This window comes from Ursus maritimus, unplaced genomic scaffold (genome assembly GCF_017311325.1).
Source record: "Ursus maritimus isolate PB19 unplaced genomic scaffold, ASM1731132v1 scaffold_33, whole genome shotgun sequence".
NCBI classification, from domain to species: Eukaryota; Metazoa; Chordata; class Mammalia; order Carnivora; family Ursidae; genus Ursus; species Ursus maritimus.
This window is the reverse complement of record NW_024425897.1, coordinates 5,587,225-5,728,996: the sequence shown is the minus strand read 5'-3', so window position 1 is coordinate 5,728,996 and position 141,772 is coordinate 5,587,225. Positions and strand designations below refer to the sequence as shown.

The window sequence follows — 141,772 nt, the reverse complement described above, 5'->3', positions numbered from 1 at the left end:
TGGGGGGGGGGGGCCTTATTTAGCTAACATAAAGAACTTTCCAGGACTTTACCCTCCCTCCCCCACCCAGCCATCATACAGATGTCAGAAAGTCTGATTTAAAACTCCTTGGTTAGGGCGCCTGGGTGGCCCAATCTGTTAAGCGTCTGCCTTGGGCTCACGTCATGATCTCAGAGTCCTGGCAAGTGGGGCTCCTTGCTCAGCCCAGAGCCTGCTTCTCCCTCTCCCTATGCTGCTCCTCCCCACTCATGCGCACGTGCTCACTCCCTCTCTCTCAAATAAATAAATAAAATATTTTTTAAAAAAGAAACTCGTTAGTTAAAAAACAGACTAGAGGACAAACTGATGATTGCCAGAGGGGAGGTGGTTGGGGGGATGGGTGAAATCGGTAGAGGGGATTAAGAGCACACTTATGATGAGCACTGAGTAATGCACAGAATTGTTGAATCGCTATATTGTACACCTGCAACTACCATAATACTGTATGTTAACTATACATTAAATTACATACCCTGTATCTTTGACAGCAAGCAAGTTGTGTCAGGCTGGGTTTTATGTTCCCTCTCTCACAGCTCAGACTCTGCTGTGTACAATTAAAATGTTTTAAAGATAAATGAAACACATTGGTTAAACTACTAACAATGTTTTTTCTCTAGGAAGGAAAACTGGGTGACTGGAAAATGGGGTAGGAGGGAGACTCATTTCATGCCTACCCTTTTTGACCTTTGGATTTCATTCATAAGCAACATTGTTCATACTATTAAAATAAACCCTTGCTTTTTAACTGTGGCTAGTTGCATAGGTATGTTCAGTTGGTGAAAATTCAGTGAGTTCTATGTTTAAGAACAAGAAAAACTGGGGAGCCTGGGTGGCTCAGTCATTAAGCGGCTGCCTTCGTTCAGGTCATTTTTCCAAGGTCCTGGGATGGAGCCAGCATTGGGCTCCCTGCTCAGCAGAAGCCTGCTTCTCCCTCTCCCACTCCCCCTGCTTGTGTTCCCTCTCTTGCTCTGCCTCTCTGTCAAATAAATAAAAATCTTAAAAAAAAAAAAATGAGAAAAACTTTTTGAGAAAACATTCAGTTAAGTTCTATGTACTTTTCTGAATATATATGTAACTCAATAAAAAGTTTTTAAAAATTAAAACCTGTAGGCAAAGAGCGGAGCACAGCCACCATCGTCCTGCAGGGCTGTGTGTGCTTGGGAAGCCATCTAGATGGGCTCGGACACAGACAAGCTGCAGGCATCCTCAGCCCCTCCTCTCTGTTGCCTTCCTTCTCTCAATCTTGGAGTCTTCCTGGGTGCACATTCTCAGTACATTCCTACTTCCTAATCTCTCTAGGAAGCCAGCAAAGGCTGGAATGTTAACATTTATTTTTCAGTGGAAAATCATTCATAGCAATTCAGTGACTCAAAATGTAACTGTGTCCCAGATTCCTGCCTTTTAGTTGGAAGGCATTGTTCTCTGTTAAAAGTGTTCCAGGCTATAGCACTTCAGTTAGAGAGATGTATGTCAGAAGTAAGGAGGCCTTTTTCTGCTCCTCCAGTCTCCTTGAGAATTATAGCATGCTTCAACCAGGTTTTGAAAGCAAACATGCTTTGCTCAATAGAGAGTATTTACTGGCATTCGAATGTAATCTCCACAAGGGCAAGGATCCCAGGGCCTGGAACAGGGCATGACACATAGTAGGAACTCACATGCTTATGGAATTAATATTTGTAAGTGAACTGAGCCAAAAGTGACTGAAAGGGCTGTCCCCTCTCTTTTCTCTGTTTCTGCCATCCCCAGGCACAGACAGTAAGGTAACAAAAATGCAGTCAAAAATCGAAGAGTGGTTTGGTATGTAAATATTTGCAGTTCATTTCTAAACTGTTTAACATGAATGCCTGATAGTCCCAAACATCTTATTGATTTTGATATTATGAGAGATAGGAAAGCATATTTACATTTCAGCTTTCTATCTCTAACCCCCTAGGCTCTGGCTCCTGATGGAGTAAGGTAGTTGTCAAATGAATCCAGAACAATGGCCAATGAGATGCACAAGGATTTTAAAAGAGCAGGCAGTCCAAGCGAGGGTTCCAAGATCTAAATAGGGACACACTTGTGCAACAGAAAGGTTAGATGGTGTGATTTAATCAAATGGTTGGGGAAAATAGCATATAGTATGATGCGTTAAAGTTGGCAAGAGGAGGGGTGCCTGAGTGGCTTAGTCGGTTAAGTATCAGACTCTTGATCCTTGATCTCAGCTCGAGTCTTGATCTCAGGGTCTTGATCTCAGGGTCATGAGTTCAAGCCCTGTTTTGGGCTCCACACTGAGCATGGAGCTTGCTTAAAAAAAAAAAAAAAAAAAAAGTTGACAAGAGGATACGGATATGTCAGATGAGAGAAGTGGGTGGCTGATGGAAGAAAACGTTGAAAATCTTATTTTACATCAGGTTGCTTTAAATAAAAAGTGAACTCAGTAAAGATGGAGGTAAAATTAGATACAAAATGTGAACTCATGACATTTACTAAAGTGGCCTAAATCAATGTCATTTCCCCAGGGCCCCTGAGCTGCTTTCACTCAGAGCAGCAGAGTCTGAGCTGTGAGAGAGGGGACATAAAACCCAGCCTGACACAACTTGCTCGCTGTCAAAGATACACGGTATGTCAAGACTACCAAGGTGCCAGTTTACATAAGGGGTTCCCATGGGCTACATTGTGACAATTTGAGCATTATAAAGAAAATCATCATTCTGTAAAAAACCATGAGTCCATTATGACCTCAAAAGAGGCAAACGTATGAGGTGTACTTCAGGAAAACTATACGTAAATTTCTAATAAGTTTCGGAAAACGATATGTATTGCTAAACCCCAATTATATACCAGGGTTGTATTTTGTTTGACAACTAACGTCAGGCAGTGTGAATCAGGCATGGAGAGTTGATCTGCAGGTGCAGGACTGACTCTGGGCTCCTCTGAGGTGGATGGGGGACCAGAGAGAAGGAGGTGGGGACCACGTAGGGGTTAGCTGTAATCAGGGGAAAAAACATCAGAGTAAAATACCCATAAAGGCAAAGCAGTGAGCTACCAGGTGGCGAGGAGGTCCTTGGGAGTGAGGGTACCACTCGCTGACTCGCTGGGGCTCTGCCGAGGTCCTGGGACCCCACACCTGCTCTCTTGCCTGGGATGTGGGATCTGATCCCTTGGCTAATGAATGCATTTTTAACTCTGGGATGAAGAAGGAAATCAAGCCCGTATTATATGGGACTTGTGTACGTTGTGTTTATATAGCTGGGGTAGTAAGTTTTGGAATCATGACACTATCTTATGTCTGCTTTGGCTGCTGTTAGGATGTTCGATAGGGTTGGGGAGCCTGATTTGTTGGGTTCTGATTATTAGATGGACAAGCACACTTAAGTGTGCAGGGCGATTTTGCCCCTGAGAATTCTAAAAACTCCCAGTTGAAACATCTGAAAGAATTAGATATGATATTCATAATTATAGCTTGAGCTATCTAAGATAATTTAGTCAAGTTTGGAAATACTGTTGTTTAGGGGAATTTCTCTGTCAAATTTATACACAAATTGAGCTTTGATTAAAGGACAAGGAAAAGTTGTCTTTTGACTTTCTAACATTATTAGGTGGTTGAATAGTTGAGCAAGATTTATCAACGAGGGTAAAGGGTGAGGAACATTTTTAATTTTATAATTGTAGTTCATTAAGTATTGATTTAAAAAGCCCACAATCTTCTTTTCTTTTTGGAGAATAATGTTACCTCATCAAACAACTTAATTGACAGCTCTCTACCACAGTTTAGAAAGTAAAAGAGAGGGGTTCCTGGGTAGCGCAGTCGTTAAGCATCTGCCTTTGGTTCAGGTCGTGAACCCAGAGTTCTGGGATCGAGCCCCACATCAGGCTCCTCTGCTGGGAGCCTGCTTCTTCCTCTCCCACTCCCCCTGCTTGTGTTCCCTCTCTCGCTGGCTGACTCTCTCTGTCAAATAAATAAAATCTTTCAAAAAAAAAAAAAAGAAAGTAAAAGAGAGGCAGTTACCCGTGCCACAGAAAAGGCCAAGGCTCTTTTTCTCCTAAAAACCAGATGATTTTTTTTTCAGATTAATACAATTTTTGGAATATTTATATAACAACTGTGTTTTCTAGTGGGCTTCTTCTTCTTCTTCTTTTTTTTTTTCCTCCTGGAAGGGCATTTTTCGAAAGACAGAGAAAGACAGAGACAGAGAAGAAGGAAGAGAGGGAGAGGGGGAGAGAAAGAGAGAGAGAGAGAGATCCCTGTTTAGTACTTGGAGAAGCTCATTGAGCCTGAAAAGTTCTAGGGATTCTCACCAATGACTTGTTTTTCTGTTCTTTATTAGCAAGGATGAAGAGCCACTCTCTGTTGACACCCCCTCTCCCCAGTTCTTCCCCTCTTGGTTAAGGAAGGACTCATGCGGGAGGGGGGTTGTCCCACGGGACATGCCTTTTATCATGGTTCCCAGACTTCTAGATTCCACACACCAGCAATGTCTCCAAAAAAATTTTTTTTCTTTTGGTGACCTACATAGATTTGTCAATCATTTATGTGGCCAAATGAGAAGGAAAAGCAAAAACAAAACCCTGCCATTTCACATCACAATCATTTTATTACAGATATGACATTTTAACACCAAAATGCAGAAAGGACAGAACTTCGGCCAAGGACAATTTTGTCACATGAAATACACTTAGCTGAATGGAAATCTCACGGGGTTGTCCCTATCACTCTTGGGTGGTTGTAAATGTCACTGGGGGCAGGCCAGGGCCCACCTGGAAATTACAGCCCCAAAGAATAGGCTGAGTGCGCCGGGCACCGCCCCCACCCAGGCTTCCTCACGCATGCGCAAGGCCCCACTCTGCGCCCTGAGCTCCATCAGAGCCCTGAGCTGCCAGGCCCTCCTTTCCTCTTACTGGGCACAAATACCAGCCTCATACTCTTTAAAGTGTCTGTACCCCTTGATTAATGCGCCTTTCGAGTTATTATTGTCCGCATTATTTTAGCCACCAAAGTTGTCACTGGGCCCATCATGAGCCCAAAGACATCATTTGACCCGATCCCTTCTCCAGGGCACAGCTGCCAGAGGGAACGCCCTCTTCAGAACTGGGAAGCGGCCTCTGCGGGGCCTGTGTGCTTTCCTGGGAGGAAATTCCGTATTGTTTAGCTGTTTCTGTAACCATCTTTCGCAAAGAAAATGGGAAAAGAAAAAAAACTCTTCCATATATGAAAACATCTCTGCTCTCCGACCACAAGTATTTTCCATGTGTTATCCATCTCACACAGAGATGGGGGATTTTAAACTTCCTAAAAAGCTCCTAACACATTTGATTACTAAAGGGAAGTTATATTAGAGTTTTAGAGACTCTTGAAAAGCTACCTAATACATTTAATTACTTATATTAATTAAAACGGAAGTTATGTTAGAGTTTTCTACAAACTAGGAAAAACTAAAAAATAATTTTTAAAATCCAGTATGCTTCACTTTCCTTTAAAGACTTTCAATATGTGGGGCGCCTGAGTGGCTCAGTCAGTGTCTGCCTTTGGCTCAAGTTAAGATCCGAGAGTCCTGGGATAGAGCGCAGCGTTGGGCTCCCTGCTCAGTGGGGAGTCTGCTTCTCCCGCTGCCCCACTCCCCCCACCCCCAGCTCATGCTCTATCTCTCTCTCATGCTCTCTCATGTGCTCTCTCTCTGTCTGGAATAAATAAATGATACCTTTTAAAATAATAATAATAAAATAAATACTTTCAATTTGTATATCAATGTTTTATATGACCTCTTCCATTGGAATATCAGTGCCACGATTGGGCAAACATCTAATACATATTCATCCACTCAACAAATGTTTTTAAATTACCTACCATGTGCCTTGGCTTTGGACACAATAATGAAAACTCATCCTTTTCCACCAAGGGGCTTAAGAATTTTAATAGGGAGAAACGGACATATTGACCAATACATGGGAAGTGTTCCCAGTGCTTTCTTAATGACCTGGGCAGGTACAGTGGGGCATAAGGGAGGTGGGCATCATCAGTTCTCCCTAAGAAATGGCGAGGTGGGAAGGAGACACAGAGAAGGCAAGTCTGGTCAGCAGGCCAGATCATGAGGGGTCTGGGTGTCTCCTGCAGGAAGGGGAGACTGCGCTGGTTATTAAGCCATTGCCTTCCGGCTCCGCACCACCCTTCTCTGCTCTGCGGTTAGATGCCAAGCCTGAGGCTCTGCAAATACGTCTCCCTTTGCCAGCTGGCTTCCCGTTAGGATCTACCAGTGGGAGTGCTGAGAGGAGGCTGGGAGGCTTGAGCTGGGAATGGGCACCTGCTTGCCTGCTGCTCTTGTCACCATCACACTGGCAAACCCCCAGCTCTTTTCCAGACTCCCACACCAGCCTGTCCGTGTCTGGTAGAGGTGACAGCACCACCAAACAGCAGCCTTGCCTCAAGGCGCCACTTCCAAACCTCTGTCCTGCCTGCATAGCAACCTTCTGAGGAGGCTCAGCTCCCAGCCCCAGGGCACCCCTCCCAGCTGGCAGGCTCTGGCGATCCCAGCCTCTGCCTTGTTTCCCCAGCCAGCCCTAAGGTTGGGAGCTCCTTCCTGCCCCGACTATCTCTGCTGACTAAACAGTTTTCTGTTTTTGCCTTCTTACCTGCTTAGCCAATTTCTTACATTCAGTTCTCTCTATTGAAATGCCTACAGTTGTTTCTGTTGTCCTGAGAACCACGATCAGTATCATACTGGGTGTGAGTGGTCCAAGAAAACAGACTTTTAAAGGTCGGAACATGGGATCGATCCAGATGTGTTTGGCCTTGAATGCAGTGCCGAGCTTCCTCCTGATGAAAACGGGACGCACTAGTAACCCAAAGCATACAATGGTGTCACTATTAGTGAAATTATGACCAGAGGTTCATTGTGAGGAAGTGTCTACTGGTGTGTCTTGAAGGACCAGTGGCCACTGCACTGGAATGGCCAGCAGCAAAAAACATTACTGGGATGGTGGGGTGCTTGCTAATTCTTTCTGAAAGCTCTCCGGCACCCGAGAGCTTTCAGAAAGAATACGACCATGCGTACTCAGCATCTGAGAGCATGGCTAGAGGAGAACGAGACTAGGAGCAATAGATTAGGAGTCTACTGCAAACTAAATTCAGTAACTTCCTGCTGGTTTAAATATGTTTGAGAGGGGCGCCTGGGTAGCTCAGTCGTTAAGCGTCTGCCTTCGGCTCAGGGCATGATCCCGGCATTCTGGGATCGAGCCCCATGTTGGGCTCCTCCGCTGGGAGCCTGCTTCTTCCTCTCCCACTCCCTTGCTGTGTTCCCTCTCTCCCTGGCTGTCTCTCTGTCACATAAATAAATTAAAAATCTAAATAAATAAATAAATAAATAAATAAATAAATAAATAAATAAATAAATATGTTTGAGAAAGTCTATCCTAAAATACTGAATGCTTTTGAATATTTTTATTACTTTATTATAATACAGTGACTTGAAGCTAGCAAACTAATACGTGTCTGGACTTGGGGTAACTGCTATTAATACATAGCCAAACAAATGCTTTCCCAGTGCTCTGTAGCTTATCTCAGAGACTTTGATTCCTAGAATTGGAAAAGATCGTCAGCCCCGCTTACAACACCCCTGCCTCACGCGCCTCTACCCAAAGCACCCAATGACGCACTCTCTGGTTTTCTGCAGCCCATCCCAATTTTTAATAGCTCTCACTGGGAGAATTTCCAGATCTTGAGCAATGTTTACTTCGCTGTAACTTTCTACTATTAATCCTAGTTTTGTCCCAAGGAATTATGGAGACAAATTCTAGCTCAGGGCTGGAGCCAGAATTAGTGGAGCTAATCTTATTCAATTTGGGGTTTGGAGGGAGCTCTCTTTCAGAAAAAAAGAATAACAATTATGAACACGGTATTACGTTGAAGGCTTCAAAGAAGCCAGTGCAAGTGGGGGGCCCAGAATCTTCTGTTCCATGAGAGTCATAGTAAATCCACTTCTGTTCCAATCTCTTTTCGTGAGTATTCTTCATGTCACCTTATCCTCCATCATGTTGAGAAGTTTTTCCTCCTCCAGGATAAGCATCCTTAATTCACCCAGTTGTTTCCTTGGACATATTCGGGTTTGTCATTGACCCTCCTAAAAGAACAGTGTGTAAACAGTAATGGCCTCTGGAGAAGGAAAATGGGAGACAGGTGCCTGTGAGGAAAGGAGAGCTGTCAGTACGTGCCCTCGTGACGTTTCTGTGTCCTGTGCACGCATGGCTGCACATTGAAATGCCCTGAATCACCAATGTAAGCAAATAACTTTTAGAACATGCCCAAAACGGAACAAGATTCTCTGGGATGACCTACCCAGCCAGAGTACAATCGGATTCTAACCTCCATGGCTCTAAATATCAGGAAATCCTAACATTTCCATGTGCCGATCCTTACAACGGCTAGTAACCCTAGGCACTCACTCCACACTTGCACAGTTACTCTTTGAGACCTAAGTAAAGGAGTTTCTATGGACCCCAGTTAAGTTTTCCTTTGCCAAGCTGTCCACAGAATTCCTTGAGGCCTTTTTCTATCATCTGCTGTGAATTATCTCTCTTGGGTTTGCCATCTGGAAAACTGACACATGCTTTCGTTCATTCGGTTCTAAAATCATGAAGTGCCTACTAGATTCAAAGACAAAGCAAGTCAAATAATTGCATAACGTGACTAGGTCTATAGCTGTGCTCCGGAGAGAGTTAAGCTGCCAGGACCTGGGGGCCTGGGGAGGTAAAGGGGGGAGGGCTAAGAGTGGAAAAGTACTGAACGCTGAGTCAGAGTGGAGAGAAGTGTCTTCAAGGCCCCCCAGACCAGGTGGTCTTGGCAGAGGTCCTGAGAAAGCCCTCATCTGAGGCACCTCCCCCACAAAAAGAGGCTTGGGAATGGAGGTGCTTGGGCCAGGCTTGCAGATATGCCTCAGAGCACAGCTGGGGGTGGGAGGGCACAGTGGGGCCGACCTCTGAATCTTTCCATGCTCTCCAGAAAACTGCAGTGCCCTGGCTGAGCACCAAGTCTAGCATGGGTAGGGCAGAGCCCACCCCTCGTGAGACCAGCCAGGTAAAACTTTGTAATTGCCTATGGTCTGGTCTGAAAAATCACTCTTAGAACTTTGGCCAGGAGCCAGACTTTTTGACTATATTTAAAATAAAACATGATGTTTCAACCTCAGCATTATTAACATTTTGGGCTGGAAAATTCTTCGTTGGGGAGGTGGGCTATCCTGTGCATTGTGGGCAGTACCCTTGGCCTCTAGCCACTAGATGCTGGTAGCACTCCCCACATCGTGACAGCTAAGCTTGTTTCTAGACATCGCCAGTGTGCCCTGAAGGGCAAAATCACACTGGTTGAGAACACTGAAAAAGAGGAACATAATACCTCTGAGACTTGAGTTGCTCAGAATTTTACTTGTGTAAATCTACTTCTGCCTACCTTTTGGCATTGCCCTGGGAATGTTTCCTCCACCCGAAATAACCTTCCTTTCCTTCCTATTTCTGGACACCTAGGCTTCCTCTCACCTCTGTGAAGCCTCCTGTGACCACGCTCTGGCCCTCCTGATGGTGGGTCTGGTCTTTGCACCTCTTCTGAATTAAACAAACACTTCTTTTATTATTGTCTTAGTCTCTCTGCAACATATCCATCCACCACGTCCGGCACTTGGTAGGCACCCAGTAAATGTGGAGACAGTGGACTTAGACAAGAGGAACCAAGAGTTTCCAAAGGAGACTGTAAAAGGAGTAGCCAGAGTCGTGCAAAAGACGTATCAGCAGATATCGAAGTCCTAGAAGCAAAGAGAAGAGCATTCCAAGGAGAAGTAGCCCCCCAGAGTGAAATGCTGTTGAGAATTGAAGTAGAAGAAAAGCTGAAAAAGTGTTTTACATGCAGGATGCAGAAGGGCACAGGTGACATCTGAGAGCGAATGAGGCGGGGTGTCGCTGGAACCACGCTGCGGCAGGCTGAGGACCTGCCGGCTGGGCACTGAGAGGGAAGACTCTTCCAAGAAGATCCAGACACAATGGGAAAGTGGCAACTAGAAGGGGTGCGGGGCTCAACAGAAGACATTTAAGGAGAGGCAGACAGATGTCTATGGGCTGGGCAAGAAGGAAGAAACAGTCAGTGGAAATGAATGTAGGGAGTAAACATATCAGAGAGAGGAGGTAATTGGTGAAGTGAGGTCCGGAGGGAGAGTGGAGGGAGCCAGTCCAGAGCACAATGGGGAGGAAATACAGAAGAAGCGCCTCTTCCTTTGAGTCGGGAGAAAATAGGTACAGGGGAAGTGTGCTGTGGGTTACCAGGGTGAATTACCTCCTAGTGAAATAGGCAATAGGGCATTTGCACGGTAAGCAGAGAAGGTTTGGAAATGTCAGCGAAGGGGAGAGGAAAAGCATTGCTGAGCAGCACGGAAGTTGAGGAAATGGAAAGAAGAAACCCACATTTAAGGAGCACCTACTATGTGCCAGATCTTTTAGACGTTACTTCATTTACTTCTCAAGACTGCCCTGTGAAGTTGGTATGACACCCACTTTATAGATGATCAAGCGAAGACTGGCCATCAGGTAAAGCCTGGATGTCCTAGCCGGTCGCATACCTGGAATTTGAACCCAGGTTGGTCCAAAGTCACATCCTTTCCAGTGCTCCACTCCTGGAGATATTGGGACAGTTAAGGTAGTGGGAATAGGTGCAGGAAAGAAAGAAGTATGGACAGTTCAGACAGGGGGTGGAATATGAGAATGGACTGCAGAGGTGACTAAGAGCCAGGCAAAGATGGCATGGGCAGGAGACTGGGGAGCTGGAGAAGGCGGTGGGGAATGCTTACCTCCTTCCCACTCCCCCCCTTCCATCCTCACATGCCCCAGGCCCTAGGGATGCGGAAGAGCTTCAGATGGGGTGTTTTATTGCTGGAGACAGCCAGGTTTCATTTAGGACCAGAAGAAAGAAGAGCTTTCTGCGAAGATGTTGAGTATGGGTGTGTGTTGGGGGCAGGGGTCTAACAGGGAAAGGGGAATCGGGGGGCTCAGTGATCAAGCGTGGCACAGTATCAGCAATGGGAGGAGAGTGCATGAGAAATGAGGATGGGCCCAAAGCCCAGAAAGAGAATAGCCTTCTACCATGCTTGCTGTCCGGGTTGACCTAAGCTTTGGACAGGACCGACTGCAAAGAGCTCAGACACAGACTGCCCTGGTCCACACCTCTTCTCTTCCTTTCACATGGACATGCGTCATTTAGACCACTAATTGCTCTACCTCAGAACAGACGTACTAAAGAGAAGTTACCCAAGCCCCATCCAAATACTTTGAAGTTTCAGGATAATTTCTCACATTCCTGTGCAATTCTCCTTCAACGTCCTGAATCACTCTGAGAGGACAATGCTGTTTGCCGGATAAATCACATCTCTAGAAAGAGTCCTTACGCTCTCTTCCCCCTCCCCGGCGTCACAGGGTATTTCTTTTCTTTTCTTATCTTTTTAAAAGATTTTATCTATTTATATAGCACAGAGAGAGAGAGAGAGAGAGAGCACACATGCAGGGGGTATGGCAGGCAGAGGGAGAAGCAGGCTCCCCGCTGAGCAGAGAGCCCGATATGGGGCTTGGTGGCAGGACCCTGGGATCATGACCTGAGCCCAAGGCAGATGCTCAACGGACTGGACCACCCAGGCGCCCCACAGCACATTTCTTCTAAAGACATTTCATTCTTAGTGATCTTAGAAGGCGGGGAAGCTATGAACCATTTTTGCTGCTGCTGTGTTCTGAGTACTGAGCAAATGTTTCTCTCCCCGCCTCAGCCTTTTCCATAGAGACCCTGGAACAACTGACAAGGAGGACACGCTCCCTGTACTGGGAGGAGTTAGGAATCACTCAAAGGGTCTCTGGTGCCATAAAGAGCCCGCAGATCATGATTTGAGGACCTGGAAGGATAAGCAAGTCTGAGTTGACACTGCTGTCCCCCCATTCACCTCCCTTTCTTCCCCTCCTCTCCTGGAAGCTAGCAAACCCACTAGATGTCCTGTTAGCCTTAGGACAAGGTTGAGATTATACTTTTGGAAAAGTCTAATCCTGTACTCTATTTTTGCCTTATATACGTCCTTCATCTGCATTTCCTGTGGCAGACCATTTGATCCAAAGTGATTTGGTTAAGTTAATCCAGGGGCGCCTGGGTGGCTCAGTTGTTAAGCGTCTGCCGTTGGCTCAGGTTGTGATCCCGGCGTTCTGGGATCGAGCCCCACATCAGGCTCCTCCACTGGAAGCCTGCTTCTTCCTCTCCCACTCCCCCTGCTTGTGTTCCCTCTCTCGCTGGCTGTCTCTCTCTCTGTCAAATAAATAAATAAAATCTTAAAAAAAAAAAACTAGTTAATCCAAAGCAATAATTTATTTTACACATGCAAAAAAATCACTGCTGGACAATGTATCATCCACTATTTTTTTTTTCAGCTGTACTGAGGTACAATTGACAAAATCATAGGATATTTATAGTGTATATAATGTGATGATTTGATACACTGAGTTATTTTGTGTGAAACAGTTCCCCCCGTTGAGTTAATTAACACATACATCACCTCTTACATATCCCTTTTTTTGTGTGTGAGAACATTTAAGTTCTATTCTCTTAACGAACTTCATTTCAGTTTGTGTTTGCTTTCTTAAGTAGGCTCCGTGCCCAGCACGGAGCCCCATGCAGGGCTTGAACTCATGACCCTGCAATCAAGACCTGAGCTGAGATCAAGAGTCAGATGCTTAACTGACTGAACCACCCAGGTGCCCCCTTAGCAAACTTGATTTCTACAACACGGTCTCATCAGCTATATTCACCAAGTTATATATTAGATCCTCTGATCTTATTCACCTTATGGCTGAAAGTTTGTAACCTTTTCCCAACCCCTCCCTATTTTCCCCAACCCCCAGTCCCTGGCACCAGTTTTTCATTCTCTGTTTCTATGAGTTCAACTTCTTTTTTAGATTCCATATGGAAGTGATACCATGCTTTCTCTGTCTGGCTTATTTCACTTAGCAGAATACCCTCCAGGTTCATCCATGTTATCAGAAATGACGGGATTTCCTTCATTTTAAAACCCGAACAATATTCCATTGTGTGTGCATATGCGTATATATACATATATATATGTACGTATATATACACGACATGTTCTTTATCCATTCATCTGTCAAGAGCACTGAGGTTGTTCACGTACTACTGTGAATAATGCTGCATTATTTTTAAAATTTCTTATTTGAAATCTTTTTTATTCATTTGAAGCAAATTAGAATCTATGTTTTTGGTACTATCTTTACAAATCTTTTAATTTTGTAAATCAGTTGAAAACGAATGTTTCCAATCATCTGTTCATGTTTGCTTTTTTTTTTTTTTTTTGCACTGTGGGGAGAGTGGGTATTATATTTAGAAATGTTCAAGCCAGGGGCGCCTGGGAGGCTCAGTCGTAGTCGTTGAGCCTGTGCCTTTGGCTCAGGGCGTGATCCCGGAGTCCTGGGATCAAGCCCCGCATCGGGCTCCTCTGCTGGGAGCCTGCTTCTCCCTCTTACACTTCCCCTGCTTATGTTCCCTCTCTCGCTGGCTGTCTCTCTCTCTCTGTTGAATAAATAAATAAAATCTTCAAAAAAAAAAAAAAAAGAAAGAAAAGAAATGTTCAAGCCATTGTGACACAGACAAGTGGTGCCGGCTTGAGTTGCCGGTCCAGTAAAGCCAAGCATAAAGAGATAGAAACTCCTTGACCCAGCTGGACTTTATGCCTAAGATTTCTGTTCATCCTGTGCTGGGCAAATTTCAAAGTCCTTTCAGGTTACTTATTTTCGGTGTGCTCACATTGCAAAATAAGGAATGTGCTCTCTTTGGCCCGGCTTGAATCTGGAGCCTACCACAAACAAGTACATTCTTCCTGAGGGTAGCTTGTGAAAGGCCATGTTGGGGGCCTGAGAAATTCCCCGGCGTCTGTGCTCTGCGCTAGGCCTGAGACAGGAGGCCCCAGGTTTGCTCTAATGATGCCCTTACTGTGGGTGGGATCATGCAATACCTAGGTAGTCAGACTCTGGCTTAACTTTAACAATATGGCCTCAGAATGTGTCTCCTTGTTTTTGATTCTGAGACTTAGGGAGAAGTGGATGGGACACCTCCCCGCCCTTTCTCTTTCTGCACTGTTTCCAGAACACTTCACCTTTAATCACAAAACTATTTGGAATCCTGGGGAAATATGCTTTCATCTTAAGTAAAACTGTTTTATAGGACACCAAGTCAATACAACAGTCCCCTGATGTGAAATAAGAGACCTAGGACCCTAGCAACTTGAGCGTTGGTCACGTTGAAGCGTGACCTTTGTTACAAATGTTAGAAAGCGTTGCAAATAGCAAACAAAAGGCAAATTAAGTTCTGGAATGCAGCTGACATGAGAACAATTCTCATGATATAAATACGAACATTTTTTTCTCCCTAAGTCATGAAAAGTAGGATTGACTTTGTAGAAGTTAATTTAACAACTTCTAGAGATCTCTCTTATATGGGAATAAAAGGAATATCTTTGTTTTACTTCGTTTTCTGTCTCCGGTCTCAGTGATGGTCCCCCCACAACCACCATTACCTCCAAGAGAAATATTCTTGGAAGGGAGAGTCATATGAGTCAGCCAGTTGTTTAGTGGCCTCAAAGATGGTATTTGCGGCTTTGGTCCTAAAATTAATATTTATTACTAAGTTTCAAGTTCAACTTAATTCATTTTCTGATTAGCAAATTTAGTGATTTTTATTATAACATGATTGTTTTATTAAGTGCATTTAGTCATATTAGATTACATTATACATTTAATACCTATGTATTCACAGACGATCCCTTACTATGGAGATACTGGTATTATGAGTTTGCTTCTCTTTAGTATTTCTTCACTTAATTCCATGTCCTGCTACAGCTAACAGATGCTTATCCACGGAAAGAACAATCCTCAACCCAATTACAGGAAGACGATGTCTGCTTTTGAACTTGACAGAATTCTGTATCATTTTCACATTCTTCCTATTGCTGGGACCACAGCTCTCACTGATATGACAATGCCAGCTGATTGATTTCTGCATCGGCCCCCTGGATTTTGTCTGACTCTGCAAACCAGTTTCCAAAGATGATCTGAGGAGGCTCTGCTGCTACACTCATCTACCCGTTCTGCCGTCCCGTGTCTCTTGAAACCTACATGGTATCTTCCCCTGTGCAGAGACATTTCCAACTCAATTCAGGACCCTCGGGGGTGGCTGCCTTCCATGCACAAGGCCACCAACTGGAATAACTGATAATATAGAGCCCTACGTCCCCCTCTCTTCTTGTTTCCCTCACCATCAAGGGCCAAATGCAATGAAGAAATGACTGCTGAATGAATGAATGAATTACGAATGAATAAACAGGTAATATATATTTGAGGATAAATCCACACAAAAATATGAAATTTACCTTTGGTTTGTTTCCCCCTTAAATTGGTTGCCTCTTTGGCAGAAGAGATTCAAGTGTTAATGCTGATCAAAATATTTCCTTGCAGTGACAGACGAGTAGAATGCATGTGTCTTATCTAGATCCCATAGTCCTCCTTCAAGGTGAAAAATACGCTAGCTTAATAGCAGTGGCTGCCTTAGAAATGGAAATTCTCTCTCTCTCTCTTTTTTTTTAAAAGATTTTATTTTATTTATTTGACAGAGAGAGACAGCCAGCGAGAGAGGGAACACAAGCAGGGGGAGTGGGAGAGGAAGAAGCAGGCTCATAGCGGAGGAGCCTGATGTGGGGCTCGATCCCGGAATGCCGGGATCACGCCCTGAGCTGAAAGCAGACGCTTAAGGACTGCGCCACCCAGGCGCCCCAGAAATGGAAGTTCTTAGTGAGATCCTATATTTGCTAGCTTTGTTCTGTCACCTATATATTTCCCAAAGGTATATATGGTGGTGAGCTCTCTCTCCCTCTCTCTCTGTCTTCATGTGTGTACCCACAAACACATAAGCACACACACATATTTACCTATACTAGACAGTACTGGCTATCTTTAAGTTCAGAACAGATTTTTTAAAGTTAAATTAAAAAAAAGTTAAATAAAAACAGATTTTAAAAGTTAAATAAATAATTTCATTGACTTAATGAAAACATGACTGATTTTGATAATTGCCAGAAGCTCCATTTTAATAAATTAAATTAATCTGCCTTCCAAAGGCATGTGAACTTTGAAAAGGGCTTTCTGCAACAAAGCTAGGTCAGGAAGCCTGTTTGTTTGTTTAACTCTAAGAATGGGAGCTGATGCAGACTATTATTACTAAAAAGGGAGGATTTTAAGCGCAGAAGGATCTGTGGAAAGTGAAGAACTGTCAGGTGAAGAAAGGTCTGGCAGGACTGAGCACCGGCACGTACTTCCCCCTTTCTGCAGTTATCAAAACAACCTGAAAAAGAAAGTGCAAGTATCAACACTTTCAAAAGCCAGCGTCTGTGTCATGAAGACATAAAGCTTTGAGATGAATTTCCTTGACTCAGGGCTGGTCATTGTTCCATCCACTTCAAAATGTCAAGTGCTTCGATAATTGGATTAAATGCAGCGGAATCTCACTGTGTCTTCCTCTCAAATGTTATGAATAACTGTACCATTTTGTATGTACCAACAAACAAACTTTCTCCACGATAATGTGACAATGCCTTTTTAGGTTAAAAAAAAAAAACGCTTTGCAAATGGAACATAAGCTTTCAATAAAAAGGCAGAGAAACATTTCCCTGAAAACAATCCAGTTTTAAAATACAGGCAGATGGAGGAGTTTGTTAGTAAGGTCTCAGCTCCATTCATTTGCAACCCCAAGAACCTCCCCCCTTCAAGCAGTGCGATCTGAGGGTGAATTACCCTAAGGGGGCGGGAGGGGTACTATCATGAGAACTCAGAACAAAGCTTGCCCATTTGGTCAGTGCTGACAAAACAAATAAAAATTTTTAAAAAGATATGATGAGGCAGAGGCTGTGCCCCCCCCCCAGTAGATCGGGATGGGGGAGGGGCGGAGAAGAAGCGCGGGGGAGGGAAGAATGAAAGCTTAAGGCCAGCCCCTCTGCCCCCTCTTGCAGAAGGGCGGAGCTGGGCGTAGCGGGAGAGGAGGTCTTTTCCTGGAAAACTTTAGGAAGCCTGGGCCCCTTCCTGGCAGGACCTGGGAAGCACGCACGACCTGATTTCCTTCCCCAGGACACCAGCTTGGGGGAGGGTGAGCCAGCAAGGGAGAAAATGTCCAAGCGGGAAAGCCCAGGTTGGGAACGTCCCCTGGGGAGGATTCCATATTCGCAGTGCCCCAGAGAGGGGGTGCCCGAGACCCGCAAGGGCCTGGGGGTTGAGGGAAAAACTAGTACCATCTGTCAGTACCACAGATCAGGATGGAAAAGGCTGTCAAAGGAAGGAGTGACCATAATGGCCTGGATGGGGCAGGTCGCATCTCAGCATTCCACAAGCCTAAGACAGAGCAAGGTTCAAGGGGCAAGTGTCTTCTCCCAAGGCTGAGACCCCCTTTGCATGGACCCACCTAGGGAAAAGGTGGACAGCCCAAACCTGAAGTAATGGAATTTTGAACTTGAAAAGTCTGAAAACTCACCGACACATCTGAGTTTTCCTAGAAATAAGTTTTCTGCCGTTGCGGGTGGCGGGGGGAGAGCTAGAAAGAATTCAGAGTTACGGGGAAATAGAGTTGCATATAGTATTTCCAAGTCTATGGATTGTGAAATACCACCATCTGCTCTGCTAGTATCATTAATTTCACGAACCTCGTCACGAAGAATTTCAGATGCATGGAATTGGAAATATTGAAAATTTATTTTACAGGACTGGGGTCTTGCAGGTTAGGTTAACAGAATGAAAGTGGCATCAGTTATTGAAGTATAATTCCACTGTCTCCAGGATCTACGATGGTGGGTTCCATAGACATAGAATCCAAGCCAGCAGTGAGTTGAGAAAATAGCAAAGGAGAAATAGGAGTCCCGGAAAAGCTTGGCAAAATTCTGAAAGCCGGCACACCTGGTGAATTCTCAGGGATTATCTGGTGCAAGGTCACACTCGGTGGGAGGGGAGGAGTAGTGACCACCACATTAACCCCTTCCTCAATGGGAATAATGACTTGGGAGGTTTATCCAGAGTAGGAAAAAGCATCTCCAGTTTTACCATGGAAGTAAATGAGGACAAATAACCTTTGGAGAATGTTCCTTATAGACAGTTCCTCTGGAACAGAGCTTTGCAAGGACTCCTAGAATTGTTCTTTGTTGCGAATCCATGCGCAGAATGTTGGGCGATATTTAAATACAGAGCATTTGCTGGTAATCACCTGTCTGATTTAATTTAGTGAGAAATTGGGGTGTTGGCTGACTCCGATTATTGCATAAGTGACCCCCCCACACACACACACACAGCTTGGCAGGGAGCTGGGTCGTGGGCAGAAGAGTTGGCTCTGTTGTTCCATCCTGGAGAGCCAGGTTCCCTACGGCCCTCTACAAGGCCTCTGGGCTGAGAAAAGCTGCTTATAACCCTAAGCGTGGTGAGGCACAGGCGGCCTCTTTGACTCCCAGCGGTATCAGTTTGCTAAAGCTGCTATGACAAAGTGCCTCAGACTTGGTGGCTTAAAAACACAAATGTATTTTTTCACAGTTCTGGAGGCAAGAAATCAAAGGTCAAGGTGTCCACAGGTTTGGTTTCCCATGAGGCTTCTCTTCTCGGCTTATAGCTGACCTTCTCCTCTTTATGTGTCTGTGCCCAAATTCCTTTTTCTTTCTTTCTTTCTTTCTTTCTTTCTTTCTTTCTTTCTTTCTTTCTTTCTCTCTCTCTCTCTCTCTCTTTCTTTCTTTCTTTCAAGATTATTTATTTTAGAGAGAGAGCACAAGAGTGGTGGGGGCTAAGTAGAGAATCTCAAGTAGACTCCCCGCTGAGCACTGAGCCCAACGCAGGCCCCCGTCTCATGACCCTAAGATCATGATTTGAGCCAAAACCAGGAGCCAGATGCTCAACCAACTGAGCCACCCAGGCACCCCCCAAATTCCCTTTTCTTATAAAGATACCAGTCATATTGGATTAGGGCTCACCCCAACAACCTCATTTTAACATAATTACCTATTTAAACACCCTGTCTCCAAGTACAGTCACATTCTGAGGTGCTGGGGGTTAGGCCTTCAACATATGAATTTTGGGGGCAACAAAGTTCAGCCCATAACACAACTTTCCACACCCGAGGCTAAGAATGGTCAAATGTTATCCTGGGCCTACTTCTAGGGATTCGGAGGAGATGAAACAAAAAAGCTCATCCAATGTCCCAATCGTGAGTCTTGGCCCTGGAGAATAAGATCAGATTTCAAAGTACTCTGGGAATCTAGAGAAGTGGGTAGAATAGAACTTTGTTGACATTTTATGTAGACTTTGTTTTGTTCCAGAAAGGACCCAAGAGGAGGGAACTCCCAGATTAATAAGGATATTAAAGGCAAGGCAAAAAGGAGGCAGACTGTCCTATCTGCTCTTCTCCCCTCTCACTGTCTCCCTCCCTCCCCTCTCTTCTTTGGTCCCTGCACAGTCACCTTACATTCCACCTGTGACTAGAGTGTCCACTGACGCTGCCCCCTCAGGGTGGGGGTAGAAGGGACAATTAAGAAGTAGTTTTTCAAGGCAGAACGCTGTACTCTAGGGGCTTAACAAAGTAAATGTGATTTCCCAAGGCTTCTGAAAGAGGTAACGAGCAGACGAGCATACAGGTCATGATGGTGAAGAACTACGTTGTTTCCACAGAGAATGGTCAGTAAAGCATGAGAAACTTGGATAGTCTATTCGACAAAACTGATTCCAGTATTCAATGATTAACAGATAATTACTAAACTCCTATTATGTGCCAAGCAGTATGCTGATCACCGGTGAGACAGTCTTTAATAATAGCGGCAAACACACAAGTGCCTAACACATGGATGCTAGCCCATGTAATACCAAACAAATCATTTTTCGAGGAACAATTAAAACTGAAGCAAGGAAGGCTGTTTGTAATTTGCTCAAATCCACACAGCAAGGAGGAAATGAAGCCAATATTTTAACTTAGGAAAATCTGGCTGGCTCCAAACTTCATACTCCAAACCACACGATTCTACCTTAAGATATCTGGGGGTTAAGCACTGAAGTTATGAAGTCTTGTTCTCTAGATGTTTAGGTAGGCTAACCATAAGAGCTTATCTAAAGATAAAATTGAGCTCCCAGATTGGTCCAGGACAGGGAGTAGTGGGGAGATGTATTCAGAAAGGGGAACTAAAAGGCACCAAAGAGAAATTCTGTTAACTTCAAATTTTGCTTGGTGTTGGAAGGGACCTCTAATGAAAACCTGCCATGAAGATCAACAACTGAATGCATTTAGTTTTAAAGTGAAGCATTCAGAACACAGTCTTAAGTATTTTTCAGAACTCTAGTTCCATATCTTGAAAACCAAGAAAAATGGGAACAAAGAAGATGGAGCAGAGCATGACTTTAGCTGCCCCCAGATGGCCTTTGTGGGAGCTGGGGCCGTTCTTGGCCTAGTTTTCTGAGCTCTTGGGCAAGGCTAGAGTGCAAACTAAAGCCCTGCTCAGCTCTGGCTTCCTAATTCCTCCTCATTGTTTGTAATTTTCATCCCTAATACCGTAAACCTAAATTTTCTCTACAAGATGTTTCAAACATAAAGTGCTCACAAAATCTAAAAACATTTAATCCCATCGTTAGGGTGTGTAAAAAATGTCCCATCAAGGTTCTTGTACAAATTCCCTTTGTTCTCCCAGACTGAGAAGTGAGACTCCAGAATAACTTATATGGGTCAGCATATTTTATAAAAGGGTAGGCAGCACAGCTTAAGAAATTAAACTTTTGGAAGCTAGAGACACCTTCTCGGGGAAATGCCTTGCGTTTATGTTTAGGTGGTGCCGGTGTTCAGCAGCGTTTAAGAATCCAAGGTCGAAAAGGTCACTCCTCATTACAAATAAAGGCTGGTCACAGTTTGGGCTCCACATCGGAGTTCTGAGTTCAGCCAGTTTGTAAAACTCACTGTCATCGTAGTGTGTGGTTTTTAGCTGGGGTGAAGGCTTCTCGTTTGCATCCAAACATTCGGGAACACAGGCGCTTTGTGAGGGCGGGCGCCCGCGGGTGACCGAGCAGGCTGACAACCCCGGCGTCCTGTGGCTTTCGGCTGAGGAAGAGCAACCCGTTAGCAGCTAAAGGAAGCTCCTTCGGCCTGACCGCCCCTCGGGCCACGTGCGCGCGGACCGCCTGGACGCGGCAAGAGGGTCAGAGGCGCCCCCAACTGGCGCAGACCCGTGGGAGCCCACTGCATAGCCGGTGGCTGGCTAGAGTCGTGGCCACAGGCGCGCGCGGCCCCCTCCCCGAGACCTTGCTCCGGTCCTGTTCCGGGCTTCTGGGCCAGGCCCCCAGTCCCCAGCACCCACCCCTTCTCGCGGTACGGAGAGCGCGGCGGGCGGGGGAGCGGGGGTGGGTGGCCGGGGTGGTTCCGCGAGGAGCTGGCGGGGCGGGGTTCGGGGCGGGGCCGAGGGCTGGGGGGGAGGGGTTTGGCGGGGAGGGGACAGTCTCAGGGCGGGGCTTGGAGGAGCGAGGGGGACCCGAGGCGAGGAGGAGCTAAGCTCCCCGTGGGGCCCGAAAGCTCGCTGGGAGGGGTGGGGCTCAGAGCTGGAAGGGCTGGGGTAGGCACGGGGAGTGGCGGGGAACAGATGGGCGGTGGAAGGGGGCGGGGCTCGACGCTGGGAGGGGCGGCCGGGAGGGGAAGAGGGGCGGGGTTCGGGGCAGGGCCGGGGCGGGACGCGGGACGCGCGGCGCGGCTCCCCCGGCCGCGGCCCGCTCCCTGCCCTTCCCGCGGGCACAGCTGTGGGGCGGGCGGAGGCCGAGGCGTGGAGTGGCGGGGACGCGAAGGGAGCAGTGCGGAGCCTGGCTTCGGGGCGGCGGGAGCCGGTGGGGGCCCGGCGAGGAGGGCTAGAGGTGGCGGGGCCCGGCGAGGCCACGATGAAGCCGAGCGGCGAGGACGAGGCGGCGCCCGCCGGGGGCCCCTGGGAAGAGTGCTTCGAGGCGGCCGTGCAGTTGGCGCTGCGGGCGGGACAGGTGAGCAGCGCGGCCCTCTTCCCCCGCCCGGCAGGGTCCTGGCGAGCACAGCGCCAGCGGGCCGGGCCGGGCGGCGTTCTGGCCGCAGGGTGCCCACTCGAAACTTCGTAAAGTCCGAGCAGAAGTCCTGTGGGACGGAAGGGGACCCTCCGGGGCTCGGGGCAGCCGGGCCGGCACAGCTTGCGGCCGCGGGCCTGGCTGACCCGGGGGAGCGGCCCCCGGGTGCGGAGTGGGTCCCGCGAGGCCAGACCGCGTGCGGTGGGCGTCTGGTATCCGCGGACCGAGGGTGCTAGGGCGTGATATGGTGAAAGGAGTCTTTGTGTTGGTTTATTGCACGGACCGTCCCTTTACCTTCTCCATCCCAGGAGCCGGGAGAGGTAAGCACCTCTTTCTCCGGTGGCAGCCACCCATGAAGCATGCCCGACCGGGCCGCTCTCCTTTGGCAGTTGAATGCCTAACTGTAGGTGACTTGACCTTTGCGTCGCAGAGAGTAGGTTAGAATATATTGGCTATGCAAATCCTTCCTGGGATTTAAAAAGCCCTCCCAGGCTTGAATGCCAGCTGTTTGGTTTTAAGGATCTTTGAATGGATCCTGTGCCAGGACGTGGGTGTGGTTGCCCCCAGGTTTAAACCCCTGCCGCAGGAGATCTGGCGGGCATGCCATTTGATGGTCTTTCCTCAAGCATCCTGAATCTGTACGTACTCTGGCCCACAGCTGGAAAGTGGTTCCGCTCAGTGTTTGGAGGAACTTGTTACACTGACCAGAAGAAGGATGAAAATCAAGCAGCATAGGTAAAGAGAACCTGCAACGAGTTTGAACAGGGAGTGCAGCTCCTCTTTTCTCACTTTGATTTTTTCGTTTTGTTCCCCACCTTTTCCTCTGTACCCCCAAGCAATGCCTGACACATTGTAGGTTTGAAGTCCTTGTGCAGTGAATGAGTGGCAGTGGTTATCCCAAGGCGGTCAGGGTCAAGTTAGAGAGGGGAGATGGCTTACTCCTGCCTTGTTAAGGTACATGATTGCATTCTGGTGATTTGGGGGTGAAGACGGACAGAAGTAGCAGTGTGAGCAGATTGACTTTTTATATCCAAACAGCATTTTCTTTTTCAGGTCCAGCAATGTGAAAATGCTCTGCTGGTTTTTCCTAGGTGTTAAAGTCAGGCTGTTACCAACCCTGAATTTGTCCTGGTCTCGGTGGACAGTGCTTTATCTTGGTGTGAATCTTCTAATTCTTTAAAAGTTAATTTCAACACTTGAGTAGACAATGTGTCGGAGGGCCCTTCCTCTGTGGTTTGAAGGATGCAAGATTCAGCCTATAAGGAAGGCAGGGTTTGAAAGGTGGGGTGTGAAACTTCATCCTGTGGCTCTGTCGCCTTTCCTTCCTATAGGAAAAGGAGGACCCCAAAACTTAAGTGCTAGAATGCTGAAGTTTGTAGCTGCAGGACAAACATTCTTCCTGGAAAGCAGATCCAGTGTGTGCAGGGAGCACTTGCTCTCCCCCTCCTTCCCTCTCAGGCCCCTCACTTCCTTCCCAGAGTGAGCATCGTGAGGATATGTAGTAACTTTTAGGTTCCACCATAAAACTCTTCTTCCTTGAGGCTTTAAAGAGAAGACAGCCTAGGATTCTGACACTACACTGTAAACCCTGGTGAGTTGTTATGGGTTTCTATGGTTTTTCAAATTTAAATCCTTAAAGATACAGAAGTGTCTTTAAAAACATTTATCTTGGGGCGCCTGGGTGGCACAGCCGTCGGCTCAGGGCGTGATCCCGGCGTTCTGGGATCAAGCCCCACATCAGGCTCCTCCGCTAGGAGCCTGCTTCTTCCTCTCCCACTCCCCCTGCTTGTGTTCCCTCTCTCCCTGGCTGTCTGTCTCTCTGTTGAATAAATAAATAAAATCTTTATAAAAAAATAAATAAAAACATTTACCTTGAGCAGATACTTATATAGAACTGCAGTGTGGCAGGCACAATCCTAAGGGTCTTATTAAGAAATATCTTAAGTTTTCACAACTTGCCAACAACAAAAAAAACCCTTTTTTTTGAGAGTGGTGGAGGGGTAAAATAAAGATTCTGCTATTAGGAGTCCGGTCAGGGAGCCCAGAGTCCTGGGCATTATGCGATGCTTCCTGCCTGCCGGGCAGTGGAGGGGAGAGTGGCTGGAATGGTCTATGGCTGGAACAAACAGAAGCCACCCAAGGTCATTGCAACCTGTGTAAAGTGGGACAGATTGTCTTAATAATGTTCTCGCAGGAATGAGGTGCTGATTGGAGAAAATCTGACTTTTAGCCCAGAGGATAGCCCAAAGAGGGATGAAAAGGTAGTTAGTGGTGATCCTTTTCTGAATCCTCTTTAGCTAAAGGAGTATTTGGCATACGGTGGCCTTGTGGCCCAACATGCCCACCCCCTCACCAGTACCCAAAGTTCTGCTATTTTATTAAGTTTGTTCCTCTCAGCTGCTCCTGAGACAGTTCTGTGTGCTGAATTCCTGAGTCCTGAGGGTCCTATATGCTGAAGGTAGAGTTGGGGGGACGGGGGCGGGGAGGACTATCGATGCCCTTCATCTTTCAGACACAGGTTTGGGTCAGGGCAGCCCTATACACTTTGCTGCCACCGCCCCGTCACCCCATCCTGAGAGGTCTCCTCTCAGACAGAAGCAACCCGCCCCAAAGTGCTGCCCTCTCCACAGTGGCCTCCCTGGCTCCTCCTCCCTTCTTCCTTGCCTCTCCACCACCACCCCTGCTGGGGCCGCTGCACCAGCCCCTCCCCAGCTGTGGGGCTTTGGGGGAAGGAGTGACTTTAACCCCACCGCTATCACCACCACAAATACAAATAGTAATGTTCATTGAAATGGGTGTTTATCATCTTTGATGTGTGAACAGAAGTATCTTAGAAAACTGCTTTTTTTCATTGTCCGGTAGGAGTAAGATCCTGGTTTTGTTGAACACGAGAAGCTTAGACAATTTTGGAGCCCTCTTCAAGAAAAAGAAATACAAGATTACAAATTCAAAATTAGGTATAAACATTATTTAGGATAAGAAAAATCGCAGCAGTATACATTTTAAGATGCTAACAAATAAAATGCGTAAAAGTGATCCTTTAGCTGCTTCTCAATCTTCTGTACTCCTTTTTTTCACATTTTTGGCTTCATGCTCTTTGTGCCTTCGAATGACAAGGATTTTTGTGGTGTTTTCTATGGAGCCCATAGAACCATAAGTTCAGGCTTTCCTGTAGCGTGACTAGTTGAAATTGACTACTGATAGTTTAGAAAAGTGTATTTAGGCTTCACACTTACTATTGGATAGGGTTATGTAGATTTTTAGGATTGCCATCAAATTTGAGAATCCTGTCAATTTTCTTTTCTATGTTAGTTGTAAGAGATGGAAGAATTTTCTGCAGACTGGCTTCTGGTTCCATGTGGTTGCTTATTTCTTTCGTGATCCCGTGTGCCAGTTGCCACAGCTCATGCACACATGCTCCTCTGGCCCCGCCCTTTATGTCCCCAGGCCAAGTCACTCGGCGTGGTGGACAGTAGAAGCATTTCTGGAAGCTATTCCTACATAGGATGGCTAATAATAACTTACAGACAGGTGTGACAGCAAACCCCACAGACATCTCCCATCAAGCCCAAAGTAAATTTCGTTTCCACTCAACTTGCCTATAGCCAAAAATGCCAGGACCCACTGCGGTGCCACCTGACACAAAATATAATGGAGGTCATAGTGGAAAGAGACAGTGGTTACATCTGCAGTTAGAATAGCTGACTTTTGGGGCGCCTGGGTGGCACAGCGGTTAAGCGTCTGCCTTCGGCTCGGGCCGTGATCCTGGCGTTGTGGGATCGAGCCCCACATCAGGCTCCTCCGCTACGAGCCTGCTTCTTCCTCTCCCACTCCCCCTGCTTGTGTTCCCTCTCTCGCTGGCTGTCTCCATCTCTGTCGAATAAATAAATAAAATCTTTAAAAAAAAAAAAAAGAATAGCTGACTTTTGCACACTTGAAAAAGGCGTATCACACGTATCACGTGTGACCACGTGAACACTGTTCCAGGGACCCTCGCAGAGCCTCAGGGAGGGCCAGAGCCTTGGAGCCCAAGCTGCATTAGCTTCACAGTAAATTCATCTCTGTTTACTGGTAACAAGATCTCAGGACAAGACAGGAAAGCAGAAGCCCAGATCCACCCTGGCTCAGGACTCCAGACCTCTAGGCTCTCCAGTTGGTCTTACGTACCCTGCGGGTGCAGCTTCCCAAAGCCCAGTCTTGGGAAGTCGGCTGCTGTCCCCGTAGCCCCTGCACGGACCAGCCCTTTGGCCAGATTGAACTACTTGGCGTTTTCAAAACACACATTGTCTTTTTCTGCCTTTCTTAGGCTCCTTGAAAACTGTACCTTCCCTCCAGGGTTCGGTTCCCCAGCCCTTTCCTTCACAGACCTTCCCGTGTGACCTCCCTCCTCTTTCCTGTGCCACGTCCCAGCTCTGTGCCTGGAGGGTTGGTGTGCTTCCCCACACTGCTGAGTGTGCGTGCTCTCTGGCCACCTCTGCCTCCCCAGGAAGAGAGCACCCATCGGTGGGCCCTGACGCAGTATAACTCCCTTGGCTGGCTGGCTTTGCCCACGCAGTGTTGTTTTTGATTTGGGATTTTAATTTTTATCAGGTATTCGTACAGGGAACTTGATCAGTGGAACACTCAGGAGAGGAATGTGATGGGAGCGGCAGTGCCCTGTCCCTCATCTCCTTGTGCTGCTCCCCAGACATCACTGTTTGCCGTTTTCTGAGAGTTACAGCTGTCTCCTAAGTCACAGGCTTCCACCGCTCGTCCTCGGGTCCTCTGTTTCAGACACCGTGTCTGTTCCGGTGTGTGGCTGCGTTACCTGATTGGTTCCGTCGTTACCCAGGCTCACATTCTGATGACCCACAACTGTAATGCCTGGGCGAGCCGGGTAGATAGTTGTATTACAGATTTTCTTTCTTATGCAACTTGTATTTCCCTTAAAAAAAAAAAAAGTTTTGTTTTGTTTTCATTTGCTTAGCTTTCTGAGTACCTTTCAGCAGTCATCTTCCAACTTCCCAAGAGAATTTTTAAAGATCTCAGTGTGGTCACACTCATCAGGTGCATGGCTGTGCAGAAGCGGTGCTCGCATGTTCACATGCATCAGAAGCACCTGGAAGGCTTGTTGAGGTAGCGTCAGTTCTATCTCCAGAGTTTGTGATCCACGAGGTGAGGAGCCCGATGGAGAATTAGCATTTCTACCAAATTCCCAGCTGATCCTGATGCTTCTGGTCCGCAGACGGCCCGTTGAGAACCACCGCTGTATTTTGTTATGCGCATAAATGACTGTTTATTCAGCTCTTGAGGAAACTTTGGATAATGTCCAGCTTGGAGTTATGATGGATAATGTTGCTATGAACATTCCTGCACATGTCTTTTGGTTATCTGTGCATTTCTGCTGGGGATATTTTAATACTTTAATATTTAATATACTACTAATAATAATTTAATAATAATAGTAATAATAAATGATTAAAATAAATAATAAATTAATAACAATAATAAGTGAAATTATTGCTGTGTCATCAGGTATGAGATGGTGGCTGTACTAATTCCCACTCCTCCCAGCACGGGTTAGGGCTCCTTTCACTCCACATCTTGGATAGCACGTGGTATTGTCTGTCTTTTCCATTGTCGCCGTTCTGATGGGTTTGAGGTGGTATTTCATTGTTTTAATTTGCATGTCCCATGTGACTAATGAACCTAAGTGCCTTTTCATGTGTTGCTTGGCTTGGCTATCTCCTGTTTTTACAGTGGTACTAAAATGCTGATTAGAATTGTATTCACCCACTGAGCAAATACTTATTGAGTAACTCTGGGAAGGACCGTACCTTTACTCTGAGTGTGATAACGAAGTCTGGGCAGTCCTGTCTGGGGCCCTGCAGGGCGGTAGGGCGTCCGCCCCGGCTGCCGTGTGGGGCCCTGCAGCTCCATGGGGGACCAGAATGCGATATCTCATAGGAAGCTGTTCACACAGTGCACATGAGAAATGAGGGTGGATTGTCTGGGCTGTAGCAAAGAAGGCGGTAGAACAGCTGCATTTCCAAGGCTGAGGCTGCCAGGCTTGCTGTTGGAGAGGAGGCAGTGGGGGGGGGGGGGGGCAGGGATGCCTTCAAGGGTTCAGGCCTGCAAAACTGGTTGAATGGATTTGCCGTCTGCCAAGGTGGGGAAACGGCAAGAGGAACAGGTTTGGAGGTGGAAGTCAAGTGTGTTTCGAGCACGTCAGGCTTGAATTGCCAGTGGGTTTCTAAGTGGAGGTGTTGAGTTTGCATCCGGGGTTCAGGGGAGAGGTTGAGGGTGGAGACACCAGTTGGGGAGCCCTTGGCCTGGGATGGGATTCGAGGCCAGATCCCTAGACCAGGAGAGAGCAGGTTTGTCCACCACCCACGGACTCTACCTTCGGGTGATCCTAAGTCAAGCTCCTGGATCCTTTCTGGAAGATTCCCAGATGTCACTATGTGGAGGTCTTGGGTCACTAATTTTTTTTTTTTTTTTTTCAGAAGAAACTCTCTGCTTCTCTCTGGCCAGGGCTCAGTGTGCCGGCCACTGGAGGAAGGGAGGTAGTGGGTGGAGATTTCCCCACTGCCCACCTTCCATCCCTCACCTCCCCTGGCCCCAGGCGGCATTTTGTGCCCCAGGTCCAGGCCTCTGGGTTCTGCTTAGCTCCACAGGGTGGGGTCAGCCTGCACTTAGAATTGTAAAACTTCCACCAACGTTGGAAACATCAGCCAAGACAGAACTCCCAAGGCACGACTGTCAGGTGCAGAGTAGCAGCTGCCGTTTTTGGGGACACATGCGGTCCAAGCGTCCAGGGCCCACCCTCCCTGACCCTGTGTTTGAGGCCAGCTGGCCATTTTCCCTGTCTGCTGGTGTAGGGAAAGAGGCTTGTTTCTTTCTTTTTTTTTTTTTTTAAAGATTTTATTTATTTATTAGACAGAGATAGAGACAGCCAGCGAGAGAGGGAACACAAGCAGGGGGAGTGGCAGAGGAAGAAGCAGGCTCCCAGCGGAGGAGCCTGATGTGGGGCTCGATCCCATAACGCCGGGATCACACCCTGAGCCGAAGGCAGACGCTTAACCGCTGTGCCACCCAGGCGCCCCGAGGCTTGTTTCTTATGCCCACTTTGCCACCAGGAGCGGGGGTGGGGGATGAGAAGGAGCCCTTTGCTTTGTGTCAGAGACATTTGCCTCTGCTGGCGGGGGGAGCCCCTGAAATCGCCCATCTTCCTAAAGGGGTGGAAGCAAAGGCTGGTGTCAGTCCCACGCGGAGGTGGATCAGCCTCTGTGGCCCTGAGATCTTACTTGCTAACCCAAATGGAGCACTCGTTAGTGGAGATGACAGTCTTTGGGAAGGGAGAGTAGGCTGAGATCTTACCCCTTAGCCAGAGCATGGAAACCATGCTGGTGAGTTCCAGCCCTGCTCACCCCCCTGCCCCAGCCCTAGGCATGGGGGGCCTGTGGGAGGAGCTCAGCCCTGAGAATCTGAGGTAAGAGAGGAGAAAGGGACTATTTTTCCCCCCAAGGAACTTCTAAAGAAAACTTTTAAGAGTAAAATAATTATGAATTCACAGGTAATTGCAGAAACAGTACAGAGAGGTCTAGTTTCTGATTTCATTCAGTTTCTCCTGGTGGTTATATTTCCACATCATAGAATATTGCATAGGAACAAAAAAGGATGAACTATTGATGCACCCAACAACTTGGATGGATCTCCGAGTGAAAAAACTCAAGTTTCAAAAGGTCAGTTAATGTACGATCCCATTCATGTAACATTCCCCAAACAGCAAAATTACAAAGATGGAAAGAAATTAGTGGTTGTCAGTGAGTAGGGATCACATGAGGAAGGGGGCAGGGTGAGGAGTATGACTATAACAGGTAGCAGGAGGGAGATGTTTGTGTTGAGGCAATGGCTCTGTGTCTCTATTGGGTGTGGTTCCATGAATCAACACACGCGGTCAAAGGGTGTCCAGCTACAGCACCCATTTTACCAATGTCAGTTTTTAAATTTGGTATTACACCATAGTTCTCTAAAGTAATAATCAGGACTCCTCCCTGTTTCTCGGCCTCATTAGGCTGGAACTGAAGGCTGGCGGGCTCACATTTTTCTCCCAGGGGAGATGAGGGAAGAATTCAGCTGAGGGGCGGTGTCGCCAGTTTCCGGGTCTCTGTGTCCACTGTCCAGCTCCCAACCCCAGGGGCCCAGGGCAGTGCCTGGGCTACCTGGGTGGTCCACTCCGCATGAAGTGGGCATTGCAGCCCCCACCCCCACCCGTAGGCCTCCTGGGACAGAGGCCTAAGCTGATGATCACAGTAGCACGCAGGATGGCTGTGGTGGCGGTCTTCCCAGGCCCTGGAAGATGGAACAACTTCCTGAAAGGAGTCATACCTGCACTGTGACTTTAGAAGGAAAAGCAGGATTCACTAGAGAAGTTGGGTGTCAGGCTTGGAGAGGGTAGGGAGAGGTAAGGGGGTCAGGGCAGAGAGAGAAGATGGACACCCCGAGGGGAGAAAGCCAAGGGCGGCACTCAGGAATGGCAAGGAGGGCCCCTTGGCTAAAGCTTGAAATGGAAGAGGAGAGTCAGGCCAGTGGGTGGGCAAGGTGTGTGTGTGGGGGGGGCAAAAGGAGGCCCTCAGTGGAGGGTGGGGTTGCAGAAGGGTGTCATGCTCAGACTGACCAAGGTGAGTCTCCATGATGGTGTGGTCGGTGGCCTTGGCCATGAATTGTAAGGTGATGGAGACCTCGTTGTGGAGAGCCTGTGGGTTTCTGGCTCAAGCAGCTGGGTCGATTCCATTCCTTGAGAACTCCACACCGAACAGGGACTAGGGAATCCCTGGGGGGGTTGGCTCTAGTCAGCGATGGAAGATTGGGAACGCCTGCTGTGGAATCCCTCTTCCTGCACTTACAGCTGCGACCATGGGCAACTTTCCTCATTTCTTTGTGCCTCAGTTTCCTCATCTTTTTTTTTTTAAAGATTTTATTTATTTATCTATTTGACAGAGAGAGACAGCCAGCGAGAGAGGGAACACAAGCAGGGGGAGTGGGAGAGGAAGAAGCAGGCTCCTAGCAGAGGAGCCCGATGTGGGGCTCGAACCCAGAATGCCAGGATCACGCCCTGAGCCGAAGGCAGACGCTTAATGACTGCGCCACCCAGGCGCCCCTCAGTTTCCTCATCTTGAACATGAGAAGATAATTGTTACTGTGTCAGAGTTAGTGCGAGGGTCTCCTGGTCGGTCTGCATGAATTGCTTGGAATGGCGCCGGGACAGAGTGAGCCCTCAGCAGGGGTGAGTGCCAGCACGGTGATGACCCGGCCACCGGGATGCAGTAGGTGGGGTCCTGGGAGCAGCCCCTGCTGGCAGGGCCCAGCCTGAGATCTTGGACTCTTGTAAGGAATGGCCTGGGGTGGAGAGGGTCAGGTGACACAACGAGGTATGGGCGAGGGTGTCTCCAGGATGTGGCACGCGAGGCGGCCAGGTGCCCGGCGGGGCTGGCTCGGAGGCTTGCTGGGGTGCAAGGAAGACAATTGGCGGGGGGCTGACAGGAGTTTAGAAAGTAGAGATGGCAAGTTGGAGGAAACTTAGCCATGAAGCCAAAGAGGGAGGCAGTTATCCTGGAGAGCTCTGAGACTCGCTGGCCTGTGAGCCCAGGAGAATCTGGTGTCCACACTCCACTTCTGCTTTAATCAGCACCTTCTCTTTCCCGTGATGAAGGTTCACTTGTGAGGTATTAGCAGATGTTAACTACTGACCCCTATGCTACATGATAGCCAAGTGGAATTCACTCTGTAGGTTTTACTGATTGGGCCATGTATTAGGGTCTCCAGAGGAACAGAGCCAACCAGAGGCCAGCAAGTTCTGGTGGGCTGGCAGGCTGGAGACAGACCCAGGGAGAGCCGGTGACCTGCTCAAAAGCCATAGGCAGGAAGAGCCGATGTTGCGGATGAAGTGAACGGTAGTCTGCTGGAGAGTTCTCTCTCAGAAGCATCAAGCTTTTCCCTCTATTCAGGCCTTCCACTAATTGGATGAGGCCCACCTACATTATAGAGGGCAGTCTGCTTTCCTGGTTAAAGTGTTAATCTCATCCAAAAACACCCTTGAAAACAAAAACCCAGACTACCGTGGCCGTCAAGTTGACACATAAAACGAGCCATCACATCACACTCACTTGTGCTCGAATCTGTCTAGAACCTGAGATGTGCAGACAGTGTCGTCAGGACCACATCCCCAGTAGCCATGTTTTCTCAGCCCAACAGAGGAAAGACCTGTTGCCTCTCGGAAGCCCCACTTCTGGCAGAACTCTCTAGATGTGCTGTTCCCCAGGCTCTGGGGCACACACAGGTTGCTCTGGGGTCTCGGAGACTAACTGTACAGGAGGCTTGGGGACAGGAAATCAAGATGGTGTACAGACAGGAAGGAGGCTTCGGGGCAGGACCCTGAATGATGCCATTGACACTGAAGCAGATGGCATTCCTTCTTTTAGATTTGAAATTCAGGCGTCCGTGGCTAGAAGCCCGTGTTTTCTGTGTTACACGTTAACGGAATGCTATCCGGAGGGAAAGACTCCGGCCAGGAGGTCTGTGGAGTGTATGCCTCATTAGTGAGTAGCTGAAAAACATTAATTAAAAACCAGCATACACTGACTTACTGCTGGCAGAATGAGAATGTTTACAATTTCTAAGAGCGAAAATAGCTGTGGTAAAGGGCTGTGGCGGGGCACTGTCCTGGCAGCCCTGGGGGCCATCCCCCTGTGGATGGGCCTGTATCGAGAGGCCAGGCTGTTCGAAAAAATACAGCACTCTCTCACCGCTCTCCCTTGCAGTGTAGAACATATATGAATCAAACTTTTCTTAACCTAGTATTTTGTCATCCCGTCTGAGATCTGTACATTGTGTATGGGTTTTGGTTTTTTTGTCGTAAATCATGAAGTTCTGTCAGGTATTTGCTTTCAGAAACAGCAGAGTGGCACAGGTCTCTGTGTCTATCGTTCTGTGTCCCAAGACCTTTACAGAGGATTCCTCGTTTCATTCCTACAACCACCCAATGCCTGAGGTGTGACTGTTACTACAGATGAGGGAACCAGGGCTCTGGAAGCTCAGTGATTCCACGCCCCCCCCCCACAGCCCCCCGCAGTCTCCCAGGTGGAATTCAGATCTGTTGATTCCATACTGGGGAGGGAGGGATCATCTGTGCTCCCTACCGATCCTGTGAAATGGGTCCAAGCAGGACTTGCCTTCCACATGGGAATGTTTCATGTGCGCTTCCTCCCCGAAGAACTAGAAGGACTAGAGTTTCCGAGTGCTGGGCAACTGAGAGGAGGCTAGTTCCCATACAGCTCCCCCACGCACTTGAAAATCCCGCCTGAGTTTGTAAAGTCCCATTACACTGCCTGTTGCCTTGCTGGGCCTGCGACCTGGAGCCTGGGGGCAGGGTAGGGCCTGCTTAGTGAGGGGGGGTGGGTCCTGGAGCTGCCACCAAGGACGGCAGAGCCCTCCAGAAGCATCCAGTGCGTGAGACTGGGCAGTGCCTTCCAGTGATGTGTGTGTGTGTGCGCGGCCACCGAGATGTGCCTGGTGCTACAGGAACCACAAGCCAAGAGGAAGGGCCTCACCCACGGTGAGTGGGGGGAGGGCTTCGCAGGCAGCTTCCTGGAGGAGCCGGGCCCGGAGCAGGGTCCTCAAGGACAAATGGAGTTGGCATTGCAGGAGGAAGGAACATCGTGTCCAAAGACAAGGTTGTGGAAGGGAGAACAGCAGAGAGTGACTGAGCATAGCAAGCGGGACAAGTGCCCCCCAGGCTGGCCACAGAGGTCCTAACCCACAGGACATGAGCCTGCCATCCTCTTGGGAGGCCCAACAAGCCATAGGGGTTGCCAGGAGATAGACCTGCTTTCCGGGGAGGCTGCTGTGCTCGTGGACAGCGCCTCGAAGGAGCCAGGCAGAAGGAGGTTTGGAGGCTGAGCGAGCGGCACAGGCAGGAGATGGCGGGCAATGGGAGAAAGGTTAGCAGTTTGGTTTTGGAAATCATTCAGAAATGGGGCCTACATATCTGGGTGTGTCACTGGATGAGAGGGAGGAGCTAAGGTGTGCCACTGGATGGGACCCAGGGCCTGAAGCAGCAGCAGCGGGTGAGAGAGAGAGAGGGCCAGCCACAGCACCCCTCTGCAAGTCGCCCGTGAACACAGATGGTGGTGTGGCCTGCCCTGGCGCTGGGACACGGGCGCATGCAAGCTCGGTGGCTTTCCTTGTGACACATGCCCACATCGAAGTGACCATGGCACAAGAGTAATAAACATTAATAGACACAGACAAGAAATATTTTGAAAAAGCACATGATTTGATACTCTCCTCTTGAATCCATAAATCTCTCTCCTTTGTGTGATTTGTAGTGAGGGGGCTGGGTCCTCCAGAAAGTGTGCCCCGATGACATCAGCCCTTCCCCAAACTGCCCACACAGGTCCCTGAGCATGCAGGGCCTCAGCACACCAGAGTCGGGTGTATTTGGGATCTGGAAGACCAAATGCATAGATACCAGGGCCGTCAGAGACAGCTTCACAAGAACACTTGGAAAAGTCTTCCCGCTCAAGTTACCTAGGAGCTCAGCGCGTGGCAGCCAGGAGATCTTCATTCAGATGTCCCCCAAGACCTGACTGTGTAGCAGGGCACAAAATCTGCCCATGGGTGGTGGATACAGAGACAGGGCAGACGGGGCTCCCTCACCGGCTTGGACCGATGTGGAATCCCGAGAGGCCGGCTGTGTGGTTTGCACAAGTGCCCTAGCAGCAGGCTTAGAGGGCCGACGCCCCTCTGCTTCTCCAAGTCGCTCAGGGACCCACATTCCTTATCTCTTGTTGCTTTAAGGAGGTGCTGTCTTCCCACATGACCAAAGCTGACCTCTCACCACAGCCACATCGCTGGCTGGTGGCAAAGGGGAAAAGGACAGGAGGGAGTAGTGTGCAAACAGCGGCCTTTTGAGGGTGTGACTCAGAAGTTGCACATCCCTTCCGTTCACCTCCTCTTGGGCGGAACAGAGGGCCACGCCTCCTGCACAAGAAGCAGGGAGCACAATGTGGACTGTTGAGCCTTGCTAAACCTGGGGCTTTGGTTCGTGAAAGAAAGAAGAGAATACTGGCTGTTTGGGATCACATAGTCTGTGCTGGAGATCAGCTCTCAAGAAGCTGTGGTTATGCCACCTGCGGGGGTTTTGTACCCTCCCAGTGCTAAGGAGCCACGAAGTGCATTATGCTGGGGAGACCCATGATTAAGATCAGGGGTTTAGCAAGCCCTTCTGGCTCTTGTGGGGTAAGTGGACACGGGTGTCATAAAGCAGATTTGGGCTGGCTCCAGGAGCTGGGGCCAGTGGATGGAGGCTGGAAGAGGAGACTCCAAGCGCCTTTTAACTTTCTCGCAGAGTCACCAAAACAAAGAGTGAAACAAAACAAAGAGACCAAGGTCGTCATTGTTCATACAAACAGTAATGGTCCGGTTGGAGAAAATGTGCAGAATCTCTTCAAGCAGCCTGATTTTTTTTTTTCATGATTCAAAGAATTTTGTGCACCTTCTCTATGCCAGGTACGAGTCTAGAGGCAAGGGGCATGGCAGGGTACCCAAGTGAGCAGCTCCTGTCTTCCTGGGGAGACATACCATCCACAGAGGGACAAACTGGATAATTTCAGATGGCACGAAGTTCTGGATAGACAAGAAAATATAAAGTCACTGGGACAGAAAGAAATTTGGTGAGGATCAGCCAGAAAACCAGAGTGGCGGAAGGATGGCGAGCATGGGGGTGGCCTGCGGGAGGTGAGATTTGTAGGTCTGGGGCTTTTTCCTACAAGCCATGGCAGTCATCGGGCAGTTCCAAGCATTAACGTGAGAGGAGCTGATGTATGTGGTAACATCGCTCTGGTCTCACCGTAGACACCGCAGGGCGCATGGTCGCAGGCCCAGCGTTGAACTGTGTGAATGCTCACGACACACGGAGAGGGGCAAATCCAACACGAAGCCCGTGCCCCCTCAGGGTGGTGGCCCCGGGACTCGTGTGTGGCGCCGGGGCAGAACACGCCAGCCCCCTACTCCAGCGCGGCCCCCAGCATCGGTGTCACCACAGAACTTGTCAGAAATGCAAATGTCACACCTCAAACCCCACACAGGGACCACACACACATCACGTGCACATGCATAGGCCACACAGACATCACATACGTGTGCGTGTAAACATACACCACCGCACACACCCCCCCCACGCACGACACTGAATTGCCATACGAGACGCAAGCACACAGCCAAACGACCTATAAATAGGAGGGCTGGACTAAGCCCAAATGCAGGGATCCCTGGAGGACAAGGGGGCTACATGAGTTCCACTTGGGGAGCTTCAAGTTTATAACAAGGAACCTGTGGAGATTTGTTTGGTGGGAGCTTACTTTGTGCAACCTGACGTTGCTGAGCAGGACGTTGCAAATAGAAGGGCCGGGAAGGCCCCAAGTGGCAGACAGTCGGGGGCCTGGCACAGAAATGTTCATGGCTTATGCACGAGTGCTATATGCTTTGTCTTTCGCGTTATTTACAGAATTACACTTTTCTGTAATACGTATCGGTTTGCGACCGAGATGAAAAACGGAAGGGAACCTGGCCAGGCTCAGCACGGTTGGGGCTGGCAGTAGGAGGGGGTGGTAATGTGAGGAGCATAAAAAGTGGGGATCGCTCAGTGTCTGGGGGTCTCCTGCTTATTCTTTAAAACTCCACCGGCAGTCCTCCTCCTCGCTGCACACTTGGGGGTCACCTCCTGCCGTCCTCCTCGCTGCGGGGGCGCAGCGCAGGCCGGACCCGAAGCAGGCCCTCAGGAAACACAACCGAAGGCGGAGGCAGAAGTCTCCTGGTGGGCAAAGGATGTGGGGTCTGGGTAGCTGAGTGACTGACGGTGCTTCGGAGAGAAATGCAGGATCTTGGGGTGGTAGCCAGTTTCGGAGGAAAGTTCTGAAGTCGTTTTTAGGTGTCCCGACTTGGTCATCATGCTGAGGGAGACACCGAGTTTACAACAGACGGAAATGGAAAAGAAAGGCCCGGGCTGGAGAAGGAGTGCTTTTTTTTTTTTTTTTTTTAAAGATTTTATTTATTTATTCGACAGAGATAGAGACAGCCAGCGAGAGAGGGAACACAAGCAGGGGGAGTGGGAGAGGAAGAAGCAGGCTCATAGCTGAGGAGCCTGACGTGGGGCTCGATCCCGTAACGCTGGGATCACGCCCTGAGCCGAAGGCAGACGCTTAACCGCTGTGCCACCCAGGCGCCCCAGAAGGAGTGCTTTTTATTTCACAGAGTAGACCTGGTCCTTCCCAAAGTGTCCTGTGACTGTTGAACCAGTCCACATGCTTTCCTGTTTGGGCCTTGCAGGGGGTCCTGGAGCCGGACTGGGCCGGGCAAGAGGCACCGGGAGGCCCCCTCCATGCCTCACCTCTGTATTTGGCCGCAGCGGGTTTGGACCGGGTAGTCTGCCTGTGAGCCCAGAGCTGCGGGTCAGCGAGGTCCTGGCACCGAAGCCAGCCCGTGGGCACATGCCGGTGGCGTTGCCCTGAGCAGAGTGGCAGGGAGAGCGTGCCTTCCTGTTGGTGAAGTACCTCTTAACCTCTCAGGTCTCCCTGTTGGAACGTCTATAATCTGGGTTCAGGAGCATGGGATCCACTCCATGTGCTGCATAACGTGAATTAGGGAAAATACATTTTTACAACGAAATCAAGTTCTTGGGACTCTCTGGGGGCAACGGTGTGTTAGTTAACATCATCTTACGTTGGGCGAAGCCCCATGCCCTTTGGAACCACTGTTTTTCTTTTCCCTCAAAGCAGAATTGTTCCACGGGTAGGACAGGAGCGCTTCAACAAGGGAGCCCATCTTTCTGGTGAAAGAACAGTGGGTAGTCAGGCTCACTAGGTGGGTCTGAGGTTCAGCCCCCACGGCCTGCCCGTGATGGAAGCAGCCAGTGGCCCTCGGAGTTGGCACGCGGGAGGGGGGGAGCGCATTTGCCGGGGGGACCCGGGCGCTCATCCATTTAACTACGTCCTGTACTTTTTTGTACTTTTATTTCAGATCATCAGAAAAGCCCTTTCTGAGGAAAAACGCGTCTCCACAAAAACATCAGCTGCTGACCTCGTGACAGAAACAGATCACCTCGTGGAAGGTTTAATTATTTCTGAGCTGCAGAAAAGGTTTCCTTCACACAGGTAGGTGTGTTCCTCCGGAAGGGACCCCAGTAACGTGCTGCCAGCGTCTGACTCGGGGCACCACGCCGCTGGTCGCTGGGGGCAGACGTGAAACAGGGAGCCTCACAGTCTGCTTCCCGTATTTTGATTGCATGGGAAACATAATGTTTTCATTCCTCTTACTGTCATCTTGACAGTGCTCATGGCAGTCTGTTACCTTACAAATACTGACAAGGCTCCACTTCTCTAACATGCTCAGGGGAAGTGCTCTGCTCCCCTCTGCTAAGCCATTTGACATATTTCTGGAGGGACTTGGGGGCAAGTAATGTTCCCTGCCTGTGTCTGTGTGGTGGCCCCATGCAGACTTTCCAGAAGGGATGCGGCCCCAGGTCCACGCCTGTTGGTGCACCCCTGCTGGTACTCAGGGGCGCTTTCTCCCCTGTCAGGCCAGCACATGCGACAGGGAAGGCTGCTCTCTGCCCTAGAAGGTGCTTATGAGGACTCCACCTTCTTCCCTAGAGCGGAAGTTCTTAACCCTTTTGGGGTCACTATGTGGAGAAGTCAATGCAAACCATTAAACTTTTCCTCAGGAAAATTCAAATGTGTACGCAGCATTTTGCATCTAGTTCCAAGGGAACTCAGAGGAAGATACCCCTTGAGCTCTGGGCAAGGTGGTGGGCTCCTCTGGCCCTCCCTCATGCCTGGAGCTCTCCAGAAGAGAGTTGGAAAACCACTGCCTCAGATAGGAGGGTTCTCTCTCCTCACAGAGGAGGCTGGAATAGGTGCTCTTGGATTTCTGGGTATGGATCATGATTGCGGTAAGGTTCCATGTTTGATGGGCTTGTACAACAGAGACATGGAGGGCGGCCTCCCTCAGCATCCGTCTGGCGCAGGGTGGGCGCAATGGAGTTTTCCCCTGTGAATGATTAAATGAAAGAAGGGACAAGCCAGCGTTCAAACATACCTCCTTTTCCCCCTGTTGTTTCCTCCTAATTGGTTGGGTCATCTCAAGGTCACCAACTCTCCCTTCGAAATTTTCTCCACCAATGGGTTGTGTTTGTTTTGTTTTGTTGACAACCTTTGTGTGTGAGCGTCTGTTATTTCCCTCTTCCTTGTTCAGTGTGAAGTCAGGATCCCTGACATCTGTTACAATATTTACAAGCTCAAAAACGTTTATGATTTTTTAACTTCTTGAAACTCAAGTTAAATGGTAATGTTGAAAGAAATCTATAGATTGCTTTTACTCTTTGAGAGGAAAAAGGCCACAGGAACCAACGTGCTGTTTCTGGTTGAGGAACTATTTTGGTACTTGAGGTTTCCGTGGTATTGGCCCAGGTGGCTGTGGCAGAGTGAAGGTCACTGCAAGACCAGACGTATTTATCGGGCTTCCGCACTTTTCAGTTAGATTACTCCTGAGAACCCCAGTTCTGAAATGACATACGTGTTGCATGTGTTGGCAGCTGTTGCTAAGTGGTTTGGGTCGCCTCTTGTGTCAGTATGGGCCATGGATTCCATTTGTACAAGGTGTATTTTTTTTTAAAGATTTTATTTATTTATTTGAGAGAGAGAAAGCACAAGCTGCGGGGAAAGGCAGAGGGAGACGGAGAAGCAGACTCCCCACTGAGCAGGGAGCCCCGATATGGGACTTGATCCCACGACCCTGGGATCGTGACCTGAGCCAAAGTCAGATGCTTAACCCAGTCACCCCTACAAGGTGTATTTAAATATTCATTGCTGCCTACTCTAGGATAAAAGTCAGTGTGTTATATGAGTGATCGTACCCACCCCCCCGCCCCCCACCAGCCACCCGCTACCCCCACTCCACCCTGCAGCCCGGGGTCTCCAGGGGATTGCCAAACTCCGAAGCCCCTTTGGAAGACGGTTGACCCAGAGCAGTGGACCCTACCTAGGGTGTGTGCCAGGCCCACCTGGGCTTCTCCAGCCTGCTAATGCTAGGCCTCCGTCCCTGAAGATGCCCTGGGAGAGGCCGAGGCACACACCTACCCAGGAATCCGAGCTCTTCTCAAGCCGCCTCCAGCTCGTGCTGGCCAGGCTGGGAGGGATGAGATGTGGCTGCCCCATGGTCGCCGCTGGCTCTTTGCCACTTGCTTCTCAGTTCTGAGGGCAACACCAGGATTCGGGGAAGCCTGGAAGTCCTGCTTCTACTCTGCTCGGTTTGCCTAGAAAACTCAGGTAGATAAAACCATTTCTCAGCATATCTGTGCCAAGTGTGGAGTGGGTTTTTTTGGTTTTTGCCAATGACTAGGATTCAAACGAATTTGGGAGCATTTAATTGTATTTTAGATCGTAAACAAATTGATACATTTGCAATTAGAAAACATTGCATACACATAATAAAATAGTGTATTGTAATTTTTCTTCATTCAGAGTATTGAAATATATCCCTTAAACAATAAATTAGCAAAACTGCCCCATCATCCTTTTTTAGGAAGGACTCCCTGTTATTCTGAACTTACGCTGGTCCCCATTTTTAGCCGTTTGAAACTGTTGAAGATTGCAACTGTTTTGTTTTTAATAAAATAAGAAGCAACCTGGTATAGGCTCCCTGTTTTACTATTTTATTGTATTCATTTGTGAAATCCAAAGTCTGGGTCCCCGATCTGGAAGACAGGAGTATGCTGAACCGAAGAACTGTAAGATTTAAACTTGCTGCTGCCCGCGGCTTTGGAAAATCACGCGTTCTCGGTGTCTCAGCCTCCTCATCTAGGACCGAGGCACCCAGCCAAGGTCATCGTCTGGTGGTAATGACAGAAAGCAAACTAGCAGGTGGAGGTTGACAGTTAAAGCACAGTCTTGGCATTGACCACATTAGCTCAGTCTCCATCCACGCCTGCCTTTCTGGGGCACCTAAACCTGTTTTTAGTGGATGATTTTGAGGCAGATCCAAGTTCTGCAACTTCGGAAATACTCAGTAGCATCACTGACCCATATTTATATACACCCTGTCCGTGTCCCTTTTGTCCGGGTTAGTGCAGGCAAGGGGAGGAGAGCAGCTGGGGCTGCTCAGGACACCCAGCTGCCTCCTCTGTCCATGTCTGGGCTCCCCTCGGCAGGACGTGGCCTCATCCATCGTGGTGACTCCCAGGCCCTGCGGCGTACCCTGTGTGCCCTGGACTTGGAAGAAATATGTTCCTAGCCACCACCAGCTAAACGCTTGCTTTCCGCCGCTTTCCCACTGTGTTTTGCGCTGGGCACTCATGTCATCAGGCAGCAGAGCCTGCCGCGATGCTGGCCAGGCCTAGGAGCATTAACTGGCTCCCTAGTGAACTGAAGGGTGACCCTGACCTTGTCACAGGGTAAACAAACTAGCCAGGGAAAAAAGGCCTAGATGCACTTGGCCGTCAAAATTATAAGGGTTTGTTAGGACTATAAGAAAAAAAAGTAGTTAAATTACGCAACAGGATATCATTCTAACTTGTTACCAAGCTTTGAACCTTACCCCAATTGCTGCTTTCCTCTTGTACGGTAGAGAGGCTTATGAAAAGGCCCTTGAGCTCCCTAAATTTAGGCACACGGATTGGTTTTTTCTACTTATGTTATGGATTTTATGTAGCTGTCCAAATGCTTTTATTAAGGTCTCTGTTGTCTTGCACCTCCATCTGTCCAAGTTATTTTCCCCACTCCCTCTGCAAAGAGCTGAAGAATGTTCTCTCCGCTTCCCATGTGAAGACCATCAGGTTTCAGTGAATAAACTACATCCCTCCTCACATACCAGGGAGAGAGGATGGACACAGTCCAAGGCCTCAAAGTGTCCCCCACAGGTGCGAAGCAAATAGCAAGGTGACAGACACTCCTTCCCCCTTCGTTGACTTGGGCAGCAGAGTAGAGATGAGAACTCTTCCCACTGCTGGGAAAGTCCAGGGCTCGGTGTGGTTCCTTTGAGTGCTTCCTATCAGAAATGCTGTGCAGAACAAAAGCCGTGTCCACAGGAGCATTGTGGATGCTGCTTTAAACATGCTGCTTGGTGACCCTGTAGGCCATGTCCATCCCATCTGCTCTGCTAGTGAGCCAGCAGCCCTCCTGGCCCTGCGTGTCCTGGGAAGCCCCATCGGTGCACCGCGGGCTGTGCTCCCTGACACGTGTGTTCGCTGCCAGCCCTGCAGAGATGCTCTCCCCTCTTCCTTCCCGGGAGACCCCACAACTCTAGTAGGTACCAGCTTCCCACTTAAATGAGGTTTAAAAAGGAAGAAAATTCCACATGCGTCCTCAGTGCCTGAGAATTTCTCTTTGGTTGTGAGTCACTTCCATTTCTATCTTGACCTACTAATAAGTCTTCTCACTGATTTCTCGACCTCGTGCCCAATTTAAGATTTGGCAGTCGATTGCTATATATGTGTGTTTTTAGGGTGAGGACCCTTTTCTTTAGAAACATAATCACAAGCCATTGCCTGGGAGGAAAATCACGTAGCTATAGAAGACGACATTGAAAAGAGATGTAATTCCTTAAGTCTTTGGCTAAGAGAACTTGGCCGAGCTTGTGCCACGCATAATCATCAGTGATTCTGCGCGCCCATCATCTGTCTCCCTGCTGTGGTCAGAGTCACTGCCTGGCCAGGCCCTGCCCAGCTTGGCTCCTCCAACTTCCTGTCTTTCACCACGCCACGTCTGCCATCTCCACCTGCCTGCCTGGATCACATGACCCAAATGACCCAAAACCCCGCAGAGGGGAGCGAGGGTAGGGAGGCAGTCCCCAGCAGGAGGAGGGCACCAGGAACAAACAAAAGCGAGGAACCGGCGTCCCATGCATCCCAGGAGAGCAAGCTGCTGGGCGCGGGCTGCTCACCCAAGCTTTCTCTGCACAGCAGCCGTTTTTGGGGGATGGAGTGCTCAGGCGCCTTACTCAGTGTCGCCCAGCCCCAGCGCCCTGCCTCTGCTCGGAGGCGGGGCTTTCTCCGGGGGGCAACAGCTGGAGGGGAAATGATACATGTTCGCTCCTCACACACACAGACCGACTGCAGATCCGTTATCAGACAGTGGGGCTAGATGACTGTGTGTGTGCATGGAGGGCGTGACTTTCACAATCTGTGAAGTGGAAAGGGGTGGTCCCAGGTGAGTTGTGGGGCATGTGACGGCGCTGGGGTGACGAACAGTGACGTCAGAACGCACGGCACTGGTTCTTTCTCAGTGCTGCAGACGAGGACGACACTTGAGATGCGGCGACTGAGAGTCAAGAACTGCTTAGTTTTTTGAAATTGCATTTAATTTAAATTATTTAAATTTAAACAGCCACACATAGCTCGTTGGTACCATGTTGGGCGAGCAGTTGGAGGTTTCCAGCTCAGTCCTTTTATCCATCTCATCTGCAAGTTCATTGTTGCCACATCTTAGGACACACAGTTCCTCTGGAGAAAGTGGTTTCCGGGAGCGCTTCGAGGCTGAGCAGAAAGGGCCCGCTCTGGCCTCTTCAGGGGCTAAGCAGCTGCCTGATGACCACAGCAGACAACACACCACATGCCAGCAGGAGGACAGGAAACTTTTCTTGTTTTTCATTCATTTATCCTTCTTAGTAAAAACATATTGTCTTCAGGTCTCCTTTTCTCCAGTATAGACACAGACATAGCATGAGAAGCTGCTAGAAGGCTCTCCACCAGGCCTTGTATTCAGGCATAGAACACGTGTTTGCTCAGCAGCTGCTGTGGGCCAGGCCCTGGTGACAAGGCGGTACACGGGGCAGAGGCCCCACTCTTGCTGGACCCGGGTTTGTTACGTGACAGTTGGAGACGTGGACTAAGCACTCAGTGTGCCAGGCCCTGTGGTGAACGCTTTAGATCAGGATGTGTGTTTCTCGTTTGGCTTCCTAACGGGAAGTAGACAGCCCACTCCAGTGAGGATGGCTCCCAGAGGGCTTGTCTACAGAGGACTAGTTATGAAGCGGGGGGCGGGAACGGGCCCCTCCCGCTGGTGCAGGGCAGTGCACAGCCTGCGTCCTGGGCTGGCCGTGTCCCTACAGGCCGGGGGGCACCAGAGCATGAAAAAGACGGTGTGGCCCACCGAGGGGCTCCTAGACCACATGCCAGGATGGAAAGGGCCTCTGAGGAGATACAGCAGCTCCTGTTGAGCCCAAATGGTGGGCGGATACAGCTGTCACCTCGTCTTCAGTTCAGAGGAGGCCAGGCTGGGGACAGACCTGGCAGGGGTCAGCTGTGGGTGACATTCGGTTCCTTGGGTCCAGCCTTCAGTCCGCCCCAGCCACAGCACTACTGGTGGGAGAGCTAAAGCCCGAGGCCTGCGCCCTGCTCCCCGGCCAGCGTTCCCCACGCTCTTCTCCGTCATTTGTCTTCAGCCTTCTGTCCTCCAGACTAAGGTCAGAGCAGAGTTGAGCTTTGCGTTAAAAGGCCTGTCTTCCAGTGTTCTTCATTCTCGTCTCTGTGCCCCTGGCCCGCTCACACGCCCCGATGCTTTCCCCCTACGTTGAGGTGTCGACTTCACGTTTTCTAATCCCGCTGAGTAAGTAGGCTAGCAGCCAGATCGAAAAGCAGATGGTCTTTTACAGACGCTGCCTCCCTTTGACCCAGAGAAGCCATGATGAGATCTCTGCTGTGTCTGCTTTGTCCTTGATGGGACCAGAAGCAGTCTGAAGCGCTTTGTCTCGAGTTCTTGGCGAGTTTTCTCAGGCTGAGCTCCTGCCCACCACAGGTTTATTGCGGAAGAGTCAGCCGCCGCCGGGGCCAAGTGCGTGCTCACCCCCAGCCCCACGTGGATCGTCGACCCCATTGACGGCACCTGCAACTTTGTGCACAGGTGAGCATCAGGCTGGGCCACCCCTGTTCTCGTCCTTAACCCGTCCTCTTCTCTCAGACTTTGTCTTTTCCAAAACAGCCTTTTTCGAGGCAAGAGTCTATGAACAAACCTCCAGTAGGTGGACAGTCTCATTGAAAAGGTGGTCACGTGTCGATCTTTTTTTTTAAATGAGGTTTTCCATTTGGGAGCTACTCTCAGCATGTAGGAAATACTCATTTGTTCAAACCTGTGGTGTTTGTCATCTTTAAAACGTTGGGTTGAATTAAGAAGGACCGCTTATGGAGGCCCCTGGGGAAGCAAGCAGGGTTACGAGAGCAGCGCGAGTGGCCTGGCGGCCGCAGAGCCCAACAGTGAGCCGCAGCACCCGAGGGCTGGTGTCGCAGAGCTGCTGTGGAGGTGAGAGCAGAGCTCACGCCGGGGGAGGCGGGACGAGCACCTGCTGGCAAATCGGACTGAGCAAGTAACAGCCAAAAGCCAGGAGGTTCTAGGGAGATCCGAGAGGCCCTTGGGGAGGGAGAAGGGAGGCGAGCTGCAGCTCAGGGGGGTGATGGGGACGTGGCCTCTACTCTGGGTCCTCTGACCGGTGGGGTGGGCGTCGGAGCTGCCCAGGGACACGAGAGCACCTCGTGTGGTGTGGTTTCCACAGACGGCTGGTTCTCTGACATGAACACGCATGGGGCCTCCTGCAGAGCTGGTTGGCACAGGCTCCGGTCCCCTCCCCGGTCCCTTCCCGGTCGGGCATCCCATGGATGTGCATTTCTCACCAGCACTCAGGCAACGCCAGCAGTGCAGACCCCACGGTGAGAGCCCCTTCCCCAGATGGCTAGGAAACGCTGTTTCCTTACATAAAGTGAAAAAGTCTGAGCACAGGCAGACTAGGGCGCTTCGTTCCTGGTGCTTGCTCTCTTCTGTGTTCTGCCTCAAGCAGCGTGTTTGTGTGTCAGCGTGTAAGGTAATCCTGACCTGTCATGTTGGTCATCACCCTTTTCTTAACATGAGTTACCTTGAGAATTTAGCTGGTCATGCCCACACAGTGCCTTTCGAGGCAATGGAATAGTGCCATCTGGTGACCGCAGCAGCGTCAAGAGACTAATTTGAACTACGGCGTGACAACCCCGACCCTGGGCAGGAATTCAGGAGGAGCCTCAGGCCTCCCCTCGTAGGTGTGTTTCGCTGAGCAAAGCTCAGCAAAGCTCCCGTTCTTCTGTCTTGCTTGTTACTACTGCGTGCTGGTAAGGGGGACGGTGGAGGGGTGCTGAGTCCCGTCACGTGGTGAGACCCACACATCCACCAGAGGGCCTTGTGGGCCCCAGTGGCCCTCAGGTTCCAGGACATCTTCAAGAGCCGCAGCGTAGCGCTCTTTGTGGCCTATAGACATCAGAAGACTTTCCACTGCAGCTCAGAAGTTCTGTTCATTCTCGGGTCCAGCAGTGTCAGGGCTGAAGCAGGTGGGAGAGAGCTCTCCCAGGTACCTGGAGTGGAACCTGGCGTGTGGTGTGTTTGCTCAGCGAGCCAACCACCCAATAAGCGTGCGGCTGCCTCAGCCGCGGGCCAGGCTCACCTCCACGGGGGACTGGCTTCATAGTTTTCTGTAGGTTAGTAGTACGCAGCTCCTTTCTGCTTGCTGGTGAGCTCTGCTGACCTTCACGTAGAGAGAGGTCATTCTGAAGAGGTACAGCAGTAACAGCGAAATCACACAGTAAAACCACAGGCAGTCTGCAGTGGCACAGCCGGCCTGCGACGCTCCGGCCCAGGCCTGCAGCTGGCCGTTTGCGAGCTCACTCAGGACAGAGGGTGAGGGTTGTTGTCTCCCAGACCCAGCCTCGGCGGGGAGGCTGTGATGCCGCCTCCTGGGGGCCTCTCCTCACCTCACTGGGGACATGGGTGTGAGCTTTTTGGAGGTGTCTGCTGTCCCTTTACGTCTCTGAAAACCAGAAAGCTGATGATTAAAATCCCTCTCCACTGGGTAGTTGATGGTCATTGCTGAATTACAGCCCTCGTACATGACTTTCGGAATACTGCTTTCTCTCAAGGTAGTCTGTCTGCTAAGCCTATTTGTCTTGGAAGCAGTTAGTGACATTGTGGGAAATAACTTTTTAAAAAAAACAAACCCACCCACACTGTAGAAAGGTCTTTCTGTGCCTCCAGTGACAATGCTGCATAGCAGAGCCACAGAGAGGCTCCGAGGAGTTTGCATGAGACCATTTATGTTTTAGAGTATAAACCATTCTGTCTTCCTTTGCAGATTTCCCACTGTGGCGGTGAGCATTGGATTTGCTGTAGACCAAGAGGTACGTGGTGGATGGGTTCCCCTGGGCCCGTGGTCCTGAACCCCTTGGGCCTGGCTTCACATTGTCCTTTTTGGATTTGACCCCTGTACTCTTGTTTTTCTTTGTCATGTGTCTTAGTCATGACTAGTAAATCCAAGCATGTGTTTTTCAGATCTGAGAAAGTAAAGGAAAACTGGTTTTGGGTGTGTGGGTTTGGGGCCTCATGGGCAGCCCACCCCCATGGTGACGGGCCCTTGTTTCCACCATAGTCTTTCTGTGATGCTGCTGGAGAAGCATGGAAGGGAAAGTTCTGAGCAAATGCTCCACGTTAGTCTCCCTCTGACCCCTGGGGCGTGTGATCTAGTCCCACACAGAAGAGACTCCTATTTTTGGAGGACATTTTTAATCCCCGTCTTTCATTAGTTCTTCTCCATCTTTCCCTGGCTGTTAGCATGAGAACACGGCTGCTTCAGGGTTCCCATCACCCCTGGAGCTAAGCAACACCATGAGACCTGCATCGAGGGCATTAATCAATTTAAGCAGTAATGCCTAGGAAAGCCTTCACTTCTGTGTGGTCACCACAGTTACATTTAAGTAGGACTGGGGGTTCAGTATTTTCCAAAAGCAGCCCTCCACTAGGCACTGTTTTCTCATCTTTGTCCTCAACACTGGCAGTGATTCCCTAGCATGGAGACGGAGGGAAGTTGATACCTGCGTAAAAGTACTTAAAGTGAAGATACATAAGAATTTTAATATCGAAATCTGGTTAAGGAGTTACATGCTCACGTGTTTCCCTGTTCAGTGTCACTGAGACCAAGTAGGTGGCTGAGCAATAAGCTCAGGGGGTGACGCTCGTGACCACATGTCGGTAGCTGGGTGGGGAGGACAAAAATGCTGTGTGCGGGCAAGGTCTCCGGTGGCGAGGCCTTCAGCTTTGATGGGCCTGGTGTGGGTGACGGTGTGCAGGTGGGTCGGACGTGTAGTGGAGGGCTGTGCTCAAGGAGAGATTCCCAGTCATCCTCACCCTTCCCTCCCGCGAGCAAAGGCCTCCAGGCCCCCCGACCACCCCGGGGGCACAGGGTCTAGAGGCCTTCATGCTTCTAGGACTACCCTGATTTGGGAACCCCCTTAAAGCTAGGGTGGTGGGAAGGGGGTAAGATGTTGCTGGAAAGCTGACTGAATGGTCCTCTCCAGAAATAAACCCTTTTCCTGCATTGCCGGGGAGTCCATTCCACTGCTCACCCCAGGCCAGGCGGGACTCTCCCGAGAGACTTGGCCTGGGTCTCTCTTCATTTTCCAGGGAGACGAACACACGGCCAACCCCCAGACCACACACACTTGCTCCTATTAACCCTGAATAGTGGCGAGTCAGTACAGGAAAGAAACAAACAGCACATGAGCGTAAGGCAGTGTTTTTTTCCATGCTCGCCTCTTCTTTCGACTGTTTCCGACTGGGAGGCTGCTGTCTGAGGCGTTTGTTACCTGCTTTATGCAGCGTGGCTGCGGTTTGGCGCCCTGCCCGCTCAGCGCTGCGCCCCTCCTTGGTGAATCACCTCTCCTCCTTGGCCGTCCTTGAGTCTGATTCCGTCGGCTTTACAGATGTATTCTTAATTTTTCACATGTCAGCAACTTTGAGGGTTTCTTGTGGGGGTGCATTAGTCACAAGTAGCCTCCCCCAGCCCCCACCCCCCGAAACAGAGGCCTTTCTGAAGAATTAAGCTTTTTCAATAACTTTCAGTTACTAATGCTTGATTATGAGGTTAATTTTTAATAAAGCTGTATTCGTTTTAATACATTTTTAAGTATGTGATTTTCAAAAAGACAGTGTGCTTTCATGTCCAGTTTTGAACTGAGACACTAATTTTTTTCAATTCCCTTTCGAAAGGTAGTTTCCATCGTATTGGTCCTAACACCTAGAACCCTTCCCCCTTCGAATTACTACGTTATTTTCTGTGTCAAATGAGTGAAGCACGTTTGTTTTCTGTCCTGCCCCTGCACCCCGCAGCTTGAGTTTGGAGTGATTTACCACTGCACGGAGGAGCGGCTGTACACGGGCCGGAGGGGCCGGGGCGCCTTCTGCAACGGCCAGCGACTCCAGGTCTCCGGGGAGACAGGTGGGGCTTCACGCGGCTCGCCTCAGCTCTTTTCAGAGTGAGAAGCGTGAATGGAAAATGCCAAAATCACCCTTCTGGGAGACGGTGCTGGAGGTCTCCGGCCGGGGGTTCAATTCCTTTAGGGACATTGCGTCCCTGAGGACCCGGAAAGCGAGCCAGTTCTGCGTCCTCATGGTTTTGTGGATGTGGCCAGGAGCTTTAAATAGTCTCATTCTGCTTTACACTCACATCTTTCAGCTTTCGTGCTCAAAGGAACCAGTCATCAGTATGGTTTGGTCTCTAGCAATCCAAGGACAAGGGCAGAGTCAGAAGCATGCTCTGGCCCTCAGAGCGTCCAGGGAGACATCAGTCATCCCGACGTCACCGGGGCGACGTCACCCAGGTGCCGTCCGTGGCCCCCTGGGTGTGGACGGGCTGCTGTCGGCTTCAGTTTCCGTGAGAGGACGAGTGGCCACGGGAATGAGTTGTGTAGACAAGCAACGTGTCCACACACCACAGCTGTATCCCTGTCCACGTTATTCCTGAAGCAGAGCCTCGGGGACATCCGGTAGCTTCTATAAAGGGACAATGGTTGTGTTAAGCTGCATATAACTACATACCGTTCACAATACGCCAGCTTAGGTTTCTCAGGGTCTTTTGGGCCTTTCTTTCACGCTGATGAGGTCAGTGATATTTTTCCGCATGGTGGGACAGGTACTGTCCTGTAGGGGGCAGAAGTAAAAGAAGAGCCCCTGCTTCGAAGCAGCCAGATCAGGAGAGACCTGGAGAGCTCCCTCAGGTCCGTGTTTGGGTCTGAAAAGGTAGAAAGCCCCGTTCCTGCAAACTTCTCCCTTGCGCATTTCCGCAGCAGGACATCTTGAGGTATCCTCCCCCATCATGGCTTCAGTCTGGGGGCCCCAGTGCTCCCCCTTTCTTTGTTCTTCCTCCCTGGATGACACCCATGTGCCTAGATGGCCTCAGAGGCAATGAGAGGAGTAAAGTGTATCGCTGCCCTCCAGCGGCCCCTCGGTGCGTGAGGAGAACGAGTTCTCCAGCCGTGATCTGCAGTGTGGTGAGAGCATGGCCGATCAAGGAGCCCTGGGTGGGTGGGGGGACAGGAGCCCCGTGTGCCTGGAGCCAGCCAGCCGGCCCAGTGGGGAAACCACGAGGCTCCTCCAGGGGCCCCTAAGAGTCGCGAGCATGCCCAGGGGAAGGGGAAGAGCACATGAGGCTTCAGACAGAGGTGGGACCAGCAGGACACACTAACCGGTTAATGCTGCTGAGTCCCAGAGAGATTCCAGAACAGCCTCCAGCCTTGCCCCATGCCTCCCTCTCCCAGAAATGTTTCGTTGGGCTGTACACAAAGTAACGTTAATTGTGGGTGCACATGCCAAGACGTAACCACTCAGGCCAGATTGTGTAAATCAGTAGGGAGGAAGCATGTCATTAAACACGCTTACGTGAACTTTGCTCTATATTACATTTGATTAGGATGCTCGGCTCCATTCACACACACTCGGCTTCCTGGTCGGCTGCCTGTGTTGCTCAGTCGTGCGTGACAACTTCACGTCCTCAGCAGGGCTCTCAGACCCACGTGGGCAGGGCCTTTGGGTGACCTCTACATCTGGCCCGTCGTAGGCCCTCTGGTCATAAACCCCTTCTGCGACACAGCCGGGGTTCCCACTTCTCTCAAAACCACCCATGTTCTGGAGCTCATTTTTACAAAAATTCTCACTACAAAGAGTCTAATGTGCTGTTTTCAGTGCTGGTTGTTTAGTCCTTGGGGGGTGACAAGGTGTCTGCGGAGACAACGGAGCAGACCGTGCAGCACCGTTGTGAGGTGTCGTGCAGACCCGGTTTCGGTCCCGATTCTGCCTCCTCGCAGTGCTGTGAGCTGTCACTTAGCCTCCTGAACCTTCGTCCTCATGTGGTAGGTGGGGGACGTGACTGACGGCAACTGAGGAATGAATGCAGTTCTGCAAGGGGAAGTGCTCAGTGAGGTCCCACAGGTGAGAGTCGTTATCCAAGAAGAAACTTCAGTCTTTGCATAAGATCATTAACGCCCATTGTTAAGATTAGGATGCATTTCTGGAGAAAACAGGACACCCACCACTGATCTTTCTCTCTCTTTTCCTTACTCCTATTATACCTTTCCAGAAGGCTTCCATTCACAAAGTAAGAAGCAAGCAGAACTACACTGGATGGGGTGAAGGATTAGATTGAGGCCAGAATTGCATTAGAACCTTTTTCTTCACATCCCACCATGCAGAATTTCAAATACGTATCAGGTAGACAAAGTTCAGTAAACACACATGACTCACCCTGTGTCCCATTTGTCCACTCATGGCCAACCCTGCTTCATCCATAGTGCCGCCCAGTTCCCACAGTCCCCAGCAAGTCCCTGATACAAATCCCACACGTAGTATCACTTTCTAGTCAGTTTTTCAGTATGTATCTCTATATAAATGATTCTTTGAAATGCATAGTCACAATACCAATGACCCACCCCTCTAAAAATTATCAGTTACTCCGAAAGTCATTAAATAACCAGTGTTCAAATTTCCAGTTGTCTCGTCCTGTGGGAAACAGCCCTTCAAGGCCCCACCCTGAATTCTCAGGGCTCCTTGTGGCTCTTGGGTCAGTCTTTGTTGCTAGGTCTTCTCAGTGGACAGAGCTGGGAAGTTGTCTTTAAATATAAAAGTCATACTGGTGTTTTCAATCCATATTTGTGACAACGAGACTCTCTCCCTAACTATTTGCCTATGTCTCCTCTCCCCGCGCTGGAACCCACGTGCACGGTGACGGCAGGAGTGATAAATTCAGTAATGTCACACAGTCACTTTTCCTCTTTATCTCACAACATACACCAGTTATGATTGAATGACTGAATGATTCTAGCCTACTAACAACAAACCATTGCCCAAAGCAGTCAGAAGGAGGTTTTGTGTTGTCTTGTCTTTTGTGGTTCTTTCATCCGTAGCGAATGTCCTACCAGGGTCTGCAGTCAGATTGCTGTGAGAATCTCTGAAGCCGTTCTTTGTTCCCTTTGCCACCAACTGAGGACAATCACATAAATGCAGTTGTTTCACTTTGTTTTTAATTTAGGAGGACTCGTTTTTAAAATTTGATTTGATTTTGTAATTATATAAAAAGGTACGTTGTTCCAAAGTCAAATCTATAAAACAGTATATTGGAAGAGGTTTAACTTCTGTCCTTGGGCTTTACCCTAGTCTCTTCCTCCCCCAGGGAATACCATCTAAGAAGTCGTTACTGTTGCATTGTTCATTTTAGGTGTGTGTATGTTTCTTTGTTTTTTTTAAATAAGCAGCTGCGTGGTTTTTTGGGTTTTGTTGTTGTTGTTTGCTTTTATTTTCTGTTTTGGTGTAATTTTAGTATTTAGAAAGGTTTATGTTTTTGTTCCGGGGCGCCTGGGTGGCTCAGTCGTTAAGCATCTGCCTTCGGCTCAGGGCGTGATCCCGGCGTTCCGGGATCGAGCCCCACATCAGGCTCCTCCGCTGGGAGTCTGCTTCTTCCTCTCCCACTCCCCCTGCTGTGTTCCCTGTCTCACTGGCTGTCTCTCTGTCAACTAAATACATAAAATCTTTATATATATATATATATTGTTGTTGTTCCAATGATTTCCTTTATATAAAATTTTTCTAGACTTGAATCCCTAGTCTTCTCTTTTTTGGGTCATTGTCTCTTGGTTCCCTATTATCAGTAACATTTAAATTAGCTTGTAACCTCTTCTTCCCCTCCTCATATACTCCAGGATATGATTAAAGCGCAATAACCGTTTCCTCTCAGTTACGACAAGGCAGTTGGCTAGCTTATCCTACGAGTCACACCCTCTCCTCGTTACCTCCCCACCTTTGGGTGGTTGTGCTGCATGTGTGTTGGTTGGCAGGGCAACCAGCCACGTGTGTGATGCTCTCACCCTAGAACTATCAGTTAGTGTGTAGTCTTGGTTCCACAAATAAATTAGATTTAATACCCCCCACCAGCCCTTTATGTTAATGTATCTCCGGTCATGTTGGTTGTGTGAGGCTCAAGCTTGTTCACTAGTACAGCATTTCTCAAGCTTTTGGATCTTAGAACCAACCCTTTTCTACTAATGAAAAAATTATTGAAGACCCCAAAAGAGCTTTCATTTATGTAAGTTATCTATAGGTATTTATGCATTTCAGACTTCTTTAAAGATTTTATTTATTTATTTGTTGGGGGGGCACAAGCAGGGGGAATGACGGGTAGAGCAGGCGGAGGGAGAAGCAGGCTCCCCACTGAGCAGGGAGCCCAGTGCGAGACTCGATCCCAGGACCCCGGATCACGACCTGAGTGGAAGGCAGACCTCCAAATTTTTCCAAATCCCTTTATAATGTCTGACTTAATAGAACATTGACAACTGGATTCTCATATCTGCTTCTATATTCAGTTTGTTGTAATGTATTATCTTGATATATGAAGAAGATCGGGTCTTACACAGATAAGTAGTTGGATAAGGGACAAGTGAGGAATATTTTAATAGACTTTTGTTGGTTTCTTAAAGGTTAGTTGCAGTGTGAAACCTAATGACATATCAATGAATATTTTGTATTCTGTGACTGTGAAATTTATTGGGCAGTTTCCTACTTTGAATGGATCTTTTGCTCACGGATGACTTTGTAACATCATGTATTGGTCATTTGGAAAATATGGGTTCACTGACATTTTTAAGCTCTTTTAAATGTTGACCTATTGATCTTAAAATACTAAGAAAGTCATACTCATTAGTATCACCACTCTTATGAGAAATCTTTAAGTGTTGGGAAGGTGTCAAGCTTTTGGCAGTAGATACAAGTCTTCCCAAATTCTAATCTCCACTTGAAAGCTTGAATTTTATCATTCTGGAGTAAAACTGACATTTTCCTGCAGAATGTAAGTGTAGCAGAGAAGACTGCATCGACCGCCAGAACAGGTGGTGCCCCTCCTTGCTTTATCTACTCTGCAAATGTTAATACAGTGAAAAAGGCAAATAATGGCTTAGTTTAACTTTACAGATTCCTGAAAGAGGCTCAGGGGCCACACTCGGGAACTTCAGTTGGTCTCTCAGGAAGACCTCCTGGGAATAATAATCACAATCTTTCCCTGTGTCCATAACAGTTTGTCAGTGGCCTTTATACTTGGAAGTCCATTCTTCTGGTAATAAAACACATGGCTCGCATTTTCTTGCGTTGACTGTCTTAAATTGTCTCCGTCATCTTCTGGCATAACATTGTCGTTGAAAAGTCTGAAGACAGTTTCATTTTCTTGCCCGTATAAGGGACTCCAGTTTTTTGCTTGAATGCCCAAAGGATTTTTTTTTCTTTAGAGTACAGTAATTTTAATAGAGTATATCTCAGTGTTATTTGTTTTCAGTTAGTTTCCTAGGCACATCATAACTCACCTTTTTTTTTTTTTTAAGATGCCATGGTACACCGTTTCAATATTCAATTTCAAGACCCTTTTTTCTTTTTCTTTTTCTTTTTTTTTTTTTTACTTTCAGAAGAGTTTTCTTGAATTACAGTTTTTAGTATTTGTTCATTTCCAGATTCTTTTGCTTTGTTTTTGTCTTCTGGGTGTTCTGTTGTAAGTATGTTGGAGCTTCTCTGCTTCTCTTTTCCGTTCGTCTTTTCTATTCCACAATTCCACAATTCCAGTTTTGCTTTAATCCTTTTCACCAGTTCCACCAGTTTGGTTTTTTTTTTTTTTTTTTTTTTTGCCCTCCATTTCTCTTTTCTTTTTTTAAAAAATATTTTATTTATTTGTTTGACACAGAGAGCTAGCGAGAGAGCGAGCAAAAGCAGGGGGAGCAGCAGGCAGAGGCAGAGGGAGAAGCAGGGTCCCTGCTGAGCAAGGAGCCTGACACGGGGCTCGATCCCAGGACTCAGGGATCATGACCTGAGCCGAAGGCAGATGCTTAACTGACTGAGCCACCCAGGTGCCCCTTCCCCTCCATTTCTTACAAAGCACAGTCTATTCTGTTTATTCTTTGTTGCTTCCGTTTAATCTTTTCTGAAATAGTTTCTTTTCCAATTCTTCCTAAGTTCTGGCCCCTCCACTTTCTAGTTAGGCTGTTTTTTTTTAATGTATTCTTCATTTATTTATTTTTACATAAAACTACTTCTGTTTTGTGGACAAATCTTTCTTTCAATCCTTGATTGACTGGAGAGTTGTTCTTCTCGTTCTTTTTTTTTTTTTTTTCACATGTAAGTGTGTGTGAGACTCACCCATCATTCTTTTTAATTTCTTCTTTCTACTTGAAATCTGTATTCCTAAAATTGGGAGGGGCTTGTGGATAGTGGGGGTGGGGGGCGAGTTTAGGACATTTTTTGTAGTTTTTTCTAGTTCTAGAGTGCCCTTGTCTGTTGTTTTTCTTAAATGTTCCCAAACTTGGCCTTAGCTTTATATATATATATATATATATATATATTTGGCTCTGTTCCCCTTCTTTTTTTTTTTTTAAAGATTTTATTTATTTATTTGACAGAGAGAGAGACAGCCAGCGAGAGAGGGAACACAAGCAGGGGGAGTGGGAGAGGAAGAAGCAGGCTCATAGCAGAAGAGCCTGATGCGGGGCTCGATACCATAACGCCGGGATCACGCCCTGAGCCGAAGGCAGACGCTTAACGACTGAGCCACCCAGGCGCCCCATCTGTTCCCCTTCTTAACTGTTACCTGAATCATCTCTTTTCTTTGCCTCTTTTATTCTAGTTTAGTGAATTTGGAGTTTACTCCCATGTGTTTCTATTCAGTGCTGGATCCTTCCCCTAAGAGGTGCTTATAAGTCAGTTATAGGAGATGGTAGGGCTGGTGGCTCCTTCCTTTCAGCCTTGACCATGCGCCCAGTACCACAGTCATGAACTGTTACGTGCTTGGCCCCTCTCTGGGTGAGCTTCTCATATTGGCCCGTGCCGGTCTCCAGGGAGTGGCTGTTGCACCTCTTCTGGTGCTTCTCTCTTCCTCCTGATGCCATGTGGTCTTGTAGCTGTTGGAGGTTTCCCCCATCCACTTGTGTTTTGGGGTTTGGATATACCTTGTGGATATAGTTTGTCTTGTAGCTCTCCTAGTTGTTCCGGGTTTTTTTGTTTTGTTTTGTTTCTTTAAAGATTTTATTTATTTATTTGACAGAGAGAGAGAGCACAAGCAGGGGGAGTGGGAGAGGGAGAAGCAGGCTTCCCGCTGAGCAGGGAGCCCGATGCGACACGGGGCTCGATCCCAGGACCCCAGGATCATGACCTGAGCCAAGGGCAGACGCTTAAGGACTGAGCCACCCAGGCGCCCCTCCTAGTTGTTCTGTTTTTATCAGACGGGGTTTGGATAAGTTAAAAACTATGTGGCCCTTACAGAGGTTTCCAATTCTTTCCCTGAATTTTAGACAATACTTTTTTTCCCTCAAATTACTTGTTTATTAAGAACAAGTTTTTAAATATTTTAAAATAATATATTGAACTGAAAGTCAAATACTGTAAAATTAACCATTTTATTTTATTTTATTTTTAGAGAGAAAGAGTGCATGGGGGGAGGGGAGGACAGAGGGAAAGAGAGAATCTTAGAAGCAGGCTCCACTCCCAGCACAGAGCCCGACACAGGGCCCAGTCTCACAACCTGGAGATCACGACACGAGCCAAAATCAAGAGTCAGACGCTTAACCGACTGAGCCACCCAGGCACCCCTAAAATTAAGCGTTTTAGAGTGAGGCATTCAGTGGTAATTAGTGCATTCACAATGCTGCACATGCACTTGGCTCCAGGTTCTCACCCTGTGCCCACTGAGCCCTTTTCCCCACACTGTCTCTCCCCAGCCCCCCACCAAACCACCAACCTTCCATCTAATGCTTATGTTTTTTTCCCTAGTACTTATGTTTCTAAGTTAAATAGAATTAAATTTTATTTTCCTGTGGGTAGCTCTTAATGGTCTATAAGAAGTCTGGAAGAATTAGGACAGGTGTGTAAAAATACACACTGGTGTAAGTGCTGTCACAGGGGCTCTGTGTTCAGCAAAAGCAGTTTGTGTTCAGAGGGGTGTTTCCTAGACGTTAAAGCATGATCGGCTCCTTTTCCCTGAGTACATATTTCAGTGTCTACAAATGACTTCTTCTCTTACCTTTAAGTTGTGCATTTCTCTTAAGACAACATTGCTCTTTGATACTTGGGGTATTTTAACCTTGCTCAACCAGAGCAAGGGTTTTCAAATTGTTAGAAGTCCTATTAATGGATGATTTTTTTTTTCTTCCTAAAATCTGTTTGTTCTGAAAGTATACAGAGATGCCCTACTTCAAAATCTATTGGATTTTTTTATTGTGGCGAAATATGTACAGCACAAAATGTCATTTAAAATATGTAATTTAGTGGCATTAATTACATTTACAGTGTTTTCCAACCATCACCACCATGTTTCCAAAATTTGTATCTCTCCAAGTGAAAGTCTGTACCCATTAAGCAATAACTCCCCATCCCCCCCCCACACCCATGAAGTCACAGAATATTTTAAATTAGAAAATATATACATTGTGGGGGCACCTGGGTGTGTCAGTGGGTGGAGCGTCTGACTCTTGATTTCGGCTCGGGTCGTGGTCTCAGGGTCCTGGGGTTGCCTAGCCTCAGATCCGCGCTCAGCGGTGGGGCGGGGGGGTTCTGCTTGGGATTCTTTCCCTCTCCCTCTGTCCCTCCCTCTGCTCACTCACTCTCTCTCTCTCAAATAAATAAATACATCTTTAAAAAATACATATATATGTTAACATTTGATTGAGCTAAAATATTATGGTAAATATAGTATAAAGGATAACAAAATGCAAAAATCAGTGATTATGGGTAGCTAGAAATAATCATAAGATGATGTTAGAGATTGTTTTATCTACGGTAAAATAAAACCATAAAAAGCATTTTGCCTGTAGGTGGCAGCACTCAGGCTTCCTTTTTCCTTGTTCTTGATTTCATTTGGGAAAAAAAATTCGCCAGTGTGAGAAAGAATGGATACATTGCAGCTAGAAGAAGAGGAAAGGACTGGATACAGAGATATTTCTTCACAAATTTAAAAACTATGGGAAGAAACGCTTTCTTTCACATAGTCACTGGACAAGCTTGAGTTCAAGTCTGGGCCTCACCACGTAAGGGCCACATGGCCTCACGCAGGTCACTTCTCTAGGCTTCATAAATGTAAGGGGAATGGGATCATAAGTGTACCGTAGATGGAATAGAGGAAATGGAGACATAAGTAGAAAGTGCTTAGCACTGGCCTGTCTGGAGAGACCAAGAGCTTGGTAAACGTGAGCCACTGTTTCCACACTTTGCTTGGTTTCCCTTTGTGAAATAGCCTTGTGGCACTTAGTCTGAAACCCTCTGCTCTTCCTGCACCAGCCCTGCCTGTAGGGGTATCTGCTTGTCTGGGCTGGCCTTCCAGGGACTTTCCTCTCCACTCACCCTGCAGCTAGCCCAGCCCTTTGATAAGGGCAGATTGGGCTAGGCCTTGGCCTGAACGAGTAGTCACATTTTTTTAATGAGGTATAATTGCCATTTAGCATTCTGTAGTTTCGGGTGTACAGCGCCCTGACTCATTGTTCGGCTTTCTAGTTCCTGGAAGGAAATCGTCAGTGTCTTCCTTAACGTCCTCCCAGGGTGACTGCGATCCTGGAGCCAGGAAATCCCTTATATGTAGGGCTTATTCTTTTGATCTTAGCTTCCTGGGAAAATCACTCTTGAAGCATATACCGCAGAGCGAGGGATACTATTAGGGTCTTGAAAATAGTACAGAATCATACCTTAGTGGGGAGGGGACAGTGGTACTACTGATAAAGCTGGGGGGGGTGCAATTTGGGAAAAATTATCAAAATCTAAAATATGCATGCTCTCAGAAATCCCACTTCTATCGTCCTATCCTGAAAACACAATCAACACAGGTGCACAAACCTATAGAGAAGAAGAGATCGAGGTCGCATGGTTTATGATCACAGGAATTGAGAATGTTTATCTGTGGAGCTTGGTTCCGCCAATGGCAGTCCTTCCACTGAGTGGAACAGCATGCAGTCCTTTCAAGTACGGAATGGTGGAGAAGGATGTGCTTCATACATTGTGTTAGCAAAGGAGCAAGTAATAGAATGCACTGTTTTTAAAAATACAGTGTTTTGATGTGGGTGTGTGTGGAAGATTCGAAGCTAGATAAGGAAATTAGAAGCTGTATCAGGCAACATGCCCTGCTCCCGCACTTCTCTTTCCCTCCTCGGCTTCCTCTAGGACAGCACATCCTTCTTAATTTAACAGTCACTCCCCAGATTTCAGTATGTTATCTTTCAAGAGTGTTTTTGATGAAAATATTTATCATCCAGAATTCACCCCCCCATCAAAATAGTATTATCCCTAGTGATTAGATTCTTACACTAGCCAGCCAAACTCTACTCAACTCCAACATTCCGCTCATAAATTTAAAAATGCTACTAATTTAGCAAATCAACCCAACTAAGAGGACTCTTACCAGTGTTTCTTTAATGCTGGTGATTGAAGGAAAGTGCTCATTGCATCAGTGACTACTTATTTTTTTTTTAATGTTTTATTTATTTGACAGAGAGAATGAGAACACAAGCAGGGGGAGCTGCAGGCAGAGGAAGAAGTAGAAACAGACTCCCCTGCTGAGCAGGGAGCCCGATGCGGGGCTTGATCCCAGGACCCTGGGATCACAACCTGAGCCAAAGGCAGACGCTTAACTGACTGAGCCACCCAGGCGTCCCGCATCGGTGACTAGTTATTAAGCATTTACTGCCCCTGGTTCTGTCAATGTCGTTTTCTTCAAAGGAGGTCTTCTTTCCCTCCCCTGGGGGAAATACCTTCTCAGTTTGCCGCCCCGAGAAAGAATCAGGAGCTCGGGCAGTGACCCGTCCCCGGGGATCACGGCCCCTCGTGGGCAGAGCCCATCGCGTGCACACCGGACACGTGGGAGGGGCGTCAGAAGCTCCCCTGGGGTGCTGGTGTGCCCGGCACAGAGTGACTCAGACCTCGTCTCCTAGGCGGGTAACTGGTGTGGGGCCAAGCGATTTTCAGAAAGTGGTTTAGAGTAGACAAGGAGAGCCTCCAATTTAAGAAAAGGGGAAAATGGATATAGATTCTGTCTGAGAGGAGGTGGCCCCCTCACCGTCATCCGGTCCCTCAGTGAGAGACTTTGTGTGGTCTCGATGTAGGATTGGACCCATTGAGGGGCGTAACTCGTGGAGTGTGTTTTTCCTTCAGGTCGTGGAGTGGCCTTGCGCTGCTGTCTGACTACGCTGGGGCCGCCGATGGTGCCCAGCCAGAAGGCCTGACCAGGCCCGACAGACTAAACGTGGTTGTGTTTGGGCATCTAGCAAAGCAAAGACAAACTGCCTGTGATCGCCTGCCCATGAGTCAGGCATAGGGAGGGAGCCCAGGCACGTCCCTGGCACCCTCGGGCCAGCTTCCTGCTCCCGTCTCAGGACCGAGTGAAGGCTCTGTATGTGCCGTTTCTGACTCAACAACAAGGACAAACGTCACTGGCTCCACAGGAAGGCACTTGCATTGAACATTTAGTAACTTCAGTAATTTTATTTATTTATTTATTCATTCATTTATTATTATTTTTTAAAGATTTTATTTCTTCATTTGACAGAGAGACAGCCAGCGAGAGAGGGAACACAAGCAGGGGGAGTGGGAGAGGAAGAAGCAGGCTCCCAGCGGGGGAGCCTGATGCGGGGCTCGATCCCAGAACGCAGGGATCACGCCCTGAGCCGAAGGCAGACACTTAACCGCTGTGCCACCCAGGCACCCCGCCAAGTCATTATTTAAAAGTTGCTTTCTCCGCAGAGATGCTATTTCTGTCTTTGTGATCATAGCAGTTAGAGAAAGCTTTTTTTGTTTTTTTAAAGGTTTATGTATTTATTAGAGAGAGAGCGAGAGGGGCAGAGGGAGAGGGAGAGAGAAACCCAAGCAGACTCCGCACGCGCATGGAGCCTGACATGGGCTCAATCTCACAACACCGAGATCAGACCCAAGTCGGAACCAAGAGTAGGAAGCTTAACCGACTGCGCCAGCCAGGCGCCCCTACAGAACGGTTTTTAAAGACAGATGTATTTGAGGAGGCTTTTTTCTTTTTTGTCTTTCAGACATCGGGTGGTCCCAGTTTGGGGTCATTTAGTTTTTATTTATGACCGAGTGATGGTAATTTTCATTAGCCGCCTGACTCTTCCAGGTTCTTCTATGCTAACTATCCCTGAAAAGAGAGAGAACCGAGGCTCTGCTGCCTCTGAAATCTGAAACAGAAAGCAGCCTTAAAGGAATGAGGATGGAGTAGGCAGGTGCGGGGTCTGTTGCCCTCTCTTCACCGTGTCCTCACGGTTCAGCACAGCTATCGGAAAACTTCATAATGTCAACCTCTCAACAGATGGTGCTTGTTCTGAGCGGGAAGGAGAGGCAGATACTTGAGGTTTGCTTCAGAGGGAGCCCTGACTATTCAGCTGGATCCGAGACTTGATTTTCCTGATCACAAGGCATTCTTTCTGCTGCAGATATCTCCAAGGCCTTGGTTCTAACGGAAATCGGCCCCAAACGTGACCCTGCCACTCTGAAATTGTTCCTGAGCAACATGGAGAGGTTACTCCACGCCAAAGCTCACGGGTAAGACTTTGCAGTTCCCGGAGCACCCCGGGGCCAAAGAGGAAAGTGCCAAACGCACAGTCTTGCTCATAGCTCCCCAGGCAAAGAGGAAGAGATCCCCGGTGAGGGGAGGCGGCCCCCCCGCGCCCCATGCGGATGCCGGGAGAGCCACATGATGCTACATTGACTGGGGTGCTACCTCGTGCGGCCAGCTGTTGGGGCACCTTTGTTCCTTCCCGAGTAGCACTTCCAGAAGCCAAGTGACAGATCTTAAGGCCCCCAACCAGCGAATCCTGTGTGGGCTTAGAGCCCTCCATAAATCACACCACTCCAGCAAACATTTAGGAAAAATAAATCCAAGTCGTGTGAAGCTGCTCCCGTTTCCACCCTCTCTCAGTCTATGCTAGCGCCATGAGGCAATTTCAGTTTCAAGTTCAGTAGCGTTAAGACTTGAGTTAGTCAGTGGCAGTAGCCACATTTCAAGTGCCCAGCAGCCACTGGTGGCTAGTATCGGCCACAGTGCAGACCATTTCTATCCTCACAGAAAGTTCTCTTGGATGGCGCTGCTCTGCACCCCAGATCTTGAATCTAGAGTTTATCAGAGAAGCCCCATGGCTCATTTTTAATGACTGGGAATGCCCGGCAGAGGGGTGAATTTGGATGACGTCAGCAGTTTAAGAGAAATCCGGCTTGCGCCCAGTGCTGCTCACAGGAGCCTTTGCCCTCTCCCCTCTCCTCCAGGGTCCGAGTGATTGGGAGCTCCACCTTGGCGCTCTGCCACCTGGCCTCGGGGGCTGCGGACGCCTATTACCAGTTTGGCCTGCACTGCTGGGACCTGGCCGCTGCCACAGTCATCATTAGAGAAGCAGGTGGCATTGTGATGGACACTTCGGGTGAGCCCCTCTGACCCTCGGCCCGCTGTCCATCCCCAGGGAAATGACAGCAGAGACTAGACCCAGTAACGCCACCAGACCCAACATCCCCCAGTCTAGACCTGGTAATACAGCAGACCTGATGTCCCCCAGACTAAACCAAGTGAGGCCACCAGACCCAGCATCCCTCAGATTAGACTAAGTACCACTACCAGACCAAGTGCTGCCCTCCCCCAAGTTCCTCAGAGTCTGTTGGTGAGAGACCATGGGAGGACATTGGAAGAACAGGGGGCCCGTGCCTTCTCAGCTTTCCTGACTTCCTACTCTGTGCCTCGAGGCAGGAAAAGAGACCCCAGGATCGGGCTATGGCCACATAGTAGCAGCACCATTACTGCACACTGGCGTACGTTTGACGGTTTTCTAACGTACACGTTCTGACTCCACGCAATCCGATGAGATGGGCCAAAAAAACGTCACGCTCCCCATTCCAGGAAGAGGAGGCTAGCACTCCCGCGCCCTGTAACTCAGCACGGGGTCAGCGTGGTGTACAGCGTGAGCGCCCTGTGAGGTTTTAGGGGAACGGACCCCAAAAGGTGACCTGTCCTTCAACTTCAAGGTCGTTGTGTCCAAGTGACTGACCCCTTGGGGGCAAATCCCGTAGCATCTCTGCCCCCGTAACTATGCCAAGCTTCAGGCAGACCCCTCCTCTGACATTTAGGAACAAGGGGTCTAAGACTGGGTGGATCTCTTGAGATCCCGTTCTCTAGCTTTTTAGTCACGACTTGTTTGCCAGCCTACATCGGGTCACTGCTCAGACTTCAGACCTGCGGGCTGGGACTTCCATCACCTGGGGTCCCTGGTGCCACCCATGCCGCAGACGTTTGAGAACTACTGTCCCCTGTCCTGGTCTGACTGATCCTGTGAACCTCAGTCCCGTTGCTGGACCTGAGCCTGCACTCCCGCAGCGCAGCCTCGACTGCTCTCTTGCTGGGACAGCAGAGTGGGTGCTGAGGGGCTGCGCCCTCACTCGGGCCAGGCTCACGTCTCGACCTCACTATTTGGTCCCGCCTCGAGCCTGGCGCCGAGTCCTCATTCGGGACTGTTCTGCCTTCTCCAGTGACTCAGGCGCCCTCTCTTCTCTCTCTGTCCTCAGGTGGACCTCTCGACCTCATGTCTTGCAGAGTGGTGGCTGCGGGCACCCGAGAAATGGCGACGCTCATAGCTCAGGCCTTACAGACAATTAACTACGGGCGGGACGATGAGAAGTGAAAGGGAGCAGAGGGGCGGAGAAATGCCACCCAAGGACTGGGCCTTCCCGGCAATGCTGGGGCTGGCGGCGAGCCCCAGGGAAGACGCTGCTCGAGCGGCCTGCACGCAGCCAGTGTCTCTGACAAGCCCCAAAGGCAGGTGTTATGCTAAAGTATGTGGCTTTCTGGTTAAATCCACGTCGTTCACCGGGATTCGTTGTTTAGCTGGTGTCTCTTTACTCCGGCATAGCCTTTATCAGGCTAGTACAAGTTCTGTCAGGGCCCAAACCCCAGTCTCGGATGATGTACGTATTAAAAATTCAGTCTCAATTTTTTTCCTCCAGAATGTAAATCTCAGGTAATAAGGCTTTAGAACTGCTGATGAAGCAGACTTGTTCTCAGGCCCTCCCCCATGGTACTTCAGAACGCAATAAATCAAAATAAGGGCGCTCTGCTTATCTGTGTCCCTCGTTAGTGTGTCGCCTGTTTCCCCGAACAACCCACGGCTGGAGATCCAGGCTCTTTGGGAAAGTTCGCATATTAAAGCCCAAAGTTGGCAGCGTTTGCTGTCTGTCTGCTGCCTTTGATAAGCACTGTGAAAGCTACCTTCAGTGATTATCATGTGTGTGTGAATAGATAGAAGTGAGGCATATGAAAGCTTTAGGAATTCATTTGAGCAAAAATCCACGCCAATCAGCAGCACCGAAGCAGAAGGGGCCGGAAGCACTCTGGCCACGGGAGCTGGGGAAAAACTTTTATGGGGAAAAGGAGAAAGCAAAGGAAGGAGCTTACCGGTTGGCTCTAGTTTAAAGCCTCTTTGGCCCTCCGGATTGGTTGTCCTTAGGTCATTCTTGTGACCTTGAGAATTTACATGTAGGCTTACGTAGTGGTTTGCTTACGTAGGTGCTGTGACGTTAGAGCCACCTCCATCTGATGGCCTCCTTTTTAATTAATCTAACAATCCCCCCCCTTAGGTCATCCTCTTGTACGTGAGAGATTGCCCAAAACTTTGCCGTTAGCACCACTGTCAGCCACCATGAGAGTTAAGTTGCTCTTGCCTCATTGTGAAACTCCTGGGTTATGGGGTCGGATCCACGGACGGATTGCTGCTGCTGTTTTTCCCATTGTTCAGCTCGTGTCTGTTTCTCCGAGCGCAGTGCGACCATCTAATGTGCTGATGGCTGCAAGCGTGCCAGACCTTTGAGAGAACGCAGCACGCCAGACTGGCCGTGATCTGGGAGGCTGATACCAAGACCCTGAAGTATACCCCTAGCCCTGCTGCCCCACCCCCGTGAACCACAAAACCACCACAGCGACAGAGCCTGGGGCCTTTTGTGGCGGGGCCCTGGCTTTTACACGCAGCAGTGGTTGCCAGAGTTCAGGGTAAGTTTCTAATCAGTTTGTTTGTAATAACCGCAAACCAGGGAGCAAGGGACCTTCCAAATGACACGCATTTAGAGGGGTTAACATCTGCTAGTAAACTTCTTTTCTGGTAAGTTCACGGGAATGCTGGTGCGTTTCCGAGGTATTATGAAGGGACAGTGGAACAGTAAATACAGCAAGGGCACACTGTCCTTTCACCCTCCAGCTGTCAGAACAAGTTGCCCAAGCAGAGAGGCCATGGCCCCAACCTCCGCATGCAAAGGTGTAGCCAGAAGGTACATAGAGGGCTCCCTCGAGTATTAGCATTCATAGACCCATTGCTGGGTATAGAGGTGCCGGCATCCTTCATCCAAGACTCACATAGTGTGTTATCACATATTGAAAGACCACCCAAATGTGTGGGCCTAATAACAGCAAGCCTGCAAACGGTCCGATCGACGCTGGCTGCTCGGCAGCACTTTTCCTGTATGCATGCAGTGAATCTTGTTTCCCACTCCAGGACTGGGTTACATTGAGACGAGAAACAGGGCTACGTAGATTGAGTATGTTAAAACTTTATAAAAGGGACCTGCAGAAGAATCTAGGCACACCGTGGCCTTCAGGGTTCCCTTCGAGTCCTGATTTTGGTTTAGCATGACGAATCCAGCAGTTAGCATAGTTTCCTACAGAAGCTATTTTTTGTGAAATCCTAATTATAGGATTGTCTTCCCATGCATGAATAGAAAAGGCAGATAGCAAATAGGCGAAAGGGATGAAGGGTTCATACTGGAGGTGAAGATCTGGATCCGTAGTCTTGGGAGAGCTGTCCACCCCAAGCGTCGTATGCTTCTGAGGAAGAACCCCTGTTGGTCAGCCTTAACCTCACATCTCTGGCTGGTATATAGTTCCGAGAGTCTGGAGGAGCCCTTTCAACTATGAGCTATGGACCCAGGGTTCAAGTTCCTGAAGTTTGGCTGCCATCTGGGTAGTGAGGGGAACCTGGTATGATCCCTTCTAATGAGGTTCAAGGGCAGTGTTTTTTCTTAGGTGTCGTTTCCAAAAGACCCACTGTCCAGGTTCTAAGTTGCGGAAGGTTCATCCATCTGCAGGAGGGTCTTGAAAAGCTTCCTTTACCTGGTAGAACTACACTTTGGCATAATACATTAAAGCTTTACAATACTGAGTCATACCAGAATTTACGAGTACGGGAGACCCATGTGGTTCTATCATCAAAGGCATAGGTCTTGCTATTACTATTTCATGAGATGTTAATTTATGCTTTCCCATAAGTATTGATCTCGTTGCCATCAAAGCCAATGGTAGAACTTTTGGCCAGGGCAGTCCGGTTGATTCTGTTCATTTAGCTAGCTTTAGTTTTAAGTTACCATGTGTCCATTCGACTTTACTGGATGACTGAGGATGGTAAGGACAGTAGTGACGCCATCGCGTCAGCAGCACCCTCTTTGTTTAATTATTTACCCAGTGAAATGAGTTCCCCATCAGTGGAGGTCTCTCTGGGGATACCCCATAAAGAAAATTACGTTTTTAAGAGTTTCTTAGCCGTGGTTGTGGCATCAGCCCTTCTGCAAGGTGTCAGTCTGTCCTGAGAAAATGCAAACAATGACAGGGACGTATTAATAATCCATTGTGGGAGCAATCGAATGAAATCCATCTGTAAGTGTTCAAATGGCCCCGTAGGTGGTAGGAATGTTCCATCTAATGGGATATCTTAATGGTCTTCCCAGGGTTAGGGGTTTGATCAATCAGACATTGGTCATAAACCAATTTTGTGACCTTGGAGCAGTCGCCCACCGATACTTTTTCCTAATTTAGATCGTTTTTTTCTACGCCGTGAGTTGCAGAATGTAGCACTTCTAGTAATGGCAATTTTAAGGACTCGGGAAGAACCAGGAGGCCATCCGCGCCCACAGTGTATGTTCATGTAATATCACATTTGCACGCCGGGTCTCGACATTTGTTGTTCTCGGTCAGGTGCCTGATTTTGTCTTTTATATAGATTATCATAAATAATTTGGTTAGAATCAATCTTAGGAGGTCATTCAAGTTGTATGTTAGAACAGTTTCAGTGTGGGCCGATTTAGCATGGAAGTCTGCTAGAACATTTCCCTGATACTCGGGTTCTGTTTTCTAGTATGAACTTCGTTTTTAATCATTCCAGTTCAGTCAGGCAATAGAATGGCAGAGAGCAGTTCGTTTCCTCCGAGTCCAGTTTTCCAGAAGTGAGGAACTCTCTCTGTTTCCATAATGGAGCAAAGTCAAAGACCACCCCGCAGGCATATGTGCTAGTGGTATCTTGGATAGCTGACAAGTGAGGGCGTGTAACCCACTGGCTGCAGGCTTAAAACAGGAAGACTCCCCTTCCTGGTAGTTCAAACCGGGTTATTATAGCATTCCTGCTTGATACTTCCCTTCTGCATTCTTAGCACAGAAGAAGAGCATCAAATCTGGGTTTTCTGATGATTTGTCCTGTAAGTCGTGTGAAGGGTCAAGAACCGTGACACCACATCTACCCATTTACGTGGATCCGTTCCATCATCAGGCCAGGGCAGCAGGGCTGAGGGAGTTGCAGCATGAAAGACGGAGGTTAGAAGGTGAAAGGAGAAGGCTCTCACAGGAAGTTCATCTACTTGCTGAAAATGTTGAATCTGATCGCAGCGTAATGGACTCTGACCAGCGTGAGGTACTTGGAGTGTTAGGTTATGTCCTAATCCCAGTTCCGCTGAGGTTCCCCCCAGTTGAGCTGTGGCTGCTGCTTTCTCACAGCTTGGATGTGCTCTGGCTCCTGGGTCTAGGCTGAGGTCAGCAGCAGATCTCTGTTTTCCTCCAAGCTCTGAGGTTGGAGTTCCTAGAGCCTGGTTATTGCTCTCACGGACAAATAAGGCGAAAGGTTTAGTATAATTTGGGAGCCTCGGGGCCGGAGTTTGTTGCAGGGCTAATTGTAGTTGGCTAAAGGCTTGTTCGTGATTAGCTTCCCAGGACAAGGGCTCTGGAATTGAGTTCCTTGTAAGCTCAAACAGAGGAGATGCAATCAGAGGAAGGGGTGGAACCCAAGACCTACAATAGCCTGCAAGTCCAGGCATTGTTATTAGTCGTCGTTCTGGGGAGGTTGTGGGTGGTCTTTGTTCTTTCAGGGGAAAGAGAAATGCCTTCTGCGTTCAAATCACATCCTAGGTACAGACCTTCTCTTTTGAGAATTGGGCTTTTCCTTGGAAGCCTTATGGCCTTTACAAGCTCGTTGCTGTACTAGTTAGACTGAATCTGTTTCTGAGTCTTGCCATGGAGGGAACAGTGCAATAAGACACCTACATACCGATGAGTGTAGCATTCTTAGGGAACTGTAAGGTCTTGATGTAAAACCCAGGAAAAGCAGGATGGGGCTTCAGTGAACCCTCGTGGCATTATAGTCCAGGTATACTGTTGATTTTTCCAAGTGAAGACGAATCAGTATTGATTCTCGCTGCCAACTGGGATACCAAAGAAAGCAGAGCAAAGGTCCACCACTGTGATCCACTTTACGTTAGATGACAAGGTGCTGAGATTTGGAACGACAGGGAACCTTAGTATCACAATTTTGATTGCACGCAGATCCTGGACACGCCTCCAACCTTGTCCATTGGGTCTTTTAATGGGTAATGTTAGAGCCATACAGGGTCTAGTGCTTGGGATTCTGAGTAGTTGGTAAGATAGTAGATTCTGGTCTTATTGAATATTGAGACAATTTAGGCAGGGGTTTGGAATGATCTATTTGGATTTTTATGGGTTCAGCACTCTTTTTTTTTTTTTAAGATTTTATTTATTTATTCAACAGAGATAGAGACAGCCAGCGAGAGAGGGAACACAGGCAGAGGGAGTGGGAGAGGAAGATGCAGGCTCCCAGTGGAGGAGCCTGATGTGGGGCTCGATCCCATAACGCTGGGATCACGCCCTGAGCCGAAGGCAGACGCTTAACCGCTGTGCCACCCAGGCACCCCATGGGTTCAGCACTCTTAATTTTGCCTTTGTTGGTTGAGGAAGAAGCCCGTAGGCATTCAGGCACTTCTGAGAGATCAGGCCTTTCACACTTCCCAGTCTCAGTTTCATCAAGTCCTGCTTGGAGAAAGCAGAGCAGCTCAGGTCATTTCTCCTCCTAGCTTTTATATGACTCCTCAATGCAGACAGCCAGTCTTCTCCTAACAGGTTTACTGGGGCAGTGCCACACGAAAGGAAAGTATGACCTCCTGGAAATGGCCCTCATACCATCTGGATTGCGTTAAATCCAGGTACCCTCTGAATCTGGTGAGAAACCCTTACTACAGAAGTATTTTCTTTACTCTGAGCGATTTGCTATTTTATGACAGTGGGATTTACTGTTGACAAAGCTTGTGCAGACCCCCCAATACTGTATAGGCTTCTCCACTGATTTTTATCTTTGTTTCCCCTTGCTCTTTGAGAGCTATCATGGGGAGCAGTTCCTGGAGAATCCCTTAGAATTCCATCAGTGCTTATTATTATTTTGATAATTAAATTTTTGAGCCCTCCCCTGATGGAAAAATAGTGTAATTAATAGGTAAAGGTCCACAAAACGATGGGTTCGACAGCAGGCCTTCCTTTTCCAATGCCCTGGTGGTGTACAATGAAGGCCAACATTTGGGGACACTATTCCTGAGTGGAGGACCCCTCAGTTCTGGCTTGAAATACAAACGTAGAGATCCCCAGCCCTTGGAGCTGTTGTAAATATAGGGCCACAAGTTTATTAGCTTTTTGAATTTTATCTTGTCTCTAAGGTTTTTTTCAAAATGCTCAGCTAGGGCTGTTATTTCAGTAAAAGGGGCTGCTCCCCAGCCCATTTTGTGTCTCTTTATTAGGCTACTTTAGGCTGGAGCCCCCTAGTAAATAAGGAAGTCAGGGCATTTTCTGTGCCTGCATTTAATGAAGAAAGCATAGAACGTTTCACACACACACACACACACACACACACACACACACACACACACAAGGTCTCTGATCTTGTCCATGGTCTGAGACTGGTTCATCCTTTTTTGTTTGCAAGATTGAATGATGGAGACCAGTCAGTCCTTGGAAGAAATGCCTTATCAATACTTCCAAGTAGGTGTTGGGCTGTTTTTCTAGTGCATGCCTGACAGAGCAATTAATAAATGGGTCTTTTTTTTTTTTTAAGATTTTATTTATTTATTTATTTGACAGAGAGAGGGAGACAGCCAGCGAGAGAGGGAACACAAGCAGGGGGAGTGGGAGAGGAAGAAGCAGGCTCCCAGCAGAGGAGCCCGACGCGCGGCTGGATCCCAGAACGCCGGGATCACACCCTGAGCCGAAGGCGGACGCTTAACGACTGAGCCACCCAGGCGCCCCAATAAATGGGTCTTTAGTATTTCTCCTGGGATCTTCCCATCGGGCTTCAGCCACCCATGACCTCATGTTGGATGAATAAAGCAGTTGAGAATGAGGAGCCCCAGATCATAAGCTCCGTTAGAATCCCAGATTCCTCAGGGTACCTGGCTGGCTCAGATGGTAGAGCATACAACTCTTAATCTCGGGGCAGTGCGTTCAAGCCCCATTTTGGGTGTAGAGATTACTTAAAATCTTTTTTTAAAAATTCTAAATTCCTCTTAAAATTTTGGAGGACTCCCTTTAGTATTTGGAGAATCTTTGAATCTTCATTCAGCCTTTGACCATGGAGAAAGGTGGTTACATCTGGTATTCCAGGCTCTGCGGGGACCTCCCTTCAAAAGGCGTTGGTTTAACCTCTAGCTCATCTTCAGATGAAAAGGCAATGGAGTGAAGGGACTCCTAGATTCAGAATATTTGGGGAGAGGAGGGTACCGGGAAGGAGCACCCAGACAAGCTGGTCAGTGTACATTTCTTTTTAGATTCACCACCATTGTTGCTTAAGCTTTCATTTGTCTTTTGTACAGAATCTTTTAAAGAAACATTTTTTGATTCACTCAGTTTCTTAGAAGCTTCTGTATGTCAGTTGTTTTGGGAGAAATTCAGAACTTTCTTCTCTCTCGAGCACTTCATAAATGGATAAGCTCATCTAGGTTAAAAGTTCCCAACTTCATGCAAGAGGATCCACCATAATGACCACCATAGTGCAAGAGGATGCTGGGTATGTATAGTTAGCCAGGGTCCCAGATGGAGGCGTCCCAGATTTTTTGACTCAGAGGAATCCGTTCCCCCCCCCCCATTCCCTGAGGCCTCATTTGGCCCAGTCCGGCTTAAGTTGGACCCAGTCTGGCCCTGGACCTGGTGTGGTTTCTTCTGACTGATCCCAGACCCAGTCTGGAAAAAGAAATGCTCAAGTAAATTCAGAGAGCTCTTTTAAACGTGAAAACTGCAGAGTTCAGATCTTACCAGCAGCCTCCAGACGTAGGAGAAAGCCATGAGCTCACTGGGCTCAGCCCCTGCCTGCGCCTGGTTGCTCCTTGCCCTGGGGCCATGGGGGGTGGTTCACCTTGTGATCCATTCGATGTAGAGAAATTGTATTTTCCTGGCCTTATTTTTTCCCTCTCTAGGAGGTGGAATTACATAAAGGATGTTCCCTGACTAGCCAAGGATCCTTTCTGAAGTTTAAGAATTGGGGAGGTCAGGGGTGACTGGCTGGTTCAGTTAGTTAAGTGTCCAACTCTTGATCTCAACTCAGGTCTTGATCTGAGGCTCCTGAGTTCAAGCTCATGGTTGGGCTCCATGCTGGGCCTGGACTCTTGATCTCAACTCAGGTCTTGATCTGAGGCTCCTGAGTTCAAGCTCGTGGTTGGGCTCCATGCTGGGCCTGGACTCTTGATCTCAACTCAGGTCTTGATCTCAGGCTCCTGAGTTCAAGCTCATGGTTGGGCTCCATGCTGGGCCTGGACTCTTGATCTCAACTCAGGTCTTGATCTGAGGCTCCTGAGTTCAAGCTCATGGTTGGGCTCCATGCTGGGCCTGGACTCTTGATCTCAACTCAGGTCTTGATCTCAGGCTCCTGAGTTCAAACTCCTGGTTGGGCTCCATGCTGGGCCTGGAGCCTACTTGGGGGAAAAAAAAGAACTAAGGAAGTCAGTCAGTCTTAAGATGGAGAAAACTGCAACCTGCCCTTAACTTTTTCCCTCATGTTCCGAATTCACCAAAAATGCCAACAAAGAGTATTTAGGAGCCTCCGTGGCATTTGCTGTCTCTGGCTCCTAAAATTCAGAGGTTGGCCTGTACAATGACCCCTGTCAATTTCACTAGACCGTACGCGTGGGGAGTCCTCCACAAGCCCCAGGCTGACCCCCTAGGTGTCTCCTCTCCGGACACTGGTGGGCCCTTCACTGCTAACCCCCCCACACTACCTGCCTCTCCTCTCACAGGTAAGCTGCATGCAGGCCCCCCACTCAATGCAGAGTAGAGCCCCCGGCGAACTTCCCCAGAGGATTAGTCCCTTTGGGAGTCAGTTACCCAGATGCCTCACCACCACTTCTCCTTGGGTTATTAATTGGTAAATTTGCTCTCAAAAAGGAGTTTCCTTTTCTGATCTGAATGGGGTGACCAGGTGGACCCCCAAAATGTACACAGTTAAAGAGCTCAGATGGGTGAGGACTGGGGTCTCCTTTGGGACTAAGGAGTCTAATGTGCCGGAAGTTGGCACATGGCATGCAGAGCCATACAACTTCAGGGTCAAGGGCCTTAGCTCCTTGAAGCTTCCACCACCCCTGGAAGTCTCAAGTGTCCCACACGCCCTGCTGACCAGCATCCAGCCTCTTGCTGACCCCCAGGAGAGGCATGCCGTTCCTCCAGAGGGCACCCCCCACGCCAAGATCTTTCATATCATTAAAATGCTCTGTGTTCAAGTTAATTTGGAGCAACTGAAATATGTTAGCCCTCAACCAAGGTTTTCTGAATGAGATTAGTTGTAACGTGTTTTAAAGATTAGCGACATAGGGGCCCCTGGGTGGCTCGGTCGGTTAAGGAACCAACTCTTGATTTCTGCTCAGGTCATGATCTCAGGGTCATGGGATGGAGCCCTGTGTCAGGCTCCGTGCTCAGCAGGGACGCTGCTTCTCTCCCTCTCCCTCGGCGCACAGTCTCTCTCTCTCTCTCTCAAATAAATTTTAAAACAAAGCGATTAGTGACCTCAGTGGAAGCAAGCTACTCCAGCTAAGGGGAGCAGGGCTCCGGGGGACTTCAGAGCTCAGACTGATAGGATAACTGCCCAGAAGGGAGCCTTCACATTCTTAACTAAAAACAGTTATGTAAGCAAATGAGACCCTTTGTAAATTTAATTTTCTAAGTCGTGTAGCTAACTTACCAAAATTTCCATAGGAGAAGATTAGGGTCACTTTTTAAAATTGCTTTAGTGAGTCCCCTCCCTAAAATGTACCTCTTATGGTGACCGGGCCCCTGCTGTCATCATGGCAACAGGCTTCTCTCCTGCAGCGTTAAGCAGACACTTTATGATGCGGATGTGAAGGACCAAAGACAAAAGCTTTGGGGCTGTCAGAGTTGGGTGTGTTTCCATTGCCTTAACGAGGAACCTGGAGAAAGGCAAACAGCTCAGTAGGCTTCAGATATGGATGTGAGATCATTGCTTTATACCAAAATGCCAGCGGTAAAAAATAAGTGATATTATTACGTTAGGGGCATGCTCCAAGTACAGCTGTCCCACCACCCTTGCAGTGACCGTGTCCATACTAAATACACGTGGAGGCAGTGGTTAATAAGAGCAAGCACAACACAGCTGCCCTCTGGGTTCTCCAAGCTTCCTGGAAACCGCGGTGCGCCGAGAGCAGCTGCCGGTGTTCACACTGCCGTTCAGTCCCCTGGGCTCAGTATATGCGGTGTTGGAAGAGATTATCTGGTACCCTGACAGCGCTCATTTAAAAAAAAAATTTTCCTAAGTATCAGTCATCTAATCTGTAGGTAATTTACATGTACACACGGACAACCTTTAGCCATTTTTATTTTTATTTTTTTTTTAATTTTATTTATTTATTTGACAGAGAGAGACACAGCCAGTGAGAGAAGGAACACAAGCAGGGGAAGTGGGAGAGGAAGGAACAGGCTCCCAGCGGACCAGGGAGCCTGATGCGGGGCTCGATCCCAGAACCCTGGGATCACGCCCTGGGTCAAAGGCAGCCGCTTAATGACTGAGCCACCCAGGCGCCCCTTTAGCCGTTTTTATACTGCCTCGAGGGAATCTACTTAGGACATGAAGATACTAGTAGAATGAACATCAAGGGGAGGCTTCCTCAAAACCCACATGTACTGGAAGGAAAAAAGAGAAACTTAAAAGCAATACCAAAATATTATGGTAAGGTTAATGTCATTCCAAAAATAAATTAGTATCTTTTAGGCTTACATTTGTGACTTTGAAAACACTGTCGTGGGTTATTGAGCATAAATTTCTAATACTTAAAATTCAAGGGGAAAGCATAAGAAGTGTGGGTAGCACACTGGACAAGGATCAGAACTGGTTCTGTGTTCAAGTCCTGGCTCTATACCAATCAGCCATGTGACCCTGGGCAAACCACTGAAGGAAACCGAGCCCCACTTGATACCTAACATTTGTGCATTACGGTTCTCCAGGGCTTTTTCCAGATTCTCTTCCCTCAGCTAATGAACAAGTAAATACCACGCCCCACCAAAGCTCCCAGCAGGAATGGAGAAGAGGTGAGTATTATCCAGCTGGGACAGCAAATACATTTTGTTTTTAGGTAACTCTGGGTGTTTTGTATATTTCCATAGGCTCACCTTCTTGTGAGCGCTGTATCTTAATCACATCTTGTAATAGTTGTGTCTTTGAGGATACAGAGCCCAATCCCTGTCTGACCACCCTCAAGAAAACCCCGAACTGCTCTGAGTGCTCTGTGCTCGTGGGCCCGGGTGCCCTGGTCTCGCCAAGCTACTGACTAGTCCCTGAAGCACAGTGACAGTCATCTTTGAGGAGGCTGGGTTTTCTTTCATCTCTGAAACAGTGTGATTTGCCATTTTACTACTTTGTTGAATGGGACTTTCTTATAAACGGGATAGCTTTTTTGAATGAAAGTTTATTTTTTAAAAGATTTTTTATTGGGGCGCCTGGGTGGCACAGCGGTTAAGCGTCTGCCTTCGGCTCAGGGCATGATCCCGGCGTTGTAGGATCGAGCCCCACATCAGGCTCCTCCGCTGTGAGCCTGCTTCTTCCTCTCCCACTCCCCCTGCTTGTGTTCCCTCTCTCGCTGGCTGTCTCTATCTCTGTTGAATAAATAAATAAAATCTTTTAAAAAAAAAGATTTTTTATTCATTTGAGACAGGAGCGACAGAGAGCATTAGCAGGGGAGAGACACAGAGGGAGAGGAAGAAGCAGACTCCTCCCTGAGCCGGGAGCCCGACTCAGGGCTCCATCACAAGACCCCAGGATCACGACCTGAGCTGAAGGCAAACGCCCAACCGACAGAGCCACCCAGGCGCCCCTGGCATGAAAGTTTAAAATATATGCTCACCTTTCACCAAATTGTTGCTAATCTCCTTAGACTTAGATTTGCAAGATTTTATTTGCTCAGGATATACTCAAACAGTTCTGAGTTTAAATGCAGACACACAAATTCCTTACTTTCTTCAACATGCATTTTGAGGTGTAACAATCATTACTCACATGATTCCTTTTAGTTCCTAAGCGTCTACTGGAAGCTTTCTTCAGGGAAATAACTCCCCACAAGAAAAGGCTTTGAGAGAACACCCCACAGGCAGCCCAAGTAAATGGCAGCAGGTGCCCGGGGTGTCTCCACCTGTGTTTGCTTCTGCGTTCTGCGTTCTGCACGGAGTCTGGAGCTGGCTTTGGGAAGCTTTTGGCATGAGCATTGTCATTGCCTCTTCCGGGGAAGCGGAGAGACCCCCTGGAGAACGGGGAGGTGCCTAATACCCTGCAGAGCCAGCCGTGGAGCCTGACACCTGGCTGCCACTACCCAGATGAGCCTTCCAGAAGCCAAACGAGCTCCAACAGGCTGCCCACTTTTATGATCTTCAGGGTCAACTAAACTGCTTGCCATATCATTGACTTCCTTGCAAAATAACGTTCACCCACTCTTTGATGATCGAGCCCGAAATAAAAGGGAAACATTTGTCTTAGCATATCGCTAAATGTCACTATCCAAACCAGGAGTCAGGAAACATGGATTCTAGCCCCAAGTTCACACTCAAGTAGCTGTGTAACCTTGAAGTCCCTTGACCTCTGTTGGTCTTTGGTGAACCGTGCAAGCTTTGCAACCTCTCCCCCAGGGCTCTTGAGAAGATCTTCCTGGACAGTAAGTATGTGAAGGTATCCAGAGCTGTGAAATGCTAGGTGATATTTTTTTTTACAATTAAATATTCGGAATGGTTCAGATATCAGAGAAAGCTAGAAATATTTAGTCAGATTACACCATAGCTTATACAGGCTTTGCCTGACTCGTTAAGCCATTCACAATCAGTTCTATAATTATTCTGCACTCAGGACTTTGGGCAATCTCAGAAAATACCTCCCCTTAGTTTTCTCAGTAGTAACCACATTAAAATATGCAACACACTTTAATCATCATGCTTTTTTCCATGGAGGCAAACTATAAATAGAACGGATTTTTTTTTTTTTTGAGAGGGAGAGCGAGCAAGGGAGGGGCAGAGGGAGAGTGGGAGAGAGAGAATCCCAAGCAGGCTCCATGCTCAGCAGTGCTGAGCCCAATGGGGGAGGGGGGGCTCGATCCCACGAGCCCAAGATCATGACCTGAGCCGAAATCAAGAGTCAGAGGCTTAACTGACTGAGCCACCCAGGCACCCTTAGAACAGGTATTTGTTTTTCTAATTTTATTTTTTTTTCATTTTTTAAAAATTAAATTCAATTAATCAACATATAATGTCTTATTGGTTTCAGAGGTAGAGGTCAGTGATTCATCAGTCTTATATAACACCCAGGGCTCATTACATCACGTGCCCTCCTCAATGTCCATCATCCAATTATCCCATCCTCCCACCTCCCTCCCCTCCAGCAACTCTCAGTTTGTTTCCTATGATTAAGAGTCTCTTATGGTTTTTCTCCCTCTCTGATTTCATCTTGTTTTATTTTTCCTTCCTTTCCTCTATGTTCCTCTGTGCTGTTTCTTAAATCCCACATATGAGTGAGATCATATGACAGTTGTCCTTCTCTGATTGATTTATTTCACTTAGCATAATACCCTAGGAGCGATGTCCACAATAGACAAACTACAGAAAGAGCCCAGATGTCCATTGACAGATGAATGGATAAAGATGTGGGTGTGGGGCGCCTGGGTAGCGCAGTCGTTAGGTGTCTGCCTTTGGCTCAGGGCGTGATCCCGGCGTTCCGGGATTGAGTCCCACATCGGGCTCCTCTGCTGGGAGCCTGCTTCTTCCTCTCCCACTCCCCCTGCTTGTGTTCCCTCTCTCGCTGGCTGTCTATCTCTGTCAAATAAATAAATAAAAAATCTTAAAAAAAAAAAAAGATGTGGGTGTATACACACACACACACAGTGGAATATTACTTGGCCATCAAAAAAAGAAATATTGCCATTTGCAACACGGCCCTGCTCCGTCCACTGTAAGAATGAAGACCCTTCTCAGCAATTAGACAGCCGACCTTGCAGAAAAATGTCGACATGACTCTGCAGGGACTCACTGTTGTCATGAAGGGCCTCAGAGGAACCTGCAGAGAGACTTGGATCACATCGGTGTAGAACTCTATCTCCTTGGTGGTTGACAAATGGTGGGGAAACAGGAGCTGGCTACTGTTCGCACATCTGTGCTCCAGTGCAGAAGGGGGGCAAGAGCGTTACACGGGCCTCCAGCAAAATATAAGGTCTGTGTCTATTCACTTTCCCATCAACGTCATTATTCAGGAGAATAATGTTGAAATCTGCCATTTCTCGGGCGAAAAATACATCTGCAGGGTGTGGTTGAGACCCGGCATTGTCTGCTCAGTATCTCAGGCCCAGAGAGATGAGTTAATTCTTGAGACGACACTGAACTTGTATCAAATTCAGCTGTTTCGATTCAGCAAGCCACAACAGTTCAAAACAAGGGTACCAGAAAGTTTTGGGATGGTCTCTATGTTTCTGAAAAAGAAACAGTTCAAGAGATGGCTGATGAATAAGATTGAAATTGTCCAGCTGCAGAAACAGCAAGATGTCAGGGGAGTCCTCAGACTTACTTGTGGTTTTTCAAAGATACAATACAAGTTGTGTATTGATTGGGGAAAAAAAACAAACATATGCCTGTGTAACCCTGGAACCCCTGCCTGGCACTGAGGAGTCCCGCTGGAGAGGGTGACAGGAGGGGCTTGCACGGGGCGCCAGGAGCACCTGTGAGCATCGGCCCAGGCTTCCTGGAGGAAGTGATGACACCTCTGAGTTTGAGGAGCTGAGCACGGGTTAGGTCAAGGACCAGGAGCAGGGCATTCCCCGTGGAGTGGGAGCGCTGACCACGAGGATGTCATGGAAGGAAAGGTCCAAGTGCTGCATGGCTGGGGAGGGGCATGGTGTCCTCCAGGAGAGGACAGGGAGGTGATGCTAAAGAGACTGCGGCCACCTCAGAGGGCCTTGGGCACTAAGCAAAGCAGTCAGCACTTCATGCTGAAAACACTCAGTACTTTTGTCCCTAGCCCTCTCCGACGGTTGGTAGGTGAGCTGTGATTCCATGAGGCAGTTCACTGTTGATCAGTCATGCAACAGGGTTTCCTCTGTTCGGTAGGATGGTCTGACACATCCATGCATAACGTATTTGGGGACTTGGACAATGTCTCCTAGAGGCTTCTTCAACCTGACAAGGGAGTCTCGCAGGCGGGGTCAGGGAAGCATAGGAATCACCTGGTCCGGCCTCCTGCACGGCTGGGTGACCTGGCCTCCATTCTACGGATCCCACCAGTCACTAGCCTTAGAGTAGGCTGCAGGTATGCCTGACAGGTTCACCTCGAGAAAGCAACGGTATCAGTCATTTAGTTCCCCCGTCAGCCTTCGGGGAGGATGAAGCCGTGCAGGGCCATGAATGGCTCAGGACCATTCTGATATGCTGAAATGCTGTGCGATCTCTTATCCCCTGCCTGGGTCCAGATGGCCTGACTCGGCACAGGCATGCCCTCGGTCCCCTCCCCATCCCCTGGGACGGCCTTGCTTCTCACCCCCCCCCCAAGTTGGCCAAGCTCTGTGCACATCTGGCACCTGGACCAGATTCATTAAAACCATCTCAGTAAGGCTCAGGATGATGAAAAGCCCTTTCATCCTTGTTTTGGGTTGCAGTCTCCCAACTGCTGCTTACCAGAAATGTTTCCATGTTGTGATTTCTTTGGTTCTCCTAGTCTCAAGTGGAAGGTCAGCAGGGGGCCCCCAAGGCCTCTGCCCTAGACAGGGAGACAGCTCCCCACCCTTCTCATGCTGCGGGACCCACGTGGCACAGAGGGCCAGCTCTGCAGCCTCCCCGGTTTGGAGAAGAGTGAGTCTCACTAAGATATTAATGACTTAAGGGGCACCTGGGTGGCTCAGTTGGTTGAGCACCCAATTCTTGATTGCAGCTCAGGTCGTGATCTCAGGGTCCTAAGATCGAGCCCCCCCACCTCAGGCTCGGAGCTCAGCAGGAAGTCTGCTCAGGATTCTCTCTTCCTCTGCCCCCTCCCCCCCCCGCTCTCTCTCTCTAAATAAATAAATCTTTAAAAAAAAGTTATTAATGACTTAAGATCACACACACAGTAGGTACGCAGTTTTCTTTTTCAGTTTTCAGCAACCAAAATTAAGTCAAAATCCTTAATTACATGCATTGCTATGAAGATAGGCCTCCCTGGTCACGTCCCTGCAGGGGTAGCTTTTAGACTTATAGAGAGAGCTTTTTATTTTGCGCCTGGAGGATTCCATCTACTCAGCATGGCCTTTAGATCTTTTGGGATTCTGATTCTCTCCTCGTTTTATTGAAATGCTGCCGGTACTAAGGCACCCCGGTGAGGGAGGCAGGTGAGCTTTCCCACTCCCTCGTGTCACATCGCCTAACCTCCCCACCCCCGACCCCCCTAGCTCAGGGCCAGCCTTCCACTCCCCAGAGCTGCAGAGAAAGAGGTATTTGGACAGCGTGTGTCGTCCTTAAGAACCAGCTGCAGGTAGCCCCCTGAGGCTGGGAAGAATGTCGCAACAGCTTCCAACGCCCAAGGGGTGTCCCCGCGTTATGGTCTCACTGCAAACCATGTCGCACCAAAGCTTTTGGACGGCGGACTACACCTATCCCCTGGAAGCCCCACCTGCCACCTGCGCTCCGCTTCTCTGCGCGGAGCCCGGGCTGCGAGGGTCCTGGGAGGCGCAGCCTCGCCAGAACAAGCCACTGGGCGGTGGCTTCTGCGGACCGAACCTTCTGGACCAAAGTCCCCAGAGAAGGGCTTAGCTTCTGGGGAAACTGGCCCAGCACCCCCCACCCCCGCCCCGGCCGCGGCCCCGGCCCCAGGGTTTATTCCCGGCGCCGCTGGGCCCGGGGCTGAGGCGCTGGGCCGCGCTGCCCTGGGCGGAGGCCGCCCCCTGCTGTCGGCGGTGGCGAACTGCGCGGCGCCCGAGGCCGCAGGTGCTCTCAGACGTTGGCGCCCAGCAAAAACCATTTAGGCTCGGAGTTGATCCAGAGCCTTAGGGTGTGATTTGAGATGTCTGTCCCCGGACGGCAGGGAGAACTTAGCTGCTGTGCTCTTCCGTACTCGTGACTGTGTGCACACGGATTTAGGAATCGTGACAGAGTAAATGCCGGTATTCCATGTAATATGCTGCAGTGTGTGGATAACCAAAAAACGTCAACATTGGTCGTGGCCAAAGTAAAGCTACGATTTGAGTCCAATAAGAGAACAAGAGGGAATTGAACGGGTTCATCCAGAGTTTGTGGGTGACAGGAGGTTGTTTTTGTTTTTCATGGCTACGATAATAACTTTGGAAAGGGCATTTAATGACTTCAAGTGAAGTTTAGGATGGAATTGGAGCCCTGCTTTTGGACACGGACGTGCGGAGTTCTGTGAGCTACAGGGTGTTGTGGGGCGGGGGCCAGCAGGAGGCGCGGCGAGGGCAGCGCGCACCGAGAGTGCGGGACCCGCCGCCCCGCGCTGACCAGGGCCGGCTGACCCCTGCGGGAGCCCGCGCTGCGGCCCCGTGATGCTCCGGAGGGGCCCCTGGCCGTGGCGCCCGCGGCTGCTGCCGACCCCCGGACCCCAGGGCCGGCCAAGCTCCTGCGCGGCTGCGATCGCGGACGCCCCAGGTTTTGTGTGTGAAGCTGGGAATCTCGTCTTTAGAGTACGGCGGCGCCCCCTGATGAAGTGATCGTTCACTAGAGACGCGGCCTTCCCTTGCTAACACTTACTCTGCCATCCAGAAAAGCCACCTGTCAATTTGTGGTCAAATCAGTGTTACCAACGGTCGGTTCCTTCCTCCGGGACCTACGAAACGAAGATACAGGTGTCAGAACTGCAGCCATCTTCACTGCAGGTGGCAGTGACATTCCAGCTTCGACCCTAATGGAACTGTTGCTAATGAATGATTTCAACCTTGTCGTTAACAAAATGCTGAGGGGGTACGGTGCCCCAAGAAAGAGAAAACTGAATAGGGAGCATGCTACTGAGGTGGAAAATGGGAAATCTTTGGTTCACGAATGGTTTACAGCTTTGAAAGTAGAAAAGCATGCTACTGAGGTGGAAAATGGGAAATCTTTGGTTCACGAATTGTTTACAGCTTTGCAAGTAGAAAAGCTTCAGAAAAAGAGAGAGCACCATTTACTGGCGAAAACCTGAAGGGACAGCCACAGCCTCTCCAACAGATCACAGCTGGGATTGAAGGTCGCTCGGAAGCCCAAACCAGCAGCCGACTCCGCGGGCTGAGTTAGCACTGCTGTCCCTTCGGGGGCGCAGTGGCCTGGCTCACCCGCTGGGTATACTCCTGGGATGTGCTGGAACCAGTGACAAACCTCATCACATTTGCAAGTTCCATGGTCTTGTTTGCAAACATCGTGGTCACTCGGCAGGATCATGCGTACCAGCTGTTAAGAGTAGACAGTTTCCACAAGAAGTCACAGCAACGACGTTTTGATGCGGTGCAGTACAAGTTAAAAGATCCTGCTCGGGCTACAGAACCCCTCAAACGGGTGCGCCACGCTCTCCGTTTGTGAATGCAAGGAAAGGAACTCAATGAAAAAAGTTAATCTTCTATTTTCAAGTGTCATTGCATTTTCCAGTATTGCTGATTCAGCAACTTAGAAACTGGAGTTTTTGAGTCCCACGGTGCCTTTGAATTTGAGTGTTTCTTTTGATAATTAAAAAAAATGCTTGAGGAGCGCCTGGGGGGCTCAGTCGGTTAAGCATCTGCCTTCGGCTCAGGTCATGATCCCAGGGTCCTGGCATTGAGCCCCATGACGGGCTCCTGGCTCAGGAGGGAGGCTGTTTCTCCCTCTGCTTCTGCTTCTCCCTCTCCCTCTGCCTCTCCCCCGGCTTGTGCTTTGTCTGTCTCTCTCAAATAAATAAATAAATATTTGGGGAAAAAAAGTGTTGCATATTAAGTGTTTCGAAGACAGGGACCATGACTTTTATTTTTTTGACATCTTCCCAGAATAGGAAAAATCTTGATTCAACTCCATTCAACATACTAATAGTCATTTATTGAACATATCCCAACAAGGCTACTTATTAGGCTTCTTGTACTTTCTGCGCCTCGGTTTCATCATCTGTAAAATGGGTAATAATGTCACCTACTTATAGGGTGAGGAGTAAATGAGATCTGTAGTGCTCTCAGCACCATTCCTGGCCAGACAGAGGACTCACAGAAAATGTTATTATTTTTATATCTACCACAGTGAAGTTCTGAGCTAACTGCTGGAGTTACTCATAATGAAACATGATTCCTGTCCTCAAGAAGTTTACCATTGGAAGTAAAGATGTATGCAAACAGGCATATAAGATTATAAAGGATCAATGCTGTCAAAAATGTAAGAACAAGGTGCTGGGGGACGATGGAAAGGAGAAATGTATTATGTCAGAGGGGAAGGACACCTGAAGGTTTTATGGGAGGGGTTACATCGGAGCTAAATCTTGAAGGATGAGTTAGGATTTAGATGGATGAAGAGAAGCACTCTGAGCAGAAGAAATCACGTGAACAACGATGCTGAGTCATCATGACAGTGTGTAGTAAGTTCAGCCTCAGCCAGTGGCCAGTGTGACCAGAGGGCAGGAGACAGGAGAGGAGGCAGCAGGCGGGGAGGCCAGGGAAATGATCAGAATCAGTAGCGAGCGTCCGGTGAAGGCTTACTTACCCAATGCCAGGCACCGTGGACTGGAAGAAGATCACGGGGCCCGATGAGCCATGCTCAAGACTGTGAATTTGTCTTACAGACAACAGGACACCATCAAAGCTATCGGAGCAGGTTCCTATTTGTGGAAGGATGGAGCCCATAGTAGGCTGTTGGTCAACACCCGTCAGATTAAATTAAACTGGGTGGCAGTGGCGTATAAATGGCAGCAAGTCCCCTACAGAAATGAAAGCTACAAAATACATTTTCGTAATGGTGTAGTTCAAATACACTTGATACCTAGAAGGAATGAGTAGGTGCAACATTCAAGACACATGGCTTGTTTTAGAATCGGGGAAAACTATAAAGCCAAGTAGGGAAGCAGTTTCTATCAAAGGTCACCGCTCTACAAAGCTTGAACATAACAAGTACAGATTTATCCGAGCGTAGTATCTTATTCCCGAGACAGCAGGAAGGAGATTAACCCCTGCTCTGTGACGGAATGCAGCCAATCGGGGGCCATGGCTGGAGGGGACGTGCAGGTCCCATTCCGGTGGTAAGGATATGGGGAAATGGTGTTTCCAGTGGGAGCCAAATCCCTAGCTTCCCGGCCTATAAGTGTACCGGAAGCCGGTTTTGTGCTCTCCAGCGGACTTGTAAGGTCTTGTTCAGGGACACAAGAAGGAGTTGGGCCTGTGTGCAGGGCATGCAAAAATGACATAATTGCTACCCCAAATTCTGAGAAGCCCTAAGCGATTGGAAACATAATCTTGTCTTGTCCAGAGCATGATAAAATATGTAAGCTTGCAAACCAACAGATGTGTGTATAAACCTCCGGGCTTCCCCAGGGCTATCGCCAATTTGCCTAGTGACAGCTCTCGCTAGAGAAACTTTATACAAAGCCTAGTATGTGAGAAGGAGGACTGGTGTGGGGCAAGAGAGAAGACAGCAGGTGGGTGGAAAAGCCAGTCATGCTGGCAACGGCCTCTCTAGGTCCCGCAGTGCCTGGGAGAGTGGTGTGTCTACTGCCACCTGGTGGCTGGCAGTAGATACACACCTCGTCGTTCCCTGCAGGCTTTCCGGGACAACTCCAGTTGGGGTAGAGGGCCAAGCCAGGAGCCAAATGGGGCCAGGAGTTGTGTAAGAAAGTTAGAGCCACTGCTCCTACAGTCCAGAGGATCTTGTCCCTGGGCACATACAACAGATGACCTTTGCTGTCTTTTGGCTTGGAATAACCTCCAACTGTATTTCTACATTGCCTCCAAAGACGTTTTAGGATCTGTCATGTTGGGATTCCAGCGCTTGGTATGGGTGTCATACTCTGTTACTGCACAGGCCTCTGATGAATTTCTGATCAACAGCAAGGTCAATGATGAAAAGGAAGTAAAAGGTGACAATAAGATAGTCTAGGCGCCTGGGTGGCTCAGTCAGTTAAGCATCTGTCTTCAGCTCAAGTCATGACCCCAGGGTTATGGGATTGAGTCCTGAGTTGGGCTCCCTGCTCAGTGGGGAGTCTGCCTCTCCCTGCCCCCACGCTCATGCTCACTCTCTCTCCAAAAAAATAAAAAATAAAAAATAAGATAGTCTGTGCTACCCTGGTTTTACATTTAAAAAAAACTTGATGCCACATTTTTACACCCATGTTCCCAGCAGCATTATTCACAATCGCCAAGAGGTGGAAATAACCCATGTCCCCTGGCAGATGAATAGAAGTACAAAATGTGATATATTCACACAATGAAATATTATCCAGCCTTAAAAAGGAAGGAAACTCTGCAATATGCAGCATGAATAAAACTTGAGGATATTATGCTAAAAGTAAATAGAAAAAGACAAACACTGTATGCTTTCACTTACCTGAGCCTTCGAGTAGTCAAATTTAAAGAGACAGAAAGTAGAATGGTGGCTGCCAGGGGCTGGGGAGGCGCTCATGGGGGGTTACTATTGAATGGATGTGGAGATTCAGTACTACGAGAGGAAAATGTTCTAGAGATCTGTTGCACAACAGCGTGGATATACTTTACCGACCTGCGCTCTTAGAAAACGGTTATCATGGTAAATCTTACGTGTTTTTTATCACAATTAAAAATATTTTATAAAACAAGACAAAATCAGAGAGGGAGACAAACCATAAGAGATTCTTTTTTTAAATTAACATATAATGTATTTGTTTCAGGGGTACAAGAGATTCTTAGTCATAGGAAACAAACTAAGGGTTGCTGGAGGGGCGGGGGTGGGGGATGGGGTAACTGGGCGCTGGGCATTAAAGAGGGCACGTGATGGAATGAGCCCTGGGTGTTACATAAGACTGATGAATCACTGACCTCTACCTCTGAAGCTAATAATACACTATATGTTAATTAATTGAATTTATTTTTTTAAATATGATGCCTATTGGTCTTACTACTGTTCTCTCTTTTTTGCAGAATTATTTATTTTATATTTTTACATTATTTTGTATTGAGGTATCATTTACATACAGTAAATTATACTGTTCTTATAAGTTCAGTTTGGTGCGTTTTGATTATTCCAAACAAGATATAAACATTTCCATCACCCGGAAAGTTACTTGTGCCTCCTTCCTGTCAGCACCCACCCCCGCCCCCAGGCAACCACTTACTGACTTCTGTCACTCGATATGTATTTTTTTTAAAGATTTTATTTATTCGACAGAGACAGAGACAGCCAGCGAGAGAGGGAACACAAGCAGGGGGAGTGGGAGAGGAAGAAGCAGGCTCATAGCGGAGGAGCTTGATGTGGGGCTCGATCCCACAACGCCGGGATCACGCCCTGAGCCAGAGGCAGACGCTTAACCGCTGTGCCACCCAGGCACCCCTCGATACGTATTTTTTAATGGAGCTTAGAATCACATACTATAAAACGCACAGCGTTTAGGTGTAGTGTTCGTGCTTCGACAAACGTCTATACCCATGTAACCAGCACCCTCATCAAGATGCAGATTTCTCCGTTACTCTACAGCGTTGCCACTGCCCCTTTCTAGTCTGCGGCCGCCCCTACCCAAGACAGCCAGTGTTCTCCTTCCTCTCCACTCAGATCACTGCGTCTGAGCTCTGGCTTCACACAGCTGGCATCCTGCAAGACGCGCTTTCCCGTCTGGCTCCTTTCACTCAGCATGTCTTCAAGAGTCACTCATTGCTGTGTAGACCAATACCTGGTTTCTTTTTATCAAAGAGTAGTATTCTGGGGCGCCTGGGTGGCACAGCGGTTAAGCGTCTGCCTTCGGCTCAGGGCGTGATCCCAGAGTCCTGGGATATATTTACATTCTTTGACTGTTTTTTTTTAATTGAGTTATTTTTATTGTTGAGTTGTTAAAATTCTTTATATATTCTGGATATTAGACCCTTATCAGATATATGATTTACAAATATTTTCTCCTATTCTGTGGGCTGTCTTTCCACTTTTCTGTTAGTTCTCTAAACATGCTGGCTAAAATCAGATATATTTTTCCAAATATTTCCCCCAGTTTGTAGCTTGATTACTCAATTTCTGAAGATTATTGTTTGATAAGCAGAACATGTTAAAATTTAATGAAATACAATTTATCACATTTTTGTTTTGTAATTAGTGCTTTTTGTCATGTCCAAGAAATCTTTGTCTACCCTAAAGTCACAAAGATTGTTTCCTATTGTTTTCTTCTAGAAGCTTTATGGTTCTGGCTCTTATATTGAGACCTGTGATCCATCTTGAATTAATATTTGTAGATGGAGTGAAATATGGGCCAAGCCTTATTTTTTCTATATAAATATCTAGCTGTTCTGGCCCTATTGGTTGAAAAAAAGATTTTCCTTTTGCCCATTGGATTGACTTGCCATTCAGTCGGTCTTATTTTCTTTTTAGGATTTCTCCGTAATTATGTATTTATATTTACTCAGAAACAACTAAAGAGCGTGTGGAGCTAAATTTAAAAAAATAACACTGCCAGTGGGTGGCTCAGACGTTTAAGCATCCAACTCTTGATTTCGGCTCGGGTCATGATCTTGGGGTGGTGAGATGGAGCCCTGCATCGGACCTTGCCCTGGATGTGGAGCCTGCTTAAGATTCTCTCTCTCCCCCGCCCCTCCCCCACTGTCACACACTCTCTCAATAAGAAAAATAACACTAATTGATTCCTATTTTAAATTGGTAATACATGTATGTGTTCTAAGTTGAAAGGTACAAAATTCAAAAAGTATGGAAGATTATAGAATAAAAATTAAATTTCCTCTCCATCTCTGTCTCTCTTCTCCCCAGTGCCATTCACTAAGGCAAATGCTATTAGTAGTTTTCTGAGCAACTTGGAAAGACAGGCTTCACGTAATTCAACCCCACGATTCTGACCGAGGCCTGTGAGTGTGTGTGAGTGTGTGTGTGTCACTGGTGCGGGTATGGTTTGGGAATTACAAATCGTTCCTAGCTCATTCTAAGGGATTCACCTAAGACCTCAGCAGCGCCTAAGAACTTTTTACAGGCCTTATTTATCTTCTTACCACTTGCGTAGGTAGATAGAGAGAAATGTGATATGATTGAGTTTTAAATTCACAGAGAGGGAAAGGTGGCAAGCTTTTTTCTCTTCTCTTCTTTTCTTTCCTTTCTATTTTTGGCAATGTTTATTGACCACCTCAACAGATCCATATACTGAATGACTGTCAGAAATTGCAAATTTAATAGAAATGGAAGTGGAAGGGCTCAGGAAGACAATAATAATTAGGGTATAGCTATTAAAAAAACAACAAGAAGAAGTATGTTGTATATCAGTTGTGAATGCGGTCTGTAGACAACTTTTATTAGGGGATTCCAGGGGTTTTTTCTCTCCCTTAAGCAGTTACCATCTATTGGCATGATCCCTGGGAGTCCACCATCACAAACTGGCTCCATTACAAAGTGGAAAGGTAGGAACTGCCTGTCTCTAGGCCAATCCTAGGTGTTGTGCTTTCATGGAGTGGGGAAGATGCAGAAGATTCTGCTTTAGCACAATTCCTTTATTATTATTGTTGTCGTTGTTGTTGTTGTTGTTGTTGAAGTGTAGCTGCCGTACGAGGTCATGTTAGTCATATAAAACATAGCGACCTGGCAGCTCTGTGAGCAGCGCCCACCACGCCAAGTGCCGTCACCATCCGGCACCGCATCCCGTTACTACGGTGTTATTGACTCAACGCCCAGGCTGTACTTTTCAGCTCCATGATTGGTTTTCTAATTGGAAGTGAGTGCATCTTAGTCCCCTTCACCTGCTTCAGCCCCCCACCCCCACCCAGCCACCTGCCCTCGGCAAACACCAGTTTGCTCTCTATATCTAAGAGCTGTTAGTACTTTGTCCATCACCATTTCTTTCGTACGAAAGCTCCCCCCTTTCTGAGTGCGTGGCCATTGAATCCAGACACCTCATTTAATGAACGTGGTGATGAACTCGTCAAGTGAAAGAGCCTGAAACACATGCTTTATTTATCGCTCTGCTATAAGTGTCAAAACCGCACCGTTTTCGCACAGGGCCGTGCGGTTCTGGCCCTGGGGTTGCAGTCAGGACTCGGTCCACCTCCCCTAAAAAGGAAGAGTCTGTCCCGAGAACATGACTAATCCCATCGCCGTGCTGAAGCCTCCCTCACAGCCGGGGTGCACTCTTGCTGGCGGGGGCACCCCAAGTCCTGGGGGCTTGGACACGCATGCGCGGAGGTGGGAGCTGCCTCCTCCCAGGCTCCGAGGTCTGGCTCCATCCCTCCCCCCGCCCCAGGACACTGAACCGTGCAGGCAAGAGGCTGGTTTCCTCAGCCAGCAAAGTCAGAGAGATCCTTCCTGCAGAGTGGAGTGGAAGCTGGCGGCTGCCGAGGGCCCAGACCAGGGGCTGAGGCTCAGGCCCACCGCGGGGGAGGAACGGGGCAACTGAGGGGTGTGTGCGTGTTCTGAGCCTTGACGGGATCCCCCCTGGGATCCAGTCTGTGGGAGAGGCAGGGAGCTCAGCGGCGGATGGAGAAGATGAAACACGCATAAATGCTGCCAGGGTTTGCCAGAACGGATTCCCTGAAGAAGAATGAACAGATCAAAGGTAATGGTCATTTTTCATATTCATGATCCATGCTCTTGAATTACTTTCCAAAGAAGTGGAACAGTTTATACACTGACCAGCAGAGTATAAATTCTTATTTTACTGCTTTCTCACCAGTGTTGGTTTTTAAAAAATCTTTACTAAAAGACAGGAGGCAGAAGGTGGCCTCTGGTTATTTTTTAAATTCATATTCCTTTGATCATTAGTGAGTTTGGACATTTTCTTAAGCATATTCCTCATAAGTCACTCTTTTTCCATTTTTGAAAACCATTTTGACATGCTTTAAAAAGCTAAGTTTTTGAGTAAGTTTTGAAGGAAAGCGTAAGTGACAGGTATTAAATTATTTTTTTTAAAGATTTTATTTATTTATTTGACAGAGAGAGAGAGACAGCCAGCGAGAGAGGGAGCACAGCAGGGGGAGTGGAAGAGGAAGAAGCAGGCTCCCAGCGGAGGAGCCTGCCGTGGGGCTTGATCCCATAACGCCGGGATCATGCCCTGAGCTGAAGGCAGACGCTTAACGACTGAGCCATCCCGGCGCCCCTCTACTCACATTTTAAAACTTGCATACCCCGGGGCCCCCGGCTGGCTCAGTTGGTGGAACGTGGGACTCTTGATCTCAGGATCATGAGTTCAAGCCCACACTGGGCATGGAACTTACTTAAAAAAAAAAATGGGGCACCTGGGTGGCCCAGTCGATTACGTGTCCGACTCTTGATCTCAGCTCAGGTCTGGATCTCAGGCTCGCGAGTTCAAGCCCCATGTCGGGCTCCGCACTTGGGCAAGGAGCCCACTTTAAAAAAAAATGTGCACAGCCTAAGAGCCAACAACTCCGTCTCTTGGTGTTATACCCAGAGAAACGGCATCCACACAGGATGCATTGATGAGAACGATTAGTACAGCACTGTGTCTACTCATGAGCAATTGGAAACAGCTCAAAACTGAGCAAGGGGGGAAATGTTGTGAAGACATTATCTCCATGCGGTGAACAGATGCAGCGGCTCAAAGCGCTGAGGAGGGCAGTGCGGACTGAGACTGCAGGACTACATATCGGTGAATGAAAGAGCACGTTGCACAGCGTTACGTATAATACACCAGTTACGTAAAGAAATACACAAAGTAATCCTCGTATGTATATGACCACCTAGAAAAAGGCCTGGGAGGATTCCCACGGGACAGAGGACCTGGGCAGGAAGCGGGCCAGCACTGGTGGTCTGAGATGTTGCCCCATCTGTAATGTTTTCATGAAAAATGGCTCATAGTGACAAGGTATTTGTGCGAGGAGTCTGGTGCTACTTTCCACAGACACGCTGTTGCTAATGTTGGCACAACTCGTGGTGAAAAGCGGAGCTCTGCTTTGCCCTTCTGCCCAGCTGGGAAAAGTGAGGCCCGTTCACCCCGCAATTAGCCCCAAACCACAGGCTTCTGTGGGCACTTGCTTTGGAGAGAAAAATTCAAATTGAAGTCAGCAGAAAAGAACATCACCTTTTTTTCCTATATTTGGTAGGAAAAGAAACCTCCAGCCCCAGTAATGAGAACAGCCTACATGAGTGTCAGGCAGGGACGGGGGCCCATGATCCCGGGTCGTTGCCAGCCAGGCCCAGCCTGCTCACCAAGGGCCAGCCTGGGGCCACAGGGACGGGCCCTTCCTCCCAGCCGAGCCGGCCTCGCAGCCTGTGGCACATGGAACCCCACGAAGCGGGTCGATCACAGGAGACTCTCTGGAGAAAAGGTCTAGAGCCTTCCTCAGCGATTTAAGGGATCTGGAACCCCAAAAGGTTGAGAGTCACTGCGGTGGGGTGACACGGTGACATAGGCAGGCAGTAACTCAACACTGAGGCTTCTGTGCAGGCTACACAAGAAATAGTGAAAACCTTAATGCCCATTCCAGAATCTAATGGCACTTTTGCTTTTAATCTAGTTGGAGAAGCAGTTGTCCAGACGGAGGGCTGCTCACGCCACAGAAATTTCCTGCCTGCCCCGCCTCTCACGGGGTTGCTTGCTTACCCTGCTCGGACCTGTGGATCTGCCTCCGGCCTAGCCCGGGGAGCTGACCCTCCGCTCAGCCAGTTCTGAGCTACCACGGCCAAGCCGCAGGCGGCGGGGTGACTCGTCCAGGCTCTCACTCCCAGCACGTGGCAGAGCTGGAACACACCCCCCAGTGGGCCTGACACTCTGCCCAGGTTACGGCTCCTCCGGATGTGGAACAGAAGCTTCTGGAATACTGAAGACGGTGTACTCTGGCTCTCTGGAGACCTCTGCCAGACCACGGCCTCAGCAGCCCCCGGGGACTTTAAAGTGTGAATTGGCTGATGCCCCATCCATAGCCCTGCCCTCCTGCCTATAAACACACTCTGATGCCCCAGTTCCTCTTTCCTAATTGTGATCCCTGGTCTCCTCAGTTAAAGCGTGAGAAAAAACACAGCGTAGTCCAACACAAGCAATGCTCCCCAATTTTGTGAAAATTCACCTCGAATTTTTGTTACCTGGCTCATGGCCAAGGCATCGTTCTCTGTGTAGGTGACTAGGTTTCGGAGGCCCTGGGACCCACACCTGTTCTGGTGGAAATGCAAATGGCCAGGCCGGACCTCCTAGACAAGCCTGTTCCTGAGACATGTTTTTCCGTCAGAACTATATTCCTGAGGGGCACCTGGGTGGCTCAGTCGGTCAAACAGCTGCATTCAGCTCAGGTCATGATCCCAGGGTTCTGGGATCGAGCCCCACACTGGGCTCCTTGCTCAGCAGGGAGCCTGCTTCTCCCTCTGCCCCTGCCACTTCCCCTGCTTGTCCTCTCTCTCTCTCTGACAAATAAAAAAAAAAAGAACTATATTCCTGAGGTTTGCAAAATCTTCCCTCTCTTCAAATGTGTCCCCTCCCCACGTCGCTCTGTCCCTCTGACTACTCTGCCCTCCATCCGGCTACGTCGAGCGAGCCGGGCACTTCATGCCTCTGGGTCTTTACAAACACTGCTTCTGCCCCTGGATGGCTGTTCACATTTTTCTAGACAACTCCTTCATCCTGTCAACACTCAGTTCCTCCCTGAAACCTTCCCTGCTTTTCCAGAGGGAAAAAATGGATGCTGTTCCCCTTCCTCCTGCGGCACCCTGCGCTGTAAGTATCTGGGGACATGTCTGCACCCTCACTTGGGGTGAGCTCCTACAGGGAGGGCTGCCTCGGACTCATCTCTCAAGCCCAGTTCGCGTGAGAGACACTGGAAAACACAATGGAATTCTACTGGGTTGTACTAAAAACGAGCAAACTACTAATTTATGCTGCAATGTGGATGAATTTCACAGACAAATGTGGAGCAAATAAAGCCAAGAGAAAAGAGAAGGTCCTGCAGGATTCAGTTTATCTGAAGTTGAAGAGCATGCAAAACTCACCTGTGGTGATAGAGATGGAAGCCAAAATAGCGTGACCACTGTGGGCAGGGGGCAGGGGGGCTACTGCCAAGAAGGAGCAAGAGGAAGCCTACTGGGCTGTGGCAAATATTCTTTATCTCGATCTGACTGTCTCATAAACATACAAATTGTATGAGTCGTACAATAAAGAACTGTGCACGTTATCGTATGCATGCTAGTTTGCAATACAATTGTGTTTTTTTTTTAAGATTTTATTTATTTATTTGACAGAGAGAGACAGCCAGCGAGAGAGGGAACACAAGCAGGGGGAGTGGGAGAGGGAAAAGCAGGCTCCCAGCAGAGAAGCCTGATGCGGGGCTCGATCCCAGAACGCCGGGATCACGTCCTGAGCCAAAGGCAGACGCTAAACGACTGAGCCACCCAGGCGCCCCGCAATACAATTGTTTTTACTCTTAGAGAAAGGCCACCAGTGCCTCCTGTTAAGGAAACCCATTGGAAGCCAAAGGGCAAGGCACCCCTAGTGCAACCCCGTGGGTCAGCCTCCTGGAGCCCAGGGCCGGGCAGAGGAGAGCAGAGAATGGATTGGGAGTGGGGTGCGGAATAACTGGTGCGACACTCAGGAAATGCTTGCTGAGTGAGATAGCAATCATTATACCTTAGTATAAATAAATACGTGGGATTTTTTTTTTAACGGTAAGCTTTACTGGAAAGCAATATGGAGCTAGGGAATACCGGGCACTTTGGCTCTGGGAAATAGTGATGCAAACTGAAAGAAATTCTTCACCTTACTGACAGTTCTGCAGAAGATGCCCTGGTTATGTGGTCAACAGAATTCGAGTTAGCCCCTTTCCGAAACTCAATTTTTTTTTTTATCAGTGCCATAATAAGACCTAACTTTTTCTCGTGCTTGACAGCTGACAGTGTGTTTCAAAAGCTTACCTCATGTAACCCTCACTGCAACCCCTTGAGAGTTGGTAAGGAATACAGACGGTCAGGGATTACTAGAAATAAAGAAAGTGGAGCCCCTAAGAAAAGCAATGTAACGAAAACTTGCCACAAGCACAGAATCTGGAAGTTGCAAGGCAACTTGATAACATGTGTTATAAAACACATGAAATCGGGTTAGATGCTTGCTCAAGTGTCTCTGAGCTTTAAGCGTCGTGTTCTCCATAACGTAGTCCCGGTAAGTGAGAAGCAGCTTCCGTATCCGGTACTGACCCTTGGCCGGGAGCGGAAGTCCAGCTGGCTGTCGCCTGCATTGCGGTGGCCTTGGTCACCCACACTGACGGAGCACTCTGGCAGGCACTGCGCCTGGGCAGCCCTTCCCTCACGGGACTTGACTCTCCCCTGGTCTGATGCACCCACGGTCACACTGGAACGAAGTCAGGCCAGGCTCCAGAGCAGGTGCTCGGCCAGGACTTGGAGAGGAAGGGGGAAGGCCCACGTGGGAGAAGGAGACCAGGCTGCACAGACCCCGAGAGGGAGCTGCAGGGAGCCAGGGAGGTCAGGCTCTGGAAGTCCGCCCTGAGGCACGATGGCAAGAAGGTGCTGCACACAGACTGTAGGGACTCCGTCGACAAACAGTGGCTGAAGTCCACACAGCACATTGGATTTCTGATCTCTCAGCTGCACTGGAATATAGTAGTTGCTGAATTAAGATGTATTAAATTATGTTGCCTAAGAAAGGAGCTTATCTGTATGAGAGCCTGAGGCTGGAAATGTGCTAGAAAGGCACTTTCCTCCCAGATGGCATGGGTGGTCTCTCACCCACTTTCTTCTCCACTGTCTCCTGGGCTTGGCCACCACACGCCTAGGAGCAACACGCACCCCTGCAGGCACAGGTTCCTACTTAGAAGCAGATGGATAGCTGGGCAGCCTTGGCTTCCAGCCGGGACCTCACCCCGAGGGCCATCTGAGTGTGGGCCACGGGCCGAGGGTCCCACCCCGCATCTCTGCCGGGTATAGCCCACGGGCCAGTGGGTTTCGGCTTAATGTCAATCTCAGCTACAACCTTGCTTCCCCTCCTGTGTCTCTCCTCTCAGTAGGCACATCGCTGCCTCTCCAGCTATCCGACCCGAAAATATCAGAGTCTCTCCAGCTGCTCTCCTTTTTGTCCATCATTAGGTCCTGTGAAATGTTCTCCTCCCCGCACACTGTCAGTGCCCTTGACATCCGTCACATGGGTCAACTACAGGCCCCCGGCCCAGTCCGGCTTCTGAGCCACCCCCAGAGTGTTCTTCTCAAATCTCTGTCTGAGCAGGTGACCCTGCCACCTCTGCTGATTCCCCACTGAGAGCCATGGTCGCTGTGCGTTCGGAGCTGTGCAAATTCACTCCAGCATGGCTGCCCTGAGTGGTCACGAGGCGTTCTCCTCTAGGAGCCCCCCCACACCCCCACAGGACACCAGACACGCCAAGCAACGCAGGATAGTGCCTCCGCGCACCACATGCTTTCTCACGCTTCAAGCCTCAGCCCCAGGGTCCCTTCCTGGACATCCTTCAGGCAGAATTCATCGTCTTGTTCCCTTTGCAATTTGCATCCACAGATTGCTGATAACATAGCACCTCGTTCATCAGTCTTCACAAGCTGCCCTAAGTGCCTGAGGACCCAGATGCCTGTCTAGACCCTAGAGATATGGAAATTAATTGCCCCCTCTTGCCCTGATTGGTTATTGGTGTCGGAATCTCCTGTGATCTTGACCTTCACTGTTCCAGAACAGGTCTAATACATTTTTATCTCAGGCACAAGAAAAAGGCCTTATATGTAAGGTGGGGATGTTTGGGGAGCTTGACTATAGACTGAGTATTAGGTGCTGTTAAGAGATCATTTTCATTTTGTTAGGAGTGCTAATGTCACTGCGGTGTGTGTAAGGAGGTCGGTGTTTCTTCGGAGACACAAGCCGAAGAATCTGATGTGAAGGGGTTCCATAAAAATTCAGATAAATAACAAGCAAATATGTCAAAATGTTAACAGTGGTTGAGTCCAGGCCCTGGGCATAAGGGTGCTCACATAATGTTCTGCCTATATGTCCCTACATTGGAAATTTTTCATAATAAAAAGTTTTCCAAAAGGTGAATTGAGTTGGCTTGCCTGGACCCCGTTCTCATCTATCAGATCGGGGTATGCGTTCGTCCATGCGGGCGGCTATAACAACTTACCACAGAATGGATAGCTTATCAACAACAGAAAGTTACTGCTCACAGTTCTGGGGGCTGGAAGCCTGAGATCAGGGCGAGAAAGCTGATGGGACCTCTCTTCCTGGGTCACAGCCGGGACCTTCGTGCTGCGTCCTCCCAGGGCAGAAGGAGCTCGGGATCTCCCTGGGGCCTCTTTCAGAAGGCACCCATCCCACGCGTGAGGGCTTCACCCTCATGGCTGACATTCCTTCCCAAAGTCCACCTTCTTTTTTTTTTTTTTTTAAGATTTTATTTATTTATTTGAGAGAGAGAGAGAGCATAAGGGGGGAAGGGTCAGAGGGAGAAGCAGACTCCCTGCTGAGCAGAGCTGGATGCGGAACTCGATCCTGGGACTCCAGGATCCTGACCTGAGCCGAAGGCAGTCACCTAACCACGTGAGCCACCCAGGCGCCCCCAAAGTCCACCTTCTAATGCCATCGTGTTGGGCATTAGGACTTCAATATATGAATTTGGGGGTGGGACACAAACATTCAGGCCACAGCAGGGTATCAGTGGGAAGAGCCCCAGCCCCAGTGGCATGGAGCAGAAAACCCAGCTCTGTGCTCTGGGGCTGGGGAGTTCCCAGCAGGCCCTGTGGAGTCCAGGACTCTGGAAGGAAATTGCTTTTGGCTTCAACACACCTTCAAGCAAGTCAAATGACGTTTGTTGACCCCAGTGGCCCTAAAGGGGAAGAAGTGTGTGCTTGTTTCTGTGAGCTAAATTGAGGAATGCAGACAGAAGGAGCCACGTTTTGGGTGACCAAGTCAATGTGCTAAAACCGAGTTGAGTCAGGAGAAGGGAGGCAAAGGCCAGGCTACAGCTCTTGGGAAACACCACTCGCAATAGGGCAGTCAGCAGTTACTAATAATTCATGAGCCAGTCGCTCGACTATGTGCAGGACGGTATGTACTAACAACTCTATGTCCTCCAAAGTTGAGCTGGAATGAAGGGACTGTTTCACAGCTAAACCCACTCAAGAGACTTCTGCTTGATTTTGTAGGTAAGAGCTCCGTGGCATCCCCAACGAGGTCCCTGCCGGCTTCTGAGGTCTCCAAGCAGCCAGAGCGCATCTTCTGGGGTGCTTCTCTGTGCCTTCAGGGCACGAGCAAAACCCCCCTCCGCCCTGCCTTGGTCTTTCTGTTGCCTTCCCTACTCTGAGAACGTCTCTTACTATAGCTAAAAGACTGTTAACAAAGTCCAAAGGTTCCTTTACCCCTCCGTTCTGCATACCCTTCTTACTGTCCCCAAATGCCCACGATAACAGGAAGGGAGTCAAGGCTCCCCAAGCACCTGAGGGGCTATGTGTCAAGCTGTTTGCAGCGACCTCCTCACCCTGCCTACTGGCTTGCTGAGCTTGGAGCGGGACTTTGTGGGCTACAGTCGGGGCGCCAACCCAGCACGCCCCAGGGTAACTTACCCCTGCACCTCCTCTCCTCCACCCTGGCCTCTCCCACCACGGCCTGGGTTTGAACACAGCACATCTGGGGCGCCGGGGTGGCTCAGTCGTTAAAGCGTCTGCCTTCGGCTCTGGGCGTGATCCCGGCGTTCTGGGATCGAGCCCCACATCAGGCTCCTCTGCTGGAAGCCTGCTTCTTCCTCTCCCCCTGCTTGTGTTCCCTCTCTCGCTGGCTGTCTCTATCTCTGTCAAATAAATAAATAAAATCTTTAAAAAAAGAAAACAGCACATCTGCCTTTTCACAGTCAAAGCCACGCTGCCTAGGCTGGTGATGTTGCCAATTACCTAACAAGGCAAACAGTGACCATCGGGGGACCCGCGGAGCAGCTGGGGGTACCGTCCTCTTCAGCTGTCTGCGAGAGCCGCTTCCCTCTAGGGGCCCCGAAGTTGCACGACCCGGGCGCGCTCCCACAAGGCCAAGCCGCGACCTTCGGCAGCGGAGAGCGGGTTGCCAAGGTCCTCGCCCCGCGCTGGGCGGGCCGGCCAGGGGCCGGGGCGGGGCCGGCCTCGGGGCTTTAAGAGGGCGCGGGCGGTCAGAAGCCAGCGTGTGAGGGGGACCCTAGCGATGGAGACCGCCCGGGACTACGCCGGAGCCCTCATCAGGCGAGTGCGGCGCCAGCCCGGCTCAGGGCCACGCCTGAGCCCCCCGCCCGGCGCCCCGCATCCCTCTCCTCTGAGCGCCGCACCCCCCGGGGCCCCTCGTCCCCCCTTCGCCTCGCGTCTCCTTGCATCTCAGGCACCCCGCAACCCGGAGCGTCCCGCGCCCCCGCGCCACACATACCCCTGCGCCTGTGCACTCTGCGTCCCACCTGCGCCCGCTGTCCCCCCACGCCCTGAGCGTTCCGCATCCCCCTGTGCCTGGCACCTCCGTGAGCCCCTTGTTTCACCTGCGCCCGAGGTCCCCCGGCACTCCTTGCACCCCGCCACCCGGAGCCCCCGAGGCCGCGTCCCAGCCCACGCACCCAGCCTCACCTCTGGTGCGCACGCCTTCTGGCAGCGCGGCTGCAGAGCCAGAGCAAGCCGCGGGGCTCCTTCCCCTCCTCCAGCTGGCCGCTAGGGCAGGTGCGGCGCTCCCGAGATGCGCGGGCAGCCACGGAACAGGTGACAGTGGTAAGTGCGGGAGTGGCTGAATTTCTTGCTGCTGCTGCCGCCGTGCAGATCCTCGAGGGCCCCGTCCTGCGAAACCCGGGCAACGCCTCCACGGGGCGCGGGGACAGGGCTTCTAGGGTACCTCGGGATCGTGATGGGAGCCGGGGCGCTGGTGGGGACACTCGGCGGCTTTGGGATGGTCCAGGCTTACCCCTAAGGACAAGGGAGGGCTCTGAGCTCCAAAGGGAGGGTGGGCTGAGCCGAGAGCACCCCTTGGGCCCTGAATGCGCCCTGACCGCCTGCTTGATGAAGCCCCCCAAGCTTGTAAAGGAGTATTTGGGGGGGAAGCGCTCCCCCTGTTCGCCGCATCCGAGAGCGCCCTCGATGCCCAGGGAGGAACCAGGGGCCCGCAGACGCCTGCGGAGTCTTCGCCCCTCTCCCCCTCTCCCGGGGCTTTGCCACCCGCGGGTGGGGTGGGGTGAAGGCACCCAGCACTTCCCCCACCCCAACCCAGCTTCGGTTCATCTTCATATTGATGTAGGAAGGAAGGTTAGGGTTCGAAGCCTATGGCCAAGAAAGAATTTTTGAGAGGTCTTTGGTGCAAAAAGGTGATTTTATTAAAGCACGGGGACAGGACCCTGTGGGCGGAAAGAGCTACAATGGGGTCCTGAGGAGTGGCCCATTATATACTTTGAAGTTGGGAGGGGGTTAGGGATAGCCTAAGGCTCCCAGGTGTTTTGGAAACAAGGTTTCCAGGATCCTGAGAGGGCTAGCTATTGTTAGCAAAGGTCTTTTATTACTGTTTAATAAACCCTCAGTCATCAGACCCTTCAGATGTATATGGGTGGGTCATATACTTGGGGGATGATTGCTAACATGTATCTTGTGGGGAGAACTAAAGGAAGTTTCTAAAGGAATTGTTACATGTTGAAGTAGACTTACAGGATCCTGGGGGAGGAGGAGGGTTGGGCTGGGATTGTCTTTTGCCCTAAGCAAAGTATTAACATATAGGCAGTTGAGTCCCCAGAGGAATGTCACTCTGCCTGTTTCAAGGACTGTCAGTGGGCTGCAGGTAGTTAAGGAAATTTAATAATTTCTCTTCTGCTTTTGTTTCCCACATCAATATTTTGACATACGGAATCCTGTCCTTGTTGATAAAATCCAAATATTGCATGGAAGTAATTTTTAAGTGTAGATTTATGGAAGGGGTAGTGCTTTGAAGATCTTCGAAGTACTTCAAAAGGGACAGAGAAGCCGTTGAGTTCTTTAAAATGCAGGTTTTCGGAGGTGACCGATCCCATCGGTAGCAAAGGGCAGAGGGACAGGGTAGGATGACAGGGAAGGGTGGCAGGCGAGAGAGTCACTTTACAAAACTGTTGTGATCACAGGGGCTGAACTTGCTGTGTGCACCACTCAAGGTTAGAAAAATAGCTTCCAAAATGTAGAGGTGGTCTGTCTGAACTGCACGGGCTTTCTCTTTAAAAACCCACCAACAAACAACAGCAGCAAAAAACAGAAGTCAAGTAGTAGGAACCAGGGAGGGCAAGAAACAGACTTGTTTCCTGAATCTTCAGTAATGCACATAAGCATGAAGGTAAAGCCTTGGGTTTCTTTCCTTTCTGTTCCTCTCCTTTCCCCCCACCACAGTCCCGCTCCAGGGCATAACAGCTGGTGACAGTTTGGAGTGCAATTCTCAAATATGCAAACACCCATTCTGCAACTTCTTGGGAGCCCTGGGGAGGTGGCAGGCTTGAGGTTTAAGGATGGGGGAATAGGCACTAATTCCTCACTGGTGTTGCCTGGAGCAGGAGAGGCCCACCAATCGAAGGCCGACCCTGCCCTTCGACCCGATTCCTACACCAGGATGCCCAGATCCAGAATGCATCGGGGTGAGCTTTCTACTAGGTCAAGTGTGTAGGGAAGCGACTCGCTTGTGAAATGTTGGCAAAACAAAACATAAGGAAATGTCTACTCGAAGACACATTCCTTCTGAGCTTGGCAAACTCTAAAAGTGAGTGACCATTTGTTAGGGACACACTGTGCAGTTCTTTGAAAAAATCTACCTGCTTCTAAACTAAACTGGAAGAAAAATAATCCATACTACTTGTTGAAAGGAAAACACTTCTCTTCCCTGTCCTTTAGAACCATGTCCAGGCTGCAGACCCATTTGAGCCACAGGCAAGGTGAGGGCCACGTTTGTTAGTTAGTCTTGCTGGACTTCTGTCTCCTCCGTGTTCCTTAATTTGACGTAGATGGCCCTAACTCCTTCATTAGTAGATGACTGTCTTTTGCCAAAGAAATAAATTAGTCCACATACACATCTTTTTTTAAGCTCAGCAATTCTAAAGTCTTAAACCAGTCATTAGTTTGTTATCGTCTGCGATCCCTCAAAACCATAGTCATGGCAAAAGCAGCCTGATGTCTCTCAGCAGAGCTCTGGACGTCCGGGATGCCCACACCAGTGTGTGTTGTCATAAACGGAGCTGCTCAGACTTTCGGTCTGTCCGTGAGAGCGTTCACACTGACCTTGAAGCTGGTTACAGAGCTGAGAGATACTAAACAATGTACAAAATTGCTGCTTTTGTTGCTATTTGGTACGTCCTTCCTTTCCTTGAACAAGGATCTCTGGGTTTTGTATAGCTGGCATTTCAGGACACATTTTACCACTGTCTTATTAGTGACGGAAGCAAGGAATTGCACTTTCTACAAGTCAGTCTCCCCGGTTACTGACGCTTACTCCTTCGCGGGTCTAAACTGTTATCTTAATAACATTTCAAAGTGTCCAAAGACTTCATGGTCATACACTGAATCCTCTCACTGCATCATGCATTTTGATAGGTTGGTCAATGCCCAGACGGGAGCCGGCCTCAGTGCCCCATGTGTGTAAGCCCATAACAAGCCCCCGGTGCTGCTGGGGAGCGGAAAGCATCACGGGGGCTGACCCTCCTCCAGCTGCAGCCATTGAGTTAGACCCTGACACGGTCCCTACCGCTTGCCCAGATCCAGCCAGGCCTGATGACCACTTTTCAATCCTATCTCTCTGCACTGCTGTATTGGACATCACCACTTCCCTCCCTAATGTCCTCGTTGTCACCAGGCTTTGGTGGTAGTGCTTGGTTGACTTGCCCCCCATGTCTGTGCTTACTTACATTCGGGTGGGTTCCTCCTTTCCGCCTGACAAGAAAACGAGGGACCGCTCAGACACGGCAACATACATTTCCCTCCGAATGTTCCCCGGGGAGTGGCCTACACGGCCTTAGAGAGCCACCTCATCACCGCTGACCCCAAAATGTTTCTCTCTGGGGGAGACTTTGTTCCCAGGCCTGCCCTTTTCCTCCTCCTTCCACTTTTGGAAGAAACGGCAGTCCACTGGGTGGCATGAAACATGCTTTTTCATGCCCTGTGGGGGCTGGCCTCGTCTTCCTGGGGTAAGGCTCTCTCTGCGTGCGCCTGTGGCTTGTGGCTTTAATTGCCCTGCTGTTACAAGTTCGGCATCCTGGGTTCCCTCAGGGAAAAACACAAAGATTTCTCTGTTTTCCTCACTTCTGGGAGATCTGCCTCTTCCCAGTTTTGAAGAATGTTCTAGGAAGTCTGACATCTCTTTTTGTCTTGATTTCCCCGAAACAATCTGTTTCCTTGAACAACCTGTTTCCTGGTTTTTCTTTTCCTTTTAGTGAGCTGTTTCCTTCCCGCCTCATCGGCTTGTCTGCACTTTCCCAGGATGAGAGGGTGACTCACATGTGATGTATCTAGTCCAAGGCTTCTCAGAGCTCCTGTCTCGAGTCGATATATTATACTATTGAGGGGAGAATAGCAACACGTTTTAGGCGTTGTGCTGACAGCCGGGGAATAGATGATGCCGCCAGGAGGACCAGGAGTGAGCACGATGAGTGTGTTGCTTTGTTCGCGTAGCTAGCTGGTTGACCCTGCTGCTCCTTCAGCTGGAGCAAAATAAATACTCCTGTAATAATTGGTAAATGGGTTTAGCGTACATAAAATTTCATTTAACCCCTTTTCATGTTATCCATAAGAGAGTCTCAATTTTATATAATTTGATACATCGACTCACCCTCCTTAAACGGATTTAATTTTCACGTCTCTGAGGATTTTTTTAGGTGCGCTCCATAAGCCCGTTCTCTGACAACGATCCCATTCCTGGTTAGGAAACCTGACGGGTAAGAAGAGCATGGACTGCGTGTCCTTTTTGATTGAGGATGGCTATCTCGAGGGCAGCATGGAGAGGGAGGACCGGAAATCACTGCCGGCACTTATCTTGTCTGAAGTTGAAAGACAATAAGGGCTTTGTATAATCAGCTGTACTCCGGAACCAGAGCACTGGGGCTGAGGCGTGATTGTCTGCATCCAACACGGAATACAAGACCACGACTAACTAGGTCAAAGCTGTTCGTGCCCACGAGGTGTGCCGTTGGCCTCTAGCGCCTCCACCTAGGAATCCAGGACATGACCTTTGTTCTCCCATTTCTCTGATCTTGTCCTAGCCTGTCTTTTACTCGGTGAATAGATTGCATGCCAACAGTAAGCTAGGGGCTGTGGGGAAGTCAGAAAATGTAGAGAGAGACCCTGGCCTCAGGGAGTACGGATTCTAGAAGGACTCCTGGTTCATGGCAATGAGTTCCTGCTTTGTGGGGGGAAGAGAGGCTCTTGCTGGAGAGGGTCCAGGGTTGCCCTGTCCCATAGGAGGGTTTTCACCTCGTAGGGCAGACACCATGGTGCACAATTGGGAGCTGGACTCAAACCCCTGTTCTAGCACTTGCTAACTCTGACCTCATTCATTTCTTAACCTCTTGAGCCTCACTTTGGCTCGTCAGACATGCCTGCCTTGTCAAGTTGTTGAGTAATGCACTAATGTGCACGGTGTCTGGCAGTGAGTGGAACTGGTGTCTTTCTCTCCTCAGAGGAACTTCGCCTGGGAGTTGTAAGTTTCAGCTGCCATGAGTAGGTTGCCACCAAAGCCCGATCCTAAATGTAGAGCGTAATATGGAAAATCCTTGCTGCCCGGTCCACCAGATCAGCAGAGACGGAACTGTGAGTGGGGTCTCTGCCGTGTCAGCTCTGCAGAACGCAGGCATCTTGTTCATCGGGTTGTGTAACCAAGGAACCTGGTGTAACTTCTTGTAATCAGGGCCAAAGTTCAGAGGCTGTCTGCCGGCCTCCCTGCTGTGTCCGTTCAAGGCTTGGATTCACTCGTTGGGTCTCCGCTCCATCTAATGGGGTGCCTGAATCAGAGGCCCTGGCACAATCCCCTTGCAGTTGCCTCCTTAGGAACAAATAATGCATGGACTCTGCCAGCCTTGAAGGGAAAGGAACTGTCTTTTCCTTCTTAACTGCGTGACCTTGAGAAGCCGCTCTGAGCCTCAGGTTTCCCATCTGAGAAATGGGGTGATACTTTCCCTGTAAAGTTGTGATGATAATTAGTTAATATGTTAAGAGCAGGCACAAGCTGGCCATAGTGAGTGCTCAGATGTGAGCAGTTAGGACACACTAATGTGAAGCTGGCTGAGTGCACTTCAGACCAAATCCGTGCTAACGATCCAGGCCTGATTCCTAGAACGCCAGTTTGTTCCCGGGACAGAGGGATAAGGGGCAGACACTCGCTATTCCTGGAAACCTTGCTGAAACTGGCTGATCATGCTCCGAGCATGAGCCTAACCGGACAGTTTTTGAGAGCTGGCTCATTACTATACTATCGGTTTTTCATATAGAAAATTACTTGGTAGGGGCGCCTGGGTGGCACAGCGGTTAAGCGTCTGTCTTCGGCTCAGGGCGTGATCCCGGCGTTATGGGATCGAGCCCCACATCAGGCTCCTCCGCTATGAGCCTGCTTCTTCCTCTCCCACTCCCCCTGCTTGTGTTCCCTCTCTCGCTGGCTATCTCTCTGTCAAATAAATAAATAAAATCTTAAAAAAAAAAAAAAAGAAAATTACTTGGTAAATCACTGAATTTTCACTATGTCTGTCTGTAGAGCTTCAAATTAGATGACATACTATTTAAAACATATATGCCTAATGCTAGTGTAGGCGTTATGGGAGATGCAACAAAAAAGCTTTCGTCCGTAAGGAAATTCCAATCTGGTTGGGAAAATAAAGCATGGATAAATAAATGACAGTATCTGTGTAAGTACATACGTATACGTATAAAATAAAGTACTAAATTCTAGCCAGGAGGCATTCACAAAAAAGTAAAGAAGTCTCTAGAATTTTAGCCTTCACAAGGTTAATCTAGGCAAGCTTTTACAAGTGTCAGAAAGCAGTGATATCCTCACTTTGTATCTTCTACAAGATCGCCCTAACAATAAAGCCCTTTGTTTCCTTCTCCTGAATGTCACCGTACAAACCATTTGTCCAAACTGTCAACAACTATTTGAGCACCTGAAATCGGTAGGCACCGTTCAGGTGTAGGGAGAGCGAAGCTTACCGTAGGGGCTGTGAAGATTAAATGAGGTCATGTATCACTTATCGCAGCACCTGACACGCTGCTAACTTATGTTTATATATATATTTTTTAAGATTTTATTTATTTGAGAGAGTATGTCAGCAGGGGCAGCGGGGGCAGGAGAAGCAGACTCCCCGCTGAGCAGGGAGCCCGATGAGGGGCTCGATCCCAGGACCCTGAGATCATGACCTGAGCCGAAGGCAGATGCTGAACTGACTGAGCCACCCAGGCGTCCCTGTTTCTATTCTTTTAAATAATTTCTTTATGGTCATATTCCTAAATATAAAACAACCCCTAGTCCTGGGTGAAAACGACACATTCTAGACCAGTCTCCAAAGACACTGAAGCCCCACCTAGTGCCGTGGCCAGGCGCATGTGTTTCCCCTCACAGAGTTATTTTTAAATACCTTCTTGCATGTCTGTTTAAAGCACGTGGTAGTGTCAAGGGTGGTTTGCTTTAATTGCTCTCGAGAGCCTCCTATGTTCCCGTGTATGCAAACGTGTCTTACTCTTCAGCGTGTGGCACCTAGCGAACCTGTACGAGGCCAAGAACAGGTGCTTGGGTCCTAATCCCAGCTCTGGCTCCCACCGGCTGTGGGGCAGCTCTCTGGCCTGATTTTCCTCCGCTGCAAGTTGAGAAAATCAGGACTGTATCACAGAGTTTTCTGAGGGTTGAGTGAGTTAATATTGACAAAGCAAATGTTGGGGTGCCTGGCTGGCTCACTCAGTGGAGTGTGCAACTCTTGATCTCGGGGTTATGGGTTTGAGTCCCATGTTGAGTATAGAGATTACTTAAAAAAAAGTCTTTAAAAACAAAAGTGATTGTTAAATAACTGCTAAAGCTATAAGCTTCTCATTTATCCCCATCACGTGTGTGTGTATTTGCATGTTATATATGTTATACTATATATATTGTATTATATATATTTCCTTGGAAAAATGTCTGCTCAGGTCTTATGTCCATTTTTAAATTGGATTTTTTTGGGGTGTTGAGTTGTATGAGTTCTTTATATATTTTGTTTATTAACTCCTTATTGAACTATCATTTGCCAATATCTTCTTCAGTTGACTACGTTGCCTTTCTGCTTTGCTGAGGGTTTCCTTTGCAGTCCATGAGCTTTTTATTTTATTTTTTTTTATTTTTATTTATTTATTTATTTATTTTTAAAGATTTTATTTATTTATTTGACAGAGATAGAGACAGCCAGCGAGAGAGGGAACACAAGCAGGGGGAGTGGGAGAGGAAGAAGCAGGCTCACAGCGGAGGAGCCTGATGTGGGGCTCGATCCTGTAACGCCGGCATCACGCCCTGAGCCAGAGGCAGATGCTTAACTGCTGTGCCACCCAGGCGCCCCTGTGTTAGTTTTTTTAATAGTGAAATTTTGAATTAATTCTTTGTTAAATGTGGAACTTTCTCCAAAGTGTCATGTACCATATGGCCCAAAGTTCTTTTCCTTCTTGTTATTCCAGCCACAATTATTATAGTGTTCTGTTGCTCCTCGTTTATTCTAAGTTAATTTCTAAAAATTAGCTTGTTGGTCTAGTGACTAATATCTGGCTTTTCGATTCCTGGCTTAGTCTCACTGTACAATGTGTCATTTTTGTGCGTGTGCACCTAATTCTTTAACTCTGCTTGGCCATTTCATAGCCTCTGGAAATCTTTTTCTTTTCTTTTCTTTTCTTTTCTTTCCTCTTCTTTTCTTTCTTTCTTTTTTTTTTTTTTTAGGATTTTTTTCAGCTGTAAAAGCCATGTTTGCAGAAGAGAATTCTTATTTCTTGTTTGAGTTTGATGCCCTTACCATTTCTTTCTCACACAGTTACCACAAGGACTTTGAATGTTCTAGTAAAGTGGGTGTAATAATATAATGGTTGTGGTTTTTAATTATATATATATTACTTGTTGGTTTTTTGGATATCAGGATATATGTGCATATATATATATAAAATTTTCAATAATCCCCAACTATTGATTTTCTTTCTTTCAAATGCAAATATTAAAATTGTTTTAGGGGCGCCTGGGTGGCTCAGTCCTTAAGCGTCTGCCTCCGGCTCAGGGCGTGATCTCAGAGTCCTGGGATCGAGCCCCACATCAGGCTCTTCCGCTGGGAGCCTGCTTCTTCCTCTCCCACTCCCCCTGCTTGTGTTCCCTCTCTCGCTGGCTGTCTCTCTGTCAAATAAATAAATAAAATCTTTTAAAAAATAAAATAAAATTGTTTTAATTCTGTGAAATTTAACCCTCTCTTTAAAGACTCTTTTTTGAAGATAACGTCCAAAATATTTTTATTTTTCTCCTCCATTTCCAGGCCCCTGACGTTTATGGGATCACAGACCAAGAGAGTCCTACTAACTCCCCTCATGCACTCGGCCCGCCCTTTCCGGGTCTCCAACCATGACAGAAGCAGCCGGCGAGGGGTGATGGCCACCAGTCTGAAGGAACTCCTCAACAAGGTGACAGGGGCCACAGCGCCTCCCCACTGCTCACAGGAGGGCCCCCGACCACACACGGGGCTCTGGTGTTGGGTACTAAGCCAGTGCAGAGACAGAAGTGTCACTGTCATGGCCTCAGAGACTCTAAGGGGAGAAGAAAAGAATGAAAGGGAACCTTACGGCTTCTCTGTACCATAAAGGATTTAGCTGCAGAAACAAAGGCCTTAAAAACAGTCATCAGCTGATAATGTAGCCTTTCTTCTTTGACAAAGGAGAACACAGGGAAGCAGCAGGCTTGGAAATCTGTTTTCGGTTACAAAGCCAAGGGAACAATAGTCCTTAATCTGAAACAGTGCCCGAGATCACCAAATAAGGAAGAATCACAGACTCTCAGAGTCTGTGGACGTGGGGTATGGAGGCACAATCCTTTTTTTTTTTAATGATTTTTTATTATATTATGTTAGTCACCATACAGTACATCCCCGGTGTCCGATGTAAAGTTCAATGATTCATTAGTTGCGTATAACACCCAGTGCACCACGCAATACGTGCCCTCCTTACTACCCATCACCGGTCTATCCCATTCTCCCACCCCCCTCCCCTCTGAAGCCCTCAGTTTGTTTCTCAGAGTCCATAGTCTCTCATGTTTCATTCCCCCTTCTGATTACCCCCCCCTTTCTTTATCCCTTTCTTCCCCTACCGATCTTCCTAGTTCTTATGTTCCATAGATGAGAGAAATCATATGATGATTGTCTTTCTCTGCTTGACTTATTTCACTCCGCATTATCTCTGGAGGCACAATCCAGGCAGACTCCCGTGGAAATAAGTGAGCATCCCACATCTAGAGCCTACAGCAAGGGAGGTGCTCAGATACGTGACGCGAGACTAAGGCTCTTTACCGTACGGCTGCGTTATTCGTTTTATCTGTCAAAATAAGTAATTTTAGAAACTGTAAATTACTCAATGTCTTCATTTGTCTCATGTCATTGAAATCTCTGAAGAAGGTAGATCCATTAAAAACCTGAACTTCTCTTTTTCCAAGCGAAGACTAAGTCCTAGACACCAGTTAATGTAGATCTTTACCATTAAAATTTTAGCAAGATCAGACAGTACTTCTTTTTTTTTTTTAAGATTTTATTTATTTATTTGACAGAGATAGAGACAGCCAGCGAGAGAGGGAACACAAGCAGGGGGAATGGGAGAGGAAGAAGCAGGCTCCCAACGGAAGAGCCTGATGCGGGGCTCGATCCCATAACGCCGGGATCATGCCCTGAGCCGAAGGCAGACGCTTAACCGCTGTGCCACCCAGGCGCCCCCAGACAGTACTTCTGAAACGATAACTTAATCAGGGACTTTGAGTGGTCAAAATGGAACCCCTGCTTTCTTCCATGTCTCCGGTGCATTGCCAATCTAGACCCTGGAGGCCTTAGTTATCACCAGTGGACTGGTCACTTTGGTGCTGGAGGACGACGGAACCGTGGTGGATACGGAAGAATTCTTTCAGACCTTAGAAGACAACACACATTTCATGATCTTGGAGAAAGGGCAGAAGTGGACACCGGTAAGCAAAAACACTTATCCGAACAGCTACGGGGTAGACTTTTTTACCCACAAACGTACATTCCCTAGTTTGGTGTTGACTTGCCTTCTTTCTAAATATATACTTTGTATTCACCTCATAACTGGATCTGCTAACCTCAACAGGTTGCTTAAAAGTATTTTTGGGAAACTTGGCATCTTAGTGAGCCTGGGCTATATGATTAAATGCACGTAATTCTTTTTCTTAATTTAAGTTCAAGTGATTAACATATAGTGTATTATTAGTTTCAGAGATAGAGGTCAGTGATTCATCAGTCTTATATAATGCCCAGTGCTCATTACATCATGTGCTCTCCTAATGCCCATCACCTAGTTACCCATTCCCCACGCACCTCCCTCCAACAATCCTCAGTTTGTTTCAGACAAATAAGAGTCTCTTATGATTTGTCTTCCTCTCTGGTTCCATCTTGCTTTGTTTTTCCATCCCTTTCTCTATGGTTCTCTATTTTGTTTCTTAAATTCTTCGGATGAGTGAGATCATATGATAATTGTCTTTCTCTGACTTATTTCGCACAGCATAATACCCTCTAGTTCCATCCACGTCATTGCAAATGGCAGGACTCCATTTTTTTAATAGCTGAGTGGTATACCGTTGTATGTAATACCATATCTTCTTTACCCATTCATCTGCCAATGGACATCTGAGCTCTTTCCATAGTTTAGCTCTTGTAGACATTTCTGCTATAAACATTGGAGTGCAGGTGCCCCTTCGGATCACTGCATTTGTATCTTTAGGGCAAATACCCAGTAGTGCACTTGCTGGGTCGTAGGGTAGCTCTGTTTTCAACTTTTTGAGGAACCTCTGTATTGTTTTCCAGAGTGGCTGCCGCGGCTTTAAAGCAAATAATTCCGAGGAACAGGTTTAGGCCAGTAAGTAGCTACAGATCCTATTAAGGTGTGCAGATGTGACCTGGGGACTGTTCCCTGTCCCTGTCCTGAGGATGCCAAAAAGCTAACCTAGCCAGTGAAGTTAAGTAGGGATGCGTGTGTGTGCGTGTGTGTGTGTGTGTGTGTGTGTGAATGTACAGTGATTTAGAAAGGTAAAGAGATTGAATAAGGGTTTCTATATCCAGGAAAACTACAGATTATATATATCTTAGATCCCACTATAAAACACCTAAAGTGCAAAGCAAAATATCAAAACATGTTTTACGTGCTTACCGACGTTCAAGAAAGGAAGACCCTCAGAGGCCAGAACTTTTAGGAACCAGAATCCAGAGACGTAGCTTACCTGTGAACATCTCCCCTGTGGCCATCCACTCACCTCGGTGACGAGGGGCTGCAGTTTTGACAGGTGCTGGCAGGAAAGGAGACAAAGTCTTGGGCTGACACAAGGTAAGGGGCCAGATTAGAGACGCCCACATAAAGCAGAGACTCTTGAAGTTCTCTCCCAAGAATCTGTGGACACAAGCTGCCCTCATGAGGTTTAAGGACTCTTGATTCCAAAAACATTCAAGCTGAGAATTTAGTTTCCAGAGCCCTGGGGAGGGAAATATCGGTGGAAGGACTTTATTCACTGAGTTCTCTTTGTTCAACTGGTCCCTCTGTCCAGCCCCAGTGACCTGGGGTTGATTGTGTCCCCATGTAACCAGTAGGAGCAAGGAGGCTCAGAATGAGCATGGATCCAGGCATCAAAGGGAAGGGTTTCCATTCCTAAAGCTCCAACAAATATGAGCTCACAACCAAACCATGGAACACCATGACCTAGGGCACTGTATGGGAGAGCAAGCGGACATAATGAAGTCAGACCTCCAAAGACCTTAGATGTTGGAATCATCGGACATAGAGTATAAAATGAGTGTATTCAAAATGTCCAAAGAAATATAAAAGGTAATCAAAAGTAAGAAGGGACAAGAGGTAATCAGAAAGGACTAGACTTGAAAGAATCAAATAGAAGTTCTGGAAATGAAATGAAAGTAAATGGAGACAGGCAGCACTGAAGATACGTCTCAAGAAGGTTCCATGACGTAGCATAGGAAGATGGTGGGTAGAGAACACGAAGGAAGCTGGAGACATGACTGAGAAGGTCTCATATATGTTTGACATCCTTAGGGTGTTTTGTTTTTTATTAACAAGACAATGCATAAATCATTTTTTAAATGATGAATTTCATTAAGAATTTTGTTCACCAAAAAATACTATAAGTATGTAAAGCAATAAGCCACAAGTGGGCAGAAGGTGTTTTCAATATAACCCAACAAAGGATTAGTATTTGATAAATTTAGGAATATCCCAGAAATCAATTATGGAAACAATGGACAGACAATCTGAGAGAAAAATGGGCAAAAAAACGGGGACAGGTGTCTGCAGAATGGACAATAAAACGTAGGAAAAAATCTTCAACCTCATTGGTGATTAGGAAAACATAAGTTAAGACCGCAATAAGATACCGTTTTACACCATTAGATTTGGTATTATTAGGCCTTTCCATTTTTTTTTTAAGATATGGAGCAATGGACTCTTTACACTCCCACCAGCAGCTGTTTAAAACGGTGTGCCTTTATCCCATAGAACTGAAGTACCACTTACGACCCCGCCCGTCCTCTCCTGGACATACACCCAGCACGCGGACACCCAGCCACGTGCTTCTGTGTCAATACACGTAAATAAATCCTCCAGTGTCTCTTCATTGAATGGAATACTCTTCAGCTGCGGAAACGCAAGGAGGGACAGCTACGGGCATCTCTATGGATAAATCTCATCGACTCTGTTGAGGGAAAATATCAGAATAATCCGTTAAGCAAGTGATCTTCAAACTTTTTGACCTCAGGACCCCTTTACACTTTTAAAAATGAATGATGACCCCCAATAGCTTTTGTTTATATGGATTTCAATAGAAACTATAGATATCCATCAAGCAGAGGTTCTCAGCTGGGGCTAATCTTACCACTTGAGAGGCATTTGGCGGTATCTGAAGATGTTTTTGGTGGCCACAACTGGCACGGGATTGGAAGAGCATAGGGTGAATTAGACAAATCTTTTTTTTATTTTTTAAAAAGATTTTATTTATTTATTTGACAGCGAGAGAGAGACAGCCAGCAAGAGAGGGAACACAAGCAGGGGGAGTGGGAGAGGAAGAAGCAGGCTCCCAGCAGAAGAGCCTGATGTGGGGCTCGATCCCAGGACCCCGGGATCACGCCCTGAGCTGGAGGCAGACGCTTAACGACTGAGCCACCCAGGCGCCCCTAGACAAATCTTTTTTTTAAAAGGCGATCTTGAGCTGGACTACTTTTTGCTTGAGGAAGATGTTGTGGGCAGAATAATGGGATCCCAAAGGTACCCCCAGCCTAATCCCTAGAGTCCATGCAGGTGTGACTTTACTTGGCAAATGGAGCTAGCAGGTGTGGTTAGCTTAAGGGTCTTGAGCTGGGGAGATGGGCCTGGATAAGCTGGGGACCAGTGTCATCACGGGGTCCTTACAGAGGGACGGGAGGGTCAGAGTGAGGGCCAGAAGCAGGGAATGTTGCAGGGGAGATGTGAGGAGCCAAGGAACAAGGGCACATCCAGAAGCTGGAGAAGCTGTCCCCCCGCCTGCCGCAGCCTCCAGAAGGAACCATCCTGCCAGCTCACTGCGGACCGCCAACATCCAGATTGTTAGGGTCTAAGTCTCTGTTGTTTCAAGCCACTAAGTTTGTGGTAATTTGTTACAAGAGCAACAGGAAACTAGCTCAGAAGGGAAGGGCAGTTTCTGTTTGTTTTTATAGCAGACACTGGGTTAGTGGGCCCTTAGCACGGGTGGGCGCCGGGAGACCGAGCCAGAGCGCAGGGCGCTGGGGGGCTGTGGATGCAAATAATCCTGGGGGTGGGGAGTGTTCAAGGGGGCAGGAGGCCGCTCAGCCCCTTAACAGCCTGCTTGACAAGCGAGTTGGGGTCGGTGTCTTCTCTTAACTTAGACCTTTCAACCGTCTTCCCTCCAGCGGAAATGGGCACCTGGGAGCTGATCGTAAGATCCTACCCACCTTGCAGGCTCGTATTTTTTTTAAATCAGGGAGGCCGATTGTATTTAACTCCAAGGAGAACGGCCGTCCAAGAAAGAGCCGCCAGGGGTCGCCCGTCTTCAGTCTGGGCGCTGGGAGGCCTGGGAGGGAGCAGGCGGTGTGGCGACCATTTCTTCTCCCTTAGCCAGCAGGTCTGAGAAATCCAAGTCGCCAGCAGATAGCTTTGTCACGGCTTGGTTTTGATTCAAGACAAAAACTTAAGGAAGACGTTTAGGGGGAATAAGGTACAAACTTCCATACGTCAGAAAGGAACATGAGACAGAAAGAACAGTAGCCAGATTATAGGTAAAATCTTCCTTTTTCATGCTTTTTTTTTTTTTAAGATTTTATTTATTTATTTATTTATTTATTTATTAGCGAGCGAGCGAGCAAGAGAGAGAGAGAGAGAGAATGAGGGATGGGGAGGGAGAGGGAGAAGCAGACTCCTTGCTGAGCAGGGAACTCAACGGGGGCTTGACCCCAGGACCCCAGGACCCCAGGATCGTGACCTGAGCCAAAGGCAGACGCTTAACTAAGCCACCCAGGTATCCCTCATTCTGTAATCTTAATTTTTAAAAATAATGTTTCTTACGGGCACCTGGATGGCTCAGTCAGTTAAGTGTCCCACTCTTTTTTTTTCCTTTTTTTTTTTTATTATTTATAATGATTTTTTATTTTATTATGTTAGTCACCATACAGTACATCCCCGGTTTCCGATGTAAGGCTCGATGATTCATTAGTTGTGTATAACACCCAGTGCACCATGCAATACGTGCCCTCCTTACTACCCATCACCGGTCTATCCCATTCCCCCACCCCCCTACCCTCTGAGGCCCTCAGTTTGTTTCTCATAGTCCATAGTCTCTCATGTTTCATTCCCCCTTCTGATTACCCCCCCCCTTTCTTTATCCCTTTCTTCCCCTACCGATCATTCTAGTTCTTATGTTCCACAGATGAGAGAAACCATATGATAGTTGTCTTTCTCTGCTTGACTTATTTCTTAGTGTCCCACTCTTGATCTCAGCTCCAGTCTTGATCTCAGGGTCGTGAATTCAAGCCCCCCCCCCACATTGGGCTCCACACTGGGTGTGGAGCTGACTTAAGAAATAACAATAATACTGCTTCCTCAATGCTGGACAGTTAGTACGCCCTAAAGAGGCAGCAGGACCTCTTGTGCATTAAACAGCAAGCTACCACCCGCATGTCTCGTTGCATGTGTCCTGCGTGGGAGGAGAGGAGGGTGGCTGCAGCAAGAAGGGTCGGGGTACTTTTAGGGGAATTTATGTTTTAACTTCACATAGAGTCATTGCTGTCATTGGTGAGTTTAACAGTTCTAGCCTCCACTAGTCCCAACCCCAAAGGTTCCTCCGTCCTGGTGGTGCACCTGAATCCTCAGTACTGCAAGGTCAGTGCGTGCAGCCAGCCCGACGGAGAGCTGAGTTCCCTTCCTGCTTTTCGCAAAGCTTGCTGTGGCGAAGATGTTCTCGTGCTCTTTGTGACCCTAGGGACTGGCAGAGGTCTCTGGCTTTCTCCCCTGACCTGGAGGGCCTGTTGATGTTTCAGGAGGACCTACATGGCATTTGGAACCAAACAGCTGTCCGTGTCCCCAGGAGGTCCGCGTTCATCCTGGGCGGTGATGAGAAAGCAGGGGCAGGCCTGGAAGTTCTCACCCTGCCCCTTGCTTTCGCCGCTTGCTTCTGAAGCTTCCTGCCTGGCTGCCTCTCGAAAGATGGAAATGGTGCTGCTTGCTGCTCTTTAAGCAGACTGAGCACTACTCACGAGAACTTGCACCTCAGTCAAGTCACCACGGGTGACTGGCCTGCTCAAAACATTCCTCAAGTCATTAGCATCTCAGTCACTAACAGATTTTAAGCCAGCAGAGTCAAAACTAGCAAAAACCTAGAATTCTAGAATTTGCATGTCACAGCTGGAGATGCTCCTAAAGTCTCCCCCCCCTTCCTGGTTCTAGGGTGGCAGCTGTGTCTCCGCTCGCCAGCAGCCAAAGAAAGCGGGAATAGCGAGAGTCACCTTCGACTTATATAAGCTGAACCCCAAGGATGTCATTGGCTGCCTCAACGTAAAGGCCACCATGTATGAGATGTACTCGGTGTCCTACGACATCCGGTGTACGGGAGTCAAGGCCCTGCTAAGGTAACGCTTTGGAAGGCAGCTGGGGGTCTGGGCGCTGCGTGGGCACTGCGGGGTGGCCTGTCCCCGGCTTGGTGCTCGGCCTGCCGCGCGCAGCCCCGTGGAGGCCCTGACCCGGCCGGTGGCTGCCGACCCGCACTAATTCATGCTGTCCTCTGGTAGTTTACGCCACACACTTAAGTCAGAAAACAAAAGGTCTTCAGCCAAAGTATTTTTTTTTTCCTCCAGAGACCATTAAATACTACATGAAAACAAAAATTAAATAAGAAATATAGAAAAGAACCAAATTTCTTTTAAAAACAAGGGCTGTGCATTTTAAAACCTGTATTCTAAGCAAAGAGTGACGGCTGGAATGTTCCTCTTCCACACACTGCCAGGGCACCGGCACTCCACAGGCTGGGGCCAGGCGGGCTGCGCGGCCCCCCAGGGGAGACTGCACAAGCCCAATCCCCAGTGCATACCCCGGGTCTATCTGAATACATTCTGTGTATTCCCCAGGAACACTCTGGTTGGACAGCCCGCCCCTGAGCCCTGCATGAGAGCCATCCCCCCCACCCGCCCCGCCCCAGTCCCTCCCAGCCTTGCCTCTGAGCAGCCGGCTGTGGGACCTTTAACAGGCTGCTTAACCTCTCTGAGCCTCAGTTCTATCATCTTTAAAATGACAAGGCTGCTTCCAAGTTCTTTATCATTGCATAGGCTCTGAAAACACCTACAGACAGAAGGTCCTCTAGTAAAGTCGGATTGATCCTCTAAATAGCTAATTCCTGTGGAGGGATGGATGGAGGGGGAGAGACTGGCAGTGGCAGAAGGTCTTTGAAGCTAGTCTAGAAAGGTTTTGACTGCTGACTGTGCCCCGTGCACAGCCCCTCCGGGCAGGGGCCCCTGCTTCTCAGAAGGCACTGGCTCCTTCTCTCCACTGGCTCCGTCATCCTTGAGCCCAAGTGCAGGGCAGGAAATGCCTTGGGAATGAGACTGGTCTCCTCTGATGGGGCCGCAGGCCCAGGCCCAGAGTTGGCTCCCACAGTGGCCTCTGGGTGGCCTCTGTTTCCCACCCAGACCCATCAGTGGCCAACTCGTAGACAACTGTCGCTGTCCCTGTGTTGAAATCTTGACTCCCAGGGAAGCTTCCTCTTTTGGCTGAGAGGGGAGAAAATAGCTTGACTGCTTGATTTTTCTAAAGTGAGATAAGAGAGTTATACTAACTTAGAAAAGTATAATGAAGAAAGTGAGCTTCACCCCAAATCCTGCCTCAGCAAAATCTTTCTTGAGAGGCAAATGTGGCCTTCTTGTCCCTAATTCTTACCATCTGAGATCTGATGGCCCCACACGCAGCCACAGAAGTCATCAAGGTCCCCACATTGAAAGCATCACGCCAGGGGCCTGTCCTGGCACCCCAGGGGCAGGGGGCTCTCCGGACTAGCGCGGCTGACCCCCAGGCTTTGTGAAGTGACAGACCTTCAAAACTGGAATGAAATCCTTTTGCTTCAGACTCAGTAGAGAGTAAGAATTTGAGTTAAAGCCACTTTTTTAGTCCGAAATAACAGTAATGCCAGTCTGAGCCTTAGGGTTTAGATGCCGGAACAGGGCCCAGCTGGGATGTCCCAGCCACCCTAAGCAAACAGGTCACAGGGCCACTGTCCTTCAGCCTGGCTGCTCCTTTCACAGCCGCCTTGCCTGATTTTAATAACAAGTCCCGCACACCCAAGGTGGCTGGAGTAAGCAAGCAGCCAAAGGGCACACACTGTGTGCCCTCTCTGTGCTTCCTGATTACTGCACAACGGGCCACGTTTGGAAGTGGCTAGAGGAAAGGTAGTCCCAGGCCGTCTGTGTCAGCATCTGCACGTCAGCCAGCCCTGGCAGGCTGAGGGCGGTTCCCTAAAGCTTGCACATGTGAGCAGTGCCTGCTCTGAGTGCATGTTTGGGAGGGGTGAAGAATTCCTGCGCGTCTGTCCCTTGCGGGCCAGAACGCCCAGCCTGACGTGCGCCTTTGTCCCCTCTGTTGCAGGAGCCTGCTGCGGCTCCTGTCCCATGCCGCCCAGGTGACCGGACAGTTGCTCATGTACGCTGGCTCATACATGCTCCAGCTGCTGGGTGACACAGAGGAGCACCCTCCCCGCAGGTCACATTCCAGACGGGGGTTCATGTGTGGATAGCGAGGCACACCGCAGGGACCCAGCCGGCTCGTGACCCAAGCATTCCCTCTCGAATGATGATTTTGAAGATGCTTCTGTTCTAATCCACACACATTTGTACACTGCGGGTCACCTGTGCTCGGGAGTGGCACCCAGGGGAAGGAGAAGGAGTTGATGGCATGTGAGATGGGGACGCACAGTGGGAGGTCCCAAAGGGAGGAGATGGGCAGGTGCCTCTGCGGGAGGAGGGGGGGCCGCTCCGGAGCAGCACAGCCCTGCATTAGGCCTTTCAGCTCCTCGCCTCCTGCAATAAACCGATCACAAGAGCTACTTTTCCTATGGGCAATGCTTCCTCTGGGCTCTTTCCCATTTCGAGAGAAACAAAACTTCTATATATAAGCGAAACTCAGCCAGAAGAGCTCTGCTAACAGATATAATCACTTTTAAATCTTTGTAAAACTAATGAACTGTCAAATGTTACTGTGGGGTTTTTAAATACTTTTTTAAAAAAGGTTTTATTTATTTCTTTGTCAGAGCACAAGCGGGGAGCAGCAGGCAAAGGGAGAAGTAGATTCTCCTCTGAGCAGGGAGTCGGGCTCGATCCCGGGACCCTGACATCATGACCTGAGCCAAAGGCAGATGCTTAACCGACTGAGCCACCCAGGTGCCCCTGTGGGTTTTTTTTTTTTTTTTAATGTAGGTCCTGAATGAGCCCAAAGGGACCCACAAGCTTAAGAACCTGATTTCTAGAGGTCTTCAACCAGCGTTTAGAGCTTAAAAAAACAAACCAAAACAAAACAAAAAACCCATGAAACTGCTTGAAACCCAGACATGAGGATGCATGGCACTAGTGGACCCCGTCTTCAGGTCCTAATGTCACCGGGGTTGCCAGGTGGGACCCCTGGTTGCGAATGGTAGGACACTGACCCGGGCGGCTGTGAGCCAAGACGGCAGCTGCAGCCACAGGCACTGCGGAGAACAGGCAGGCCCTCAAGCGAGGTGGCCAGGAATCTGCCTTCCTAGCTCTTGGTCCTGCTTCCGTTTGAGTTGGCGTCCTCTTCAGGCAGCTGTCCCCACATGAAAGTGAGAGGCCAGCCCCCCTGAGCAGGAAGTCCTGGGGCTGTGTGTGTCCCAGGGGCCCAGGAGCGAGGCTGTGACATGCGGGGCCACACACCAGGTCCTGCAGGCGGAGAAGGATAAGTCCCAACCACACGGGTGGGGTGGGGGCAACGTGGCTCCCCAGAGGAAATGGGGGCGCTGCTCCTAGCATAAGACCCTCCTAAGATGCTAGGAGACAAATGCTCTCCGACTCCGATTTGCGATTGTCCTCCTAGGAAACCATACCCCGGAGGCCTTTTTTCCTTTCCTGGCTGACAGTTCAGTGAAAAGAAACCCCAGCGAAGAATACCCTGCCCAGCCTTTCCCGGGGGCCTCGGCGTTGCTGCCCTGCACAGGCAGTCCAGAGACCCTCCCTCGGTCCCGGCGGGCAAGTCCGCTCCGCCCGGGTCTCTGCCTTCCTGAGCTGCCTCCTTGGAGAGGCTTTTCCCGGCAGAAGAGACGAGAGTGAAAGGAACCACACAGCATTCCTCAAAACACAGCCTGGGCTTTCAGCATCATGACAAACAGGCATTTTTAGCACCCCTGCCCCCTTCTGTCTCCTTCTAGAACCGGACGCTGTGCTGGTAGCAGAGAAGGCTCAGACAGTGCCTCCGCCGCCCCATAAAAGCCCCAGGGCGAGGGTTCCTATATAAGGAGCTCTGCGGAGCCGCCTGCCCTCCGCGGGCTGGGGCCGCAGCTGGGGCTGGGCCGGGAGCTCCACGGGGAAGGAGAGGGCCCCAGCAACTGCTCCCGTCTCACTCGCTAAGCTAAGCCGTCTTTCCAGCACCCTCGGAGGAGTGGAGCACGGCCCCAGCCTCTCCCTGACCGAGGGCTTGCGTCACTTCCCGAGGATTCTGCAGTCCTGGAAAGAGACTGCCTGGCTTCCAAAAAAGGAATTTTCACTGATGGGACTGATCCTGTTGACTCAGCCGGCGCCCTCCCTCGGTGTGCCCTTTTCCTTACCGTGTCCGCAGGGCACCCTGGCCTATTCTGGGGGGAGAGGGATTAAGCAGAAGGACAAGGGGGAAGTGCCGCCTCATTATCCAAAAGGGGATCCATTCAGAAGGACTTCTTGGAATCTGGGGGCTCCCTTCCCCTTATCCCGTGTGGTGCTTTGCCGGGATGGCCTGGGACGGAGCAGCCCCGACAGAGCGCTCAGGGAGGGCTAAACCCAGGCCTCCAGGCGCTAATGCTCAAGGCCTGCGGAGGGGGGTGGCAAAGGCTGACTTTGCAAACATCAAAGGCTTCCAGAGGCCCCTCATGAGGCTCTTGATGGGAGAGAGCCAGCAGAGTCAAACCCGACTCCATGTCTGGGCAGGGCCCCGACAGGTGCGGCTCCCCCTTGTCTCCGGCTGGCATTCCAAATGTGACACTTTCTCATTCTGTTGTAGTATTGCCAACCCACATTTAGCCCCCTGGCTGGGAGAAAGGTGTGGTCCCCGCTGGTAGCAGGAATGGCCGGGCTGCTCGCCGGGGCTCCAGCCAGTGTGGACCCTGCAGAGAAAGGGCTACAGGATTTGGGATGTCACCAATAAATAATGAAGTCAGGAGCTGAAGTTGCTCCAGTGGCTCGTGTCCCTTGCAAGGGCTCAGGGTCTCTCCTTGTGCCCTTGATTTACAGACTTCTGGCAGCACAATTCAGAAAATGGGAAATCATCCTTCTGCGCTCCGAGTTCGTGACCTCCTATTTCAGGGTGCACCCCAATGTTTATTAGTGTGCCCCCTTTCTCAATCACACAGCTCCACGTCCCCACACATCCTGGCATCTCCACCGGGTGGCCAGGCCTGGCATGGACTGAGAGCGTTAGCATGGCCAAAGACAGACTCTGATTAGAATCACCGGGCTGTGAACAGACTTCCCCATCACAAGACTCTTCATCTCTGTGATTAGGATTAAGACAAGGTGGTCCGGGAATTCCAATCCCAGACAGGTATTCTTGGCACAGGGTTAAAAAATGTTAACAGAGCACCTTTTGTCAGCCTGGCACTTTCCAATTCACCACATTTCTACTCTTCTGCCCAGCCCCCAGGAAAGTGTCTGTTGCCTGCTGGCCCCGGGACCCCAAGTCAGTGACCCTGCTGTAGGCTTTGTCAGACAAGGATCTTAAAACCAAAATCCAGTTACTCCAAGGAAAGTTCTCTTTCTCCTCACACAGCATGCAGCTGTACGCTTTTCTTCCTACACAGCAAAGGTGTGCACGGCCACCCCTCGGAGCTGCCCTCTCACAGAGAGAGCCAGAGCCTGGCCCTGCGCCTGGCCGTCCTGGGGACACGGGGTGGCTTTCCCGCAGTGCCCAGACCTGGGAGAATGTGGCCTTTCTCCAGGAAGCCACGCCTGGTGTGCTCACGGCCCAGGGACGAGCCGCAGACAGTGACCTGCCCCCACATCTGAGGAGTGTTGTTCCCATTCAAGGGGTCCTGCCTTGTTCCCAACTCCTCTGTAATAAATAAATCATATGTAAATAAAACTGCGGGGAGCATCCCTCTCCTTTCTCTTATAGGACTCCTGTCCTTGTACAATTATCTGAGTGTCTGCAAGAGAGTCGGGACCACCGTCACGTGAACAACTGCAAACACCGGGCTTGTTCTGGGGCTACTTACGTTTGTCGCGCCCCGAGAAAAGCCCAGCTCTGAGAGAGGCCAAGGATGAAATGTGCCTCAGACAGCCGCCCAACAGCACAACTGGCCCCAAACTCTTAGAGCAGGTTTAAATCCCAGGACACAGATGAGTGGACCAGGAGAGGAGATTTTCCCCCTTAACTTTGTAGGGGTGGCAAACTGGGGAGAGAAAACACACATAACATTTAAAGAAGTGTGGCTTTTTTTTTTTCTAAAGATTTTATTTATCCATTTGACAGAGAGAGAGACAGCCAGTGAGAGAGGGAACACAAGCAGGGGGAGTGGGAGAGGAAGAGGCAGGCTCCCAGCATAGAAGCCTGATGTGGGGCTCGATCCCAGAATGCTGGGATCACCCCCTGAGCAGAAGGCAGACGCTTAAAGACTGAGCCACCCAGGCGCCCCAGAAGTGTGGCTTTTTAAATCTAATTGTCAACTCACTACTTTCTACTTCAAGCCTCTGTCCCACTGAGTGGTCCCCTCACCGCACACCCCAGGAGTCTGTGCCAGGTGCTCTGGGGGCTAATATGTCAAGGTACCATCGCAGCTCCTGTCCCACCCAGGCCTCCCCCAAGATGCCCACTGGCTTTGGAGCTCAGCCTGTGAATGTCATACCACATCTTCCCCGCCCCACCTGCACGGAGTCGTCACGCCTCCACTGCTCGGAACCAGGTCCTCCCGGGCCTGGCCAGGACCTGAGGGCCCCCGCACCGTACAACAGTTGTGGTGTTGGGACTCCTGTGCCAGGCTCGGACAACTGCAAGGTGTGCTGGCTTCCAGGCTCCACCAGGAGAGGGAGTACAGGTCCACGCACCTGTTAGCTCCCCAGGCTTCTGACTCCAGGATCTAGGATCCAGGATCCAGAATCTGACCCTCCCAAAAGGACTCCATCTTTCCTAAGTGAACCTAGCCTGTACTTCTATTACCCCTTAGCAAGCACAAAAGCCAGGCTACAAACCGGGCCCTGTCCCTGGAAGGCTTGGGGAGGGTGGGTGCAGAAAGAGTACCCGTGCATCGAAATCACTACCCCGGCCACACATTCTCCTTGTCCACTAGGACATGATTCACGGGAACTCAGTGAGGGGCCATTGAGACGGGATGACCCTCAAGCCTGCCAACACCCGTCTCACTGGTGTATAGCCAGACCTGAAACATACAAACAACATAAAATCTGAATGGATGCTGCTTCCCCTGTACCCAACGCACCTCGGTGCATTACCGCTCCAAACGGCACTTGGCTTTAGAAAAGATCGCCCCTATCTCAAGGGCTGAATCGTGCCCAGATGAAGGCCCTCGGGGGGCAGGAGGATGGGCCCAGCTGAGGGCCAAGCTGTCGTCTCAACATGAATCACAGATGTCACTGTGTCGTGGGTGTGTGCAGAGACCCTCCCACCCCATCCAGGACGCTGGTGCTCCGTCCTCATCCTTGGGATGAACACGTTTAGGGGTCACATTCCTCACAAAAGCAGCTCAGTCTATTTGTGGACAGTTGTGCTAGATTTTTTCTTTTTTCTTTTCTTTTCTCTTCTTTTCTTTCTTCCTTTCTTCCTTTCTTTCTTTCTTCTTTCTCTTTTTTCTTTCTTTCTTTTTTTTTTTTTTTTTTTGGTCAAATATCTCGGTCCCTAAAACTTCCGCTCACAGGTTCTACCTCTGCCCTCTGAGTTATAAAAAAACGAATCCTACCTTCTCCCCCAGGCTGTGCCTTTAATCGCCCCAGGTGCCGGCCCTCCCAGCCTTCCCGCCGGCGTCTGGGGCTCTCCCCCGCGCCCGGACCGACCCCTAGCCGGAAGGGAGCGCTCCGGGAGCGCACGCTCCTTTCCTCAGCTTGGACTTGCCCTGCAGTCCTGCCAGGGTGGCGGGTGCACGCTAATATCAGGACAAGCTTTCGGAAGGGGCAGAATAAAAGCAGAGGGTGTTGTTGACTTGGGGGTCCCGCTCAGAGTGCGCGGACCGGGAGGGGTCTGGGGCCAGGGACCGGGCGGCGGGGACGAGGAGGGGGCGTGGTGGGGGACGGGCGGCCGCGGGTAACGGGCGGGACCTCTTGGGGGCTCTGAGCCGCCAGTGCTGGAAGGATACTTCTAGGATCCCTCCCAGGGCGACTTCAAAACCTCTGGGAGGGCGAGAAGATCCCCTGCCAGGCTCCTGGATCCTGGGGCCCTGAGTGCCTCTGGCCGTGCTGCGGCCTTTGGAGTGTGTGCGCTAATGCAGGTGTGCGAGTGCATGCCGTGTGCATGTGTGTGCGTGCCGTGGGCACATGTACACGCATGCGCGCGTGCATGGTGTGTGCGTGTGCATGCTGTTTGCACGGATGTGTGCCCATGCTGTGCCTGTGTGCACCTGCGTTGTTAAGGGAGAGACCTGAAACTGCTGAAGAGTTCATGTGAGAGGTTGGGCGGGGGTGGGGGGAGAGCCCAAAGAAGGTCTATTATTTTCATTACAACATTATTTAAATATGTACGAACATAAAATCAGATACGAACCCTTCATTCTGATTTCTTCTATACAACTGTTCTTTCAAATTTACATAACAAATATAAACAAGACTGGAAACAACCACTCAATTCGGGTTAACAGCATTAATTTAATGTAGATGATGCTTGCTGAAGTTAAACTGTGGCTTGCGATGGGCCTCTGACTTGCTGTAGGAGAACTCTGGGTTTGCTCAGATCGCTGCAAAGCTTCCCTTCCCATGACACTGTCCCACCCTCTGCCAGCACCGACTACAGCATCTTCACATAGAAAGTGCTCAAGAAATGTTTGTTAATTAATGGAACAAATAAATGAAGGAAGGAAGTCCCCCTCTACTCTTCTCTTAGGAGAATTATTTGGCACACCACAATAAGGAGCACAAAAATACACAGAAGACTGAAATACACATATTATGCAATAACACGATCCTCTAAATTAAAATACAGTATAAAACTTCTCAGAGTGAGAATTCGATGCCCACTCAGAAGCTTGGCTTTAGTGGAAACTGCAGTGTGAGGTCCTACACTTGAAGACCTCCCTTCTCCCCGCCACCTGGCTGCCCACCTCCCATTCTGTCTGACCCAGGGCACAGCCTCCCAGAGCATCATTTTGAAGCTGTATAATTAGAAAAAAATATCCACTCGCTCTGAATCAGATCTCAGGCGGATTGCAAGGGTGAGACTACACAAAGAATGTGTGAACATTTTTAAAGTAGTGGGAGCTATTCAGTCGCAAGTGACTCAGGTCTGTAAATTCCCCATCTTGCTGGGGAGTGATTTTTTTTTTTTTTAGATTTTATTTATTTATTTGACAGAGAGAGGCAGCGAGACAGGGAACTCAAGCAGGTGGAGTGGGAGAGGGAGAAGGAGGCTTCCCGCCGAGCAGGGAGCCCAATAATGTGGGGCTCCATCCCAGGACCCTGGGATCATGACCTGAGCCCACGGTGGATGCTTAACAGCTGAGCCACCCAGGCGCCCCATGGAGAGTGAATTTAAAAAGAAAGAAAGACAGGGGTGCCTGGGTAGCTCAGTTAAGGTTAAAGTTAAGCATCTGCCTTGGCTCAGGTCTCGATCCCAGGACCCTGGGATCGAGCCCCAGGTCAGGCTCCCTGCGGCAGGGAGCCCTCTTCTCCCTCTCCCTCGGCCTGCCGCTCCCCCTACTTGTGTGCTCTCTGTCAAATAAATAGATAAAAAATCTTTAAAAGAAAGACAGAGGCCAATAGCAAGTGCATTTTTCCCAATTCCCTTAAATTTTATTTTTGCGATGAAAAATAATCGACAACAACAAAAAGTGGCTTATTACTGATAGTGACGTATGTTTTGATTCAAGTTGAAAGTACTAAAAACACATATATCTCATCAGAATAGCAATCATGTTATGGCAAAGCTCAGAATTAAAAGAAAATGTATAATTGTCGATAAGGAAAACCATTCACACTACAAGCCACTTATAATAATGAGAACTTTCAGAAATGTAATCAAAGGCAATTGATAAAGGAAAGGAGAAGCATTTAGAGGACATCAAAGTTCTTAGGGTTGCCTATGGTATGGTCAAAATAACAAACAGATTCAAAAATTAATTTTTAGGTATGATAATGGTTACGTTCCCTAAAGAACTCCCTACGTTTTAGAGCTACAAACTGAAATACTTACAAAGTAAATGATATTTGGGATACGCTTCAAGATACTTCGGAATGGGGCAGGAAGTAAATGAGAATAGAGCTGCAACAAAAGTACTCATGAACTGACCATTGTTGATGGGTCCAGAGGGGTTCATTATGCTATTTTCTCTTTATGTTTAATATTTTCCATAATAAAGAGTGTTTAAAAACCAAGCATTTTCCAGGTGCCTGGGTGGCTCAGTCAGTTAAGCATCTGCCTACAGCTCAGGTCATGATCCCAGGGTCCTGGGACCAAGCCAGCCCTGGTCTCCAGCTCTCTGCTCAGCAGGGAGCCTGCTTCTCCCTCTCTCTCTGCTCCTTCCCGCCCCGCTCATACTCTCTCAAATAAATAAATAAAATCTTAAAAAAAAAAAAGAAATCAAACATTTTCAGAACTTCAAGAAAACATTTATATGGATTATGGTCTTTCAATGAAGTGTTTTCTTGACTTGGTTTTCATGAGATGGGGATACAACAATTTTGGTTAATGGTCCTGTTTGTTCCAAAATGTCTAATGTGCCTTAGACAAGCTGGGAACTGAAGAAGACTGGTCAGGCCTCGATGGGCAATCTGTGGGGCTTGAGCTAGAAAAGCAGTGTGAGAACCATCACACTTTGTATATTCACTGTAATACAAAACTGGAATGGAAGTCCTTAAAATTCTGGAAAAGAAAAACATTAAAAAACATCTAAAAAAGAGATTTGGAAATTATAAATTATAGTCTCGGAGAAGCGCCAATACTTCCTTTGATTGTTTCAGAAAGAACATTTTCAGTTATTAAAAATGACAGATTAATTCCATAAGTTATAAAAGCGATCAAATATTTAAAATAAACTGAGCTTGAAGGAGAAGACACTTTGAAATGGAGACACAGGAAACGCCATTTGTAGATACACACAATGAAACATCAACTCCAGGAGAAAACTATTTTTTCCCATTGATAATGTCTAACCAATTATATCACAATGCACTTGTGGTTTGATGACAAAAGTGAAAAAAAGAACAATATTTTCCAGTATTTCAAGTTATTGAATTATGTTCCATGGCTTGAAAATGAATAAAAATCAACAAGATGAAACCACTTACTAAATAATGGCATTCTAATAAAGTGTTTCCACAGCTTGGTCAAAGACAGATACTGTATAAAATCTTAGGGAGTGTCAGAGAAGTCTAGAAGTCCTTCGAATGGAATTACTGCTGGTTTAGTAGAACTCATGAATACCAAGAGCAATACCGTTCTCCATACAAGTCACCCAATGTCTACCGATGTCATTCCCTGTGTCAGACCGCGGCTCAGGCGATGGCATCATTTAGCTAGCAGCCACCAAGTCATGCACGGAGATCATATGAACATTTCCTAAAAATCAAAAAGTGATTGAAAATTACTAAAATGATTTAACAAATTATGCTACAAATTTATCACATGATTGGGAGTTTCATAATGTACAGTTTTGTTTAGGAATAAAAAGAAATCGGTTTTTATTTTTTATTTTATTTTTGAGAGTGAAAGAGAGAGAGAGTGCGCATGCGCTTGGGGAGGGGCGGGGCAGAGGGGGAAGATCTTAATAAGCAGACTCTGTGCGAAGCTTCGAGCTGGACTTAGGGCTCGGTCTCATGACTCTGAGATCATGACCTGAGCCCAAATCAAGAGTCCAGAGCTTAATCTACTGAGCCACCGAGGTGCCCCTCATTTTATATTTTGATTGATTGATTCAAGTTTTACAGTACTAGTTCATGCCATTTTTTAATATCACCCTGTGTTTGCCTGACGTAGATGTTTTCTTTTTCTTTTTTTTTAAGATTTTATTTATTTATTTGTCATAGAGACAGCGAGTGAGAGAGGGAACACAAGCAGGGGGAGTGGGAGAGGAAGAAGCAGGCTCTCAGCGGAGGAGCCTGATGTGGGGCTCGATCCCAGAACGCTGGGATCACGCCCTGAGCCGAAGGCAGACGCTTAACCGCTGTGCCACCCAGGCAACCCGACATAGATGTTTTCTTGAAGACTCCTACAATACGTGGGTGCTGGTTCCAAGGTCTGCTATTTTGCCAGCTGTGGTGACATTGGGGGAGTTAATTGATATTGCTAAGATTTAATTTCTTCATCTGTAAAATGGGTATAATGTTATTTTTTCCTTCCCAAGAGCCATGTTATGAGAGTTGAATAAGATAATCGATGCTAAAACGGGCCGAAAATATTAATATAAACACAAACAGTAAGCTTCTATTAAATAATGGGAGGAATACACATAGTTCCTGAGAGCTGGAAAAAAATAACAGAAATACTAACAAAACTATCTAAGGCAGGTCACAAATGAGAAAAATAGTTTCTAAAAACAGATACTCAGATGAACTCAATGTATCAGACATGAGCAACAATTTCCTCCTTGCTTCTCTCCAAGTAGACTGGTCTCTTAAGCCCTGGGGAGACGAGTTCTCTTCCTCCCTCCTGGGGCATAGGCTCTTGCCGGGTGCTGGAGCCCCATGATGGCAGGTTTGGTATATTCACACCAAGCCTTCGGTGTGCACGCCTGGCCTGCCCTGGGCACTCGCAGGGTGGTCAAGACGAGAACATGGCTAGGTAGCCACTGCCCTTCAGCAGGGCCCCAGAGCGAGGCTTGTGGCACGGGACTGACCCTGCCCCACAGCCTGGGAGCCACACTCAGATGACCGGCAGAGCTGCCAGCCGTGGGGCGGGGTGCAGAAAAGAAAAGAAATGCCCATTGTTCAAGCCACTGTGTTTTGGGGCCGTTGGTTGTGCAGGATCTTTCAGCAACAGCAAACACAACCCCCGCCCCCCCCCCCCATGCCAGAGTCTTGTACTCCTCTTGGTTGTCTTGGCTACGCGTTTCTGTGGCGGGGGTGGGGGGGGCTTCTCTCTGTGCAGCATCCCTTCCTCTCTTCAGGTGAGACAAACACACCCCTCTTTGAGGAACAGCTGGTACTTGACTCTCCAATGTCTGGATGGAGCTGTGCAAACATGGCCCAGGCTGCAGCATCCGTGGTCCCCGCCACCTAAAAAGCCCAAGAGACCAACACCGAGCCCAACCTCAGAGAAACGAGAGGGAGAGCACAGGGGCAGCGGGGTCGGGGTCCTCTCTGCTCCCGTGGCGGGCCCGTGGCTGTGGCCCCCTTTGACTCTCTGAGTCACCATTTCGGGCAGGGTTCAAAGCAGGAAGGACAGCCACTCTGGACAGCTCCAGCAGGGAAGGGTGTGCTGCAGGGAATTAGGGGCTCTCCTCGTGGGAGGACCGGAGACCGGAGGGCCGGAGTCAGGGCTGCCTGGGCTCTGCTGCCCTTGCTCTTCCGCACGCCCACCGCCCGAGTGGGTCGGCTGGGGTCCTGCGAGGTGGCGGGAAAGGCAAGAGGAAGAGCTCTGCTTCCAAATCAGCGCCCCCGCCCCAGGATCTCACCGGCCACCCACCGTTTGCAACCAGAATCCTTGCCCGCAGGAAGGGCAAAAATTGAGTTCAATTGTCCGACCTCTCCTTCTAGGAGGAGGGCAGTTTTAAGCACCCACAAGGATTCTGACCCCTGTTGGGTCAGTCATGTTCCAAATAACTTCTTTAAATTTTTGAATTTTTTTTCATTATGAAATAGTTCCATAGTTTGAAGACAGCTGTATTTGATTTGCATCACAATGCAATTAAGATCCTCGTTACCATGATTACCCTGCAGCTGAGGAAGCCTAGACTCAGCGTTTAAGTGCGTTTCTCCAAGTCCCATCAGCGCCAGCCCAGGGCTCCGGGCGCCTCGCTCCATCTCTTCCCAGACCCCAGGAGCCTGGGGAAGCTATTGCAATAGATGGGGAACGTGGACCTGGAATGGGGTTTGGCAGGCAGCAGGCATCGGAAGTGCTGGGAAGGAAACATCCTTCACACTGAGGAGAAAGAAAGACATAACAGAAATTCAATATGCTATCTTCAAAATATCTGACCCATTTATTTTCCCATTTCTTCCTGAAAAAGGCAAACCAAGCTTTACTATAAATCTGACAGGAACACACCCTTTTCTTTCTTTTATCAGGAAAGAGGTATACTGTCAAGGTTTGCTTAGGAAATCCTTCCGGGGCGCCTGGGTGGCACAGCGGTTAAGCGTCTGCCTTCGGCTCAGGGCGTGATCCCAGCGTTATGGGATCGAGCCCCACATTGGCCTCCTCCGCTATGAGCCTGCTTCTTCCTCTCCCACTCCCCCTGCTTGTGTTCCCTCTCTCGCTGGCTGTCTCTCTCTCTGTCGAATAAATAAATAAAATCTTAAAAAAAAAAAGAAATCCTTCCACATGAAGCTGGGTTCAATATTTTATGTCTAATTTGCATCTGTGTAACATTTTTTATATTGCAAAGGGGGCTTTTATTGATTGAACTTCAATACTTCCTCCGTCCCAGGGAGCTATGAGTGAGGCAAGCCCTTCCTCTAACCACAGATCTGACCAAGGCCCGGCCAATCCACATTTGTGGAGAGCAGCCCCGCCTGCCCCCACATTGCCCCAGGCTTAGCTTTCAGTCAGGGTGGGCCACAGGGACACCCCAGGGTCTCATTACAGCTGAAGCCGGGGCTTTCGTTGAATGCATCCCCTCCTCAGAGCGCCTTTGCTATGCTCTCTCCTCTGATGGCACTGAGGTCAGCAGGTGGCCCAAGCTGCTGCCCCACACTGTTCTCCCCACCCGGCCCTGCCACCTGGGCCCTGGCAATGGCAGGACAGAACTGGCCTTAGCTTGTTCCAGAAATGGAAAAGGAACCAAGGGCACCCACATCACCCCCAGCTACGACATGAAAAAGGCATTCTTTTTCCTCCTGGTATCCTTGCACCTAAATCCTTGCACATTTCCAGCGTCCCTAGAACAACAGTCAGGGGCAGGGCTGGGCATCTGCAGCTGTCTGGGCGTCACCCACCTGCCGTGGCATTCCTCAGGCCTGTTGCTGCCTGCCAGGCCTGGTCGAGAAGGCAGATGGCCACATAAAAATAGCCGGGGAGCCCTCGAGGTGCCACTTCTCCTGCTGCTCTGTTGAGTGGAAGCCAGATGAGAGAGGGGACAAGGCATGGACTCTGTTTGGAGCAGAGGCTGGCTGCTCAGTGGCCGTGCTAGGCGGTGAGTGAGTGCAGACTCTCGTCCAGGGAGGAGGAACAGGAAGGACAGGGCCAGGGAGAAAATCTCACAGCTCAAGGAAAGCCCTGTGACCCCCAGCTCTCCCTGGAATTAACAGCGGACAAAATAGTTCTTCCTGTTTCATCAGTTTCCAATCAATTCTACTGCAGCTGAAACAGTTGTGCATCACGCCAGCGTAGATACAGCCCCTGAGCTCCGGGACCCATTTCTTGTTTAAGAAGCTAGGATCTAGGGGCGCCTGGGTGGCTCAGTCGTTAAGCGTCTGCCTTTGGCTCAGGGCATGATCCCAGCGTTCTGGGATCAAGCCCCGCATCACGCTCCTCCGCTGGGAGCCTGCTTCTTCCTCTCCCAGTCCCTCTGCTTGTGTTCCCTCTCTCGCTGGCTGTCTCTCTCTCTGCCAAATAAATAAATAAAATCTTAAAAAAAAAAAAAAGAAGCTAGCATCTAGGCAACGGGGAGTTACTCATCAGCAGGCATAACGTTTCAGTTGAGCAAGATCAGTGAATTGCGGACATCTGCTGTGCAGCCTTGTATCTATAGTCAATAAGGATACAATGTATGCTTTGCTAAGAGGGTAGATCTCACCTGAAGTGCTCTTACTATGCAACAAAATGTAAAAGAAGAAAAGAAAAAGCAGCAGCTAGAGTCTAAGAGGAGCCAGAGGCCAGGACCAGTTACATGGCCTCTCTCAGACTTGGTTTCCTCATCTGCAGAAGAGTGAATGAGACCTGCCTTGGGAAGGACGGCCTTAAATGAGATGCGTTGCATAAAGCACCGTGCTCCCTGTCTGGAGCACTGTGGATACAGCACCTGCTGGCTTTCTCTCTCCTGTCAAGCGAGTGAGCCTTATAGCAGTGAGTCACAGACACACTTTAGGAGGGGCGAGCTGAAGAACTGGGAGATGAGCAGTCAGGGTGGGCGCAGAGCGATGCTCTCTGGATCACCGGGCCAGCTGGGAAGCGAGGGAGGGGCTGCCACGAAATTCCTGAGGACAGCTGAGACAGCTGCAAGCGGGTGGGCTCCAGTCTGAACTGAGCTGAACTCCCGGAACAGCAGTCTCTTACTACAGAGAAGGAACGATAAGAACGTCACATTGCTTTGGTCTGGAACTTTGGAGTCTGCAGGCGTCTTCACGCCCGTTACGTCAGGTGCTCCCAGCAAGCCTGTCAGGTGGAAACACCCATCCCACTCCAGAGCCCCGGAGCGGGAGCCGCAGGGCTTGTCCCCCACCTTCCCAGATGCCCCCCACCAGCAGGAGCAGCCAGGGCCACGGCCAAGGCTAGATGAAAACTCAGTCCCTAATTAGCCCAGTGGGGGAGAACTAGGCACAGAATTCAGGCAAATAACTGGTTGGTCATAATCTGTGGCAAACCATCCCGACTCTGCTCTGCAAATGCCATCGGGATTTATATTCAATTCTGAGAAAACCCTGGTGGACACTTCTTTGTGCAGGGAGGCATTACCAAATTTTTCCTCATTTCCCCTCATAGTATTCTGGGTCCTCCCTTCAGAAAGGAAAGTCCTCTGCCCTGCGAATTTTCTTCCACTCCACGTCTTCATTTACTGTCATTTACTGGATGCAGGTGCGTAGTAAGTAGTGCGTGAGTGCTGTGGGCAACATACGGCACATCCAGGCTCTAAGCTCGGGAACTGACAGTCTAGTGCAGGAGGCAAGCCTTCTAAATGTGGGACACCTGGACAATGTGATCGTGGGGACAGTGAGCGCATGATACTGGGGTTGGGGCAGACACACAGGGCAGACTGGAAGTTCACTGCTGACTTACCTGTGTGGCGACGTCATGTCCAACTGGAACCTGGGACCAGAAAAAGAGCACATCAGGGACGCCTGGGTGGCTCAGCCATTAAGTGTCTGCCTTCAGCTCAGGTCGTGATCTCGGGGTCCTGGGATTGAGCCCCACATCGGGCTCCCTGCTCGGCGGGAAGCCTGCTTCTCCCTCTCCCACTCCCCTTGCTTGTGTTCCCTCTCTCACTGTCTCTCTCTCTGTCAAATAAATAAATAAAGTATTTTAAAAAAAGAAAGAAAGAAAAGGAGGTGAGGGACGTGGCCAGAGGGGCTCTGACAGAGGCAACAGGCAGAAGTCCCAAAGGCGGGTGGAGCACATTGCCAAGCTCCAGCCAGAAGATACAGGTAGCAGTGATGCCGAGGGGAGCAGGAAACAAGAAGGAGGGGCTGCACAGGGAGAGGCCCAACGCCTCAGGAGGCTCGGGCAGGGGGACCCACAGTAATGTCCAAGTCACAGGGAGATAAAGTTCTATGGTGGGAAGTAAGGGTCAAGGTTCAGGGCAGCGATTAATTAAATCTTTTTTCTAGGAATCAATGAACACAGGTTCAGGCGTATAAGATTTTTATCACAAAAAATGTATCCTGGCAGGCACACAAATGCTCATGGGATTCATCATGAACAAGATGCCAGCAACTCCAGTCAACCTCAGGAAGAGAAGGCGGAGGTCGCAGGAGGTCCCCAGGAACCCCTGCTTCCTGGGATTTGGTGCACAGAGCCACTCCTTGCCCGGAAGGTCGGAAGCATCATGCAGTCCCCCTCACTTTTGGGGCCTCCCAGCCTTGTTGGGAGACCCCGAATCTCATTAGGATGGGCCCTTTGGGTCCTGAGTGTCTAGTCGATTATTTTCGTACTTTCCTGGGGTGGGGGTGTGGGGTCTGCTCTGCCTGTGCAAATAAGTCCCGTTGAAATTCTCCTTCCGTGATGTTTCCCACGTAACTGCCCTCTCTCACACGCTTACGGGCAGACTTGTTCATTTACTTCCATCACTTTCTTCCTTAATATTAACAGGATAAAAATATTTTCAAGTCACTTAGTAGTAAGAATGATGGCAATCCCTATTCCCAGCATATCACATTATTATAATTGGTTTTTTTTTTTTTTAATCTGCTGCAGAGGTTTCTAAAGCTTCATGACAATTATAATCAGTCATAGCCCAGTGTCTGGGATGCAGTAAGCACTCACCATTTGCTGAAGAAAAGAGTGAATAAATCAATGAATCATCAACACTCAGAATAGTCTCCTACGACAGAGCCCAACAGGACAGACTGATGTTGGCTCTGACCTTGGAGCTTTGACCCCCCAGCCCTGCCAGGGCGCAGGTCCAGCAAGGCATAGGGAGGGTCCCAGGACAGACAAGTGTGGGTGCTACCCCCAGGGGCAGATCCGTCTGTAGAAATACATGTTCTGTTTTCTATTTCTCCTTTTCCTTTTAAGCATGGAGGTCTGGCTCTTCCTTTTTGTCCTCTTCCTGCGCTCTCCTTTCTCTTCCCTAATAGATAGAATTGAACACTTACTGCTTTATCAACTAGGCAAATATTTGTTTGCTGACAGGAATCTATCAAAATCCTAGAGGAGAGGGACGCCTGGGTGGCTCAGTTGGTTGAGCGTCTGCCTTTGGCTTGGGTCATGATCCCAGGGTCCTGGGATCGAGTCCCGCATTGGGCTCCTTGCTCAGTCGGGAGCCTGCTTCTCCCTCTTCCTGCTGTTCCCCCTGGATGTGCTTTCTCTGTCTCTCTCTTTAATAAATACATAAAATCTTTTTTAAAAATCCTAGAGGAGAACACAGGCAGCAACCTCTGTGACCTCAGCCACAGCAACTTCTGGCTAGACATGTCTCCAAAGGCAAGGGAAAAACAAAGGCAAAAATGAACTATTGGGACTTCATCAAGATAAAAGCTTTCACACAGCAAAGGAAACAGTCTACAAAACCAGAAGACAACTGACAGAATGGGAAAAGATATTTGCAAATGGCATATCAGATAAAGGGCTAGTATCCAAGATCTATAAAGAACTGACAATCTTAACACCCAAAAAACAATCCAGTCAAGAAATGGGCAGAAGACATGAACAGACATTTCTCCAAAGACATTCAAATGGCCAACAGACACATGAAAAAATGCTCAACATCACTTGGCATCAGGGAAATACAAATCAAGACCACAATGAGATACCACCTCATGCCAGTCAGAATGTCTAAAATTAACAAGTCAGGAAACAACAAATGTTGGCAAGGATGTGGAGAAAGGGGAGCCCTCTTCCACTGTTGGTGGGAATGCAAGCTGGTGCAGCCACTCTGGAAAACAGTATGGAGGTTCCTTGAAAAGTTGAAAATAGAGCTGCCCTATGACCCAGCAATTGCATTACTGGGTATTTACCCCAAAGATACAAGCGTAGTGATCCGAAGGGGCACCCGCACCCCAATGTTCATAGCAACAATGTCCACAATAGCCAAACTATGGAAAGAGCCCAGATGTCCATCAACAAATGAATGGATAAAGAAGATGTGGTATCTATATAAATATACACAATGGAATACTACTCAGCCATCAAAAAATGAAATCTTGCCATTTGCAACAATGTGGATGGAACTAGAGGGTATTAAGTCAGTCAGAGAAAGGCAATTTTCATATGATCTCACTTGTATGTGGCATTTAAGAAACAAAACAGAGGATCATAGGGGAAGGGAGTGAAAAGTTAAACAAGACCAAATCAGTGAGGGAGAAAAATCCTAAGAGACCCTTAATCATAGCAAACAAACAGGGTTGCTGGAGGGGCGGTGGTTGGGAGGATGGGGTCATAGGGTGATGGGCATTAAGGAGGGCATGTGATGTAATGAGCACCAGGTGTTATATAAAACTGATGAATCACTGAACTCAACCTCTGAAACTAATACTACACTCTATGTTAATTGAATTTAAATTTTAAAAATAAATAAGAGGTAATTACCTATTTCTCTTTCTCTCTCTCACACACATACACCCTTCCATATCACTCGATCACTTAAATCGATTTCTATTTCACTTAAACTTAATTTTTCATAGCCCTAGGACTGCAACAAAATGAAGTCGTCCTCTGCAGTTCTAGGACTGAGAGATTTATGCATTTATATGGTACATACTTGAAGACAAACATGCTGAGTGCCTGCTCTCTGCCAGACATCCGACAAAAAGACCCTCTACATACCCAATACATAGTCTGCCCAACAGTCTGGTAAGGCTGGAGTTATAGTCCCCATTTCCCCATATGGCAGAGCGGAAATTAAGCCTACTCTGTACAGTCTCAAAGCACCATGAGTCACTAATCCCAGCCACCTCGCTTTATTAGTGGGAGAGTTATGTGCTCTAACATTCCCAAGGAGAGGACACTGCAGATGTCACATAGAAAGGGACAGAGAACACTTTGCACATGAAACTGTCAGGGATACTCCCCGTAGGACGGGTGTGAGTAAAGTGGCCCTGGGGGGTATATAGAGTTGTATTGGTGCGGCTCCCATCACATTAGGGCAGACTCTGGGTAGAACTGGTGTCCTTCCCTGCTTCAGTGACAGGCTGAGTGTCCCCGGGGCCACCTCCATCTCTCCAATCAGGGCAGGGCCCCATACCTTCATTCACACAAACCAGACCTCAAGCCCCTGCCAGCTGAGCCTCTAAGGTATTTCTTCTTTAAGGGAAAAGCACAAGATTTGTCTCTCTCTCTCTCTCAAAGAATTCCAGGCATCTGGAGACCAGGAGAGAAGGTTTGGGGGTTGGTGAGGATCTTCATCTTCACAAAGAGATTCTTGTCCTCTGGTTGCAATGAGCTCTTTCCTGCCGTGCTCCCCTCTGCCTCTCTTCTGGAAAGAGGACTGACAACACAGATCGAAAGCCTTTTAATCATAGCGTTTGGTGCAGTAATTTCACTTTTAGGAACCCATCTTCAATTCTAAATTCACAAATATTTCATGCACAAAGATGTTTGTTGGAGTATGACTGACAGTAGTGGAAAACTGGAAACAGCCCAGATAGCCAAACAGAAGGGGATAATTAGGATGCCCTATAAAATGTTGTGCAGTCATTAAGGACATGGTTTTTATGAAGCACCGTACAAACGCCAAGAAGCTACACTTACAAAGTTCAGTGTTTCAAAACCCACAGGCAACATGAACCCAAATCAGTTTAAGAAAACTAGTTGTAGGGGCGCTGGGTGACGCAGTCGTTAAGCGTCTGCCTTCAGCTCAGGGAGTGATCCCGGGTCCCTGGGATCGAACCCCGCATCGGGCTCCTCCGCTGGGAGCCTGCTTCTTCCTCTTCCACTCCCCCTGCTTGTGTTCCCTCTCTCGCTGGCTCTCTCTCTCTGTCAAATACATAAATAAATAAAATCTTTAAAAAAAAAAAAAGAAGAAGAAAGAAAACTAGTTGTAGAATAAGACTGCCAGGAAGGGTTGCTGGAAGCGAGGAGGGTGGGGCATGGGCGAGGTGGGTGATGGGGATTAAGGAGGGCACTTGTTATGATGAGCACCAGCTGTTGTATGGAGGTGATGAATCACTAAATTCTACACCTGAAACTAATATGACACTACATATTAACTAAAAAAAAAAAAAGACTGTCAGGAAATGTGTCCAAATGTTAATTAATTAGTTAATTAATTGATGGCGTTTTGGGGGTTGGATTTTTGTCTTTTGTTTACTTTTCAGTCTTCTCCAACTTTTGTGAAGCTTGTCTATTACTACCCCACCCCCTTTTTAAATTGTGGTTTAAAAAAAGTGCACAGCATAAAATGTGCCATCTTAACTATTTTTAAGCATACAATTCAGGAGCGTTCAGTATATTCACAGTGTTGTGCAACAGGTCTCCAGAATTTTCATCATGCAAAACTCATCTGCTAGTTTTTAATGGGAAAATAATATAAAGATTATTTTAAAAAATATAAACTGCCCAAGGCTAGCCCTGAACATAGTCCTGCTTCAGCTGGTTTTAAAAATCCCGGGATGAAGGCACTTTCCTTCCTTCCCCTCGTCTCTAGCCTGTCACCTGGCTGGGACATTCCAGAGCCCCTTCAACCCGGGCAGCTCCTCCCAGCACTTCTCTCCCCTCCTCTGCAGCACCTGGGCTGATTGTTGGGGCCTAGGCCCCCCGCCCCACACCCTGCAATGTGTGCGCTCAAGATCAGGGCCAGGGTGAGGAACAATGAGGGGGGATGGTCCCATGAGTGTGGCCTGGGTGTGCTGGGGGGGGGGGGGCTGGCTGTTTAGACTCATGGTCTTTGCATCTTTTTTTTTTTTTTTAAGATTTTATTTATTCATTTGAGAGAGAGAGAGAACAAGCAGGTGGAGAGGCAGGCAGAGGGAGAGGGAGAAACAGGCTCCCCACCGAGCTGGGAGCCCCACGTGGGGCTCCGTCCCAGGACCCAGAGATCGTGACCCGAGCGGAAGGCAGACGCCCAACCATCTGAGCCACCCAGGCGCCCCTGATCACTACTTTCTTAGAAAGAGGTGAAATGCTACAACGAGGTCGCATTTTAGATCAGCGGGCTTTTGTCTGATTTAAGTTAGGACATGTTGATCAGTCACAGGATATGAGAGCTGCAAGGGAGTTTTAAGATCGTCTGGTCTTACTCTGACTGATGAGGAAACGGATTTTATCTAAACCTAGAACCTCCAGGATGCAGGGTTAAGAGTCACAGTTAACTTTCCGATTCTTTTCCCATGTAGACCAGGACAAGCTGCCGGCAGCCCCACACCACATGGTCTCCCTGTGGCACTCCAGGGAATAAGCCATTCCGCAAAAACAAAGTTATTCTCTAATCACACATCCCAAACCGGTCTTGTCTAGCAAAGGTCTATAAAACAGGATCTTTATTTTTGTTCCCAACCTAAAACAAAAGCGGCCGGAGGGAGAGCACGGGTGGGTGCGGGCCACCACGTCACCCGACCGTCACCACCGCCCAGATGAACCCAATCCTGGAAACTCCCAGCGGGGTGCGGTGGGGGCTGCGTGCGACGTGTGTGCGTCGTGCGTGTGCGTGCGTACGTGCGTGTGCGCGGGAGCTGGGCTCAGCCTCCTTGGTTCTTCGGCGCTTCGCTGAGCCATCTGCTTACCTTTGCGAGGCGGCGTCCGCAGCTTTCGGGCTCGCAGCGCAGCAGGGCTCCTGGCACACATAGCTGTTCAGCTCCTGCTGGTGAGGCGGGGTTCGAGGCAAAGGAGCCCCGGCCCCAGCTGCCCAGCCAACATCGCAGGGGCGCCCCAGAGCTCTAGAGTGAGTGGGCATTCGCCTCTTCCCTCTCTTCCCACTTGACTCAGAAAGCATGGGAGAGTCGGTGCCCTGTTTTCAAAGACCTCCAGACCTCGGAAGCCCTTCCAGGAGGTCCTCTGCCTCTGTTAGAGGCTCTGTTTCTCAGCCACGTGGAACTCTGTGCTCATCCATCCCATCTCTGTGCCCGGGGAAGGGAGAACAGCCAGCACCGTACTCTTGGCCCCAGCTTTTTACCAACAGAAACTGAGATTGTGGCCAGGCCGTCTGTGTCCCCCGTTCACTGGGCTCCTTCATGCACGGGCCCTGCCCTGCCACCATCCCTTCGTTTGAGAAGTTTACAAACCTATAATACGATAATCAGATGAACACCTATCTAGATGTACGTATTGCTAACATGTTGCCACAGAGAAGACGGTCCCTGCCTTGGGCTGCCCTGCTCCCCGCATGGCTGCTGGGATGTGCCCACACCACTGCTTCAGCAGCCAGGACAGGAGAATGTCCCCCACAAACGTCCCAACCTGCTTCCAACTCTACCCCCGCTTTGGTGGACGGTGACACTGATGAGCACAAAGGGGTGGCCCCGGGATGGATATGTGGGGGCTGGGGAGGACTGGGGTGTTCACAGGAGCACAGGAGGCCCTTCCCAGTGTGGGATGGAGTTGGAGGGGGAGAGAGGGGGGCAAGCTGAGAATTGGGGCTGGAGGCTGGAAACCCCCCCCCCCCCCCCCCACTGCCACTCCTGATGCAAATCCCCAAGGCGTCTGAGAATCCTACATTGGAACCTGGCCTTCCAGGCAGGAAGAGGCAGGAGGACCGAAACACTTTCAAACTTCTGCAGGCTTGATTTGTAACTTGTGCAGCCTTAGACACAGGTGTCCTCTTGCTCCAGCCCCGTCACTGTGAGGGCCTTAACCATGGGCTGGGATCCTGTCACCCACTCGCCAGCAAGGTGATGCCCGCTCTGAGCATCCGTTTTCTCATCTGTAGTAATACCTGCCTTGGAGGGATGTTGTGATGATTCCGTAAGTTCTGTGGAAAAGCGTGCAGCAATGAGCCTAAGTCACCTTAGTTACCCGCCCTCGTGATGTGGATGGAAGGCCGGGGTGCCAGTCAACAGGGGGTGTCCATCAGAAACTCCAATAAATCAATTTTCCACCGTCGAATCCCAGTTAGAGCGTTTCCTGAAGCCATACCGACACCTGCTTTCTGGTTCCATCAAATATGTCGGATTCAAATTCCCACCCAAGGACTAGCACTGAAAACGTGGGTATTTCTGCAAACCACCAAAGTTCCTGAAGTAGCTTTCTTTCTTTTTAAAAAAAATTTTTTTTGAAGATTTTATTTATTTATTTGACAGAGAGAGAGACAGCCAGCGAGAGAGGGAACACCAGCAGGGGGAGTGGGAGAGGAAGAAGGAGGCTCCCAGCAGAGGAGTCTGACGCGGGGCTCGATCCCAGGATCCTGTGATCACACCCTGAGCCAAAGGCAGACACTTAACGACTGCGCCACCCAGGCACCCCATGAGAGTAGCTTTCTTTCTGTGGCTTGATTCCGCAGAGGCTATGTGACCAGAGCTGAGCAAAGGCTCTTCCAGGAACCCGAGGCCCTCCACTCCCCCAGCTCCCTTCACTGGACTCAGTACTGGGAGACGGAAAAAGGGAGCGTTTACTTGGAGTCAATAATTAAATGGAGCAATGGCCACAAACACCCGAAATAAGGGTGCTGACTGCTCAGAAGAGGACAGCCAGGTCACCTCAGGTTGAAAGTTTGACGGTGGAGTATGGGCAAGGCTGTGGTCCCTCACCTGCTTCCCTGGCATTGAGAGGGTGCGGGAGGGGACCAGGCCCAGGGAAATCGATCCTCAAAATTGGAAACATTTGGGAAAGTCCAAAAGAAAAAACATCTCAAGCTCTCCACCTCTTTCCAACCACACCCCCGTGAGGACTTTCCCAAAGTTTTCATATATCTAAAAAGAAACTGCTGGGGCAGAGTACAGAGCACTGTCCCTTCCTCTTGGTGTGGCATTTCCATTCGGCCTGGGAGGGGGTGCAGGCCGGGCTTCCCAGAGTCTCCCGACCTAAAGTGCTCACACAGGGAAACTCATGCAAAAGTCTCTGGTGGATGTACATTCCAGCCGAAGGTGCCACAGAAGCAGAGCCCTCGGATAATCCTTTCGTTTTACACATGAATAAACGGGAGCCCAGAGAATTGGAGTGAACACAAAGCTAGTTGGAAACAGAACCGGAATTGAAATCCAAGTCACCCTGACTCACCACGCAGTGGTCATTCCTTTCTACCACCCGACACCGCCTGGAAGAGGGACTACTGCTCCCTGAGGGCCTAACTCATGCCCGAAGTAACCGTGATTACCCCTGACATACGTACATCAAGTACCTGCCGCATGCGTACATGAGAGAGTGAGCCCAGCCAGCTGGAAGCGTCCACAGCAGTGAACCAGAGAGAGTTCTAGGTGGGCGGGTGTCCGTGGTGAGCATGCCTATGGAGAGGGCTGGCAGCAGAGGGACTCGGGCCGGGTGGGGCCCACGGAGGGGGTGGGGGGAGAATGAGGGCAACTGAGCAGGGAGGGGTAGGGGGCCAGAGCCCAGAGGGCCCGGATGCCAGCCCCTAAAGTGAGGACTGTGCTACCTGCCGGAGGGTGTGAAGGGAACAGGTGCCTAGGAGGGGCTGCCCGGCAAACACCGGGAAATGGGAGGATTGGAGTTCAGAGAGAGGCCAGGGCTGCACCATGTTGTAAGAGAAATATGGAGCCATGCTTCACGTAGGCACAGTTGTCTCCAAGTCCCCAAAGAGGGCTTAGTTCATTCTGCAAGGCATCGGCCTTCCTTTCCGTGGTCCCTTGAGGATAGAGAGACCTTCCCTCTAGCGTCCTCACTCCTCCAGCACCGCGCTTACCTAAAGAACAGGCACACAGGCACGCCCCCCTCCGAACAGCAAAGGGAGTCCCTGGCACCCAGGAATAGGGAAGGTGAGGGAACGGACAGAGGTAGAATCCAGCCCTCTGCGCCCTCCTGGGGCCAAAGAGCTTTTTCATCGCTGACTTCCAATGGAGAGGCTGCATAGACACCTGTGGAGGGGTGTGTGTGTGTGTGTGTGTGTGTGTGTGTGTGTGTGTGTGTTCACTGTCAGATG

General features: G+C 49.0%; 2 protein-coding genes, 2 long non-coding RNA genes and 1 pseudogene across 7 annotated transcripts; 4 read left to right on the top strand and 1 right to left on the bottom strand.

The window, feature by feature from the left end:
- Window positions 1-21,887: 21,887 nt before the first annotated feature.
- IMPA2 (inositol monophosphatase 2) lies at window positions 21,888-64,642 on the top strand. 2 transcript variants are annotated; one of them, XM_040619634.1, is made up of 8 exons: window positions 21,897-22,110; window positions 38,227-38,360; window positions 44,997-45,101; window positions 47,347-47,392; window positions 49,377-49,485; window positions 61,988-62,096; window positions 62,817-62,968; window positions 64,101-64,642. In XM_040619634.1, exons 1-8 carry the CDS (start codon window positions 22,015-22,017, stop codon window positions 64,214-64,216), a joined length of 867 nt encoding a protein of 288 aa, XP_040475568.1. In that variant the 5' UTR covers window positions 21,897-22,014; the 3' UTR covers window positions 64,217-64,642. The 2 variants fall into 2 exon arrangements, with proteins under 2 accessions (XP_040475569.1, XP_040475568.1); XM_040619635.1 differs by lacking the exon at window positions 44,997-45,101 and having other exon boundaries at window positions 21,888-22,110.
- A 17,023-nt stretch (window positions 64,643-81,665) lies between these two features.
- On the top strand, window positions 81,666-82,832 carry LOC103673365 (annotated as a pseudogene).
- A 6,369-nt stretch (window positions 82,833-89,201) lies between these two features.
- Window positions 89,202-97,914, bottom strand: LOC103673364. The gene is made up of 2 exons (XR_571383.2): window positions 97,774-97,914; window positions 89,202-89,796 (listed from the first exon to the last, which is right to left on the bottom strand). It is a non-coding gene; the product is annotated as an uncharacterized LOC103673364 (long non-coding RNA).
- A 403-nt stretch (window positions 97,915-98,317) lies between these two features.
- CIDEA (cell death inducing DFFA like effector a) lies at window positions 98,318-117,963 on the top strand. Of its 3 annotated transcripts, none has more exons than XM_040619631.1 (5): window positions 98,318-98,415; window positions 107,658-107,802; window positions 109,196-109,342; window positions 115,327-115,508; window positions 117,511-117,963. In XM_040619631.1, exons 1-5 carry the CDS (start codon window positions 98,378-98,380, stop codon window positions 117,656-117,658), a joined length of 660 nt encoding a protein of 219 aa, XP_040475565.1. In that variant the 5' UTR covers window positions 98,318-98,377; the 3' UTR covers window positions 117,659-117,963. The 3 variants fall into 3 exon arrangements, with proteins under 3 accessions (XP_040475565.1, XP_040475567.1, XP_040475566.1); XM_040619633.1 differs by lacking the exon at window positions 98,318-98,415 and adding an exon at window positions 98,900-98,922; XM_040619632.1 differs by lacking the exon at window positions 98,318-98,415 and adding an exon at window positions 103,829-103,947.
- LOC103673362 lies at window positions 110,142-112,009 on the top strand. Its single transcript, XR_571382.1, has 2 exons — window positions 110,142-110,250; window positions 111,892-112,009. It is a non-coding gene; the product is annotated as an uncharacterized LOC103673362 (long non-coding RNA).
- Window positions 117,964-141,772: the final 23,809 nt, after the last annotated feature.

Bases quoted from the DNA above. Each gene is read 5' to 3' on its own strand.
- IMPA2 (XM_040619634.1), top strand. From the start codon at position 22,015: ATGAAGCCGAGCGGCGAGGACGAGGCGGCGCCCGCCGGGGGCCCCTGG. The intron at 22,111-38,226 runs GTGAGCAGCGCG...CTTTTATTTCAG, and splicing joins TGGCGCTGCGGGCGGGACAG to ATCATCAGAAAAGCCCTTTC. The intron at 62,969-64,100 runs GTGAGCCCCTCT...CTCTGTCCTCAG, and splicing joins CATTGTGATGGACACTTCGG to GTGGACCTCTCGACCTCATG.
- CIDEA (XM_040619631.1), top strand. From the start codon at position 98,378: ATGGAGACCGCCCGGGACTACGCCGGAGCCCTCATCAG. The intron at 107,803-109,195 runs GTGACAGGGGCC...TTGCCAATCTAG, and splicing joins TGAAGGAACTCCTCAACAAG to ACCCTGGAGGCCTTAGTTAT. The intron at 109,343-115,326 runs GTAAGCAAAAAC...TCCTGGTTCTAG, and splicing joins AAGGGCAGAAGTGGACACCG to GGTGGCAGCTGTGTCTCCGC.